General features: G+C 36.0%; 1 protein-coding gene across 6 annotated transcripts; it reads right to left on the bottom strand.

Moving 5' to 3' along the window:
* Window positions 1–28223: 28223 nt before the first annotated feature.
* On the bottom strand, window positions 28224–96650 carry LOC128861177 (transcriptional repressor p66-beta). Of its 6 annotated transcripts, XM_054099106.1 has the most exons (13): window positions 96433–96649; window positions 96329–96374; window positions 71931–72012; window positions 45688–45895; window positions 45159–45627; window positions 44845–45097; window positions 43100–43216; window positions 42913–43014; window positions 32534–32735; window positions 32353–32468; window positions 31666–32296; window positions 31495–31596; window positions 28224–28580 (listed from the first exon to the last, which is right to left on the bottom strand). In XM_054099106.1, the coding sequence occupies exons 4-13, from the start codon at window positions 45854–45856 to the stop codon at window positions 28411–28413; spliced, it is 2331 nt and encodes a 776-aa protein (XP_053955081.1). In that variant the 5' UTR covers window positions 45857–45895; window positions 71931–72012; window positions 96329–96374; window positions 96433–96649; the 3' UTR covers window positions 28224–28410. The 6 variants fall into 6 exon arrangements, with proteins under 6 accessions (XP_053955081.1, XP_053955079.1, XP_053955078.1 ...); XM_054099104.1 differs by having other exon boundaries at window positions 96329–96649; XM_054099103.1 differs by lacking the exon at window positions 71931–72012.
* Between the last annotated feature and the right edge of the window lie 12302 nt (window positions 96651–108952).

The raw sequence follows: 108952 nt of genomic DNA, 5'->3' as shown, positions 1-108952 counted from the left end.
ACTGTCATCCTACAGTGTTTCCCAATGACTACCTTCGTCCATTGCAGGGGCGGCACCTTCTCCGAATGTTAAATCACTCGGAAACCATAAACTGCTTCCAAAAATGGTTTGCAGGTGATTGAGCAGTAGTTTCATGTACAGCTAATCGATAGGCTAACAACTTGGGGTAAAGCTACTCAATAGGTATTCCAAACTGTTCACCCAGTTTTGCACAAAAGCCTCAGCAATGGTTTTGGCCTTTTGGTTTGTAGAGTGTATCCTTCTGGTCACGTACTGAAATAGTTCATAACAACGTGCACATATTTTTTTCCCGAGTAACTTATAGCGGTCGCCCGGCAGTGGCAAACCTCCGAGTGTTCTGCCCTGAAAAAAGCTCCTCATAAAAATATCTGGCGTTCGGAGTCGGCTTGAAACTGTAGGTCCCTCCATTTGTGGAACAACATCAAGACACACACCACAAATAGGAGGAGGAGCTTGGCCAAACACCCAAAAAGGGTGTACGCGCCAATTATATACATATATAATGCTCCCACATGACTTGCGTTGCGCCCGATCGCAGCCCGAACGGGTGTTCGGAAGCTACCCAGACGATGCTTGGGCTAATCCCGGTAGTTGTGAGCTGCTTGAATCATACGCAGAAGTAGCGTCCTGGCCACTCCCAAGTGAATAGCGATCAATAACTTTCCCCACTTGCATCGACTTCTACATATGGAACCATCCTCCTGGTGACTTGAAATCATTTAGTACCCTTCTTCCTACGATTATGTTCGCCGTCTCCTCAGCATATTATATGACCCACACTTCGCCCGTCCAAAGCCTTTTTCCACATTAGTTCATATGACTGCTCCAGATTTTGGCGGAATCCTTGCGGAACATTTGTGCAGAGGATTCGCCTATTATTCTCCTTATTGCTTCTTCCAGAGAAGTAGGCTCCTAACTCAAAGAGAGCTGTTATTTCCTGTGTAGTGTAAGTGACACTAAACGTCCTCTTCGGTGTTGAATGTGCTGCCCTCTTCGTATCCGCATCTTATATATCTTTTATAAATGCGTGGCAATTTATCTTTTCAACGAAGTCTGATTTTGCTTTCCCATATGCCCGAAACGCTCTTCTCAATCTCACATTCCTACAATGTCTCATTTGTCTTCAGTCAGTTCCATCTGGAGCATTTGCTCCCTGTGGTCACTCTCGTAACGTCTCTCTATAGTTGACATTAGATTCTCATAGTAAACCCAAGAAGCTTTTGGAACTGCCTGTAGTACCTCGGCGGCGGAACCCTTAAGCGAAACTACCAATGCAGCAACTTTGTCTGCAGTACTCCAGTGATAAATGTAGTAGGGAACAGCATAGGAAGGATTACGATCCATCAAATCACTATCACAGAAAACATTGAGAGTAGGGTCTCAACATTGGAGAAGGCATTTAGTAGGGCCTACAAAACGTCGTGTCCAATTAAATATGGCAAAGAATCCTATCCTCCTTGGTGGAGCAATGAGCTATCAAAATTAAGTGAGGAAACCAGATCAAATTTTAATCTCAGCTACTCAACTGGTAATTGGCAGTTGTACAGAGAAAATAGGAGACAATACAAGAAGGCAATCAGGGCCGCCAGACAGAGAGTTGGAGAGATTTCTGTTCTTCTATCGAATCTACCAGAGATTCTGCGAAGCTTAGACATATTTTGCCCAAAGGTCATTCAATGGCTTCTTGGGGGAAGAGATGGTTCTTGGACTTCTACGGCAGAAGAATCTCTAGAACTTCTTTTAAATACTCATCCGGCGGAGCCGATATAACCCACAGCATCTTGTCGATGTAATAGTCACAAAAGAGAAGGTTGCGTGGGCAATCAAATCATTTTCACCTTTCAAATCTTCAGGCCCTGACGGAATCTTTCCCAAGATATTATAGGAAACTCTTGATAATATTCTACCATGGCTAATGGAAATTTACAAAGCGTGTCTAGTCCTAGGTTATATTCCAAACAGTTGGAAACTTGTTAGAGTCGTCTTCATACCAAAGGCAGATAGAAGAGGATATAAATCAGCGAAGTATTTTAGGCCAATCAGTCTTTCGTCCTTCCTTTTAAAACCTTTCGAACGGCTTTAGATATGCACATTAGAAGATCGCTGGCGAGCTCTAATATATCAACTGTACAACACACTTACCTCAAAAGCAAATCTACGGAGACAGCGCCTCACGAGGTAATCCGAACAATAGAGGGGTATTTAGTAAACAAACGGTACACTAGCGTTAATAGACTTAGGGGTGGAAAATTGTATCAGCAATTGGAAACCAGGATCAGCGGAGCTAACATGGCTAATATCAACATAACTGAGAGAGTCCATAGGGGTGCTCCACACAGGGAGTATTATCTCCACTTCTTTGGTTATGTGTGATTAGCAATATCTTATTAAAACTTAATAGAGGTGGTGTAAGCTGATGATGTGGTGCTAATGTCGTCAAGATTGTTACTTAATACGATCAGTTGAATCATTAAAAGGGCATTAGGCGAGCTTAACTCTTGGGCCACAGGCTGTCGCCTAAGCTTAAACCCGCGGACAAACCCTCTCACTTTCTCCCAGTGCAAAGTACTTAGGGAAAGTTTTGGACTCCAAACTTATCTGGAAATTAAACGTCGAAGAATGGGTAAGGAAAGTAGAAATTGCTTTATATGCCTGTAAACGTATTCGTAAACGTAATCCCAAACGAGAATACATATCTTAGTTACGCATTTATCTTCTATGAGAGAACAAATAGCAATGGATTTGAAATTTCTAATAATAGGAACTGTTGAAGATGTAACCTTGTTTTAAGCTAACTGCAGCTTTTGTTTATATCATAAGTGTATGACCCTGCACGCACTTGACATACAGCAGCTAAAACAATCACCTTCGCTACGACTGTTCCATTTTGTCACGTACTTAGAAAACTTATTTAGATACATATGTATGTATATATGAAGATATGGGCACTTGCCATAATAAAAATTGACGGTTCACTGCGCATGCTGCTGCTTTATCTATATATCTGCTTTATGTAAATATTAATATGCGTATGCATAATTATATATTTAGGTACATTTACTTACCAACAAACTATAAAATATATATTATTTTAAGATTAATGGTGCTCACACTCACCAACGTAAACGTACATTCCGTGACAGCTGACACGAAAACCTTATGAGAGCCCCATGTAAATGAAAATTCATCACCGTTCCGTTTCGTAGTATCGTAGATCGTGTACGTGAGTAAAAGAAAAATTTTGGATTGCTGCGTAGAAACATTTCAGCTGATTGTTGTCCAAGGCGAATTTATTACAGGTGACAGCAAACACATATAAGTAAAACCCTACATGTATTTGTTGTTGCGTTTGGTGCAAGCATCATGTCAAAATCAGCAAGCAAATGTAAACATACGAATGTAAACATACCAATACGTACAAACAAAGCATATCATTTTGACGTAAGCCATACCTACGGCGAAAAATTCAGCTGGGTGAATGCTGTCACCTTATTAAATCCACCTTGTTGTTGTCTGACCACACAGTGTTGCCAAACAGTACATTTCGAAATCATTTGTGGATCTCTCGGGGAACAGAAAGGGACTACGATAACTTCGGTGAGTGCTGGCACTATAAATACATGTGAAAAACGAACAATCAAACGAGTTCTTATCTTTGCACATGGTAATATAGTTCAATGAAGGAACCTTATTATTACGGGCTTAACATTTGTGTTTTCAAAAAGTCATATTTTAATATGAAAATTTAGAGCTAATTCAAAATCTCAATTTTGGATTGAAGTTTTAAGATACAATGCGATTTAATAAGGCTGTAGGATAATGTTTGTACAAATTCTATTTGGGGTGAACGCTCGTCATACCAAACTAATAATACGTTCACATATGCATTAATCACCTATAAATCCACCAAATTAATCTACCCCTTCACATATGGCAAATTACCTGCAAATTTACAATCAGCTGTCAATACAGCTTTGAGAGGTTTTTCTTCATAGAAATTATTTTGGTGGAATATTTCGGTGTTTTTGGTTACTTTAATTATTATTAACGATATGAAGAAAATACAAAGAGAAGGAATAGATAATTTAATTGCGCAATTAATTAGCTGCTACTAATAAACAGTTGGAGGAAATCCGTATGCGACGTTTACTGAAGTTGCAAAAAATTATGGCAGCAATGCGCATGAGATATTCTATATTCCATTTAATAATAAGTAATGAGAGGACAAAACGTTTATACACGCTTTTTTCTGTCAAATGAATCCCTAATTAATAATATTTAACAAAAATTGTATTATAATTCTCTTCACAGACCTGTTTGCTTTGCTGGCATCCATTGCATTTAGTTTTTATTTTGATGTGTCTCCTTACATTCGTGATAATAATTATCGATAACACAGAAAACACAGGGTTGTATGTCGAAAAGTATCGTTATTATCTAGGTGCCCATTTACACAGGCAAACCTTTGGAAGGGAAACATTTTGTTCGGTGGTGAAGGACGGCCGCGGAAGAGAGAAAGGAATTTGTCTCATGTACTGGCGACACGCTTTGCTCTTCTTATTCGTATTTCCAATCTTAAAGCAATTTTTGACAGTTGCTTCATTTGTTTTCTTCTTTTGTGGGAGAAAGTTCTGATTTATGTGTTGGTTTTCAATCAAACGGAAGATGTTAACGATGACAAACACCCGAACGCTGCTTGGGAAATGCAGGATTATTTTTGTTAGTAAAGTGGGTATATTTTAAAATAGTTATGGGACATGTTTAAGTTGAATTCTAATTTTTACCCGCATTTCTAGATACTCAAGTTAATTTTAAGTTAATTATTTATATACAGGTATGAAGTATTTTTAATTTAATTTTTATTATTCAAGTACAACAATAAATATATTTAAATAAAAAAAAACAACAAATTATTTATTATTTAACCAGTTTGCATTCTTCATTGATATATTTAAGAAACTGGTGACGAACGTTTTCCGCTTTCCATGTTAGCGGGTTGTAGAATACCTATATTCGAACCAGAAGATGCTAAAGTAGTAAACATCAAAATGTTGCCCGTGTGACCGCGAATGAGACATGAAAAGAGAATTTCCAGTGTCTCCCTTCCAGATGTCTCCGTGTAAGTCCGGTCTAGGATTATTTTATAATCTCAGATTTTGGGAGAGAAATTGTATGGGAAATCGCGCTTTTTAATTACGGATTTTGAGTTAAGCGCAAAAAAGTAGATCATGTATTTATATATGAAGGCATTATTAGATACAATTAAAAACTATAACTTATGTTTTATACAACTTATAAGTTATTTAGTACTTTGTTGGGTATCCTTTATTATCAATAACAGCTTGAAGTCTACGTGGTACGGGGGCAACCAATTTTTTTAGTGTATTCTGGACTAATTTGTTTCCACTCTTCAAGTATCTCCTTTTTAGGATCAGATTTGTTATGGATATAAAATTTTCCTATATTTGTCTTCAAACCCGACCACAAATTTTCGATTACTTCAAATCCGGTGATTGTGCAGGAGTTTCAACAATGTGGGGCAATGGACGGGCATCAACTGTCTGTTAATTGGCTAAATGGCAGTCCAGAGTATGGTTTATAGGCATTTTGCCGAGAGTAAATGCGAAAAAAGAATATCAGTAATGGATTTCAAACGTAATAGTGGGATTGCATTCGATTTGGCTGGAAAATCACAGCCAGCGATTGCTCGTGAGCTCGACCCCCTTAAAGTAAATAAAGTTTTTGTTTATCGCACCATTAGTCGTTACAATGATTCTGGTAGCATAGCGAAACGTCATGTAGGTGGTCATCAAAAAACTGCAACGTCACATGAAATGGTTCAAAAAGAGAAGAAGCGACTTGAGCGAAGTGCCAATCAAATAGCGAAAGAACTGAAAATATCTGACCGTAGTATCCGCCGCATACTGAAAAGTGATCTCAAAGTCAAGCCTTACAAGACAAAAACAAATTCACACCAAGGCAGCAAGAATTCAGACTTGAGAGCGCGAAGGAGTTGCTTTGCTTGGGCGAAAGCAGTCAATTTCCGAACATTGTGTTTTCTGACGAGAAACTTTTCAAAATGAGCAATTCGTAAACTCCCAAAACGATAAAGTTTATTTGAAAGACCGTTCATACGAGAATTTGAGTCATCGATTGACCACCAGGCGGCAGCACCCGCCACAGGTAATGATTTGGACCGCTGTAGCCCCTGAAGGGCGCTTTCCAATCGTTTTCATCGAGCCTGGCGTCAAGGTAAATGCGAAATATTATCGGGAAAGTATTCAGGAGGTTGCTTTAAAGTCGTGGGCAGACAAACAAATCAACAGGACTCGGCATCGTCTCACAAAGCTCAAGTGAACCAAGAATGACTAAAAACCAACGTTCCAAACTTCACACAATGGCTCTCAAATTCACCAGACGCGAATCCAATTAATTATTCTCTTTGAGATATTTTAGAGAGCAAGGTCCGAACTAAATGATTCATTAGTCTCGTTGTCCGCGAGTGGGCCAAAATACCTGCAAGTCACATTCGGGCAGCTTGCGATTCCTTTCTGGGCCGTCTCAAGGCCAAGGTCATATCGAGCAAAAGTAAATTGGTTCTTAGTTTTGTATTATTTTCACACATTTTTTACTTTACATATCGTCCCCTTAGTATTAAAATAGCCTATAAATTTTTTGATGTTTTGAGAAAATGAATTTCAAACTTTTTGTCGAAAGTAGCTCTCACTCAAATCTCGTTATGTCTGTAAATACTTATTATGTTTTGACTGACGTTTTGACCCACTTTGTGGAACTAGAATTTGACAAAATTTTTACCACATATAAAATCGACGATGGAGAATCCAAAAAATCAATAATAAAATAATAGCCTATGAGCACATAGGCTATTGTTATACTAAGGGGACGATATGTACGTACAAACTTACACCGCACGCAATTGTCAGACGCCAGCTAAACAATCACTATTCGTTACGGCAATATTTCCCTTGCCCCGTACCATAGAAAAAATAATACATACAAATGTACGTGCATTTAAGTCGTCATATGAGTACATATACATACAGGGTGGGCCATATAGCGTTTGCTTTTTGAACCACCTATTTTTTTGAGAATGGTAACACAAATGACATGTCAAATGTGTTCATAATTTACTTAAAGGTTTGACATTTACGAAATGGGGCGATATACGCTTGAACAAAATTGGGAAATATTGAAAACCTATTTCCAAAGTGGTGAGTCTTCTTCTTTTCTTCTGCTTTTCACATCGGTGGCTACGTCAATAAGCAAAATTGTCGGATTTAGGGCTCAGAAAATCCACACGTTACTGTAGAGAAGCATATACATCCACAACGAGTCACTATTTGGTGCGGTTTTTGGTCTGGCGGCTTCATCGGGCCATTTTTTTCGAAAATGAGCGGGGAGCCGCGGTTACAGTAAATGGCGAGCGTTACCGTGACATGCTCAACGAGTTGTTTCCAAAAATTGAAGAGGATGACATGGACGACATTTGAATTCAACAGAACGGGGCCACTTGTCACACTATCAAAGTTACACTCGAACTTTTGGCTACCGTTTTTGAAAACCGAATAATCAGCCGAAATTCCGATATCAATTGGCCGCCTCGGAGCTGTGATTTAAGCCCGTTGGACTATTTTTTGTGGGGAGCCGTTAAGGACAAATGCTATGCGAACCATCCAGAGACGATTGATGCTTTAAAACACGAAATCGAAGTTGCCATTCATGAAATTGGAGCCTAAACAATCAAAAATGTTTAATCTTCAAAATAAAAAAAAAAAGTTTGAAAAAATATTGATTAGTTTTTTTTTTATAGCCGACTCAAAAATCAAATTTTACATGGCCCACTCTGTATGTACACCGCAGCAAAAATATTAAATTTGCAACTATTCTGTATTGCAAAGTTAGCAATATGTATGTGCGTACATACATATATGTATGCGATCTACATAAATACATATATTTTAATACATAACTTAATAACATAATTAAAAGTAACATTTGAATTTTGTATGAAGATTAAAAAAAAAAATTATTGAAATAAAGAATAAGAAGTGAATGTACGGAAGTGCCGGTCCTAGGATTTGAACCTGGTGCCAAACATCTACGGATTTTATAAAAGCAATCATTTAGTAATCACTGACTCAATGAAGCAATAAAATATTGTAGCCACAAGAGCGCTAAAAGCATCATAATCATTGTACAGATCTATAAGTAAAAACACTCTCAGTTAGTTGTCCAAAAATGCCCGCAGCTGATGTCACCTGATTCCAAAACGCTCTTTTATGTAACAGTGTTGCATAAAAAATTGTACGAAAAAGTCTACTAAAAGACATAAAAACTCAGATATTTCTAATTTTTTTATTTTTTTTTTATTCCCCATTTATTTTATACATCTGTCCTTTGACATTAAGTATGTTGTTTAACAATTTGGCTAGGATTTATATACATCGCTTAATGGCCAGTGTCAAAAAGCGATAAAATTAAAATAAACGAAATAATAGCAATTAAATAATATACAATAATACAATACAAGTTTCACTTTACATGATTACATTTTACAACTATTTTTAGTTATTTTTTTTTTACATGTTTATGGTTCTTTAGCATTTATCATACTAGGTCGCTTGGTCGGGTTCTCTTTAAACGCCTTTTCCCGTTTCTTTCCCTTTCAAGAAGTTTGTTGATTTCTGCATTACTGTGTGTGTGTATTTTTTCATAGTGCCTTGTTGTTATTTTTTTGATTTCTTCGTCTACTCTTGCTATATTAAAAGTCCTGTGGATGTCATCATTTTTCGTGTACCTGTCAGACATGGTCAAAATTCGAAGAATCTTTGATTGCTGTCATTGGATTTTTTCTATATGAGTTTTTTTAGCCGTTCCCCACACCTGTAATCCATATAGCCAGATTGGTTTAATCATAGTTTTGTACACTAACAGCTTGTTCTGTATAGTGAGTCTGGATTTGGAGCAGACTAACCAATGAAGTTGTCGAAGTTTTTCTTTTATTTGTTTGACCTTTTGCTTTATGTGGTGACTCCAATTTAGTTTGGAGTCCAAGTGAATTCCCAGATATTTAGTAGTTGATTCTATTGTAATTGCTTTATCATTTCTTTTAATTGGAACTGCGGTAAATTTTGTTTTGTTAGTAAATATAACCTGTACGGTTTTGTCTTCATTTATTTTTAGGCACCAGTTATCAAACCATTCCTTAACTGCGTTTGTATATCGCTGCAGTTTTTCAGTAGCGATAATTAAGCTTTTGTCTGATGCTAATAGTATTGTATCGTCTGCGAACGTAGCAATTGAAGAATTAGTTTCGTCAGGAGGTGGTATGTCTGCGGTGAATAAAACATATAGTAGAGGTCCAAGAACGCTTCCTTGCGGAACTCCAGCAGTTATTTGATGAATATCTGAACATTGATTGTCATATTTAATATAGAAACTTCGGTTAGTTAGGTAGCTTTTTATGATAAGATAGTAGTCAAAAGGAATCATTATTTTTATTTTGTGGAGTAAGCCTTTGTGCCACACTTTGTCAAACGCTTTAGCTACGTCTAAGAATACTGCCGCACAATAACGATTGTTTTCAAAGTCTGATTGGATTTTATTTGTAATTCTGTGGATCTGTTGGATAGTCGAATGTTTTTTTCTAAATCCAAATTGATGATCCGGTATTATACGTTTTTGGTCTAGAAGTTGGCTTATCCGATCATGCAGTAATTTTTCAGCAATTTTAGATATTGTCGGTAATAAGCTTATTGGTCTATATGATGACACGGTAGTTGGATCTTTACCCGGTTTTGGCAATGCAATAATCTCTGCCACTTTCCAGAGCTTCGGAAAGCATTGTAAGCGAAACATTGCATTAAAAACGTTTCGCAAGTATACATATGCCTTGGTTGGTAGCTCCGCTAATGCTTTTCCTGTTATCATGTCATATCCGGGAGCTTTTTTATGTTTTATTCCTTTTTTGATGCAAGCTATTATTTCGTGTGTATTCGTTCTTTTTATTTTTGTAAAATCATAGTGGAAGTTGTTTTGGTTGTCAATTTTCTTTTCTTCGTCATTTGATAGAACTTTTTCGAAATAATTTGCCAATGTTTTCGCTTTTTCCTCTTTTGTAACAGCCCATGAATTGTCATCTTGTTTTAGTGGTGGTTGATGTTTTATTTGAGTTTTTAATTTTTTAGTACAATACATTTCCATAAAGAGTAGTTTGTATCTTGATAGGGAGTCAGATTCTTCAAATAGTTTTTGATTTCTTTGTTATTTCTCTTATTTAAGTTATCCTTAAGAATTTTTGTAGCTAAGTTTAGTTTTCTCTTGTCGTCAGGTGATCTAGTTTTTTGCCATCTTTTTCTTAACTTTCTCAATAAAAAGCATTATTACAGCTAAGAAATGTATAAAAAATATGTGTTATTGTAAATATTTCAAGTCAAAGACATTATTTTCCTTTTTTTTGTGATATTCTATTGATTTTAATGTTAAAATTTCTAATTTTGCATAGCAGCCCCGCTCTCACCGTCACATACTTGACTGCCTGTCAAACTCACACCTAGGGAGTCTGTCAAAAAGTTTGTACAATGATCACAACGAACTTACACATAAAACTCACACATCAACTGACCTCTAAAATATAGGCTGTGTGTACCAAATAAATCGTTTAACGCCGAAAATCTATCGATCGGTTCGAAGTATTTTAAGCCAATTAATTAAAATTCCAGTTCAAACGAAGAATGCAAATGCCGATGTATACAGATTTCAGCCAAATCAACCAGCTTGTACCAGAAATTATACGAAGGGGAATAAATTAATAAAAGGCACCATATTTCGCCCAATTAAAACCGAGAGCGGATACCATGATTTATCATTGGGTTGAATCACAATCCAAGCAACTCGAAGCTAATACATCGAAAAAATATGGCAATACCCTGCTAAGACGTCAAACCAAAGTGGATTTATTAAGGTGACAACATTCACCCAGCTGAATTTTTCACTGTAGGTATGGCTTACGTCAAAATGATATGCTTTGTTTGTATGTATTGGTATGTTTACATTCGTATGTTTACATTTGCTTGCTGATTTTGACGTGATGGTTGGACCAAACGCAACAACAAATACAAGTAGGGTTTTACTTATATGTGTTTGCTGTCACCTGTAATAAATTCGCCTTGCATCAAACCAATGACAAAAGGTAATGCCGTCAAGTAATTCGCAGGCTATAAAATGTCACACACAGTCAGTTCCGAAGACAACTGTAAAGCGTCCAGCGACAGCACCATTATGTAGTCCAATTTGTAAGGGTAGTCGGTTGCACAAACATATCAGTCGTTTTGCAGCTCCTGATTTTAGATGTAAATAAAACGTATAGTATTCTAACATGTTCTTACTTTTGCTAAACATAATAACCTGTTTTGAAAAACCACATATTCATTGATTTAATAAATTGAAGATAAGAATAACATGGTTTTGATGGGTAGGCTTTTTAACCTCTTAATAAATATATTTAAACAAAAATAAAGGCATTGAAAATCAAAAACTCTCTGCAGGTGATTTCGGGTACCCTTGGCGCCTTGTCTGATGATTCCTTTAACAAAGGACAGAAGACAGTCTGAAATTCCTACTAATATATAATGAGGCATTGCGCAATGCTCGCAATTCATTTGAGAGACTTTTTGGTGTCTTAAGTGACCTTGGCGGTGCTTATCTCAATTAATGGCACTTTTATGTGATCCAGGATTTACTCGACAAGTAGTTAACGCGTGCTCAATTTTGCATAACATTCGTTCAAGAGAAGGACTATACCAGACCGAAAATAAATTCACAGAACTCAGAACAAAAAGCATTTTTGGAAACCATCCTCAACAGCAAAACACATCCAAGACCGAGTGATTGCAAAGTTTTTTATATAAATATTTATATGAACACTCATATTTATTGTTAAAACCTTTTACAGAATAAAATTACATACAAGGTTAGGTTTCAGGTACATCTTTCAGGACTTTATATATATACATACGTATGCATACACATATCGCTCATTTACTTCAACAGTGTCATAACTCAAAAAAAAAAAAGATTTTTTAGTTAAATACGAAAAAATGTGCTCAATATCATGGTTAATATTGTATAAAAAAGCCTTTGTGATTAGTAGAAAATTGAGCGCGTGAGATGAAAATGTGCCGTTATTCCACTTGTTGTGACGCTTTATTTTTTTACAACGGCATCGACACATTTCAGTTTAACTTCAGTCGTCGTCGTGTAAAGATTATTAGTTTTTCCGAAAAAACGATATATTTTGAATTACAGCAATTTATGTGAAAAGGTAGTTATATTTTTCGTGTTGCTAATTTTTATGTAAACTATATTATTTCGCGTTGTGACTGTACTGCTGAAAAATGTTAGTTCCTCATAATTTGCGCAATACAATATGTGACGTTGTTGTTGAAAACAAATTAATTGCGTAATTAGATATTTTGTTTTGTGACGTTTTTTTTCGTGAAAAAATGGCCTCTGTAGAAATAGCGATTTTGTTTTAATAAAAAATATGTCATTATTTACGAAAATTGTATCCGCTATAATGTAAAACACCTTCTAATAACGCAAAATGATACGCTATTGCTGATAATAAATGACGAATTTCGAATTTTTTTAGCTTACTTGGAAATGGATATTGAGAAGCAGAGGCAATTTATTTCCAAATGTATGAAACTCGTCGAGCCCAAATACCGCTATGTGCGTTTGGGTGGAAAAAGAGCTCCTCGACAATACAATAATGCCTTTTTTTAAGATTTTTGACAATTCTATTCGCGTCTGCAAATTATTTTTTAAAAACACTCTTGATATCAATGATCGACCAATACGAACAGTGATAGAGAAACGAGAAAAGCTCGCGAACCAAGTATTGCAGCCGGATCAAAGAGGCAAACACGGAAAGCACAGAAAACTTTGAGAAGAATATTGCAAATGGAATAAGGGCATTTATTGAAACAATACCGAAAATCGAAAGCCATTATACGAGAGCAAATACGTCTAAACTATGTAGATGTATGCAAAGAAAAAAAACAGCCATTTTGCACATATATTTCGTTTTATAGATCCTTTACGGAAAACTTTTATATTTCCTTTTTTACCCCCAAAAAAGATCTGTATGAGCAATGCGAAGCCAATACTAATATGACGGTCGATGAAAAAGCGAACAAAAAAGCCGTTTATGAAAATCATTTGCATGAGAAAAATTGTCGCGAGAAGACAAAAGTAAAGACAAGGAAAGACAAAATGCATTTGTGGCAGTGTATGATTTGCAAGCAGTCATGCAATTACCAAAGGGTGAAGTGTCTGCCTTCTATTATAAATCTAAAGTAAATGTGTTCAATTTCACCATATTTGATATAAAAACGAACAACTGTCAATGTTTTGTTTGGGACGAATCCAATGGAAAACGTGAAGTTAACGAATTAGGGGCATGCGTTTTTGAATACATTAAAAGTTTGGCAAAGACTGATGAAGATGAAATAATATTTTATTCCGATAATTGTGCTGGACAACAGAAAAACAAGTTCATGGTTGCCTTGTATTTACCACCCACAAGTACCTCATCAAAGGCCATACCCAAAACGAAGGTGACTCAGCACATTCCCTTATTGAGAGAGTAACTAAACGAATCCTTAAAAGTGGTCCAGTATACACCACTGACTCATTCATTACTATAATTCGATCAGCAAAGAAAACAGGCCACCCATTCTTAGTGCAAGAAATGTCTTATGGAGACTTCTTTGACATCAAATTACTCTCTAATGACATGGGTCCATTGAATATGGGAAAAATTAAACTCTCTGAAGTGAAAATCTTGAAGGTTCAACGAGAGTCACCCAACTCTATGCTTTTCAAAACATCATACGCTGAGGAGAAGTTCAGAGAAGCCACTATAATCAAATCGAAGAAGAAACATAGCACATCGATTGATTTACAAAAAGCCTACCACTCCAAAATCGGAATTCCTAATAATAAAAGAGAAGATATCAACGAATTAATTAAAAAGAACTTTATTCCACGTTTTTATCAAGAATTTTATAGCAATTTGTGATTAAATTTTCCCTGTATTTTCCTGTTATTATTAGTCCATTTTTAAAAACTGAAAATGAAGTTCATATAAAAATATGTTTTAATGCTATGAATTTTTGTATTTAATTTTTGTTTTAGTTAAAAAACCTCGTTCATAAAAAAATATGCTCTAATGCTATGAATTTTTCTATTTAATTTATGTTTTAGTTAAAAAACTTCGAAAATAAAATGTCTAAATGTAAAAATATTGTATTTTTTTTCTCAACAATAATGACACATTTACTTTATGACGGAGAAATTTCTATATTTTTTTAGAAAGAATGGCATAATTCAAAGCAGAAAAGTTTTTGTTCAAGAAAAAGTAGCAAATCGCTCATTTCGGTCGAATTTTCTTCTATAATGTATACTACATATGACATATCACTAGTTTGCATATAAAATCTGAGACTTTAGCTTTTATTTAACCCATAAAAGAAAGCTGAAATCTATAAATTGCTCTCCTGATTAATTTTGTTTTTTGAGTTATGACACTATTGAAGTAAATGAGCGATATATACATATGGTATCTAAATTCAAAAGTCAGTTTCTTTGTAAAAAATCTGTTAATTTTGCGGAAATTAAGAATTACGGAAATCAAAAACTTTTAAAAATGAAAACAAAACGTTTTAATTCATTGTATCCCTACTAGAGCAGAAAACCACCTAGACCATAGACTCATTTAACAGACTTCCTAGACTTTATAAAATCCGAACTCTTCGGAAACATATGAAACTAACATACGGCCATCTTATGAATAACACAAACCCAATACACTGTACTTGCAACACAGATATTGTAGTCACAGTTACTCATCTTCTCCTAGACTGCGCACTACATGCCACCTGTAGAGAACCAATATTTACTAACACAAAACCCAATTTCACTCACTCTCAGTCATTCCTGTTGAATCAATATCCCTAATAACTAATTCCTTAAAAGAACCCATCTCTATCATAGGATCTAAAATAAAATTTATCTAATTATAAGAACGGAGCTTACGACCTAGCTGCTATAGCTCCTCACACAAATAGCTTATAAGATTTATGTTGTAAGCTAATTTTATAAAGTTATATAAAAAATACCAGTCTAACGGTTAGACGCGATAGAAGTGAAACCTTCCGTAAAACAAACTGAGAGAGAATGAGACGAAAGCAGCATTAGGAGCGGGATAATTATAGGTTCATTATAATATTGCTATAAAGTTCATATTTTATTTTCTTCATTTTATTGTTATTCATCCTCAATGTTTTCAATTTCAACAAATGATACGAGTGGCTTATGATAGCTAAAATATGATACAAATGCTTTGGTTTCGATGTTGTCAACATATCTTTGAAATACCGCGTCCATTGTTGTTTTTTCCTGTCGATATTCACACCACTTTTCTACATTATTTTTCGGCATAATTGCGGTAAATATTTAAAAATGAAAATATTTACGAATATAAAAATACGGACGCAATACAGCACACGCGGTTGCTATTATGAGCATCGTAACGCGTATAATACATAGACGTACTAACATACACACAAACATTCGTAGGACGCTTGGTTTGAATTTTTTATACATATGTATGTATGCTATACTATGGCCTAGCCTATGTACGTACATACATATTTGTGTTCTGAACTTCCAGCAAAACAATGCTTATTAATATACACATATGCATCTACATAGAACCGCACACACAGGCCACTCACTTTATTGCTGTAAATGCGTATGTCGTCCAAAGCTAAAATTCTATGCCTAGCGACTACAAGAACAAAATGCATTACTAGGCGCAGGCGTAGCGGCCATCATCCTAGTTGCCATAGCGCTGAACAGTCGCGGCGGCGCCGAACAGTTTCAACTATTGTACTGTGCAACAAAAACTCATCATCAAAAAATTGATTTATAAATTCGAGCTCATAGTTCTAAGAGCAAGTACTTTCATTCATAAAACGAGCCGCCCATATGCTAATTTTCTCGACAATTCGAAAATAGTCAATATTGGAATATTTCGCGTAGAATTATTTGGCAATATTCAATTTTTGTCAAGTCGAGTGCCCGCGGCTCCGTAAATATGTTTGCACCCATATATGTATGTAAATATATGTTTCTAAATGCTCGACAACCGCAGCTGCCTGTTCAAGGTTACTGTACATTAGACCGGGTCGATTTGTGGGAAGGCAAAAAAATCGCCCATTGCTCTGTGAAAATCATATTCTAGGGATCAGAATAAGAAATTTTGCCGAAGGAACCATACCTCTAAAACGATTTCTGATGTCCCCCAATATGGGTCGAACTTTTTAGTTTCTTTTCTATAACTCACATTCATTCCTTAAAATATGTTCTGACTAAATAAATTTCTTAAGAGAAAAAATAGATAATATTATAAATAAATAAAAATAAAGAAAAAACATAGCCATTTAGCTGATTTTTTCATGTAAAGGCCAAAAATGGTGATATTTTGAAATTGGGGGACATCAGAATTCGTTTTAGAGGTATGGTTCCTTCGGCAAAGTTTCTTATTTTGATCCCTAGAATACGATTTTCATAGAGCAATGAGCGATTTTTAAATCGACCCGCCCTACTGTACATGCAATGCTGTGTCTATGAATGTGCGCTGTGCCTATGAATGCGCGCTGGATTTCTTGAGAAATTTTACCGTATGTTTTGCTGTGGCGAGGCACATATGTACATACACACAACATATATACATATATCCGCATGTATACATACATATATAAATTCACAAATTTAAATTTGCTTATGCCATCCTTCTGTGTGCCTGGTAATGAAGCATTTTCTATACATACATATATATATACGTATATCTTTTTTCTTCTTCTTTTTGGTGTCGCTTTTTCGTTTCATCGAGTCTCAAATCACTCCCAACGATTCTAAAGAAGTTTTCACGTCAAAATATAAATTTCTCCATATGCACCCAAGCAATTATGGAGGAGCTAAAGCCACACAGCACTAAATATATTCAACATCAAGAACAGAAACACAAAAGTACTTCCCCCAATGTTCATTATAGAGTTGAAACCAAACCCAAACAATAAATAAATTTATGGCGTCAAGTATTTATTCAACACAAAAATTGTTTTTGAGACCCCACGTCTGAAACGCGAAATTCCTTAATGCGCTAACTGTCGGCAGTACGGCTACACTAAAACCTACTGTTGCAGAAAACCCGTTCACGTAAAATGCGCTGGAGTATACTTATCGGCGGCCGCCGTACCTGAATGGGTTGGTGCGTGATTACCATTCGGAATTAACAGAGAGAACGTAGGTTCGAGTCTCGGTGAAACTAAAATTAATAAAAAAAAAAACATTTTTCTAATAACGGTCGCCCCTCGGCAGGCAATGGCAAATCTCCGAGTGTATTTCTGCCATGAAAAAGCTGCTCATAAAAATAAAAAAATATCTGCCGTTCGGAGTCGGCTTGAAACTATAGGTCCCTCCATTTGTGGAACAATATCAAGACGCACACCACAATTAGGAGGAGGAGCTCGGCCAAACACCCAAAAAAGGGTGTAAGCGCCGATTATATGTATATATATATATACTTATTGGCGAATTGCTCGCGCGAAACGAGAACAGATGTCGTCAAATACGTCTTATGCCAGGGAAAGCACCCAGCAAATTAAAAGGCTGCGTGATATATAACAACCTTCAAAAACTCAAATATCCGTCATTGAGAAAAAAGAATGAAAACACCGCACCCGACGCTCAGCCTAAAAGCTCAACCAAACTCACACTTATACTCAAAAGTGTTAAAAAATGTTCATCACAATACGAATGCCTCTTCAGTCCCTCAGCGAAAAGAAACAACATCCGGGCCCTCAAGTGGAATCCGAGGAATGATCGCGCTTCTCAACCAATTTTTGCAATAAGTCTCATCAATAATGAATTTGCTCGTTATTCTAATATTATATCTGAAAAATAAAGTCCTTCAAATCCATGAATATTTTTAAGTAATGCTAATGGCTTATCAAAACATATATTATAAACTCTGATCAAATCAGACGGCAGAAGAATATCTATTCTGATATCTAAAACTCAATTTACCGATAAAAACTGCTTTCAAATCCCAAATTACATATCATCAATTATCATCTCACTCAATGCACCTCGATACAAAAGGACATGCCGGCTCTGCTATTCTTATAAAAAGTAATATGAAACATTACAGCATAAACTCTTTTTGCAAAGAAGCTATTTCAGCTACAAGTATAGTTATGGAGAGTTGAAATGGCCCTATCACAATCTCATTAGTGTATAGCTATTCCAAGCATGCTATCAAAACAGAGGAGTATGAGAAATTCTTTATACACCTGGGAAACAGGTTTCTAGCTAGAGGAGACTATAACGCCAAACACACTCATTGGGAATTACGTTTATCTACCTTCCGATCACTCTCGTGTACTCACATTAAATAAAGATTCAGCTGAATCACTTGCCCGCTTCTGTCTCGACAACAGTAAAACCGACTGGACGTATTTCCGAACGCTTATTACTTCAACCATTAACGTAAAACTCCCCAACAAGAGCCGTCTACATTGCCGAGCATTTCAATGAGTGATTAATATGCAGCGTGGAACTCAACACCCTGTCTCACCAAGCAACACCACACATAGATATCTCTTGAGGTAAAAGAAAAAATGCAAGAAAAATAAAAGGTAAAAGAAAAAATATAAAGAAGTAGACATCCTCAGGACAAAAAACCACTTAACTCACTTACTCAAGAACTCAACGAACTCCTTAAAAAAGAACACAATTCTCAGCTCCAGAATTATCTCAGCAAACTTGATGCAACCTCTGCCACTGACTACTCTCTATGCAAAGCAACCAAGAATTAAAAATAGCTAACCCTAGCACAATTATCCAAACAACACTAACATTATAGGCTAAAACAGATCTTGAGAAGGCAAACACATTTGATCGTCATTTAACCCGAGTGTTCTGCCCCCACAAATCGAGCCCTCTCCAAGCACTGCTGAAGAAGTAAAAGATACCCCTAGATTACACGCGCCAGATGGATCCACGCATAAAAACATTCTCCAAGAACGATGTTAAGTAAGTGATTAAAAATACTTAAAAAAGAACGCCCCTGGATATGACCTTATAACAGAATAAATACTGAAACAACTCCCAGAAGGACTTACTTTCCTTACGTAAATTTACAGTTCTATTACATTATCTGGTTTTGTTACCCCTCAATGGAAAGTAGGTCAAGTAAAAATAATCTTCAAAAGAGGAAAAGGCGCTGAACAAATCGAACCATATCGGCCCATCAGCCTATTGTCTCTAAAGTAATGGAATCCCTTTTCTTCAAAAGAATGATACCTATAATTGAAGACCGAAATATAATCCCAAATCATTAATTCGGTTTCAGGGAAAAACACAGTACCATCGAACAAGTACATAGTATTCACAAAGCATTTGAACAAAAAAAAAATATTTCAGAGCGACTTATCTCAAGCCTTTGACAACGTTTGCCATGATGGCTTTCTCTATAAAATAAAAGACATTCTTCCAATAAATTATTATATAGTCCTATTGCAAGCAGCAATAAAAGCAATAAGCTCATATTGTATTAAGTTCAAAAATGTTCAACGGAGCAGGGAGGCCATAGAAAGGCTAGCCGCAAACAGTAGGCTGCATATCTATTGGGTACCTGGTCACAAAGGCATTATGGGGAACGAAATAGTAGATGAGATAGCAAAAAGTGCTGTTAGACTACCATTTGAACAAGAGAACGACATGCCAAAACCGTTAAATACTATATACAACAAAATGGACGACTACATAAAAAAACGAGTGGAAGCTCAGTGGACTAATTTGACCACATGCAAAACAGTAAAATTCATGTGTGGATCTAACGACAAAAAACTGACTCAACTGCGTCTGTCCAGCATTATTAAAAACGCGTTTAAAATGCCTGGGAGCCCCATTGCTTGAGCGTCTGGAGGACGACTCAAAAATGGATCTTCCAGCTCTGCTTAGATTCGCCTAAAGCGCTGACATCCTACATGATGTCTACTTTCAGTATTCATTAAGGTCGGTCTCCATCTGGTATCGCTAGCGACCAAAAGGTCTATGCGTGGCTTATTGCCCACCAAGCTAACCTAACCTAACCTAAGTCCTACCTGGAAAATCAATATTTCTTCGTCAAACAATGCGAATAACAGTCTGAAGTATTTGTATGTGAAAGTTCATCTGGCGTTCCCCAGTACTCCTGGTAGTATTATAGGCCGTATCCTATACTTGATATCAGCTTCTGAAGAAACAATAGGTGGAACGTTCGCGGATAACACCCCCATGTATCCTCCCACAAACTCTAGAAAGCTCTTGATAAAATATCATATTGGTTCAAAGAGTGGCATTAAGTCAAACGAGACAAAATCTTCCCAAGTCACTTTTATACTAATCAAACTAACGCCACACAATATGATATCTCAGCTTAAAGATGGATAGCAAACTCATCTTTTTACCAAACGGAAGGCTCTAGGAATAAAACTTAGAAATCTAAATTGGTTACTACATCGAAATTCTTATTCATCTCAAATTCACAAGTTTATCGTGATCTCAAAATATCCACAATAATTAAAGAAATAAGAAAATATGCCACATCACACAACACACCACTCCAATCGCACTCAAACCCCTTTGTCACAGAAATAATTTCAAATCCCATAAATAGTAAAACGACTTCGATTCACGGTTCGACTGATTTCTGCGCATGATTTGCCCTCATTATGCACATACAAAATTATTTTTCTTTCAGTAGTGTCTGCTTATTTCCGTCCCAAATTGTGGCCTGTCAGTATAGTTACGATAGTTCTGGTATCCTTTCTAGACAGGGCTAGTACGAATCTGGCGTATTTATTTGCATTCTGTGTACATATGATTTTCGAGGTTTTACAAGTGGCTAGATTATTCCACCTCCAGTCTATCAGAGTTTTAATGTGCGCAGCGATGTCATTGTATACCGTATTTAAAGATTTCAGTATGACATTTTCTTGTTAGAATTGTATGTAAACAGCGCTTTTGGCAAGCTCATCTACTATTTCGTTTGCTGCAATGGCCTCATGTCCATCCGGGTACCCAATAGATGTGTAACCGTTTGTATGCGGCTAGTCTCTCTATGGTTTCCCTGGTCCTAAGAACGTTTTCAGATGAAATTTCATATGAGTTTATTCATCAATCAACAGAAAAAAAGTATGGATTTTGCAAACGAATATGGGAACGTGTTCTATTTTCGATCGAAAGCAAATGTTGCATATTTAGCATTAAAGGAAGAAAACTAGTGTGGCGTAAAAGCGGTACCGCCTTGAAAAATAAAATCTTGTACCAACTGTGGAGCATGGCGGGGGAGGTGTGATGGTATATGGGTGTATGGGGACGTAAGGAGTTGGCAAACTTGTTTTTATAGAGTCAACAATGGATCAAATAAATAAATATTTTAAAGACTAGCATGATGATGATGCAAAGCGTTCAACAGTTGAAGCTTGATGATGATTTCTAGGTTTAGCATAATAATAATCCCACGCATTCGGTACATAATGTTAAGTTCTGGTTGCTTATAACACGAATCACCATTTTTACAACGAATTTCTTAATATGTAGCTTTCATTTCTTTGTATACGGATACTCTTCTGGCAAGCGTATCTGCTTGTTTTTCAGCTATTTACAGAAATTTCTTCCGAGCAACACCGTCTTCTTCCAGTCGTTTTCTTTTTAAGCACGCGCGTAGTGTTCCTGGATGAGATGTTCGAATTAAAGCCGACTGGCCTTCCAAAATCACGCTTTAATCTCCCACTTCGATACCCAGCAGCCATCCAATCATCGTACCGAGGAAGATACCTTGTTATTCCTAAACTCCCATCATCTCCTCTCCTCAGCCCAGGGTAACGGAAGAGTCCCCTCGGGGTTTTGAACCGAACCCAAAACGTCAGTTGTCGGATGACCCACCCAGTAACCCCAGCACGCTGAAAAAGCCCCGACACACCAAGACTTTTCCAGCTACGTATAGCAAAGCTGTCAGAGGCCAACAGCTATGGGTGGTGGTTGATAAGCAACCCTGGCGTGAAAGCCAGGCTCTCAAGCGTTTTCTTCCAAATTCTGAAGGAGAATCCTGGTACAGCTCCTTTATGGTAGTGGATGGCATCAGAGACACGTGAAACTTATCGCTTGTACCGATCAGAGATCAAGTGATCTTTATAAAATAGTCCTTTCAAGGATCGGCGAAGTATGGCCTGAGTCTAAACTCGAGGTAATTTCAAGGGATGACATCGCCAGTTTACCAAGAGCTAGGGCCTGGTTACCAACGGAGCCACCAGACCCTCAAATGATCCTTAAAAAGCTTGGGTATGTAATCCGGAGCTTCCTACATCGTCTTGGAAGGTCACAAAGCTGGACGATCCCAAGGGTGAGAACCGAAGCGCTACTTTCGTAGTCTGCAAGGTGGACGCATTGGCGCGATCTGACGATGTGGTAAGCTATGGGCTTTCGTCCATAACAGTGAGGGTCTATAATAAGAACAAGACATCTAATTTAAGGGACCCGGTTGGAGCTGAGATAGGCCTCACGACGGAATCTGGCTACGGTCCTAACACTGCGATAGCGCTACGGAAAGCATCTGCTGACGGCAGTATCTCTTCCTTTTTAGATAGAGTACTTGATACTACTCTCACTGATGAGGAAGAGTTACTGGCGTCAGACTCGGATGATGCTAACAAAACGGTGGTGGAGATGAAGCCCAGTAACCATGATGGTGCAGGTTCGTCAAATTAATCTTCACCACTCAAAGCTTGCGTCCGCCAATCTCATAATCCACCTGGCCAAAGGTGGACATCATATTGTCCTGATTGAAAAACCATGGGTATCACATGGACTTGTTTGCGCACTAAGGACTCAAAAATATAAGCTGATGTATGCTCGCAACAAAGGTAATCCTAGAACGTGCGTGCTAATAAGAAAAGGAAAATAACTGTTAAGGCAATAGCCCAGTAACCTTTATCGCCAGGCAGAGATATGGTCATATCTACCAATCCCATATACATACCGCGAGACGTTATTTAATGCCACTTTGAGTTTATGGCAAGATGTGGAGTCAAGTTTGCTGTATACCACCTCAGAGTAGGTAATGAGAGGCATAATTAGCTGGAGAACTGATTAGCGCCTCGTTTTCTCTGGCGTGAATGTTGCAGAGACTCTCAACTTACGCAGTGTAGCATATATATTCCCCACAACCCTAAAAAAACATCATTGACAAAAAGTCTAAATAGAAGTGGAACAAGGATAGACCCTTGCGGAACACCAGTGTGTATATATCTAGGCTGAGATGTTAATTTTCTAGTTTTAACCTTCTGCGTTCTGCCACCAAGGTAGCTGGCCATGAGCTTCACCGCACTGGCTTTGAAGCCAAAGTAGTGTTTAAGCTGCAAACATAACAATTCGTGATCCACTGTGCCAAATGCTTTAGAAAAGTCAACTAAACAAAGTAGAGACAAGTCACCGTTGTCAAAACTCATGCCATCAGATACTTCAGTAAATAAGTATTCATTTTCACAGTTATTCTACTTTGTTATCACTTTAAATTTCAAACGTTTTTTACAGTACACTGCAACTCCCCAGAAAAAATGCATTAGTTAAATAACAGAGAAAATTAAGAAGTAACACAAGATGTGAGAAGGTGGAATAACAGTGAGTGAATAGAGCATAAACATAAATACATATTAGACATTAAGAGCATTAGGTGGCTGCACCAACTGCATTTTCAATGCACTCAATATTAGTCACCCTAACTGCTTTGCATTTAGGGCGAACGCGTACATACACATAACCACGAATAGTGAAGGCAGCTGTGATTTTTTGTTCTCGTCTGAGCTGCATTGCAAAATGCATTAGTTCGCGATTGCTCTTTGTGAGACATTCGTGTATGTGTTATTTGCCTTCTGTTTTGAGTACAGCATCGCAGAGTAATAGTGGCCGCTTTTTGGCTTTGCAATAGTTAGCCATTGATTTGAATAATCTTGAGCGATCAGCAGAAGATGATAATTTAATTATAACAGCAGACGCAGTAGAATTGCTCTGCTTACGCAGTCGAAAGACGGAAGAAACTTGTGGCGCTGGCATGTTAAGCGTATGACACAGGCTACCAAAAATATTATCAATATTCTCACCATCCATGTGCGGCAAGCCGTTGATGATGAGGTCGGTGGAGACAGCTTGATTTTGGCACTCATCCAGCTGAGTCTTCAGCAGCGCAATTTAACCCTGTAGTTGACCATTCAGTTGAATTTGCGCCTCAGCTTTCCCCACGCGTTCCTCCATTATTTCCATGGCCTTCCGCAGAATATTCAATAAGTGTTCAAAGAAACACGTATTCGCTAAAAACAATACAAATAATCTGGGCACAAACGCAAGTAAATCAGAAATAATTGCAGCGCACTTAAAAACACGTCTGCTCAGTTTGCATATAGGTATGTTGTATGTATAGGAACTGAACTACAGATTTGCAATAAAGGTAATAAATCTACTTTTGTCATTAGTAATAGACAGGAAGTGTTAGACGCTACTTTTGTTTTTGACTCCGTTATTAACAGAATTAGAAACTGGAAAGTTTTGGAAGAACATTCCTTCTCTGATCATAGATATATCTCGTTTGAGGTTAGTAAAAGTCTACCGTAATCTAAGCCTGGTAAAAATATCAGGAAAACCGACTGGGAAAAGTATGTAGTTACCCTAGGAACATGTCCATCTGTTCTACCACAAAGTATAGAAGGACTAGAAAATTTGGTTGACAAGATTACCTACAGCATGAATGCTGCCTTAGCTGAAGCTGTCCCATAAGAAGACTGAGGGGTAAACCCAAGCCTAAGTGGTGGCCGCCGTAGCCGAATGTGTTAGTGTCTCACTGATATTGGGGTAGAACCGGGATTGGTAGGCTTCATTGACAAAATGCTAAATAATAGAATCATTGAAGCGAATCGAGGAGAACCGGTGCTCAGGAGATTGGTAAGTAGAAGTACACTACAAGGTGAAGTCCTCTCACCGTTTTTATGGAACGCAGTTGTAAATAAACTTTTGTTAATACTGGAATCGGTGGGCTGTGAGGTGATCGCTTACGCCGATGATGTTATTACTGTCTCTGGTAAATTTGTTTCTACATTAAGAGACTTAATACAAAATGCTCTAGAAAAGTGTGGTCTAGGAGTCAACCCAGAAAAAAAAAACAACTCACTAAGAAACACAGAATCCCTCAGCCAAGTCCAATGATGCTCTTGTGATTTTGGAAGAAATCAAGTACTTGGGACTAAACATATTAGATAGGAAATTGACTTGAAAGTCAAATATCTCAGAAAGAGTCAGGAAAGCGAACCTAGCTTTTTATGCCTGTAAGATAGCTTTAGGTAAGACCTGGGGAATTAAACCTAAGGTTGCTCATTGGCTTTATATTGCTGTTGTCAGACCCATTATTCTATATGGAAATGTTGTCTGGTGGTGTGCTATGCAGAAAAAAATCTATTCAAATTTATGGAATAAGGTGCAGAGATCAGCGGAATTAGCAATATGTGGCGTCATGAAAACCACGCCAACCATAGCTTTGGATATCATATTACATCTGTCACCCCTAGATCTCTTGTGCAAATACTCAGCGACCTGCTCCGCTTTAAGGCTCAAAGCGAGCTCGCAATGGAAGACTGTCACACATGGACATTCAACCATCTTAGACTCCTATACGGATATACCCAGTGATTGTGATTATCACCCTCCCATTCTCTACTTCGAAAGGAATTTCTTAATGAAAATCCCTTCTAGACTGGAATGGTTTGAATAAGATCCAACACCCAACACACCCGTTAAGATTTACACGGACGGATCTAAAATGAACACCTGCGTAGGATCAGCGTTATATTACGAAGAGCTTTCCATTAGTGAATCCTTTACACTACCGGATTATTGTAGTGTTTTTCAAGCGGAAATAAACGCTGTTCAAGAAGCCTTAAGATGGTTAGAGATTAACAGAATATCATCAACAGATATCTGCATTCTATCAGACAGCCAAAGTGCTCTACGAGCCCTGGATGCATTCCAAACAACATCAAGGACTGTCTTACGTTGTCGTCAATCTCTTAATGAGATGGCCAAAAAATATCGTATAATCTTATGCTGGGTTCCAGGCCACAGAGAACGGTAGGGCTGAGCAATTTGCAAGAGAAGGTAACTGCATGCCAAACATAAATAATTTTATGGGGGTACCTCTCGCAACTTGTAAGCTTCTTATTAAGGACGCACTAATCAGTTCTGCAAATCAAAGATGGATTAGGGTTAATACCTATGAAATTGCAAGGCAAACATGGCCAAGGCTAAATCTACGTCTTTCCAAGAGTATTATAAAATTGAGTAGACTTCAAATTAGGACCTTAGTAGGGGCCCTCATAGGACATTGTCTCATAGGAAATCATGCAAGGAGATTAGGCGTTCACACGCATGATTTCTGTCGCAGCTGCAGAAATGAGGAGGAGTTGGAAACAATTCAATACCTTTTTTGCACATGGCCAGCTTTAGCCAGAAGCAGGAACAGATATTTAAGATCCTACTTCTTAACGAATATAGATAACTTATGTACACTTTAGCTATCAACAACCTTTTACGCTTTGTCAAAAGCTCAGTATGGGTCAATATGGAAAGGGAAATGTAGCTCAGCCCCCGCGGTTCACAACGGACCCATTTCGTGGTCTAAGTGGCATCATTGTCTCTATGTACGATGCGGCTTTTAAACCTAACCCAACCTAATAGTATTAAATAGTAACACATTTTTTCTTTCCGTGTGTCATTGATCGACGGTCTTCACTGTTCCACTAAGACTTTTTATCGCATTCGAACTTACCATGGAGCTTATGGAATCTAGATCTTGCTAGACCCGGGATATCTATTAAGAAGTCAAGCATACGACTGGTTTGCTCGTCTGTGGCACGATTTCTTTTAGGAGCTGTCGATATCATCCTGAAGCAATATACAAAAAGTATTAATAAAACATTAATTTCAAATAAACTGTTATTTTATTGTACTTACTTTATGCAAATACAATTGATAAAAAAAACATTCAAAATTGAATTAACAGCTTGGCTAAACGTCTTTTTGTTATTCTTCTTTGCGTTATTCGACCATTTCGATATTTAATTTCACAAAGATTCCACTCTATCAGTTTGAATAAATAGAAGAAGACAACTGTTTAGTGTTAGTTAACATAGTCTGTGAATAGCACGATCATTAGTGCTGCAGACAAAAATAACAATCGTCGAATCGCTTAAAGTTAGTGAATCGCACTACTGGTTTATATCTCAGTCGATGGTTACAACAGAATAATTCGTTCTGTAACAAAAAGGAAGCCCACCAAAATTTGTTTCAAAGGACTAAAAGAATAAATTACCAAGGTCTGACTAATTTCCAAAGTAGAGTTCACAAGAAATTAGGCAACAAATCAAGAAAAATCAGGGATAATTAATGAGGTTCATGTAGAACCTAAGAAGCTACAAAAGCGTGATTTTAAGGGCTGTCTTCAACCGTGGGCCTACAGATTAAAGAAACACATTGAAATTAATCGAGATTATGTGGAAAATATAAAAATTGTGAAGATTAAAAATACCAAATTAAAGTATTTTAATATTTCGTTCCATGCAACTTACCGGACATTTGTTAGTCCCTATGTACTATACATGCTGAAAATTAATGATCAACAATTAACCTGTTTGGCAAATTTGATTTAATAATGACCAATCGATATTTATAGCAAGCTTTTTTATTTAAAAGATGGAATAATGAATACAATATTTTGTATACTCTTGTATTAGCATCAGCCGTTCTATTTTTCGCCTGAATAATATTTATATCTTGGTTCTTTAGCTAAAGTCAAAATTGTTTTAATAAATATTAATTAAACAGACTATTTTATATGAAATATCAAAACATAACCTCATATAGTCATAGGAGAAACTACATACTTTCGATTAACATATGCGGGCATATATTATATGTATGTATATACTTACATTACAAGAATAAAAATAAAAAAACAAGTTAAATATTAAATAAGACCTATTTTGAGCCTTTACCTACATCCACGTACGCCAATAGTTTATTATTATTATTATCATTTTTGCAGTTGGGGAGCATTACAATCAGTTTTTTTAATGCTCTACTTCTATAATTAGATTTTAAAATTGTTGTAGAGTCAGACTACAGAAAAATATTTTGCAGCCTAATGGACGTTTAGGTTTTCCAATTATTTTGACGATTGTTATTTGTTCCTGGAGCCTGTGGGGGCGGTATCATTTCCATTAAATATTGCCTTTGAAGCTCGGCAGCGCGTTGTATGTCGGCCAAATTAGAAGCTTGATTTTTTGAAGACGAGGAAGATGAGTTCTTCTTGTTAGTGAAAGCTAAATAAAAGAATATATTGTAAATATGAAGTTTGAATAAATTAAATTACTATATAAATGGTAAAATAAACAAGCGTACACATTTCCTTAAATTCACAAAATATTAAGCTTAATTAATTGAAAGCCTCAAACCCATGTAAGACATATAAGATGTTATATCAGTATACCATATACCTGGTTGGTTGGTTGGTTTAAGTGGTGATTCTTCCAGAATCCAACTAGCGTTTCCGCACCATTTTGTTGGCACATCCTCGTTACCAACTTGTTTAACGGTTATTTACAGCATAACTATAGCTTGGCTATCCGAGAGAATGGCGATATTACCCTTAAAAGAGAAATCTGCGATTAGTAGCCTACAGGCTTTCCCAATTGCCAGTACTTCCGCCTGGAAGACACTGGTGGTATTAGGGAGACGCACAGATTTCTCAATTTTAAGTCTGTGAGAATATATACCAGCTCCAACACCGCAGCCCATTTTACTTTCATCCGTATAGACTGTAGTGTCGAAGTTGTTTAGAGAGAATCCGTTATTCCATTCTTCCTTAGATGGAAAGACAGTGGCAAAATTCCTATTGAATGTTACCGTCGGGAAGATGTAGTCAGTTCTCACCGAGATTAACAGAGTTTGTCGCAATAATAGACTAGCATGACTATAAGTTTTTTCTCTCCAGCGACCCGCCTCATTTAACCTAATTGCACTCATGGTTGCCATCTTCTTAATATGTAGGTCAATTGGAATAACGTGTGTCAGTGCATTGAGAGACTCTCTAGGACATGATCTGATTGCTCCGACCGTTATTGCACGGGCTGATCTTTGTATTCGGCCGAGCAGTTTGGTACTGTACTCTCTCCCTAGAGCCTTCCACCAAACTACCGAAACATACGATAAAATAGGTCGAATAACCGTCTTATACAGCCATAATGTATGCTTAGGTTGAAGACCCCATCTTCTTCCAAGCATACGTTTACAGGCATATGCAGCAATTTCTGCCTTCCTTACCCGTTCTTCAACATTTAATTTCCAGCTTAGTTTGGAGTCCAGAATTACCCCTAAATTACATATACCTGAATTGCATATTAATGTTTGTGGAATAAAAATTCCATGAAGTAAAATGTGAAACCAGCAAAACTGTTTAGTAATCACAACTCCCTTCAAAGAGAAATAATGCATGTATATTAAATTTATAGGTAATCCTAAACAGGTGGAAACTACAGCTGACTTCGCTTAATCTCAAAATTTTTTTGACCTATTAATAGTACGTGCAAATCAAGAAAGTATTAAAAATGTTTGCAAATGGCATCGTGCGTCAATCATATTTGAAACTTGCGAGCTAGACTGCTACAGTATACAAGCAATGGAACGCGTAAAGGTCAACATTAATATTTCCATTACTCAAATAATTTTTTTATTTAGAAAAGTTACATAGAAAAGTTATTCAAAAATAAAATTGATGATAAAATATGTGCCGATGAATACAAATCATACTTATAAGTTTCTAATTATACCCGCAGAAGCTGGGGCATGACAGCATCCGATTAGCCAGCATTTGAACCTCATCAATGTGACTTTAAATATTCTGATATTATTTTTTATAAAAGCACACAATTACCGATTATATTGATATCCCTTCATCATATCCCGCTGTTACTTCTGACACTAAAAGGCAATTGGTTTTATCAAAAGTGTTTTGAGGACAGATACCAAGGATACTATTGAAGTTAGTGGCAGATTAAAAAAAATCAGATACAGGGTTTGATTGAAAAGTAATGTGCCTTATTTTTTTTAAGCAGTTTTATTAAACCTTTTGGCTTATACAACTAATATTCTTCAAAATAGGACGCTTGAGCGTCAATACACCGCTGGTAGCGGTCCTTCCACAGCAGGAAACTTAAACTCATCCGCCGGAATCGCGTTCAATTCGGCTGTCACAGTTTTTTGGATCGCCTCGATGGAGTCGAAACGCCTCCCTTTCCGCTTTCTTTTCAGGCGCGGAAACAAGAAGTCCGGAGAGGACAGATCTGGGCTGTAGGGAGGGTGGGGAAGCACTGGAACCCCCATATTGGCCAATGCAGAGGTGCAGAGGAAGGCGGTATGCGCCGGCGCATTGTCGTGATGAAGGGTCCAATTGTTGATAAGGTCGGGTCGAACCCGGGCGACGCGGTTTTTTAGCGGAAGGAGCACTGCTTTGTAAAATGCCGCGTTTACAGTGCTTCCTGGAGATACAAACTCGTTTTGTTTAGCTTTACGCAAAATTTGATCGAGTAACATTGCTCCAACGATCGCTGCATTTTCGCCACTGCAAAATCCTAACACACTTTTAAAACAGCTTTCACGCGCGGAGCGATGTTGAATGCACCGCTGTTGCCAGCGAACTGGGGCCGGTTTCTAGTGGAAGGGGAAGGTCCAACGATCATTTTCCCCCCACCAGCCGATTTGGTTGATCGCTTGGCAGACGCTCCGCGCGGGAAGGCTCATTACTTTTCAATCAAACCCTGTAAATGTATTAGGTGAAATAAGATGTTCTGAGCATTTTTTTTTTAGTTCGACGATGAAGTTAACAAAGTTAAGATTTTCCGATTTAGATCAAATTTGACGTTTTTTGGCTAACCTTCAGTTCCTGAGTAATGAAAAGAAAGTTCGCATGACAGTCCAACTCAGAATTTCTAGGATTTTATCGACATTTTCTACGATCGGCTTACTAGAACGGGCCTCATCTCCGATTTTATTTTCCTTTACCGGCAATTCCGGAGCCGTGAGTTGTGACACATGTCTCACTAAAGACACCTAGCTGAAAATGCTCAGAAATTTTTACTTCATCTAATATGTTGAATTGATAATCATTTATTGTTGTCCTTTAAAGATATGTATTTGATTTATAGCTTATAAGTAACTATTATTCTCCACGCTAATTACCTGCTACTTGTGCCGCCTGAGCCATCGCCATTTGATACGAATACAGAAGTGGTGTAAACTGCATCATATGTTGCGGATTAGCAGCTAAGCCTTGGCCCAAAGCTGATAGTTCAAACAACAAAAAATGTTTTATATTAATGTCTATAGCTGTGTTAAAATCACTAAACCTGCCTCGAAGAAGTTGCTGCTGGAATGCTTGGAAAGCTGCTGCTTGAGCGGCCGAAGATGCATTTCCCAGGCCGCTAACTGACGAATTCGCAGCCCCAGCTGTAGATATGTTCGATAATCCTCCTAATGCTGAAAAATTGCCCAGTTGACCAAGATTGCTTAAACCGCTTATACTAGCAAGACTGTTCAAGCCAGGTAAACTCCCAAGCGCACTAAGTTGAGCAGCAGCAGCGGCCAGCGCTGCAGTGGTGTATTTATCATATTGCTGCTGCTGCTGTTGCACCTGGTCGCGCTCACGGTGTTGTATTTGGTTTGTTGGATTTGGCGTGGGCTGTGATGCTGCCTGTTGGTTGCGTGAAGAACGTGGGGTAGTGGATGGTGGAGGGGTGGGCGTTTGTTGGATGCATGGTGGCGGTGTGGGACGTGACGCAACACTGGGAGTAGGTGTATGACATTTTGTAGGAATGACGGTTACTGAAGGCGGCAAATTAGCTAGCGCACTAGGTGTAGCTTGTTGCTGCTGGTGTAACTGTAGTAGTGGTTGCTGCTGAAGTGGAGATTGTGCCGATGAACCATGAGCATCTACAGGTGATGGACTACCTTGACTAGTTAGTCGCTGTTCAATTTCTTGTTCCTAAATATAAAAAAGTATTTTTCAAACTTTTTTTTCTTTTTATAACTGTTTATTACCTGTTGAAGAGCTTTGACAAATGCCTGTTTTAGTCGATTTGTGTGTTCGGCCTTTAAAGCCTTCTTAACATTAGTTGTAACGCACTGCTCACAAATCACTTTTGGATCTTTATTTCCTTTGGCCAACAATGAAAAAATGAACAAATTAAAATAAAAAAAGTTTACTCATAATTTACCATACCCTGCTTATCCCATTTCCAGACAGGAGTGAAATCGATTTTGCACTGAGCGCAATGGAAAGGTGGAACTACTGCAACTGATTTTTTATTGTTAGTTGTTAAATAATCCACCACTGTTTCCAAACCCAGTAAATATACAAATTCAGTATTACTTGGATTGGGTATGAAGTGCATTTCCGGTGGAGGTGGCTTTGGAGGCGGTATCTAAAAAAATTAGGTTGTAATTAATAATTGAAGGTGTAAAAAACATTTTATTTTTAATTTGGAATTGAATATTCTTATAGTTATATGTAATTTCAGTAAATATTTCATTTACGAGTGTCAGATTATGAGTATTTGCCGGCTGCAGCTGCCTACAAATTGAACTTATTTAAATATATCATATAAGTTACGATAATAACTGAAAATACGTTTCGAAGGCGTCAATACATCTTTTATAAAGGGTCTTTCAAAAGTGACGCCTAGGAGTGAATAATTCCTAAACGGTACCTTTTTGTTTGCCATCTTTGACATTTGTCAAGTAGACAGAAGTACAATTTTACACGATAGTAAAACGCCTTAAAATGTATTGAAACTTATTATGAAAATTGTCGATCTTTAAGAACATATCGCGTAATTTGTGATTTTTTTTTCAAGAAACTGATTCGTTCTTGCTGTAGCACAAAGCGTTGCTGAATAATCATCGATATCAACTAGGCATTCATGAATTAACTTTTTGGTGTATTTTTCCTGTAGACGTGCTCATGGTGGACATTTAAATGATGTAATTTTTTACATATAATTGTTAAGAGTTTTGAGTAAGGTGTGAAACCTGAAAGAATCTAAATTAGTACAATTTTTATTTTAAAACTATATCTAGGCGCGTCTTTTGAAGTATCATTATTATATACACTTGCCAGAAAAAGTATCCGTACACAAAGAAATGAAAGCAATATACAGTGCACTCGCGGTAACTCGAATAGCCGCTAAGTCGAACGACGTGCTAACTCGAACACATTTTTTTCCCTATTGACTAGTTTGTAACTCGAACAATATTAAAGCGCTACAACTCGAACAAAAAAACAAATTTATTTGTACACACATTCTTTTCAAACATGTACATTTTGTACATACATACATATGTAATAGTATATGTATATAAATTATATGTATACTAGTGTATTGTCCATATGAATATTTCGACGTTAATATCCCGTTAGTTTTCTGGGAACAACATCTTGCATTGACCAAATTGCTTTAAATTTGTCATTTGTAGTGTATCAGTGCATGTGAGTAATGGATCGTAAAAGGTTGAAGTGTTTAACATTAAAAGAGAGGGCTGAAGTCCTTAACAAAATTAAACGTGGATGTAGTGTTACTTCTCTAGCGAAGGAATATGGGGTAGCCAAGTCCACCATAAGTCTTATAAAAAAGAAAGACAAGGTAATTTTAAAAGCAGTAAACAACACGTTTTTGGGTCCTGGGAAGAGGAGAACTTTAAAAGCTTCTGAGTTTCCTAAAATGAAAGCCGCTTTATACAAATGGTTTCTGTGCCAAAGAAAAAAGGATTACCCAATAAGTGGACTCATCTTGAAAGAACATAACATGAAAAACATAATTTACAGGTCGAATTTACGCTTTATGATGTTAACAAATGGAATGATGGTGTCGAATTTACCGACACAGAAGTAATAATTGAAACTAGTGATTCTGAGTCTGAGTTTAACAACACAACTGAGACATGTGAGCGGATATCATCTGAGGAGGCAGTTAGCTCTATCAATAAGGTAATTCAGTGGGCCACAACTGAACAAGTAAGCCCCGCAAAGGTTAACACTCTTCAATTGCTGCGTGAAAAAGTCATATTCAACATTGCTGCAGGCAAGAAAAGACAAACACACATTACAACTTTCTTTTCGGCCTAACTTTTCTGTTAAAGCTGACTTTTTTTGTGTAACTGACACAAAGACTGCCAAATATTTGATGAAAAATATTGAAACGAATTAATTATTTTAAACATATTCATGTTCATATCCATATGTAAATAAATAAATAAATTTAATTGAAAAAAATCGATATCGATGACTGTTTTTTTAACATAGCACACTCAATTGATAAGTCGAACAAATTCGATAAATCGAACAGCGCCTGTTTTAATTAGTTCGAGTTATCGCGAGTGCACTGTATTAAGAAAAAATCATTGTAAAAAAACACTAGAACTGTTAAACTTTTATGAGAAATGTTTAGTCAGTAATTTTTCTACAATTTCTATACATTTTTTCCTAAGTACATCTTTCAAAAAAATTGAATTTCACAAAAAAAAAACAATAAACTTCACTTCAACGGTTAAAATATTCATATTTAACAAAAACAAAATAAGGTGTTATTAACTTGTGTGATAACCTTTCCGCGTTAGGATCTCCGCAAGTTGGTAATTTTGCTCCATTCATTTATTCTTACGATTTTAAGCATTTCCTTGGAGGTTATGTTGTGCTGACGGATCCTGCGCGCCAGAAAATCCCACAAATGCTCAGTGAGATTGAGATCTGAGGATTGGGGCGGGTTGCACTATTAGTGATTTGTGTTATACAGGCATGCTTCACAGTTGGTACAAGATTTTATTTTTCGACCGCGGTACCGCACTTTCGCCACACTAGTTTACATTCCCATGGCAGCCGGTTCTACGTTACCGGAATGACTCGGGTTTTTCCCGATCAAGGGCTGCCGCCCCAGTACACTAGCCCTGTCTAGTGTATCGTATATCACCCTACCCCTTACGTCACAGGAGCAAACTCTCGCAGCAAACCTGCTCCAAATGCTTCTCCTCAGGGCTGGAGTCGAATCCAACCCTGGGCCAGAGGTATTCTACTGCTGCGTCTGCCATCAACGGCTTCACCCGAACTCCACCTCGGTTAGGTGCAATAAGTGCAACGGGTGGAGCCACCTTAAGACCTGCTCAGGCCTTAAGTCGCACAGGGAGTGGTAGACACGGTATGTGGCCACGTGTTGCTCCCGCCAACAGGCGTCTGATGCCTCCACGGCTACCACACCCCCTGATAGGCCGGCACTACCAACCGCCACCACAACCCACACCTAAACGGTGAGGAGCCTATCGGAGCAACACAACTCCCCCTCAACCCCTCCCATCCCTTCCTGCTCCAACCCCAGTTCGGGGACAAACCAGCAGCTCCTGGTCCCCCGTACAGTCTGTTCCGTGTGTCAGACCGTAATACCTCGGAATCTGGTATCAGTCCAATGCAATTCCTGCAGTGGCTGGTGCCATTTTCGGAGATGTTCCGGCCTGCGCACCACCCGTGAGTGGACAACTGCCTACGTTGCCCCCTGCTACAGAGCTCTGCACCCACTACCGCCCCCGGAGGCGCGGCCGCCCACCACCATCAGGCCGCAACAACCACAGTGGATTGCGCAGCAGGTCCAACGTAGACAACCCCACGCGTCCCTCACCCCCCGGATTACACAGACCTCACCGAGAAGCTTCAAGCTTCTCCAGTTTAACTGCAACGGACTTACGAGTAAGGTCGACGAGATAGTTGACTTTATGAGCCGGCACAGTATTAAAATAGCTGCGGTCCAAGAAACAAATTTGCACGCTAGGTCATCTCTGATCACCAGGGATGGCTATAACGTGCACAGACACGATCGATAGTCCACCACACAGTGCAGTATCGTCTCATCGATGAAGGAATCGACCGTAGGGACAGCACCTTAGAATGTTAAGGCATAGCTGTCCGGTCAGGCGATTCCGAGCTCGAAATATTTAACGTATACATACCCCCTGTCACCTGCTGCCCGGCAGGATATCACCCTGATATTGGTCCGCTCATCAGAGGTGAAAACCGATTGGTTGTAGGTGACTTTAATGCGCATCACGATCTTTGGCATTCAAGCCTGTCAAATGATCGTAGGGGACAGCAATTGGCAGAGCAGGTAGACGACTCGTCATTCAGCACTGTGAACGACGACGCCCCCACCAGGGTAGTGGGCAATTGTAGCAGCTCGCCTGACCTAACAATAGCTAGCGCGGGTCTGATAAATAGCATAACGTGGCGACCTATGCTATCGCTTGCATCAGACCACTTGCCCATTATCGTCTCGATTGAGAGACCTGCAGACTTTGTTTCCGCGAATCACCGGTCCTATTTTAACTTTAAAAAAGCTAATTGGGCCGGCTTCACGGAATTCACCGAGAACACCTTCGCCGCTCTTCCCATCCCCACTGATGTGCGCGTGGGCGAACGCGCATTCCGCAAGGTGCTCACAGCTGCTGCTGCTCGCTTCATCCCAGCTGGAAGTTATAAGGACATCCGTCCTCATTTCCCAGCAGAAGCAGCCAGTTTAGTGAACGAGCGTGACCACCTACGCCAGGCCGATCCCGGGGATCCCCGCATAAGGGATCTCAATTTGGAGATCCGGCAACTGGTAAATCAACATAAGCGGACTAAATGGGTTGAGCACCTGAAGACTTGTAACCTCACCTCCGGGGTGAGTAAGCTCTGGTCCACCGTTAGGTCCCTGGCGAACCCGACGAAGCACAACGACAAGGTGGCTATCACCTTCAACGGTTGTACTTCGTCGGACCCGAAGAGATGCGCGAGTTATTTTAGCCGGCTGTTCATACTGCATCCTCCGGGCGACAGAACCAAACGTCGTGTTACCAGAAGGCTGCACAAACTGACGAACGACAGTGCGCCACTTACTTTCTCCGGTGATGAGGTTCAGGGGGTCATCAACAAGTCGAAATCATCGAAAGCCATTGGCCCTGACGGATCAAACGCGCTGATGCTGAAGCATCTGGGACCCCTGGGAGTAGGATACCTCACAAGGGTCTTCAATTTGTCTCTGGCCACTCTCATCATCCCTGACAAGTGGAAAGCAGGGAGAGTGGTCCCACTATTGAAACCTGGGAAACCCGCCAACCAAGGGGAGTCTTATCGGCCGATAACTCTCCTTTCCCCAGTAGTGAAGACACTTGAAGCCCTCCTACTCCCACTCTACACGACACACCTGGCCCCAGCCCCACATCAGCACGGATTCCGACGAGTGCACAGCACCACCACGGCACTCACCGCCATAAACGCCCAGATAAATCGCGGGCTTAACCAAAACCGCCCCTGCGAGAGGACTGTCCTAGTAGCGTTGGACCTAAAGAAGGCTTTCGATACAGTCAGCCATTCCACGCTACTAGATGACATTTATCAGTCGACACTCCCGCCAGGGCTGAAGAGGTGGTCCGCGAACTACCTGAGCGGTCGGCACTCGTCAGTGATTTTTCGAGATCATATGTCAAAGCAGAGGAAGATTAAGCAAGACGTACCGCAGGGTGGTGTCCTTTCACCCTTGCTTTTTAACTTCTACATCTCGAAGCTCCCCCAACCACCAGCGGGAGTTTCCCTGATCTCATACGCTGACGATTGCACGATAACGGCGTCGGGCAATGACATCGATGGCCTGTGTTCCAAAGTGAACAACTACCTCACCGACCTTTCTCGCTTTTTCACTGCGAGGAATCTCCAACTTTCCCCCACCAAGTCCACGGCGACCCTTTTCACCACCTGGACAAAGGAGGTCAAGCTGTCCCTTAAGGTAAAAGTCGACGACACACCAATTCCGACTGTGAATAACCCCAAAATTTTGGGTGTAACCTTTGACAGCTTGCTCTCCTTCTCTGCGCATACAACCGCAATTGCCACAAAAGTCCAAAATCGCAACAAGGTCCTCAAATCGCTGGCCGGCAGCACTTGGGGCAAAGACAAAGAACTGTTGCTTTCGACATTTAAGGCAATTGGCCGACCGGTTCTAAACTATGCTGCGCCTGTCTGGTCGCCTGGTACTAGTGATTCGCAGTGGACAAAGCTTCAGACTTGTCAAAATACCGCCATTCGGACAGCGACCGGGTGCCTCCTGATGTCACCCATACAACATCTACACAACGAGGCACAAATGCTCCCAGTTGCGGAGCACAACAAATTGCTCAGCAAGCAGTTCCTGCTGGGGTGTTACCGCAGGTTTCACCCTTGCAGACACCTGCTTGAGCCTGAGCCGCCTCCCAGGCACGTCAGGAGACACCTCCTCGACTACGCTGACGAACTCCAAGACAAAACTGACCGAAACCTACTGGACCGGACAGTATTTAGACAGTCAATAAACGACATTCACCGGGAGACCGTTACCACCTTCATGAACTCCCGTCCTGTGAATGCCGTAATCGGAGTCCAACCACCACCTATTGCAGATGAAGAGCTCCAGCTTCCCCGTGAGACTCGTGTAACATTGGCACAATTACGTTCTGGATATTGTAGCAGGTTAAACTCCTACTTATCCAGAATTCACCCCGACATACCAAACACATGTGCGGCATGTGAAGGTACCCCGCACGACTCTAACCACCTCTTCACATGCCCCCTCAATCAGACTCATCTAACCCCCCTCTCCCTCTGCACCCAACCTGTCGAAACAGCATGTTTCCTGGGCCTACCCCTAGATGAGCTAGACGAAGACGACCGATGATATACTTACACTGACAGTACTAACTATGCTGTTAAAACAACAACAACAACAACTTCCTTTACTGCCAAATATGCAATATTTGAAAAATAGAACACGTTCCCAAAATTCTGGAGGCTTGTTAAAATATTCGTTTGCAAAATCCATACGTTTATTTCTGTTGATTTCGGATATGTACGGTTTCTTACGTGCTACACATCCGCAATACCTATTTTTTTAAGTATTTTACGTACAGTATCGTCGTGCACATGCTTGCCAAAGGAAATTAAAATATTTTTACATATTTGAGAAGCCGTAATTCGAGGATTATTTTTCACTGATTGGAATATGGTTCGTTTTTCACGTACGGTTAGCTTGCTAGGTCGAACAGAACGTGGCCTTGACACCATTGAGTTGAATTGTATGTTTGAACGAAATACTGCGCAGAAGTGTGACTTCTTCCTATGATTTGCCCAATTTCGCGGAAAGATTTGCCTTCATTTGAGGATCATTTTTCTTTCGCCAACACTAATTTCCTTAGTTTTGAGGGTCATCGCTATTTCTTGTACACAAAAACTTTAAAATAATTCCAAAGTGTGGGGAATCCCTGTTTTCATGTGTACGGACACTTGTTCTGCTTCGTTGAAGTGAAGTTGTTTGTTTTTGTTTTGTAAAATTTAATTTTTCAAGATGTACTTAGGAAAAAATTTATGGAAATTGTAGAAAAAATATTGTCTAAACATTTCTAATTAAAGTTTAAAATGTTTTAGTTTTTTTTTTACAATGAATGAACAGATTAAAAGTTTTCATTTATTTGTGGACGAATACTTTTTCTGGCAAGTGTATATATATATATATATAATTGGCGCTTACACCTTTTTTGCGTGTTAGGCTGAGCCTCCTTCTATTTGTGGCGTGCGTCTTGATGTTGTTCCACAAATGGAGGAACCAAGTTGGCTTAAAACGTTTTACTCCGAACGGCAAATATTTTTTAAGAGCTTTTTCATGGTAGAAATATACGCCTACCTACTACTATTTATTTCCATATTATTATTTATAATTCGGTGACTGCGAATAATTCACCCAGGTCAGCTAGTTTTACTTAAAAGTTTTAGTCAAATTCTTATAGCTTATTAACCTTCACTAGCATTGCATTCTCTGTCTCATGAATCTCCTTAAAATTCGCACCTTATATTTCTCAATGAGGTTGTTCCACTTTTTTAACATGGTGTTATGCTCCTTAGCAGGGAACATATGCGGCTCCTTTGGCTCGCTATCCTGAGTGGAATATTTCGGCAGATCAGTAGCTTCATCCACTGCATGTAACACAAGCTGGCCTGAAGTTAACCAACACATTTTGGCTTTTATTGCGAATAAAATAAATTCTACGACAGCAAAATTTTAAAATACTTCAAATGCAGCGGGAAACATTGAGATATGCATTTAATCCGTAGGAATTGGATGACACTTTGTAAGAATAATTCTTGGTTACTAAAATATAACTTCTGCTTAAATATGAACGAGACGTTATCAATAAAACGGTCCGCGGATGACATATGGCAAAAATATATTTTTTGTTTTTTGGTAGGACTGTTATAAGCTTACATGGCAAATTTCAGCGTGATATGTCACATAGTTTGTTTTCTGTGCTACTGTAAACAAGTCAAGCTCGAGTGTGTTCTTTGAATTTAACGATGGAAATTCAAGTTGAACAAAGAATTTGTTTGAAATTTTAAGGTTATGCTGACTGTTTTTTTCGATTACGAAGGTGTGGTGCACTCGGAGTTCCTTCCGCAAGGCCGATCGGTTAACGCTGAATATTATTTAGACGTTTTAAAGCGTTTGCGCGAGAACATTCGTCTTAAAAGGAAGGAATTGTGGGACAACAAGTCATGGTTCTTGCATCACGATAATGCCCCAGCTCACACATCACGTCTTGTCCACGATTTTTTTAACAAAAATAATGTTAATATCTTTCCGCAAGCACCGTATTCGCCTGATATGGCTCCATGTGACTTTTTCCTGCTTCCCAAGCTCAAGTTGTCGCTCCGTGGAAAACATTTTGAGACAATTGCTTCTCTGCAGCACAATTTGTTTTTGAAATAATTTTCAAAACCCTTTGTTAAAATTTTTCACCTCATACGAAAAATGGCATACAAACAAATTTCATAAGAAAAAAAATTGGTTTATTAAATTTAATACTTACATTTCACTATTCTTAATCCTTTTGAATGTTATTTTGAAATTTTTTTCCGAGAAATAAAACACGCCGTAACAAATTTAAAAAAAAAATCACAGAATGGCATTACGAATGAACTCAGTAATGACATTCTTACGAATTTCGAATTTACGACGTAGTTATTCGAACTCAGAGATTCTTTTCCATATAATCTGCTAAAATCGTGATATCATGGATTCGGCTAAATATACTTAATCTTGCCATATATTGGTGACAAATTTTACAAGTATACGATGAGAAATTTCGCTTGAACTAAGAAAACTCGCATTGCAGTCATTGCATTACATAAGTGTCAGCAAGAGAGATTTACGAATTGCGGAAAAAACTTAATATTTCAAGAATGTTTGTTTACCGCACCATCATCGTTTTCTCAACTGTCTGAAGTGACAGTGCAGCCATAAAAGCTGTTCTAGAAATAATTCGCAAAAATCCCTCATGTCAAGAAATTAATGTATCGACCATGAATGGTGGAGAGTGTCTTGTAAAGGCGTTACATCTAATTATTGTGAAAAAGAGGTTAAGACCGGGGCAAAAGTGTCTTAGAAGGCGTGGTGAAGCATTTGCACAGTACTCTCTTGGAAAACGTTGGATCTTCCAGCAGGATTCTGCACCCGCCCATAAGGCAGAAACCACCCACCAGTGGCTAAAAAACAATATTTCTGTATTCATAGCCGCATAAGATTGGGCGTTTGGTAATAGCGTATAATTTCATATTTATAACGGACTTAACTTGTAATAGAACTTAAGCAGAACTAAGTAGTTATGGTGATACGCGGAAATAAAGTCGGCAGGTTTATTGATCCAGATAATAAAATCCAATCCATGTTTTATCGCCATGTTATTCTATTGATCAGACCAGCGCTAGCAATAGCGAGGTTAGGCGAGCTACTGCATATATCCCTATTCTGGTGTGAGTGTTATTGTTCTTCATACTGAATGTCAATCTGCTCGGTAAGTAGTGTACATACCAGAGCACCAATGTCAGGGTGATATCCTCCCAAGAAGCAGGTGGCAGGGGTATATACATGCTAAATATTTTAAGCTCCACATCGCCTTACAGGACAGCTACTTGGGGCGGTTACAGATGCAGATTTCAACAGCAGAGGACAACGTAGTCATTGACCTAATCTCGAGGAATTTACAGACCAGAGTATATCCACTAGTCAAGTAAGGTTGAAATTCAGGTTCCGAGGTATTCTTCTCTTTGGGAGATGCGGCAGATGAAATGATAAACAAAAGTGCAACTTGCTACATACTTAGAGACGGGAAGGTAATTAAGCTAAAGGCACTTTAATACCGTCTTTACTAACCGTATTATACCTTCACTCAGCACGTTAACCGGTGTGAGACTGTTTTTTGTCAACACTATTCCGGCTAATGTAGGAAACAGCCTTTTTAAGAGCAGTTAGGCAGTTTATTTCACTAATAAGCTTACTCACACAGCTTATCATATATTAACTCGTAAAATAAGTTCATTGCAGATATTGTTGTTGCCTAGTTCTGTGTTAGTTTATTATGCATTATTCCAATATTGCGAAACATCGTCGTCCTAATCTACCTATATGAACAAAGTTCAACGAATTCGTTAGCCACACTTGGGCCTAAAATTCAGTTACACTTATATAATACAAAAAATAATAATAAACGAGTATAACTTACTTGTAAAAGCGTTTTCTCCAGCTGCTTTCGCAATGCTAATTTTGCGGCTGCTTGCCTCTGTGCCGGTGTAAGTGCTTCATCACGAGGCGCACTGCGGTCATTCTTGAATTACAATTAAAATTATTGATTATGATTACTATCACACATAAAATTAGTCTCGAACATCTTAAGCCTCTGGAAAATATACCTTTAAATCCGATTGCTGTTGCTGCTGATTTTGTTGTAGGAGGGTTGTTGAAGCAGGTGTAATGGAAACTGAGTTATTTATCATCCCAGATATTTTTGAAGTTTCATTAATATTGGTCTGTGTTAATTCAACAGAAATACAATATATTTTAACAGATAATCAAATTTCAAGAAAAGGTTTATAACAACATTTAGTACTCCTACTCTACGTTAGCGCATTTCTGTTAAATGAAATTTAGTTTATTGACTTAATCTTAAAATTACGAATATAATACAAGTTTAAATTGCTGTACCTATCGCGCCTTAGACACATAGCCACTCCCACATACTGATCATTTAATTGCTATATTTCTGATTGTTACAAACGATGAATACTTACGATGACGCACTGTGTATAACAAATATATTATACTAATTCTGATCGACCCAACACCCAAAAAATGTGTGAGCGCCAATTATATATATATATTCTGATTGAAATATTATTGTCAATTTTCGTGGAAGATTTAAACAGCCTAGCTCACATTTTATGGTACACTCTGTCCCTGTTTTTAAGAAACTAATGTTTTCGATTTTTTACAGTTTTAAAAATTGATTTGTATTTTCAATGGTGCGAAAAAACTAGAAATGTTGGGAAACTATTCCGGTAATGATACTCTAAAGAAAACAGCCGCTTACGAGTGGCATGAACGAAATGAACATGAAATCGAAAACATCAATAAAGTGAAAATTAACCACCTGGGCTGGCAGAAGGCTTGGACGTTACTTATGGATGCGTTCACGGCATTGTGGCAATGATTTGGGTTTGCGCCGTGTTGCTGCAAAGTTTGTCCAAAAGGACCTCGCCAAAACATGATTTCCAAGGCTGAATTGGACCCAACATTCATCAAACGTAGCATTACAAAGAGAAAATACCAAACCGAGTTGTCGACAATTCAGTTATTATACATTTCCGGTACTTTGAAGTAGTCAACGCAAGCAGACTTTGAAAGCGAACAATCGCGATCACTCAAAGATTAATCGCTGCCAATTCCAATGAACGAGAGGTCGAACCGACGAAGCTGGCAAATGAACTCACCCATGAAAAATATTATACTAAAATAAAGTGACTTAATTACCACATGTGACTACACGAGTACTTGCTGTGGTTGTTGTTTTATTTACTTCGGAGTTGGTTGTTGCTGAGGGGTGAATTATGATTAGAGGTTTCAGTATTACACATTACGTAAGTTGTAGCATTTACTTGGCACGGTCATGCACTCAAAGGGTACTATTATAGGCTACTTCCCGAGTGGGTCAATGAGTCTAAAAATCAATAATGCCTTTACGGTAGACAATCTCTTTTGTTAGTTGACCTAAAGAAGTAGTAGCCTTGTCTAGCAAGCGCACCAAATACATTTTATAAACTGTAGTTGGATTTGACTATTATCATGGTCAGAGGACGCAAGTGCCAGAAATAGCGTTATATTTAAACTTTCATAATTGGGTAAAAGTTAATATGATTTTAAGTTTAAAGCTGTATCACAAAAAACAATTACTATTAAAATAAGGTAAATGTAGTTTCCTATGCACGTATATAATAGGTTTGAATGTTTGTGTGAATTTAAATAGCATAAGGTTTTGGGCAAGGCTTGAAAAAGAAAATTTAATAAGAAATATTTAAAACAAACAAAAAAAGTTTGTTATTAGTGGCCTATATATATGTTTACCCCTGTCTGCAGCAACGATTACGTTACAATTACTCACATTGCGTGGTTTCACTCCAGAAGGTGGTGCCGTAGTCGGCGTAATAGTAACTGAAGGAGTAATTGTAAGGTTCGGAAGATTGGAACGGGAGTGAATCCTATGAGATGAATTTGAATTGCCTGAAGTCAACGTTGTTCCTCCTGGCAGAGATGATCGAGGCGGTGGAAGCACTGAAGAGCTCGTGCGATTAAATGATGCGGATGAAGTTGCCATTGTACATGGAGACGGCACTGAATTACGACTGTTTGTTGTACTTTAAATTAAATTGATTAATAATATAAAATCCTACCAGAAACTAAGAAAACAATACCTACTTTATATTTACTGCATTAGAACGACCTTTTGCATGGTTCGACACAGATACTACCGATGTAGGTGTTACACTTAACGAACCCTTTGAAGTTAGTGCAGTTGGGATAATGCTCATGGGATTGCTCGAGGAAGTTGCGGGTGTAAGTGCTAAATTCTCCTTCATTACGTGCTGCGACTGCTTAAGTTTTTTAAGCAACACTAATTTGGTTTCTTCATTTCGCAGATCCTCTCGAAGTTTACGCAAACCCTTTTCACGTTCTTCAATTTCAGCAGGAGACAATTCTTTAATCGGCACATATGAGGCCGAATCTTCATCATCTGTTTCAGAATCTATGTTGCCGTTATGTTGTCGACCATTCAAGCGTGCTGGTAATAAAACTATATCTGGTGCCTCTGCGTAGGACTTTGGTTCAGTCCGTGGCCTAAGAACACGACGTTGCACTTTATTTTCTTCCTGCAATGCTAATTCTGCTACAATAAAAGCAATGATATATCAAGTTATTAATGTTCATATAATGTGAAATTTCTTACCACTAGTTGAATTTGTGTTGAGCAGGGATGATGCAGGGGTAATAGTTAGACCTGAATTTTGCGATAAAACGCGAACGTCCCGAATTGCTGCTGAAGTTATTGTAAGTGCTGGATCCCGACTAGAGCCAAGGCTTAAATCTACAACATCATCGACTTCCATTTTTGCCATCTTTGGATATCAATGAGCTTTAGTCCAGGTTTAACTGAACTACAAAATAAAACGGAAAATAAAATAAACATAACGATCATCATTACAAACATCATCAAAATTGTAAAATTTTGTATTACTTCAAATCATATTTTTTAACCTCAAAGAGTTGCGAGTTGAAGCCAACATGCTTTGCTGTCGCTTTCATTGTATAACGAAATAAAAAATAAAAGTTTGGATGAAATGCCAATTAATGCTTTGCTAAGTTAAATAAATATAAGTTTGTCCTGAAGCCTAAACCAATACTATAGCATTAATTTGTCGAATTTAAATGAATTGTATTTATTAACCAATAAACAATATGCTTACAGACATTTGACACCTTAATAACAGAAGGAAATGAAAGAACATAAGAAGTATCTAACGAGAATATTAAACGAGAAACCAAATTTTAAGGAATAAGCATTAAACTGACGGCCTTCGGCATTGAACTGAGCATTCATGCCATATACAGTTTTAGCAACTCTCTCATAAAACGCTTCATTGCAGATAACACGTGACATAATAAGACTTCAGCGGGACACGGGTTATACAGTAATGCTGATTTCTTTTCTCGCAATAATGTCGCATTTATTCCGCCCTGCGCCGTAACTGTAAAATGTTCGTGTTCTTTTCACAGCATATTCATAGGGTGTGTATTCTTTTCTCAAACTGTTGTAGTCTGGCCAGGAGAGTGAGTGGCATTTTCTCCTCCTTTTGTGTACACAAATTGTACGAAATCATTAATTGTTAAAAATGAATTTGAGTAAAATGTTTTATATCCATAGTTTCATTATACAAATTATATATAACATAAAGGGTGGCGCAAAATTAACCATTCAACTTTTTACTAAAAAAAAAAAAATTATTTTGATGACGGACCTTACGTGTTCCATTGCTTGTCTGTTTGTATGCTGCAGCTGTCTAGCTCACAAGTGTCAAATATGATTGCCGTAGGACGATATTTGCAAATATTATAAGTCTTTCCATAATTGATTAATTTTGCGCCACCTGTTATAACAACATTATAGAAACGACAAGAACTTTGTTCTGATAACTTCGAGTTTATTTGGCCTCGATACACAATTTGCGCGATTTAAAAGTTTTTCGAAAAAGTGTTCCGGATGTCGGTACAAGCCTTTTGGATGCCCTCTAAGGACGCAAAACATTTTCCGTTCATGGCCAAATGCAATTTTCCGAATAGGTATAATTCACAGGGAGCCATATCAGGTGAATACGGTAAGTGATTGATGGTTAAAATGCGATTTCTGGTCAAAAAATTAGCCACAAGAGCGGATCGATGAGATGGTGCATTACCACGCAATAAGCGCCAGCTTCCTCCTTCGCGGTATTCAGGGCAAATTCGACGAATGCGATGTAACAAACGCTTCAAAACGTCAAGATAGAAAATTGCATTGACGGTTTAAACAGTGGGCATGAGCTCCTTGTGGACAATTTCCTTGGAATCGGAAAAACAAATGAGCATCGACTTGATTTTTGATTTCTCCAAACGTGATTTTTTGTGAATTCTGAGCAAATTTTGGTCCTCACTTAACTTGTGCGGAATAAAACGTGCACAGACCTTTCGTAAGCCCAAATTACCAGTTAAAATGCGATAATCCGATGTTTTGGAGATATTCAACTCCGATTTCATGAACTTCAACGATGATTTCAGTTCATTTTTGATACATTTACGAGCATTTTCGATGGAGTTTTCGGTAATTACAGATTTTGGGCGGCCGTATGTTCATTCTCATTTATATCCTTACAACTATCTCTGAAACGTGTAAACCACTCATGAACTTTGGCACGAGATAGACAATCTCGCCATAACCTTTTTTCATCAATCCAAATGTTTCGGTAAACGTTTTACCGATTTTTAAACAAACATACTGACACTTTAGACGCAATAACTTCGCTTCCACTGAACCGAATGTTACCAAGCTTTCACTGGAAGTCAGGTAGGGATGTAACTTCCAACGCACTAACTCAGTAAAAAATATGGCACCATCAAAAATATTTTAATTTTGCCAGTCTTGTTTATTTTGGACTTAACCTTGTATATACATAAATAAGCAAATAAATAATAATCGCCTCCTGTTCGTGTCGTGCGTCTTGATGTTGTTCCACAAATGGAGGGACCCTACAGTTTTAAGCTGAACGGCAAATGGTTTTTTATGAGGAGCGTTTTCATGGCAGAAATACACTCGGAGGATTGCCATTGCGGAGGGGCGACCGCTATTGTATACAACTTTTTCTAACATTTGGCTGTTTCATGCACGGAGATTCGAACCTACGGCGGTGGCATATACATTTACTATTTAATATTCAATTTGTGGGAGTGCTGAACTTTTCCTGTTCTATTCTCAGAGGGCGTTTCCAAATATTTTTTATAATGTCGGCGTATAATGAGGAGACAGTTCTTTTTTTCGCGAAAAGAAAACACTACAAGCCTAGGAATAAGTCTAAAGTCTCTTTTAATTTACTAATGTGAAGGATTATATATTGTAATTATATGAGTTATCATGCTCAGTATGAAGAACATATGAACCTGCAAGACATTTAATTTCATAATAAAGAAATTATACTTACTCTTATAAAATCAAGAAGAAATGTCATTAATAAAGAGCTGAAATAATAAGGAACCTAGGATACTACAACGGGACGATACATTATCAATTAGAACAACACAATGCCTATTATAGTATAGATAATACATAGTCCGCCTCAAAACCTAAGCACGCAAGTGTAGCTGTCAATATTCGCTGAGATAACTTATCACAAGCCCTAGAAGAGTACGTAAGTACAAATGACATCAACTTGGTATCCATTTAGAAAGGTTTCCAAACAGTCCTCCGCGAAACAATCTAGATTAGCAAACGTCTACTTACACCCAACAAGCCCATGTTGATTAGGACGCAACAAGTGTTAAATTGAGAAAAATGTATATTATCCTTAACTAAATCTACACTCAAAAACTTTAGAGATGGTAGTAAGAACAGGTGTATACAAGTTAATTTCCCATCATAAATGATAAAAACGAAAACCTGTCAACAGGTAGCAGCAAATTAAAAATGTACCCCAACGGCTTAATCAGAGAAGAACATCTTTGAAATAAAGAAGCTGATATAAGTATACTAGAAAATTTTGATTCGACGATATCATTATATGCGCATGTACATCCTCATCCGTATCAGAGGTAAAATTAGACGGGAAAAAATCCAGCAACTGCCTTAGCTGAAACACAGTTAAGCTGAAGTGATGCGGGAATATTTAAGCAGATTTTCTTAGATTTCATGAAACTACAAAAGAACTTAGGATTATATTTTATGTTGTCAAGCTTATTATATTTAGATTTATAGAACTCTCGCGCGAAATTCTATCACTTGAATAATTGAAGTTTTTATAAAATGTCTTCTTCGGTTTCCGTAGACGTTTGAGTTGTTTAGCGAAACTTAAAAATTTGAGGATTAAGTAGGGAAATTTGACTGGGGCAAAAGTCAAAAAACTTGGACTTAAAAATATTGTAACAACATAATCATTTCCAGAGCTGAGGCCAATCTTCTGATTGACAGATGATAGTTCAAATCATTCAAACTCTGATATAGACTGAGAGGTTATAAGAAACTAGTTGTACATGAGGACTTAAAATTTATTTTAAATATAACAAATACCAATTCCAAAATACGGTTTATATAATTTAAAAACCATTGATTTGTGACAATTCAAAGTTAGTTATCACCCATTTATGCATGATTTACAAGTACATTGTTAACATACGGGAAATTGGAACTGCCCGCCGAATTATATCGACACACAGACACCACATGTACCACGTAATTTTTCACATATCTGATCCACTAGAGCTAGTATCAGGGAATTTCTTTTAGATAATTTAACATATTTTTTCTGTCTTGCCAGGCGATCGCAAACAAGTTTACTGCATGATATTTGTATTAAGAATGTTAATGTTAATTTACTTCGCTTAGATTCTTGCAATGGCAGTTAAAAAAAGTTAATTACGAGTTTCAAACCAATTTAGATGAAGATATGTCGTGATACCAGCAAAATTCAAAAGGCTAACGCCGCTGCTAATATCATTAAGAGGAGTTCATCATCATTTCCTTTATCCCCCATTGCAGCATAAGGCCTAAGTGGAGCTAGTTACCTTTTTTTTACGTAATCTGAAGGCGTTATAATTATATTGTTGGCAATACCAAGTGCCAGTGAAATGGAAATATTATCAGTTTCTTGTTCAATGTATTAAAAATACTTTTATTTTATTTGGTACCGAGGTCGCGTTTAAAATTTTATTTCTCAGCCCATCATGGTTTATACAATGAGCGCAAAAGGACATTACAGTGAAAATATAAATATATAATTATGTAAGTATGTATAAGCGCTGAACGAAAGAAAGTCACGAACACAATACTCGCAAATCAATTAAAAAATTGTTATTCCAATTTAAATTTCGCGGGTATATCGATTCGGAAAAATAGTTTTCTTTTTGTTCTCTAGTTTAATGTATTTTTCTAGGATGTCATACTATATGCGTATAACACGTCGCTTACTGGTGACGAGAAACAATTTGCACCTGCACATATGATACCTGCATAACTTTTGTGTGAAAGTGGGTTGGTTACTTTTAAGTAGAAATAGATTTGAATAATTATGATATTCGAATAAACTGTTGCTAAAAAATTGCAAAAAGTATAAAAGCATAAAAATTTACTTACAAAAAACTCGTCGAAAAGTTAAAATTAAAGAAAACACTTTCGTGACAATAAAACACAGCATCCTGGTGTCTCAAAGGGAAAGAATGTGCAACGAGATGGCAGATCGACAGAAATGAAGCCTTTCACCTCTTTTTTCCAATCCCCTTACACCGCCTTCACTTGGTGACACTGTTAACCTAGTGCGGAGATCAAGTACCTATCTTTTTACAAGGAAGAACAAACCTTGGTGGATGCCCTAGGAACGAAAGACTTAAGGTGAGCACCCCCGAAAGGCGACTGACCTTTAGGCTGACAACCTAATGTCTGTAAAAAAAGAAACTTGTCTCGACACATCATCAACAGCCTCGGATAAGAAATGGGCATCAAGACCGACCCGTGTAACGTTTAAAGGACTATGATTTGACACTTGGAACATGGAATGTATTGACTATGCTGCAACCTGGAAAAATGGCGGAAATTGCAAACGAACTAATGAGATATCAAACAAATATTTGTGCACTACAAGAAATAAGGTGGAAAAGTGATGGTGAAGTGAAAAAGAAAGCTTACTCGATTTTTTTTAGTGGTTCTGAAACTCAAGGCTTACGCGGAACAGGATTCTATGTAGACAGTAAAACCAGGAAAAGCATATTGAATTTTTCTCCCGTGAATGATAGTATATGTTATTTAAGATTGCAAGGTAAATTTCAAAATATAACTATTATAAGTATATATGCACCTACAAACGATAGCACTGATGCAATAAAAGATAAATTCTATGACGACCTTAGTGACGTAACCACCAATATTTGCAAACACGACATTTTATTGATTGTAGGTGATTATAATGCAAAAGTAGGAAAGGAAGAAGGCATCATCGATAAAGTTGCGGGAAAATTCTCTATACACAACCACTCAAATGACAATGGTATACGAATGTGTAACTTTGCGAGTGCCCACGGGTTAGTTGTCAGTAGTACAGCCTTCAAGCACAAACGAATTCATCTTCAAACTTGGAAAATGCCGGGCCACAATATGGCTAATCAGATCGATCATATACTTGCTGACAAAAGACATGCTACATCGGTCATAGATGTGAGATCATATAGAGGCGCTTCCTGAGACACAGATCACTATCTCGTGGTAGCTAAGTTACGACAACGAATTTCAATAGTAAATGACAACAAAGGCTATAAAAAATTAAAGTGGAATACAGATGAACTTATAAATAATGAAGATATGAAAGCAAAGTACAAAGATACGATTGAAAACATTTTATTTAATGAAAATGGCACAAATAATGACTCAACTGAATTACATAGATATTGAAGATCAATGGTATAAACTGAAAGCTGAAATCGTAAAAACTGCAAAGAATACTATTGGAGAGAAGAGATCAGCAATGAACGAATGGTATGATGAGGAATGCAGAGGAAGCTAGAATAAAATATATGGAAAGAAACACACGTACAAATAGATTTCATTATGAAAATAAAAGAAAAGAAGCTAAGAAAATACGAAAAAAGAAAAAAAAAAAAACATACATGAAGCAGCAAATTGAACAAATTGAAAGCGATTTTAGAAAAAAAAAAATGTCAAAGCTATGTATCAGAACATAAAAAAACAGACTAAAACATTTCAACCTCGAACAAATATATGCAAAGCAAAGGATGGTTCCATAATCAGCGAAAAACAACAAGTAATAGATAGATGGAAAGAATATTTCAACGAACTACTTAACAAAGAAAACTACAATATATGGTGGAATGAACTACATAAACAAATATTCACCTTAGTAAACCAAATATGGCATTCAAATGAAATATCCACTGGATGGGCATCAAACATAATAGTACCTATACACAAAAAATGACATAAAACTGAATGCCAAAATTACAGGGGCATATCTTTACTTAAAACAGGTTATTAAGTATTTACTAACATTCTAAAGAAGAAACACTCTTACACGCGTCTTTAAATTTATTGATAAAAATGCAAAAGATCTAGGACTACATGTAAATACCGAGAAAACCAAATACATGATTCGGTCAGCCAACAACACGACACGCGATGACCTAAGTATAACAACTTTGTTTTCGAAAATATTATATCTCTGAATTTAAATACTTGGGTTTTAAACTATCAGCAGATAAAGATTCGGCGGTAGCTATTAACGACAGAATCCAAGCTGCAAATAACGCCTATTATGTTAACATAAAACTATTTAAAGCAAAAGATTTGTCCAGAGCACAGAAAATAAGAATGTACAAAGCACTGATACCACCCGTATCATAAGGACGTTTCCACGACAGTCGGCTCTACGTTACCGAAACGACCCGGATTTATATCCGGCCAAGGACTTTCACTCCAGCAGCATTCCCCGTATGTGAATATGGGAATGTTTATGCTGCTACAACAACAACGTATCATAAGGAAAATATATGGTCCGGTTGCAACAATAGATGGCAGCTACCGCATTCGCTACAACAATGAAATCGAAGAAATCGTTCAAAGACAAAATGTAATACGTTTTATCAAAGCCCAACGAATTAGATGGATTGGGCACGTACTGCGCCTGCCGAAAGAGCGAAATGCTAGGGAAGCTTTTATTTTAACACCCATTGGAGGAAGAAAAAGAGGACGCCCACGAAAGCGATGGTTAGATGACGTCGAATCAGATCTTAAGCAAATGAACGTAAGTAGTATGTATATTCCGGACTACAAGACAATATCAAAAATGTTAAAATTTTAACATTTTTATCATTTTAACTCAAAAATTTAACATTTTTACCATTTAACTCATTTTTTTAACTTACAGTTACTCAAAATTTTAACATTTTTTAACATTTAACTCATTTTTTTAGCTTATATTATCTCAAAAAATAAACGTTTAAATTTTGATGTGGGTCGATGAGTCCAACCCTAAATTATAGTTACTCGTAGTTAATATTTTTAAGATATTAAAGATATCTATTTTTGATGTACTAGTAATCAATATTTAGGTTGGTACAGTTAAAATTTTGAGTTGGGTCGATGTCTATTAAGTGAAAAAATGTTAAAATATTTATTACAAAATATTTAAAGTAATCTATTCAAAAAAAAAAAAACAAAAAAGGATACATTTATTTTTTAAAGTACCTTTCAAAAAAAAACGACGAACTCCTCAAAACAAGAGTCTTTGAGTCAGATTTGAACTTGCAACAAAATTATTGTTACAATTCCAACTGCTTAACCAACTCATCTAAACATCATATTCTGAAGTAATGTAATTACAGCTGAGTAGTATGCAAAGGAAGCAATGCTGATCTTATCAACATTGCTCACAATCTATAAATAGAATAAGCATAAGCACAAACCAAAAAAACAAAACGAAATACTGTTGAATACGAGTCACAAACTGCAAGATAAGCATAATATTTGATAAGCTTTTATACATCAACACATGGTTACAAGTGCAGTATGTATTTAGCGTTAGAAGAGGGTGGACGCAAAATAATTGAAACTTCAAATTTGAACTCTTTGAAGATCAAATTTATAAAATTTACCCAATATTGGTTCATAATTTAAATCTCTTATTAAATATGTTATTGGATTAGATGGATAAATTTTACTAATATAAAATATTTCTCGAGTCCAATTATTTTTATATTTGTTTTCAAATTGTTTTTTATGTGACTGAATTCTTACTTTTTCTCCAATTTTAAAAACTGGTTTTTCTAAATTGTTTCTATTAATTTTAAAACAATTATCAAAAATTAATTGTTCATTTTTTTCATTTACTTCACATGGTTTCATACCAATAGTTCTATGTACATCTTTGTAATTATATTCATATAATATTTTATCAATTACATCAATCCAATTAGTATTTTTCTGAATTTCAAATCGTATTTTTAGTTTTTCATTAATGGTTCTATTAAATCTTTCTACAATTGATGATTTCTTTTCACTAAATGTTTGATACATGTTAATATTGTATTTATCTAAAACTTCTTGGAAATGTTTATTTAAAAATTCTTTACCAGAATCTGTATGAAGTAATTTTGGTGCACAACCTGCTTTTTTAATAATATTTAAAAATGCTTCAGAAGTTGTTTTTCCATCTTTCTTTTTTAATGGTTCTATATAAGCAAATTTAGAAAATGTATCAATTACATTAAGCATATATTTGTATCCTCTATTAATTCTAACATTAACTGTTGTCATAATTAGTAAATCTGCTGCCCATAGTTCATTTATGCCTTTAGTAATAATTTTTCTTCTTTCAAAATTTTTATAAAGATTTCCAAAATAAATGGAAATAATAAAAAATAAAAATATTATTCAACAAAAATTTAAACATTTTTTATAATTCAAACATTTTTTTATACTGTAAAGAAAAATTCAAACATTTTTTTATATCTACCATCATTTGTATCTTGTTCTTTATCTATTACTAAAAATCCAAACTGTTCTTTCCAACATTGAATACACATATTTTTTAAAATATCATAATCAATATCATTACAATGGTCATTAAATATGTGTTTCAGATTAGTCTTATTTTGTTTAAATATAATTATATAGTTTGCATTATCTCTTATCAATTGTTTAGGAATTTTTGAATATGTTTGACATAAATAAAAACAAGAAATGTTATTGTGTCTACCATAAGCAAAATAATTGGAAATATTATCTTGTTGTTCTGTAGAGATATCATCAAATATTATTACAGAATATTGTTTAATATTTTCAGGTGTTGGTAGAGATTGAATTGATAAACATTTTATATCTTTAGATTCCAAATCATTTTTAACACACAATTTATTGAATTGAATTATCATATCTTCCAAAAATTTATATTTTTCTTGATAGCAAGTTTTTGAACAAATTATTATATCAGAATAATAAATCTTTGATAATATATTTAATAATACATTTGTTTTTCCGCAATTACTTGGTCCACAAATAATTGCTCTAATAATATTCGGAAATATTTCATTTAATCTTTTTATTGGTTTATGAGTATCAAAATTTTGAATAGTTAATTTAATTTTATTATCTAATTTAGTAACTTTTAAATGACCATCCATAATTTAGAATTTTAGATACATTTTTTTAATCTATTAATATAATTAATTACATATTTATTTCAATTAATTTTTAGTTAATTTTAATTTTATAAAAATTTTAAAAAACAAGTCAAACATGCATCACTTGATTTGTTAGTGGATTATATGAATAACTATCATCACTAATAATTAAACAGTGAACGACTGTATTTGATGGAAAATCTTCTGTCCATTTAAATTCAATTTTAATATCAATAGCAGCCTCTTTAATTACCTCATTCTGTTTAGATGTATCAATGCATATTATTGGATATTCTTTTAAAAATGTATCATAATTAACTATTGGTAAATTATTTATACTAGAACCATAATATGAATTTTTAAAATCTAGAAACATATTATATAATGTATCAAATTTATTTTGATTAATAGATAGTTGCATATCATAGTTTGGATATCTATTTGTATTTAATTTAACTACAACATTTTCTAAATTACAATGGTCAAATTTACTATTGTCTTTATAATTATTCTGATTTCTTAATGTTTGAAATGCAATAAGAAAATATCTAGGTTTAGCACTAGATGATGTTATATTCCAGGTATAAGTCTTTACAGCTGGAATTGCAGTAGTACAATAGTATCTCCAATTTCTAAAATACATTTGAAAGTTTGTATTATTTGAAATTTTTTTTATTAATTTCATGATCAACTTCAACTGAAAATTTAACATGAGGCATTCTCCATATAATTTGATTAATATCAATAGAAAAAGTATGATCACTTAAACTACTATCAATAATTAAACAATTTGTATCATCATTTGATCTTATTAATTCTAATTTTTGATTAATTCTAAAAATGAAATTTTTGTAATCATCAAAAAACCCAATTAATATACACAATGGAATGCTAACAGAAAAATAACCTTTCTTATTAAAAACATTACCTTTATTTACAATTTGCCAACCAGCATTATTTAATGGTAAATCATTAGAAAATGATGCTAAGCCTTTAATTGTTGTTGTTATTCCAGGATTTTCAATTTTATCAATTTCAACTGAATTAATAAAATATGTAATTTTACTAAACAGATTTATTATACCATTATTCACAAAATTTATTTTATCAGGATTAAGTTTATCTAATATTTTACCATCTTTATCTTTAGCAATAATTTGACCTCTAATATTAAGTAAACTTTTTGATGGTAACGTTTTAATGTCTTGATTATTAATATTTATTTCTATTGGTCTTCCATATTCGTTTAATAAAGTTGAATTAGCTGGTAAATGTTCATAAAAGTCATAAGATTCGATACCTTTTTCTTCTTTCATTTATTTAACTAAAAAATATTATTAAAAATTTACTAATATGTTTTGACTAGGTCGAAACCTATGTTTAAAATAATTGTAGTCTTGCATTTAATTGTCTTATCAAATTATAAAAAAACATTATTAATAGAATAATAATTAGTACCATTGAAATGTATTCATTTTGCATTATTTTATCTATTCCATTTGAAATAATAAAATCTATTTTTGATAATTGATTATTTTTATCAAAATTGTTTTTACAATTATTCATTTAATGCAATAGAAAAAATCCTAAATATTTTTAATATTTTTTTTTTGTTAATCTTTTTACATTCATTTTCAATTACCCTTTTTTGTGTATCTAAATATATTGCATAAAATATAAGAATTGCAATTACAATAAAAATTACAATAGAAATTAATTTTAATAAAGACGGATCCATTATGACACATCTACATCCTCCATTATATTTATTATTAGCATCAATTATGTATAACTGTGATATACAATTATTTTGATATGGAATAATATTAACACAAGTATTCATTTATTAACAATATTTTTTTTTTTTTTATTTCATTTTACTTACACTTTTCAATAAATCATTGAGTTTTTGTGTTGTAATTTTTTTATTTACTAGTCCAATCTTCATTGTTTTAGATTCTTCAATAGCTTTTTGTCTTTTAATAAAATTGTTCTTATATTTTTCAGCTAATGCAGCATTTTCTTTTTCAATGCTATTTATAAGGTTATTATGTTCTGATTCAAGAATATCATAATTTACTTGTAACTCATACATATCATCATTTAATTTGCCAATAATTTCTTCATAACTCATTAAACTAAATTCTAATATAGCTTTCTCATTTAATAATTCATTTACTAATATTTTATTTGATTCTGAATGTAATTCAATATTATAATCTTTAATATTTTTAACACTTTTCATAATACAAACAGCATATTCATGCCATACATGATCATTATTTTTAAGTGCATCATTTAAACATTGAACAAAACCACTTCTATTATTAAACTGAGACTTATGTTGCCTAATAAATTCTTGTGTTTGTTTGACCTCTTTTTCTATTTCTTCTTTATTTAATAGTTTTATACTAATAGGTCTATTTATAAGTTCGTGCGGTTTTACAACAGATGGCGTAACTTGATTATTATTCCATCGATCCACATTTCCAAACATTCATTGGAGAGCTACTGTCGTAAGGCACAAACGTCAGTATAAGTTTTTTATTTGAAGCGTAAACAACAATATTTTTACCACACTTGAAAATGTCGAATTTCGTGCCAAATAATGTGTTTTTGCGGGGAATTCTTCTTCATTATTTTAATATGAAGAAAAAAGCAGCCGAAAGTCATCGTATCTTGGTGGAAGTTTATGGTGAGCATGCTCTATCTGAGCGAACGTGCCAGAAGTGGTTTGCACGCTTTAAAAGTGGTGATTTTGGCTTGGAAGACGAAGAACGCGAGGGTGCGCCGCCAAAGTTCATGGATACCGAATTGGAGGAATTGCTCGATCAAGATCCGGCTCAAACGCAAGAAGAGGTTGCAAAAACTTTGGGAGTTGATCAATCAACCATTTCCAAACGTTTAAAAGCCATGGGAATGATCCGAAAGGTAGGCCATTGGGTGCCGTATGAATTGAAGCCAAGAGACGTTGAACGCCGTTTTATGGCATGCGAACAACTGCTTCAACGGCACAAAAGAAAGGGTTTTTTGCATCGAATTGTGACTGGCGATGAAAAGTGGGTCCATTACGACAATCCAAAACGTCGGGCAACGTATGGATACCCTGGCCATGCTTCAACATCGACGTCGGCGCAGAATATTCATGGCCTGAAGGTTATGCTGTGTATCTGGTGGGACCAGCTGGGTGTTGTGTATTATGAGCTACTGAAACCGAATGAAACGATTACGGGGGATGTCTACCGACGACAATTGATGCGTTTGAGCCGAGCACTGCGAGAAAAACGGCCGCAATACGCCGATAGACACGACAAAGTTATTTTGCAACATGACAATGCTCGGCCACATGTTGCACAAGTGGTCAAAACATACTTAGAAACGCTCAAATGGGATGTCCTACCCCACCCGCCGTATAGTCCAGACCTTGCGCCATCCGATTACTATCTCTTCCGATCGATGCAACATGGCCTGGCTGACCAGCACTTCCGTAATTACGATGAAGTCAAAAAATGGATCGATTCGTGGATTGCGGCAAAACCGACCGAATTTTTCACAAAGGGAATCCGTGAATTGCCAGAAAGATGGGAAAAAGTAGTAGTAAGCGATGGACAATATTTTGAATATTAAATTTGTAACCATTTTACGTCAATAAAGTTTCAAATTTCGAAAAAAAACCGCACGAACTTATTCATAGTCCTATTAGATCCTCTTAATTTCAAGATAGGCACATCAGTATTTGTTTTAAATTCTTCAATTGTATGTATATTCGACATTTATTATAATAAAAATTTTTAATATTTTTTTATATTGAAACACTAAGAAAAATATAATTATTTTAAAAAATTTTTTCATAAATAAATTAAAATGAATAAAATGTATAAGAATATAACTAATTTATACAATCATCCAAGCCCTTCTACTAAAACTGTTTCACCACTTGTATCACTACAAGGGAAAACAAAAAGTTTTAGAAATTCAAAAAATATTCATATTCCAAAAAATGCTAATGAACTTAAACAAATTAGAGAAAGAAATTTAGCTATTAATTATTTAGAACAAGCTAGTACTTCAAAATTAGCTAAAGTAAAATTTTGCGAACAAAATCATATTTCACGCGATTCTCTTAATAATGGACTTAAATTACTTGGTATTGAAATTATTGGCAAAAACACTAAAAATGAAGACAATTCTCGACAATTCTCGACAAAAGAAGACAATTCTCGACAGACTAAATCAAATAGTTTAACAGAGGGATTTTTAAAGAATGTAACTAAAATAAATAAGAAAAATAAAAACGAATTGTCTAATATTAATAAAAAAGTTGATGATGATATTTCAAGTTTACCTTCAGTTCATGATTAATAATTATCCAAATAAATAAATAAATACATCACATTTTCTATTATAATAAATGGTACGATATTATGGTAGTGGTATTATAAATAATCTTATAAATAATCTTCCATTTGAATTACATTCTCCAGGATATAATTATTTAGGACCTGGTACTAATCTTGAATTAAAACTTGAAAAAGATATACATCCAATTAATAAATTAGATGAAGCAGCTAAAGAACATGATATTGCATATTCTAAAAGTAACGATATAAAGAAAAGACATGAAGCTGATAAAATTTTAGAAGATAAAGCATGGTCAAGAGTTTCAGCAAAAGATAGTAGTTTATCAGAAAAAGTAAATGCATATTTAACTACTAATGCTATGAAATTTAAAAGAAAAATGGGTATGGGTTTGACAACTCACAATTCATCAACTGAAGAATTGATAAATGTTGACTCTGTTAACGGTTCACAAAGTGAATATAATAAAAATGAGAATAAAGATAAAATTTATTTTATTCCAAAATGTGGACGATACATTAAATATCCAATATCTCTAAATGAAGATCAACAAAAACAAGTTTATGATGCTATGAAAAATAAAACAGATATTACTATAAAATTAGAACCAATTCAATTACAAAGAACTAAAGAAAGTGTAATGAATGAAACATATTTACCATTAACTAGAAAACAAATTAATTCTATAAAAAAACATTTAGATAATAATAAAACTACTTTTAACATTTTTATATTAAAATTATCTATGTCCCAGTTACAAAGTTTTAATAATGAAAAAATTGGTGGATTTTTACCAGCACTATTACCATTTATTCCAGCAATAGGAGCTGCAGTTACTGCAGGAACAACATTATATAGAGCATATAATGATAAAAAAACTAACGATAAATTATTAGAAGAAAAAATTCGTCATAATAAAGCATTAGAAGAAAAAAATATAAAGTCTGGTAATGGTATGCTACTTAAAAAATCTGGTAATGGTATGTTACTTAAAAAAAATTTGATTTTGAATTAATTCCAATTAAACCATTAAGTAATTATGATTTAAAAAAATATGCTAGAAAATTTAATATAGCAAATTTTAGAGGTGTATTCATGAAAGATAGATTACCAAAAAAGATAAAAGATATAGAATGTGGAATAATAAATTTAGATAATAATAATGGTAATGGTACACACTGGGTAGCATATAAAAAATATAATAATCATATTTTTTACTATGATTCCTTTGCTATAAATAAATTACCAATATTAATAGAGAAATATTTCAAAACTAATGAAAATACTGTAATTTTTAATAATAATATTGATCAAGAAATAAATGAAATAATTTGTGGTCATTTATGTTTAAAATTTTTACTTAATTAAATAATGCCGACTATATCATTAGATGGAAATACTTCAATAATTTCATGTAATTTTGATGAACCAATAATTTTAGATAATAAACATGATTTTGAAATGTGTTTGCTTAATTTTTCTACTTATAATTCTATACCGAACATATCTGAAAAATTAAAAAATAATATTTTACATTATGTTGACTCTGTCATTGGTTCACAAAGTGAACATATTTTCGAAGGAAATGATTCACAAGATAATTTACATACAATTAACAGTGTTAACAAAATAATTACATTCCCAACTGGTTCATATGAAATAAATGATATAAACAATTTTATAAAAGAGAAAATAAAGGGTATTACTATTAAACCAAATATGACAACATTAAAAGTTGAAATTAAAAGTGATTATATTATTGATTTTACACAAAAAAATTCCATAGCTTCATTACTAGGATTTAGTGAACAAATTATTCAACCTAATACATTAGTATCATCTGATTTACCAGTAAATATTATGAATGTTAATTCTATTAGAATAAAATGTAATATTGTTGGAGGTAGTTATGAAAATAATAAACAAACAAATATTATTCATGAATTTTTTATCAATGATAAACCTGGTGAAAAAATAAATGAAATACCTACAAATTTAATATACTATCCAGTAAATACAAATACTATTAGAAATATAACTATTTATATAGTTGATCAGGATAATAATTTCATTGATTTTAGAAAAGAAAAAATTAGTATAAGATTAAATATTAGAAATGTAAATTGATATTTTCGAAGAAAATAGTTAACAAAGTTAACATAAATTTAAAAAAAATATTTGTTAATAAATTGGAAATAATGAGTGAAATTATGTTTTCAAAAGAAACCATTCACGAAGGAAACATACCAAAACAAAGATTATATCATAAAATAATAAATGGTGAAAAAATATGTTTATCTATTATAGATGGTAAAAAAATATGTTTTTCATGCTTAGAAGAAACAACTATTTCTAATTTGAATAAGGGGTATTGTAAAAAATGTTACAATCAAAAATTCGCATATCGTAACTCATTACCAAGTAGAACTACAAGCGTAGAGTGTGAATGTGGTGTAAATTATACTCTTCCACATAAACAACGTCATTTAAAATCTCAATTTCATATTAAATATATTAATAATAAAGAAAATAATGAAAAAAATTCTGATAAAAATTAATTTCTAATTAAGTTAAATAAATTTAATTAGTATTTACATCACAATTTAAAGTATTAAAATGTTTGAGGTGCGAAGTTAAATTATTAAAAAAATTTTTTCTATATAAATAAGGAAAAATTAAGTAAAAATATCAACCAAATAAAAATGAATCCATTTAATATTAAAGAATTGAAATCTAAAAATTTAAAAAATTTAAAAAAATATATTAGAGCAAATAAACATATTTTTCAATTGCCAAAATATTGGTATAATAAAAATAAAAATAGTTTATTAAACATAATAAATGTTTTAATAGAAAAGCATAATAATGATGTTATTCAAAATATATTTCAAAATTTTGATGATTATGATTTTGATATTATTGATATTCAAGAAAAACAATTAAATGGTTCATGTTTTAACAATATGGTTGCTGATTTAGAGTTTACAAATAATGAAGAATTTAATATTAAAAGACATTTAGAAATAATAAAAAGAAATTGTTTCAAATATTTTTTCAAAGGTTTTAAAAAATATAGTAATTTTAAAGTGTCTTTAGCAACAGCGGTAAATATTGTGATTATTGATAAAAAAACTAATAAAATTAAAGAAAGTTATGAATATTGGTATAGATCAGAAATACATTATGTTAATAAATTAAACTATACAAAAGAATTTTATTTAATGATAGAGGAAATAAATAATAAATTCTCAGAAAAATGTACAAAAGGATCTACAGCTAGCTTTGTTAGAATAGTAAAAACACATATTAGTAGAGATAAGTCTCAAATTCTTGCTGGATCATATATTCCATTTACTAATAGAAATTGTGTTAATATTAAAAATACTGATAATAAATGTATTTTATATTGTATCTTATATTCTATTTATCAAGATGTGTTAAAAATTCATCCAGAAAGACCAACAAAATATAAAAAATATCTTGAAGATTTAGAAAATGATGATAAATTTAAAAATCTAAATTTAGAATTTCCATTTATAATTAATGAAGAAAATGTTAAAAAATTAGAAGATTATTTTAATATTACCATGAATTTTTATCATTATGATTCAGAAAAAAATGATGATGAATATTACCAAATTCAATTAATGTATAAAAGTAACTCTTTTCGTAATTTCGTTAATGGTTTGCCAAAAAAACATGTTAATATTATATATATAGAAGAAAATATTACAGAAGAAACATACAAATCTCACTTTGTACTATTTAAAAATTTATCTGGATTTTTAAGTGGTAAAATTCATCATCAGCATGAACATCTACATATTTGTAATAAATGTTTTAAACATTTTGAAAAATCTGATAAATTAGAAGAACATATAAAAACATGTTATTTATTAAAAGATGATAATAATATAATACAAAATATAAAGTTACCTAAAGAGGGTGAAAATATTTTAAAATATAAATCTAATGGTGCAGAATTATTTCATCCATATACTTTATATGCTGATTTTGAATGTACTTTGGAAAAAATTAATAAAAAAAAATCTGGCAAATGTAAAAATACAATATTACTTCATGAACACATTCCAAATAGTTATGGTATTTATAACACTTATAACAAACAATATATTTCAAAGAATACTTCTAATAGAAAAGTGCTATTGAAATCATTCTTAATAATTTAATAAAATATGCTAAAGATTATTATGAAGTAAGAAAATTGAATAATATAATTCAGGATAAAGAATCGATATTAAAGTTTGATAATACTAACAATTGTGAAATTTGTGATATTCCATTTTCTGAAGAAAATAAAAAATGTTGGGATCATGACCATACAACTGGTAAATATAGAATGGCTTTATGTAATAAATGTAATCTAAAGTTAAAGATGCCAACATTTTTACCAATTATTATTCATAATTTAAAAGGTTATGATTCGAAATTATTTCTAAAATATTTAGATGAATTTCATCCTGAAACTGAAACTAGTGTTCTAGCAACGAGTACTGAAAAATTTAAACAAATTAAAAAACCAGTTATTGTAGGTGAAACTAAATATTTAAAATGTAAAAATGAAAAATGTAAATATCAATATAATTTAAAGACAAGAAACACTTGTCGTAATTGTAATTCAACAGATTTAGAATTATATACAGTTGTCGAAAAAATAGAATTAAGATTTATAGATTCAATGGAATTTATAAATACTTCATTAGATAAAGCTGTTAAAAATTTATTAGATGTTAATGATATATATTATATTGTGTAACATGTAAGAAAATAAGAAAAATGGATTATGTATCTTATAAAGTTAGTAAAAATACTGAGAATAAAATATATGCTTGTAGTACTTGTTCAGTTTGTAATACTAAAAATATAAAACCTATTAATTTTGATCATTTAGAAAACTTTAATAATATTTTTAAAAATCTATCATTAAAAAATAAATGTTATTTACTTAGAAAAGGTGTATATCCATATGAATTTATTGATGATTATAAAAAATTAAGTATAACAGAATTTCCAAATCTTGAAAATTTTAATTCATCATTAAATGGAAATATTAATATTAACGATTATAAATTTGCAAATAAATTTTGGAAACATTTTAATTGTAAAACATTTAGAGACTATCATAACTGGTATTTGAAATTAGATGTTATACTTTTAAGTGATGTATTTGATAATTTTAGAAAAGAATGTTTTAAAAATTACAATTTAGATCCTATACATTATATAAGTTCACCACATTTAAGTAATTCATCTGCTTTAAAATTAACCAAACAAAAATTAGAATTATTAACAGATCAAGATATGTATGAATTTTATGAAAGTGGAACTAGAGGTGGAATATCACAAATTGCACATAACTATGCTAAAGCTAATAATTGTTATTATTACGTTGACTCTGTCAACGGTTCACAGAGTGAACACGATGATATTGTAGAACAAGTTTATAAATTAAGTAAAGAGGAAGCTTCTCTTAAAGGTATATACGATTCTAAAAAATTTACAAGTTATATTTTATATTTAGATGCAAATAATTTATATGGATGGGCCATGTCACAAAAATTAAGTGTTGGTAATCATGAATGGTTAAATGAAGATGAAATTAAATACTTTTGTAATGTTAATAATATTTTAAATAATAATTTTGATGATAATAATATTGGATATACATTAGAAGTTGATATAATTAAGTATTCCTCCGGAATTACACAACTTTTATAATGATTATGCTCCAGCACCTCATCATTATGTTCCACAATTTGAAGATTTATCACCAAATCAAACAGACTTAATTAATAAAGGGATTGGTAGTAAACCAAATGATAAAATTAAAAAATTAATGTGTACGTTGTTACCAAAGAAAAATTATATAATTGATATAAGATTATTAAAAGAATATTTAAATAATGGTGTAATTTTAACTAAAATTCATAGAGGTATTAAATGTAGACAAGAAGCATGGTTAAAAAATTATATTGAAAAAAATACAACACTTAGAAAAGAAGCTAAAAACGATTTTGAAAAAGATTTTTTCAAACTTATGAATAATAGTGTATATGGTAAACAAATGGAAAATGTTAGAAATAGACTTAATGTTAGAATAGTTAAAACTGAAAAAATTATGAGAAAACTAATAAGTAGAAATACATATCAATCAAGAAAAATAATAGATCATAATATGTGTGTAGTGTTTGGTAAAAATACAAATATTAAATTAAATAAACCTATCTTTGGAGGTCAAAATATTTTAGATTTATCAAAATTATTAATGTTTAAAATGTATGTACAACTTAAAACTAAATATGGTAATAGAATGAAATTATTAGGAACAGATACTGATTCATTTATTCTTTATTTTGAAGGTAAATATATTGGTGATGATTTTGATATTTATTCTGAAATGAAAGATGATCTAGATAATTATGATACCAGTGATTATATAGATAATTTTCCAATTGAAGATTTAAAATCTAATATTAATAAAAAAGTACCAGGAAAATTTAAAGATGAATATAATGGAATACCAATTAGAGAATTTTGTGGACTTAGAAGTAAAATGTATGCATTTAAGACCGATGTTTGTGATAAAAAAGTTTGTAAAGGAATAAAGAAAAATAATATTAAAAAGTTAACAATTGAAGATTATAAGAATTGTTTAATTAATTTAAAAAATAAAAATGAAACTGTTCATAATATTAGATCATATGATAATAAACTATATACTACAGAAGAGAATAAAATAGGATTGTCACCCTATGATGATAAGTTTTATTTCAATAAAAAGTTGAATAATAATGATAACGATAAGTTAAATAAGACTTACAAATTACCCTGGGGACATTATGAAATAGGAAATGTAGGTAACTAAAACGAACCCCTCCTATTTACTATACATTAAATTATTAATTATATTAATAGGACTATGAATAAGTTCGTGCGGTTTTACAACAGATGGCGTAACTTGATTATTATTCCATCGATCCACATTTCCAAACATTCATTGGAGAGCTACTGTCGTAAGGCACAAACGTCAGTATAAGTTTTTTATTTGAAGCGTAAACAACAATATTTTTACCACACTTGAAAATGTCGAATTTCGTGCCAAATAATGTGTTTTTGCGGGGAATTCTTCTTCATTATTTTAATATGAAGAAAAAAGCAGCCGAAAGTCATCGTATCTTGGTGGAAGTTTATGGTGAGCATGCTCTATCTGAGCGAACGTGCCAGAAGTGGTTTGCACGCTTTAAAAGTGGTGATTTTGGCTTGGAAGACGAAGAACGCGAGGGTGCGCCGCCAAAGTTCATGGATACCGAATTGGAGGAATTGCTCGATCAAGATCCGGCTCAAACGCAAGAAGAGGTTGCAAAAACTTTGGGAGTTGATCAATCAACCATTTCCAAACGTTTAAAAGCCATGGGAATGATCCGAAAGGTAGGCCATTGGGTGCCGTATGAATTGAAGCCAAGAGACGTTGAACGCCGTTTTATGGCATGCGAACAACTGCTTCAACGGCACAAAAGAAAGGGTTTTTTGCATCGAATTGTGACTGGCGATGAAAAGTGGGTCCATTACGACAATCCAAAACGTCGGGCAACGTATGGATACCCTGGCCATGCTTCAACATCGACGTCGGCGCAGAATATTCATGGCCTGAAGGTTATGCTGTGTATCTGGTGGGACCAGCTGGGTGTTGTGTATTATGAGCTACTGAAACCGAATGAAACGATTACGGGGGATGTCTACCGACGACAATTGATGCGTTTGAGCCGAGCACTGCGAGAAAAACGGCCGCAATACGCCGATAGACACGACAAAGTTATTTTGCAACATGACAATGCTCGGCCACATGTTGCACAAGTGGTCAAAACATACTTAGAAACGCTCAAATGGGATGCCCTACCCCACCCGCCGTATAGTCCAGACCTTGCGCCATCCGATTACTATCTCTTCCGATCGATGCAACATGGCCTGGCTGACCAGCACTTCCGTAATTACGATGAAGTCAAAAAATGGATCGATTCGTGGATTGCGGCAAAACCGACCGAATTTTTCACAAAGGGAATCCGTGAATTGCCAGAAAGATGGGAAAAAGTAATAGTAAGCGATGGACAATATTTTGAATATTAAATTTGTAACCATTTTACGTCAATAAAGTTTCAAAAAAAACCGCACGAACTTATTCATAGTCCTATTAGATTAAGTTTTTTTTTTAATTTCAAATGAAATATGATGTGAACATATTTCAACGATGTTGAATATTTGAATTTTTATTTTGATTTATTATTTTTGTTTATCATTTATATATGTATGAATTTTTTAAATTATTTTTGAATTATATTTGTTTCAATTTGTAGTTTACTTTCTTCAATATCTGTTTCACTTTCTTCAATATTTAATTGTTTTATATATTCATCTACTTGAATACTTTTATCAATCTTATTATTAGTTTCATCATTTTGTTTAGTAATATTATTTTGATTAATATTGTCTTTATTTTGTAAAACTAAATCTTTAAGATAATTATCAATTAAAATTTGTTTTTCCGAATAACTATCCAATTGTTTTTCTAAACTGTTTTTAAAATTTTCAATATTTGTTTCTATAAAATCTACTTGTTTAGTTATGTTAATAATATCTTGATTTAAATTATTTTCTAATTGTTCTATTTCTTTATATACAACACCAAAAGCTACCACATTATCTTTTTCTTGTTTTTCAACTTCTTTTTGAAGTAGTTGATTTAATTCCATTAATTTACTAATAATATCTTTCATTTGATCACTATTTGAACGAATTTCTTCAACTTCATTTTCTAATGATATTATTCTATTAAGAGAATATTCATTAGATGAATTTATTTCTGAAAAAGATTTTTGTCCAAACTTATCAATTCCCATTTATTAGAAAAAAAATTTTTAATTTATTTAAATTTATATGTAATTTAATTAAACAGTTAATACGTTTCCTTCGGAGAGAGTCAACATATTTTCTTCTCTTAGTTCCTCAATAATATTCATAATTTCATTATGTATTTCTGGACTATCATTTCCTGCATTATACTCTCCTAACAACAAATTTAATCTATCTTTTAATTCATTAATATCATTCCAATAAACACGTTCACATTGTGAACGATTCGCAAAACGAACATATTCAGTAGGTAAACTAGTTTTAATTTTAAAATTTTGTAATGATTTTGAAAGATTATTTTTTGAATTTAAACCAGATCCTACTTTTTCTTTTATAATTTTATTTTTAATCAATATTGGTCTAATAAAATTCATATATTTATTTCCAACGCTAGATTTAATACGTTTAGAACTTTTGTCATTATTTTGCATGTAAGCATATGTTGATAATATAATTTCTTCATAATTTTGTAAATCATTATTTGTTACAGCTGTTGATGGTTCTTTTAAAGTTATTAATTCCCATAACCCTTTTGTTCCATTATAAGTTTTATTACTTAAAATAATATCATTATTACTAATTTTTACTTCAGTATTACCAATCCATAAATCTTTTCCATCTTCAGATCTTAGACCAAAAATATTGTCACATAATTTCATATCAGAATTATTTAAATTTAAATATTTCATTGCCATATTTCCAATTTTGTCTGAAATAAATTGTACTGGTGTAGATAACGTTTCATTTGCACTACGCAAAAGAGCGTCTTTTGATGTTGATGGAGTCAACTGTTCGCTTCGTGAACCTGTGCTAGTTGTTGGTGTACTTTCAACTAATTTTTGTTTGTTTGTTTTTCTAATTGGTGATAGTTGCTTTTCGTTAAATTCATTAGTTTGTAAATTCACATTATTGTTAGGTGGTTTATATTCATGTTGTGATTCGTTTCCTTTGGAAGTATATTCACTTTCAGTGTCGTTTCTTTTGGAAACTTGCTTGACATTGTCAAACGGTTTCGACTCCGTTGAAACATGTTCACTTTGTGAATGTCCATCTATTGTTTTTTTATATGATTGATTTGATTGATTTAAATCTACTATTAAATTTTTAAAGCTATCATTTAAATTGTGAACATTAATAACTGATTGATTTAATGGTTGAATAATTGCTTGAAGATCTTCATTAATTTTTTCTTGTTTTATTACTTTGTTTAAATTAAATTGTTGAAGTTTATTTTTTAAGTCTTTTTGTGTTTTAATATATTCTTTTAAAACTTTATCTGATATCATTGTTATTTAATTAAAATAAATTTTAAATATTTTTGAAATGGATAAAGATGAATTTATTGATACTAAAAATAATGATTTTAAAATAGCAAAAGAGTTGCATAAACCAGTAAGAAAAAATTTTGAAAGAAGAAAAATTATTACTAAAGGCATAAATGAACTATGGGCAGCAGATTTACTAATTATGACAACAGTTAATGTTAGAATTAATAGAGGATACAAATATATGCTTAATGTAATTGATACATTTTCTAAATTTGCTTATATAGAACCATTAAAAAAGAAAGATGGAAAAACAACTTCTGAAGCATTTTTAAATATTATTAAAAAAGCAGGTTGTGCACCAAAATTACTTCATACAGATTCTGGTAAAGAATTTTTAAATAAACATTTCCAAGAAGTTTTAGATAAATACAATATTAACATGTATCAAACATTTAGTGAAAAGAAATCATCAATTGTAGAAAGATTTAATAGAACCATTAATGAAAAACTAAAAATACGATTTGAAATTCAGAAAAATACTAATTGGATTGATGTAATTGATAAAATATTATATGAATATAATTACAAAGATGTACATAGAACTATTGGTATGAAACCATGTGAAGTAAATGAAAAAAATGAACAATTAATTTTTGATAATTGTTTTAAAATTAATAGAAACAATTTAGAAAAACCAGTTTTTAAAATTGGAGAAAAAGTAAGAATTCAGTCACATAAAAAACAATTTGAAAACAAATATAAAAATAATTGGACTCGAGAAATATTTTATATTAGTAAAATTTATCCATCTAATCCAATAACATATTTAATAAGAGATTTAAATTATGAACCAATATTGGGTAAATTTTATAAATTTGATCTTCAAAGAGTTCAAATTTGAAGTTTCAATTATTTTGCGTCCACCCTCTTCTAACGCTAAATACATACTGCACTTGTAACCATGTGTTGATGTATAAAAGCTTATCAAATATTATGCTTATCTTGCAGTTTGTGACTCGTATTCAACAGTATTTCATTTTGTTTTTTTGGTTTGTGCTTATGCTTATTCTATTTATAGATTGTGAGCAATGTTGATAAGATCAGCATTGCTTCCTTTGCATACTACTCAGCTGTAATTACATTACTTCAGAATATGATGTTTAGATGAGTTGGTTAAGCAGTTGGAATTGTAACAATAATTTTGTTGCAAGTTCAAATCTGACTCAAAGACTCTTGTTTTGAGGAGTTCGTCGTTTTTTTTGAAAGGTACTTTAAAAAATAAATGTATCCTTTTTTGTTTTTTTTTTTTTTGAATAGATTACTTTAAATATTTTGTAATAAATATTTTAACATTTTTTCACTTAATAGACATCGACCCAACTCAAAATTTTAACTGTACCAACCTAAATATTGATTACTAGTACATCAAAAATAGATATCTTTAATATCTTAAAAATATTAACTACGAGTAACTATAATTTAGGGTTGGACTCATCGACCCACATCAAAATTTAAACGTTTATTTTTTGAGATAATATAAGCTAAAAAAATGAGTTAAATGTTAAAAAATGTTAAAATTTTGAGTAACTGTAAGTTAAAAAAATGAGTTAAATGGTAAAAATGTTAAATTTTTGAGTTAAAATGATAAAAATGTTAAAATTTTAACATTTTTGATATTGTCTTGTAGTCCGGAATATACATACTACTAACGTACACAACTGGAGAGATGTAGCCATGGATAGAATAAAGTGGAGAAAACTTGTTGATGAAGCTATGGTCCACCACGGATTGTGAAGCTAGAAGAAGAAGAAAACACAGCATCCTAACTTTCAAAATCAATCAATGATATATAAAAAATCGAAAAGTCAACTTTAAGCTAGGGAGAAAACTTGAATAAAGAGCGATAGTTCATAAAGGTGGGAAGGGATCATCGATGAATGTCGATAATGTACTGTCTGTATACTGGGGAGGTACAGCAAGTGCCTACTGCGGTGGTTGATATAAAATAAATACAATTGTAAAAGCTTCAGTATAAGTTAAAGAAATTATTTATGTGTCACCACACATAAAATACACTTTTCTATTCAGCTTTATTCTAAAGAAATTCTGCGCAGAAATACTAGACGGCCAAGACGGAGTTAGACTAATAAGCATTTTATTTGACTGAATCAGTGTAAGTTTTCATGCTCTAACTACACTAAATTCCACAACCTTGTAAGACTTTGTTTAAATAAGCCAATTAGCTGAGTGAATTGAGATTTATATTGAGTTTGGTGTTTATATATATGTATATATATAATTGGCGCGTACACCCTTTTTTTGTGTTTGGCCGAGGTCCTCCTCCTACTTGTGGTGTGCGTCTTGATGTTGTTCCACAAATGGAGGGACCTACAGTTTCAAGCCGACTCCGAACGGCAGATATTTTTATGAGGAGCTTTTTCATGGCAGAAATACACTCGGAGGTTTGCCATTGCCTGCCAAGGGGCGGCCGCTATTAGACAAATATTTTTCTTAATTTTGGTGTTTCACCGAGATTCGAACCGACATTCTCTCTGTGAATTCCGAATGGTAGTCACGCACCAACCCATTCGGCTACGGCGGCCGCCGAACAATAAAAATAACTTACACAATTAATATTTGGCAGCTGAAAGTATTTTGATAAATTTTAGAATGAATTGTATTAGATTCTAATGGTTATATAGAAGTTTCCCAGTTCTGATTGCAGCGTAGCTTTGCTAAGAAAAAGATCCTTATATATGTATGTATATGTATTGTACAGGGTTTGACTGAAAAGTAATGACCCTTCCCGCGCGGAGCGTCTGCCAAGCGATCAACCGAATCGGCTGGTGAGGGAAAATGATCGTTGGGCCTTCCCCTTAGACTAAAAACCGGTCCCAGTTCGCTGGCAACAGCGGTGCAGTCAACATCGCTCCGCACGTGAAAACTGTTTTAAAAGCGTGTTAGGATTTTGCAGTGGCGAAAATGTAGCGATCGTTGGAGCAACGTTACTCGATCAAATTTTGCGTAAAGCTAAACAAAACGAATACCGAAACCATTGGGCTACTCAAGGAGGCTTACGGGGACCAATCTCTGTCCAGTGCCCAGGACAGGAGTGGCACACGAGCCAGTCACCACGACCCAAGAAGGCGCGCATGTCGAAATCAAAGGTCAAAACCATGCTGACCATCTTTTTCGACTTTCGAGGCATCGTCCACAAGGAGTTCGTTTGAAGCACTGTAAACGCGGCATTTTACAAAGATGTGCTCCTTCCGCTAAAAAACCGCGTCGCCCGGGTTCCGCCCGACCTCGTCAACAATTGGACCCTTCATCACGACAATGCGCCGGCGCACACCGCCTTCCTCTGCACCTCTGCATTGGTCACGATGGGGGTTCCGGTGCTTCCCCACCCTCCCTACAGCCCAGACCTGTCCCCTCCGGACTTCTTGTTCCCGCGCCTGAAAAGAAAGCGGAAGAGGAGGCGTTTCGACCCATCGAGGCGATCCAAAAAACTGTGACAGCCGAATTGAACGCGATTCCGGCGGATGAGTTTAAAAAATGTTTCCTGCAGTGGATGGACCGCTACCAGCGGTGTATTGACGCTCAAGCGTCCTATTTTGAAGAATATTAGTTTTATATGTCAAAAGGTTTAATAAAACTGCTTAAAAAATAAGGCTCATTACTTTTCAATCAAACCCTGTATATTTGTTATTTCTTCACAGTTTAATATCGCAGCAGCTATTGGTCCTTGCGTCATTAGAACAAAATACAATTCAAAGATTGTGGATGCTGATAAATGAGTTTTGTTACAAACTTTGTTACATTTAATTTGAAATTTGTCGTATTCATGATGTTTCGTTTTCTCATTGAACATACGCTTTGCTCTTGCCGTTAAATGGACTTTTCATAGGGTTGCATAGAAATCTGACACAAATCAATTGTCAAATAAGTATGAATTGGCAAATAATAATTTGAATTTTTGTATGGTAAATTGGGTAACAATTAGTAAGGCGCAATAAGGTGCCTGTTTGGACTTAGTCTAACCGAAAAAGCCAATTGAATAAAACTTTGTACACATGTTTGTAGGCAATAAAATCGTCTCCCTCGTACATTAAAGCCATCAATTATTACTCGATATTTACACATACATCGTCACTTTCACAACAAAATGTTTACCGATAGCAAGATTTTCTTTGCAGTGCGGTTTAAATGTTAACTTAAATTAATTGTTCTTGAAAATCTTTTCTATTCTAATCTACATATTTATTTCAATTGTGAAATCTTAATCGTCAATCGCGTTAAATCGGCAAATTCTACATTTTTCAGAAAATACAAAATGCGTGTAAGGCTGGTCCGTTTTTGAGTATTCTATTACTAGTCGATAACGTTGAGAATGGTAACACAAATGACATGTCAAATGTATTTATAATTTACTTAAAGGTTTGACATTTACAAAATGTGACGCTATACTCTTGAACAAAATTGGGAAATATTGAAAACCTATTTCCAAAGTGGTGAGTCTTCTTCTTCTTCCACGGTTACAGTAAATGGCGAGCGTTACCGTGACATGCTCAACGAGTTTTTGTTTCCAAAAATTGAAGAGGATGGCATGGACGACATTTGGTTTCAACAGGCCGGTGCAACTTGTCACACTGCCAAAGTTACACTCGAACTTTTGGCTACCGTTTTTGAATTTCGATATCAATTGGCCGCCTCGGAACTGTAAAGCCAGTCGTGGCAGTCATTTGACCGATATTATTTTTCATTCATAAATGACAATGTTCAATCTTCAAAATAAAAAAAAAAGTTTGAAAAAATATTGATTAGTATATTTTTTATAGTCGATTCAAAAAGCAAATTTTACATGGCCCACCCTATAGCAGGAGAGTTGCCAATAAGTTTTCTTAACAAATAAGCAACCCCCGACAATGAGCGGCAGAAACGGAGGACGAGGTATAAAAGCTAGCATTTCCAATGAGGTTTCTGTGTCAAAGGTGAGCAGGCACTATATGTAAATATGTGTCCCCTCCATCATGCATGGGCATGCACAGTGGGCCAGGAGACCCTTATAAGTGGCCAAAATTCATAATTCCCAAAACACCAACAATTTATAACTTTTAATACCGCTATGTACAGGTTTTGGGGTCTCTTTTTTTTAAGTTTTTAAATATTATTTTATTGGTTTTTATTTTTTTTATAAATTTTTTTAAAAATAGGTAAATACTAATTGCTTGCTCTACGAGGTCAAATATCGTCATTTACATCAGATTGTGAGTCTTCTTCCTCGGATAATTCTATGTCATCTAAATATAAGATTTTTTCTGTAAAATCAATTTCCTCAATTTCATATTCGTCTAGTTCTTCACTTACCTGTACGTAATTGGTACTTCCTGATTGATTAGAATCTACTTCAACCTCTTTCAATAAAAGTTGCACTTCTTTAGGAAGAGATAATTGAACTTTTTGTTGAAGGCGTTCTTTTAAACGTAAACTCGATAAAAGAGGATCAGAGGTGTCCATAGCTCTACAAAACAAGTCTTCCAAATTTGCCATCCTACTATGCTTTCTACTATGCTGGAGTCCAAATTTTTTGTAGTCCTTATTTCTCGCTTCAGATGCTTCTTCTCCGAGCATACCTACCGGTAAGATGCTGTTTTTTATTATTTCTCCGCTATGAATAAGAATTTTGTGAATCGTTGGAGACATAGGGTACCACGAATAGAGCGAGACATACAGTTTTGCAGTAGAGGTGCAAAATTCTTCAAATCGACTTGAATCGAGAGGGAGATGACAAGAGAGGCTAATTAAAATTACCTTAAAACGTTGAAGCAATTCGTGATTAAGACCAAGGCAATCAGACAAAAGTTTACTATCTTTAAATGCCCTGCGAGCTGTGTTTCCATCATTGCTGGTACCACTTCCTCCAGGCTTTGGTTTATCCACTCTGAGTCCCATTTTTTCCCACAGAATTGATTGCTCCTCTTGTTTTCTTAATGCTACCTGTTCTTTATTCTTAGCGCCTCTGGCATCCCATCTTTTGATAACCAATTTATAAGAAACATGTAAGCAAAATTCGAAAATTCTTATCCAGGCATGCAAAGGGCTGATTCAATGTAACAGTGACTCCTCATGAGGCATAAATTTCACACTCTTTATATTAGATAGATCGTTAAATTGTTTAGGAACAGCATGACAGATAGCACACGTTTTCATTGATGGCGTGTTGGTGATCGTATTTAATACCTTACCGCCAATTAAAGTCATTAATAATGTATATTGTACTTTAAGACGACAGCCTTCAATCAAAATTTCAAAGGCTTGTAATTTCAGAATTTGTTCTTCGATGGCCTTAGAATTTGTTCTTCGATGGCCCCAGAATTACTTCTGTTGATTCCTTTGCGTATCGAATTTGAATAGGGCAACAAAATCTTAGAGATTGAGATATAACATTATTCCACAAAATTACATCCACTTCACTTGATAACCTTAAGGGGATAAGTGTAGTAACCAACAGATTTTCATCTGTAGGAGTCTGTTTCTCATTGACACTATCATAACCTTGTTTGTAAGGTGAATGCCCACTACTCCCATCAAATCCCCAAGAACACATCAGAACAGTTTTGAGCTCAGTAATTTTATTTTTTTGAATAAGACAGTGTAAAACTTCTCTTTGTAGTTCTATTATTCTATTCACCGTGTGGTTTAAAAGTTCTTGAAGTGATACTTCAGCTAACGTTTCAGAAATTTTAATTGACTCTTTCGACGGTCTTAACTTTTCTTTGGCTTCTCTAATCGCATTATACGCAGGCCAAATGTCTGCTCCACTAGATTTGGTCGCTAATCGCATATTCTGATAGACTTGTTTAGACATAGAATTATCGAAAAGAAATGCTAAAGCCACTTCTGGGCTTTTCTTTTCTATTGTAGGAAAAGATGTTGTCATTATTTTTCTAATTTTCTTAGCCTGTTCCTCGCTTTTTGAAAGTTCGTTAAGTACCGATCGCAAATCTGCTTCCCCTGAAACTCGTGCCGCATGACTAGTATCCATTAATAGTTTCTGACGATCATTATCATGTTCTTCACTGATTTTAGACACTTCTCGTCTTTTCGATCTAATAGATTTTTCTGCAAAATCGAGCGATGGAAGACCTCTTTTAAGTATTTCAGTCTTACTTATTTTAGCTGTGAGGTCTAAGTCAGGAATAGTAAATTCAGAATCTAACCACTCTGAATTTTGTGACTCAAAGACAGCTATTTTCCTACTGCAATGCTGATATTTTGCATTTCTTTTTGACTTTAAACTATATTATGTAAAGCATTTTTCAAGCGTTCCAATCCTTTACAACCTACATCTGATTTATTGATACCAATTTTAGTTAAAATTGAATCAACGGTTATATTCATGTCATTATTACCTAACATAATTTGAAGAACCTCTTTTTTCTTCAATGAAGTCATTATGAATTAAATAAGTTAAAATTGTGTGACTCTTAATACTTGGTTAACTTTTTACACCCTATTCGCAAATGATTGATATACAGTCAACTCGCGCATAGATCAGTAAAACTTCATTTTTTTTTAAAAGAAAATGAAAAACCGCAGCAAACCGCACCTTTAGCTTGTTACACATGAACTACTGAAGACGTTAATGTAAAGAAATTGTTAATAGCTTCTGGAGTTTTGCGCAAGGCTCAATCGGCGTATTAACAAGTATTAAAAAAAAAAAAAAATTTTTCACAATTATTCTCAATATTTCTAACATCAGATTTATTTTTTCAGCTATTGACTATTTTCACATACTAATATACATGATTGCAACTAATGAGAAAATGCAATATAATTAATGACAAATACTACATTTCAGTAAAACAGTGACAGATTAGAACAATAGCTATATGGTGATCATTTAAGCCATACACTTATATTAACTTATTATACAAGCTTAAATATTTCATTAAAACTTATAACATTTACAAAATAACTACTTTCACTTATCTATATGATGATACTATATTGCATTTTGAAAAATCTTTCAATGACTTTTGGCCAAATTTTTTGGTCTTCTGGCCCACAGTGGCATGGTGAAAAATAATAAAAATAAAAAAAAACCAGGAGCAACTGACTTATAGTGGGCGGCTACCTGGTCAACATCTGTTCTCTATGATAGGAGCGGCTGTTAAAAACGAATTCCTGACAGCATCAGGATCGAGACCAGTAAGAATCTGATTACGGCATACTGGACACGATTTGGAATTGAGGCAATTGGGCAAGGATATGTTCCCCTGAAAGGAACACCATCTCCTCCGTCCTATTAAAACCTTGGCAAGTCTTAAGATACATTCAATTATCGTATGGATCCCATAAGGGCTAGAGTCAACCTTTGCATGACCTCGCTGCTTGCATAGATAATCATGGAGCCTTTAGGAAGCTACACACACAATCGGAGATAGTGGTCTTAAGTTTGAACCGCACAGCATGGAAAATATTAGCCAAACACAAAACCAAAAACAAACACCAGATGAGCAGGCAAATATCTTTCGGAGAAGCTCGATTGTGATGAATTAACCTCCTCATAAAGATAACCGAAGCAATATAGTAATAGGCGGATCAACGATCATAACGACGGCAGTCGGTTCTACGTTACCGAAACGACCCGGATTTATATCCGGCCAAGGACTGTCACCTCAGCAGCATTCCCCGTATGTAGGTAGGGGGAATGTTTATGCTGCTACAACAACGGCAGTCGGAAGGCACCGATGCAGCTGTCGCTAACGCCAATGGGGACACCTACTTACAGTTACCAAGCAACGCAAAAATTTATCCACAACAGAGGCAAACCGAGCCCTATTCCAGAAAATAACATATACCGTTCCTAACCGACAGACGGTGGAAGTCCAAACAACAACCGATAGCCGTGTTACAACCCCACAAAGCCAAAAAAGGAGAGCTGCAGCCTCAGTGCAGAAACCACAGCAATTGTTAAGGTCAACGGAAAAGGAGCAGGAGTGGACGAAAGTACGCAGGCAGAAGAAGGATAAAAAGGCACAAGCAATAAAACCAAGGCATCTACCTTTATAATTGTAAAAAAATTTGACAGCATTACATATTAAAGGCAGTAAAATCCAACGCCGAGCTCGGCCAACACAGAAAGAACGACTCCTAATAGAGTTAAAGCGCCGCAATATCAGGCGGTAACTGAAGATGGATCAAAGAACCTGCACACTGTTCTCAGAAGGCCGAGAAGATGTGAACGACGAAAAGCTGGACGCCCGAGCACTTCAACAACAGACGAAAAAATTGATGAAGTGAAGAAGATGGTATTTGCCAATCGTCGAATCACCGTTAGAGAAGTTGCTGAGGACCTAGACATATCGATTGGCTCGTGCCATGCGATTTTTTTTAATGATTTGGGCATGAGACGGGTCGCCGCAAAATTCATACCAAAAGAGCTGAACAAGATAAACAAATGATTTTTTGAAGTGACTCGAAGATTGGAAAAAACATTGGTACAAGTGCATAATATCTCATGGGGATTACTTTGAAGGGGACAAAATAGATATTAATGAATAAATAAATAATTTTTGAAAAAACACAAAATTCGCGATACTTTACGAACACACCTCGTACGGCAAGCGCGACCATATGAGGTAAAGTATCAAGACGGACGCAAACAGCCGACAAGCCGATATCGAGTAATGATATTGCAATTTTCCGATGTCCCATTGTAAACCAATGTAGACTATCGATAGCGTATAACCCCAATAAGCAATTAAGAGAGGAACCTGGACGCAGGTACCTGGTGTGTCTAAAAGGCACAAACACGGCTCTGCCTTGATAAAATGCTTTCAGCAACCTCAGGATGGAATCAGCCGAAAGGGGAGGAATGTTATAGGGTTAGTGGGAGCATACCCCACATACCACGGCACCGTTGATAATGTTTCTGACATTTTCGATTTTAACCTCCTCTGAACAAAAAAAAAGGCAACAAATGGAACTGACGAGTAGCAGACAGTAGACAAATGAGACCTTGCAGGAATATGAGACAGACATCGAGCTCTTAACCCATTTAACGTATGCGAAGGAAACTGCAAACTTCATGGAAAAGATGAAGTGCCAGGCATTGCTAAGGGTAGTAAACTGCTACAACAACAATAGCAAGCCAGTGTACAAAGTCCATTTGGTTCAAGTTGAAGAGTCTACCTCATTGGAAGAAACCCTGAGAAGAATAATACGTGAGTCGTCTTCTCAATTGACCGACCCAGCAGTTCGGACATAGTGTTATAACTGCAGTGAGGCTGGACATACTGCACGCAATTGCTGTACACCACGATGCAAACGAAGACGAACCCAAGTGGAAGAAAGCAAAGAGCTGAGACTGAAAATGGCGCTCCAGATACACAGCAGCCGTTTAACTATAATGAATTAGCTCTAAGGGACCTAAACTGGTTCCCAAAACTGCATACCCCACAGTCAATGCCTCGCAAATTGGACGGAAAAGTAGCAACTTCACGGTAAGGAGAACTCTTATCATGAAGTAATAATTGAAGTCGATTTTTTGAGTTGTTGCTGTTGTAGCAGTATGTTATGCATAAATGGGTATTATTGCTGAAGTGACAATTCTTGGCCGGTTAAAAGTTCGGGTCATTCCCGTTACGTAGATCCGACTGTCGTGGAAACGTAAGATTTGGGTAAAAGGGCTCTGTCGTGCTAAAATATGAGCACAGGTATGAGCACAGTGTGCAGTCCAGAAAAGTTACCCTGAGTCTCCGTCAATAGATTCCGCCAAAATCAAAAACGGCCATATGGGTAATGTGGAAGGAGGGTTGTTGTTGTTGTAGCAGTAAAAGAAGTCCTGTCAGTGTGGAGTATATCACCGGTCATCTTCGTCAGGCTCATCTAAAGGTAAGCCCAGGAAACATGCTGTTTCGTCAGGTTGGGTCCAGGGTGAGAGGGGTGTTAGATGAGTAGGTTTTAAAGGGCTTGAAAAAAGGTGGTTAGTGTTGTTGTTGATGTTGTAGCAGCATAAAAATTCCCCATACTTACATACGGTGAATGCTGCTGGAGTGACAGTCCTTGACCGGATATAAATCCGGGTCGTTTCGGTAACGTAGAACCGACTGTCGTGGAAACGAGGTGGTTAGTGTCGTGCGGAGTGCCTTCACATTCCGGACATATGTTTGGGATGTCGGGGTCAATTCTGGATAAGTAGGTGTTTAACCTGCTACAACATCCAGAATGTATGGGTGGGCCATCTAAAATTTGTTTTTTGAATCGGCTATAAAAATAAAAATACTAATCAATATTTTTTCAAACTTTTTTTTTATTTTGAAGATCGAACATTGTCATTTATGAATAAAAAAATAATATCGTTCAAATGACTACCACGACTAGCTTTACAGTAGGCCATTCGATCAACTCAATTTGTAAGCACATTTTCGATTGTTTGTGCTCCAATTTCATGAATGGCAACTTCGATTTCGTGTTTTAAAGCATCAATCGTCTCTGGATGGTTGGCATAGCATTTGTCCTTAACGGCTCCCCACAAAAAATAGTCCAACGGGCTTAAATCACAGCTCCGAGGCGGCCAATTGATATCGGAATTTCGGCTGATTATTCAGTTTTCAAAAACGGTAGCCAAAAGTTCGAGTGTAACTTTGGTAGTGTGACAAGTTATTATTATTATTATTATTATTATTATTATTATTATTATTATTATTATTATTATTATTATTATTATTATTATTATTATTATTATTATTATTATTATTATTATTATTATTATTATTATTATTATTATTATTATTATTATTATTATTATTATTTCTTTATTAGTTATAAATAACTTTTTACATTTATAATTCATTTTACATTATTATTTTACATGATATAAAATTCCAAATTCATTTAATTTATATTTAATTTTATAAAATCCACTACAAGTTTTCTAAAGTGAAGCAAATTATTTTCATTTTTTATTAATCAGGTAAAGTGTTGAATAATTTTAAGCCATTATACATTATTGAATTCTGAGTGCTTCTCTTATTAAATCTTCCTAATCTGAAGTCATTTGCTCTTCTCAAATTATAAGGTTGAATATCTCTGACATAGACGAGCCCTTCTTGTAGGTACTCAGGAAACATACTGTGCTTTACATTGAACACAAAAACTAGGACTCTTAACGCCAAACGTTGCTTTACATTCAACCACATTAACATTTGTAACATAGAAGACGTTGATGTGTATATATTGCACTTGATTGTTACACGCATTGCTTTATTTTGCAAAACTTGAAGTCTTTTTTTAATATCATTATTGCACTTATAAAGAATAGTTGCACAGTAATCAAAATGTGGCAATATGATTGTGTTAAAAATCATTACTGCATTATCAAAACTCAGTCTTTTTCTAATTCTGCTCAAAAATCCAACCTTTTTACTAATTTTATTGCATATATAGCCAGCATGTTCATTGAAATTTAATTGTTTGTCGATTATGACTCCTAAGTATTTTATTGTGCTAACTTCACCTAAGCTTTCACAACCAATTTGTAATCGCATATTTTCATTCGAGTTGAGAACCATGAATTTAGTTTTATCGGGATTTAGCTTTAATTTATTCATGCACAGCCATATTTCTAGATTTTTCAAGTCCTCTTGTGCCTTGTTATGGATATCACTTAGATTTTTATCAGCTATGTATAGCAAGGTGTCATCAGCAAACAAAGCAATATTACACCACTTTAACACCGTATTTATTTCATTGATATATAGCAAAAAGAGATCCACTCCTAACGTTGAACCTTGAGGCACTCCAATATCTATATTACATGTTCCTCTTGAGAAGTAAATTCCATAATTTTTGTTTGCTGCGATCTTCCACAAAGATAGGATTCAAACCATTTCTTTTCAACACCTCTGACTCCATAGCCTTCCGATTTCTGAATAAGGATACCGCGATCAATTGTCTCAAAAGCTCTTTTAAAATCAAGGAATATCGCAAGTACTTTGTCTCCAACATCAATCCTCTTTTTCCATTCGTGAATTATCCAAATTAAGGGCGTCTCACAAGAATGACCCTTTCTAAAACCAGATTGCTGCCGAATTATAATATTATTGTCTTGTACGAATTTTGTGAGCTGCTTACTAATCACCTTTTCAATTACTTTTTCTAAAGTTGGCAACATATTTATTGGTCTATATTCTACAGCTGTTTTTGGATTTGACACTTTTGGAACTGGAATCACTATTGATTTTTTAAAGTTTTCGGGAATGAACCTTCGGTCATCGACTTATTTACTACAGAATTTCATTTCCAAGATTATCGATATTTTCCAATAATATTTTTGCACTAAGGCCAAACAAGTCTTTTTTTCTGTTCATTCTTTTGGGGATATCTTTTAAATTTCTGAACGTTAGCAGTTCGAAACGAAAATTGTTTTCAACAGGACAAATGTTTGACAAATATGGTACATTTACAATAGATCTATTTAACTCCATTACACTATCGACGAAAAACTTATTTAAATAGTTCACTATAACACTCTGATCTTTTTCTATTACATCATTTATAACCAGACTATATATGTCATTGCGATTGTCCCCTAAAACTAGACTTTTTATTGCACGCCACAGTCCCTTTTGATCACCACCATTCGAGGCTATTTTATATTGCACATATTTATTTTTCGTACTATTAATTTGGTGCTTATACTTATTTCTAATTGATTTATAGTTATTCCAGTCTCCAAAATTATTTGTTATCACAGCTTTGTTAAAAGAATTAACTTTTTTTAATTTAAAATTTTTCAATTCCAGGTTATACCATGGAGCATAGTTTGTAAAATTTCTTACTGTTTTGCTTTCAGTCATAGCATCAAATATTTTCTTTATTTTTCTTTCAAAAAAATTCTGTATAAGTATCAATACTAGTGCCGTAATCAATATAATCACTTATATTCCATAAACGTTCAAAAATATCTTTTTTATAATGACAGTATTTAATAACACTGTGCGACAGTGGAATTATACTTTTATGGAGACCTAATTCAACTTGTAGGTATAGTAAAACTAAGAGAAATGGTATAGGAGAAATTTCCAATACACCCCCGAAATCTCATTTTATGGCCATAAAACCGTTTTTCAGTAGGTTGATGTGAAGAATAACTCCTAACTTCGCCAATTTCCATCGGATTTCAAATTTGCTTTTTTAGTTCGAAAGAACAAAAACAAGCCTTTTTGACAGTGTGTTAACAATTTTTCTGAAATGACAACTGACGAGACTGTAGACGGAAGTATTTGGAATTTTTTTTTTTTTCTCTATTTTTTCAACTTTGACATAATTTTTTCGATATTATCCGATATTGAGGATTTTTTTTAGTACACTACTGTTATAGTAAATTTAATTTTGCGTCGAATGAGCTATATTTGACTGTAATTGAATTAAAATTAATAGAGTTGTGTGAGTTTTAAGATTTTTTTTTTTTTTTTACTAATTTGGTATGTAGGTATAACTTACGCTAAATGGGAATAAGGACGTGTTTTGATGCGTTATTATAGATACGTAATATTTATTGGAGTGTATATGTATACATAAGAGTACACTGTACTGCATACAACAGAACTGGTTAGAACTTACGAAAATATCTGACATATTATAGCACTTTTTTTTTTCAATAGAAATATGAAAAAGCTCCCAAGTGTACCAAAGTTCACACTGTACATTGATTAACAAAAGAAGTTTGTTATTATAATTTAACCTTATTAAAACGTCAAAGTTTTATTGTTTGTTTCATTGAAATTCAAGAGATATAAATCAAAACGTTGCCAGAAAAGTCGAATTTCTCAATATTCTCCGATGATGTGGCATCATCAGCCTTATCATAAACCAGATGATTGTTATTTTTGTAAAACGGACGTAAACGGTCATCATTATAAAACTCATAAAGTATGCTGATGTTGCAACTGTTAAGAACCCCGTAGTCTTGGACGATATGATTGACTCAACTGCAGGTCATGAACTGAAGGAAGTTCAATTCATTGCTGATGATGATCAAACTGATAACAATAAACCTGATGATGAAGAGTACTTTCCGTCTGGTTCTAAGTCTTCAGGACGACACATTGTATCAAATTCAGATTTTCAGGATCTTTCTCGTGATTTACTTCTATCGGGAAGACAATCTGAAACGCTCGCTTCTCGATCTAAACAATGGAATTTAGTTGATGACGACTTAAGATGAATGATGATGATCGAATTTCTTACAGAGAAGTATTCAAAACTGATGAAGAGAATGACAAGTGTACCGTACCATACTAAACTCTAAAGGGCCGTTTCCAATGCATTTTTAAGTTTGGAACCAGTTCCGTTGTGTACTGCACCGTACCGCACCGTACCATACCGTACAGTGCTGCACTGCACAATAAATATTATGTGTTTATAATGACACTTGTTATCATTTTCATGCCTCGAAACCCATACCAAATCTCGTAGTAAAAAAAAAGAAAAAATCTTAAAACACCACACAACTCTATTAATTCAATTACAGTCAAATATAGCTCATTCGACGCAAAATTAAATTTACTATAACAGTAGTGTACTAAAAAAAATCCTCAATATCGGATAGTATCGTAAAAATTATGTCAAAGTTGAAAAAATAGAGAAAAAATAAAAAAAATTCCAAATACTTCCGTCTACAGTCTCGTCAGTTGTCATTTCAGAAAAATTGTCAGCACACTGTCAAAAAGGCTTGTTTTTGTTCTTTCGAACAAAAAAAACAAATTTGAAATCGGATGGAAATTGGCGAAGTTAGGAGCGATTTTTCACATCAACCTACTGAAAAACGGTTTTATGGCCATAAAATGAGATTTTGGGGGTGTATTGGAAATTTCTCCTATACTATTGTTTTTAGTTTTTCTATAGCCATAAGTTGTGCTAGGTCTCCATAAAAGTATATTTAATTTTTTTTTTTTGTCACACAGTGTAATCTTTGTTTCATTTTGCCTTTCTTTGTAATTTTTGACTAGAATACTAATAGTTTCGTGATCAGATATCTTCGTTGCACCGTCCTGTTGAAACCAAATGTCGTCCATGTCATCCTCTTCAATTTTTGGAAACAACTCGTTGAGCATGTCACGGTAACGCTTGCCATTTACTGTAACCGCGGCTCCTCGCTCATTTTCGAAAAAAAATGGCCCGATGAAGCCGCCAGACCAAAAACCGCACTAAACAATAACTCGTTGTGGATGCATTTGCTTCTCTACAGTAACGTGTGGATTTTCTGAACCCAAAATCCGACAATTTTGCTTATTGACGTAGCCACCGATGTGAAAAGCAGAAGAAAAGAAGAAGACTCACCACTTTAGAAATAAGTTTTCATTATATTCCAATTTTGTTCAAGCGTATAGTGTCCCATTTTGTAAATGTCAAACCTTTAAGTAAATTATGAACACATTTGACATGTCATTTGTGTTACCATTCTCAAAAAAATAGGTGGTTCAAAAAGCAAACGCTATATGGCCCACCCTGTAGTTGTGCCAGGCTACCTGTGTCTCATGGGGAAGCTGCAATGGGTGGTGGTTGGACTCCGATTGCGGTATTCACTGGACGAGAGTTCATTAAAGTGGTAACAGTCTCCCAGTGAATGTTATTTAATGTCTGTCTAAACACTGTCTGTTTGTTTTGCCCTGGATCTCGTCGCCGTAGTGTAGTAGGTGTCTCCTGACATGCCCCGGGGGCGGCTCTAGCTCAAGCAGGTGTCTGCAAGAGTGAAACCTACGGTAGCACCCTAACAGGAACTGCTTGTTGAGCAGTTTGTTTTGCTCCTTAACAGTTAGCATATTGGCCTCGTTGTGAAGGTGTTGTATTGGGGACATCAGGAGGCAGCCCGTCGCTGACCGAATGGCAGTGTTTTGGCATGTCTGGAGCATTATCCACTGCGTGTCACTGGTTCCAGACGACCAGACAGGCGCAGCATTGTTTAGAACCGGTCGGCCAATTGCCTTAAATGTCGATAGCAACAATTCTTTGTCCCAAGTGCTGCCGGCAAGCGATTTGAGGACCTTGTTGTTTGCGATTTGTTACGATTTTGGACTTAAGTGGCAATTGCGGTGTGCGCAGAGAAGGAGAGCAAACTGTCGAAGGTTACACCCAAAAATTTTGGGATTGTTTAGCGTCGCAATTGGTGTGTCATCGACTTTTACCTTGAGAGGCAGTTTGACCTTCTTTGTCCAGGTGGTAAAGAGGGTCGCCGTGGATTTAGTGGGGGAAAGTTGACGATTCCTCGCAGTGAAAAAGCGAGAAAGGTCTGTGAGGTAGTTGTTCTCTTTGGAGCACAGGCCATCGATGTCATTGCCCGACGCCATTATCGTGCAGTCGTCAGCGTATGAGACCAGGGAGGCTCCCTCTGGTGGCTGGGGGAGTTTCGAGATATAGAAGCTGAAAAGCAAGGGAGAAAGGACACCACATTGCGGTACACCTTGCTTAATCTTCCTCTGTTTAGATGTATGGTGACGAAAAATCACTGACCAGTGACGATCGCTCAGGTAGTTCGTGGACCACCTCTTCAGCCCTGGCGAGAGTGTCGACTAATAAATGTCTGTAGTAGCGTGGAATGCGTGACTGTGTCTTCAGGTTCAACGCTACTAGGACAGTCCTCTCGCAGGGGCGGTTTTGGTTAAGCCCGCGGTTTATCTGGGCGTTTATGACGGTGAGTGCAGTGGTGGTGCTATGCATTCGATAGCTGATGTGGGGCTGGGACCAGATGTTTCGTAAAGAGTGGGAGTAGGAGGGCTTCAAGTGTCTTCAATACTGGGGAAAGGAGTTATCGGACGATAAGATTCCCCTTGGTTGACGGGTTTCCCAGGTTTCAGTAGTGGGACCACTCTTCCTGGTTTCCACTTGTCAGGGATGATGAGAGTGGCCAAGGACAGATTGAAGACCCTTGTGAGAAATCCTACTCCCAAAGGTCCCAGGTGCTTCAACTATGAGTTCATGTTGTGTTTTAATCAATTTAAAAATATTTGGGAGAGATACGCAGATTTATGGGCTATTTGTATATTTTATCTGAATTGAACTTTATTTTGCTTTCACTAATTTGTAGCAACTATAGCCGAATGAGTTGGTGCGTGACTACTGTTCGGAATTCAAAGAGACCGTAGGTTTGAATCTCGGTGAACCATCAAAATTAAGAAAAAGATTTTTCTAATAGCGGTCGCCCCCGGCAGGCAATGACAAACCTCCGAGTGTATTTCTGAAATGAAAAAGCTACTCATAAAAAATATCTGCCGTCCTGAGTCGGCTTTAAACTGTAGGTCCCTCCATTTAAGGAGCAACATCAAGAAGTAGGCCAAAACTGGGAGGAGGAGCTCGACCAAAAGATCAAAAAGGGTGTAAGTGCCAATTATATACAATATATATTTATAATTTAAGCGAACTGTAAAATTACTCACAAATACATGATGTAAATCGAAAAAGCTGTATTTCAGAAATACATTTATGTTGGGAGCGTGTCATTATTCTGTATTAAAAAATTCTGGGTGACAAAATTCTGTAAATTGCAAAAAAATTCTGCTTTTCAAAATTCTGCTTTTTTAAAATTCTGCTTTCTAAAATTCTGCTTTTTTAAAATTCTGCATGTTTAATGCGAAAAATTTTGCTTTATTCAAGTTTCGCGATTTAGGAGTTCTACGCAAAAATACGGTAGATTGCGTAGCCGGAGTTGGACTGATGAGCGTTATTTTTTTGAGGCGCGGCCGAAGGCCGCCCACGCGAAAAGGAGTTCTACGCAAAAATACGGTGGATTGCGTAGCCGGAGTTGGACTGATGAGAGTTATTTTTTTGAGGCGCGGCCGAAGGCCGCTCACGCGAAAAGGAGTTCTACGCAAAAATACGGTGGATTGCGTAGCCGGAGTCGGACTGATGAGGGTTATTTTTTTGAAGCGCGGCAGAAGGCCGCCCACGCGAAAAAAAATTCTACGCAAAAATACTGTGGATTCTATCGAAACTGAAGAAAAAATTATTATTATTATAATATTATTTTTTATTTAATATCTCGAATTATAATAAAAAATAATAATAATAAATTAAATAATTACATTACCTCTTTAACATTGTTAACATTATATTTTAATACAGAATTTTGAAAGCAGAATTTTAGAAAGCAGAATTTAAAAAAAGCAGAATTTTAAAAAGCTGAATTTTGTTTTTAGAATTTTGTACATACAGAATTTCGACACCAATCCATTTATGTTTAATGGGGGTTTCGAAGCATTTAAAAGCTTCGCTATTAGACAGATTGTTAAATTGATACCATTGGAATTGATTACCACTCAAAAACCGCCACGTTCAGTTAAAATATCATTTTATCAGCTAAAGCTAAAAATAAATTACACTGAACTATATTATATTTTCAAACACTAAAGAAATAGGGGAAATGTTAAGAATACTTTCATTAAAATTGATATACACTTGCCAGAAAACGTATCCGTACACAAAGAAATGAAAGCAACATATTAAGAAATTCATTGTAAAAAAACTAAAACATTTTAAACTTTTCTGAGAAATGTTTACTCAGAAATTTTTCTGTAATTTCTATACATCCTTAAAAATGAAATTATTCAAAACAAAACTAAAAAAAACTTCACTTCAACGAAGCAGAAAAATTTCCGTACACCGTGGAAAAAGGGATTCCTCGCAGTATGCAGTGGTTGTAATTGATTTAGGATTTATTTCAAATTTTTGCATTACTTTCAGGTTAATTTAAAGTCTTTGTGTACACGAAATAGCGATGACCCTCAAAACTAAGGAAATAAGTGTTGACGAGAGATAAATTATCCTCAAACTTAGAAATGAAGGCAAATCTTTCAGCGAAATTGAGCAAATCATAGGAAGAAGTCACTTTTCTGTGCAGTATGTTATGCAAACATACAAATCAACTGGTTCAATTGTGTCAAAACCACGTTGTGGTTGACATAGCAAGCTGAACGTACGTAAAAAACGAACCATATTGCAATAAGTGAAAAATAATACTCGAATTACGGCTACTCAAATATATAAAAACATTTCAATTTCCTTTGCCAAGGCAGAATTTTCAAAAAAATTTAATTAAAAATTTGAAGTGAATCCGACAAATACTTTTCGAATTATTCAACAAATTTTTTTTTAAATATAAGAATTATGACAGGATTGATTGCGCTCCATTGAGACCAATCAATATATTGTAAAACAGTTGTATTCGTTACAAATCAATTACATATGTTTCCTCAAATCTGTTTGGGAGATCCAAAATATGAATTTTTTTAAGGCGTTTGACATCCATGCTATTGTGTAGAAGATTTCTTGCTAGTAAGTTTTCATGGTACGACAGTCTGTTTAGGTATCTTCGAGAGGTTTTGGTGATTTCATTTCTAACATTAGGTACATTTAAGTCTTTGTGAATTTCGAAGTTAGTTATATACCAAGGAGCACCAACAATGCTTCGTAAAGTCATAGCCTGGTATCTTTCCTGTCATAATTCTTATATTTAAAAAATTTGCTGATAGTCAACTGATAGATTGCAAATAAAATTTATTCATAATAAAAAAAAAAAAATTACTCAACAATTAAAAAGGGCGCTCGGGCAAAAACAAAAACTTTAAATGTGTTTTTCACAAAACTATGTTTTTTGAACAGATGATCACTGGAGCTGAAAACAGCCGGTTCTACGTTACCGGAATGACTCGGGTTTTTCCCGATCAAGGGCTGCCGCCCCAGTACACTAGCCCTGTCTAGTGTATCGTATATCACCCTACCCCTTACGTCACAGGAGCAAACTCTCGCAGCAAACCTGCTCCAAATGCTTCTCCTCAGGGCTGGAGTCGAATCCAACCCTGGGCCAGAGGTATTCTACTGCTGCGTCTGCCATCAACGGCTTCACCCGAACTCCACCTCGGTTAGGTGCAATAAGTGCAACGGGTGGAGCCACCTTAAGACCTGCTCAGGCCTTAAGTCGCACAGGGAGTGGTAGACACGGTATGTGGCCACGTGTTGCTCCCGCCAACAGGCGTCAGATGCCTCCACGGCTACTACACCCCCTGATAGGCCGGCACTACCAACCGCCACATCAACCCACACCTCCACGGTGAGGAGCCTATCGGAGCACCACAACTCCCCTTCAACCCCTCCCATCCCTTCCTGCTCCAACCCCAGTTCGGGGACAAACCAGCAGCTCCTGGTCCCCCGTACAGTCTGTTCCGTGTGTCAGACCGTAATACCTCGGAATCTGGTATCAGTCCAATGCAATTCCTGCAGTGGCTGGTGCCATTTTCGGAGATGTTCCGGCCTGCGCACCACCCGTGAGTGGACAACTGCCTACGTTGCCCCCTGCTACAGAGCTCTGCACCCACTACCGCCCCCGGAGGCGCGGCCGCCCACCACCATCAGGCCGCAACAACCACAGTGGATTGCACAGCAGGTCCAACGTAGACAACCCCACGCGTCCCTCACCCCCCGGATTACACAGGCCTCACCGAGAAGCTTCAAGCTTCTCCAGTTTAACTGCAACGGACTTACGAGTAAGGTCGACGAGATAGTTGACTTTATGAGCCGGCACAGTATTAAAATAGCTGCGGTCCAAGAAACAAATTTGCACGCTAGGTCATCTCTGATCACCAGGGATGGCTATAACGTGCACAGACACGATCGCGAGCGAGACAATGGTGGTGGCCTAGCGTTTATAGTCCACCACACAGTGCAGTATCGTCTCATCGATGAAGGAATCGACCGTAGGGACAGCACCTTAGAATGTTAAGGCATAGCTGTCCGGTCAGGCGATTCCGAGCTCGAAATATTTAACGTATACATACCCCCTGTCACCTGCTGCCCGGCAGGATATCACCCTGATATAGGTGCGCTCATCAGAGGTGAAAACCGATTAGTTGTAGGTGACTTTAATGCGCATCACGATCTTTGGCATTCAAGCCTGTCAAATGATCGTAGGGGACAGCAATTGGCAGAGCAGATAGACGACTCGACATTCAGCACTGTGAACGACGACGCCCCCACCAGGGTAGTGGCCAATTGTAGCAGCTCGCCTGACCTAACAATAGCTAGCGCGGGTCTGATAAATAGCATAACGTGGCGACCTATGCTATCGCTTGCATCAGACCACTTGCCCATTATCGTCTCGATTGAGAGACCTGCAGACTTTGTTTCCGCGAATCACCGGTCCTATTTTAACTTTAAAAAAGCTAATTGGGCCGGCTTCACGGAATTCACCGAGAACACCTTCGCCGCTCTTCCCATCCCCACTGATGTGCGCGTGGGCGAACGCGCATTCCGCAAGGTGCTCACAGCTGCTGCGGCTCGCTTCATCCCAGCTGGAAGTTATAAGGACATCCGTCCTCATTTCCCAGCAGAAGCAGCCAGTTTAGCGAACGAGCGTGACCACCTACGCCAGGCCGATCCCGGGGATCCCCGCATAAGGGATCTCAATTTGGAGATCCGGCAACTGGTAAATCAACATAAGCGGACTAAATGGGTTGAGCACCTGAAGACTTGTAACCTCACCTCCCGGGTGAGTAAGCTCTGGTCCACCGTTAGGTCCCTGTCGAACCCGACGAAGCACAACGACAAGGTGGCTATCACCTTCAACGGTTGTACTTCGTCGGACCCGAAGAGATGCGCGAGCTATTTTAGCCGGCTGTTCATACTGCATCCTCCGGGCGACCGAACCAAACGTCGTGTTACCAGAAGGCTGCACAAACTGACGAACGACAGTGCGCCACTTACTTTCTCCGGTGATGAGGTTCAGGGGGCCATCAACAAGTTGAAATCATCGAAAGCCATTGGCCCTGACGGATTAAACGCGCTGATGCTGAAGCATCTGGGACCCCTGGGAGTAGGATACCTCACAAGGGTCTTCAATTTGTCTCTGGCCACTCTCATCATCCCTGACAAGTGGAAAGCAGCGAGAGTGGTCCCACTATTGAAACCTGGGAAACCCGCCAACCAAGGGGAGTCTTATCGGCCGATAACTCTCCTTTCCCCAGTAGTGAAGACACTTGAAGCCCTCCTACTCCCACTCTACACGACACACCTGGCCCCAGCCCCACATCAGCACGAATTCCGACGAGTGCCCAGCACCACCACAGCACTCACCGCCATAAACGCCCAGATAAATCGCGGGCTTAACCAAAACCGCCCCTGCGAGAGGACTGTCCTAGTAGCGTTGGACCTAAAGAAGGCTTTCGATACAGTCAGCCATTCCACGCTACTAGATGATATTTATCAGTCGACACTCTCGCCAGGGCTGAAGAGGTGGTCCGCGAACTACCTGAGTGGTCGGCACTCGTCAGTGATTTTTCAAGATCAAATAAGCAAGGCGTATCGAAAGATTAAGAAGATTAAGCAAGGCGTATCGCAGGGTGGTGTCCTTTCACCCTTGCTTTTTAACTTCTACATCTCGAAGCTTCCCCAAACACCAGCGGGAGTTTCCCTGATCTCATACGCTGACGATTGCACGATAATGGCGTCGGACAATGACATCGATGGCCTGTGTTCCAAAGTGAACAACTACCTCACCGACCTTTCTCGCTTTTTCACTGCGAGGAATCTCCAACTTTCCCCCACCAAGTCCACGGCGACCCTTTTCACCACCTGGACAAAGGAGGTCAAGCTGTCCCTTAAGGTAAAAGTCGACGACACACCAATTCCGACAGCTTGCTCTCCTTCTCTGCGCATACAACCGCAATTGCCACAAAAGTCCAAAATCGCAACAAGGTCCTCAAATCGCTGGCCGGCAGCACTTGGGGCAAAGACAAAGAACTGTTGCTTTCGACATTTAAGGCAATTGGCCGACCGGTTCTAAACTATGCTGCGCCTGTCTGGTCGCCTGGAACTAGTGATTCGCAGTGGACAAAGCTTCAGACATGTCAAAATACCGCCATTCGGACAGCGACCGGGTGCCTCCTGATGTCACCCATCCAACATCTACACAACGAGGCGCAAATGCTCCCAGTTGCGGAGCACAACAAATTGCTCAGCAAGCAGTTCCTGCTGGGGTGTTACCGCAGGTTTCACCCCTGCAGACACCTGATTGAGCCTGAGCCGCCTCCCAGGCACGTCAGAAGACACCTCCAACTACGCTGACGAACTCCAGGACAAAACATTCACCGGGAGACCGTTACCACCTTCATGAACTCCCGTCCTGTGAATGCCGTAATCGGAGTCCAACCACCACCTATCGCAGATGAAGAGCTCCAGCTTCCCCGTGAGACTCGTGTAACATTGGCACAATTACGTTCTGGATATTGTAGCAGGTTAAACTCCTACTTATCCAGAATTGACCCCGACATACCAAACACATGTCAGGCATGTGGAGGTACCCCGCTCGACACTAACCACCTCTTCACATGCCCCCTTAATCAGACTCATCTAACCCCCCTCTCCCTCTGGACCCAACCTGTCGAAACAGCGTGTTTCCTGGGCCTACCCTTAGATGAGCTAGACGAAGACGACCGATGATATACTTACACTGACAGGGCTAACTATGCTGTTAAAACAACAACAACAATAAAATTTATACTCCTTTTGAAAAACATAAAAAAACTCGCGCCTGATCAAAGGATTTTTTTTTTTGAAAAATTTCGATTTTTTTTAAACAATTGACGTTCTTTTTTGTTCTGGATAATCTGAAAAACATTTCCTGAGGCTTCCATATTGTTAATTTGGAAAAAAGAGCTTCGATCATGCACAAGATTATCTATTTATAAAACTAGTTTCCCTTGTCCGATTGATTTTGATGAATCACCAAGGACTTGGAATTTTGCTTTAGTCGAACCGAAACATGATGTATTAAGGGGTTATACGCAGTTATGACTTTCAAAAAAATCGATTTTTTTTTATTGCATTTTTGTAATGTACATATATTCAAAAGTATACGCACGAAATTTGAAGTAGATCTAAGCAATACTTTCGGAGTTATACCTAAATATGTAGAGATGCCTCGGCACGTTTTAAGGTAGGTATTGAAACTTTAAACTTGTTTTTTTTCAAAACGGCATTTTTCAAGTCGGTGTACACGATATCTCGAAAACGGCTTGTTTGATCGGTCAACCGTTTTAACTCAATCTTTAAAGATACATTTTCTAGTAATTAATCGTTCCTTTTGTAAATCTGATACTTATTTTCCATTTTATAATCAATTTACGGCCAAATTTTAACGTAAAAATCGAAATCATTTCTTTTAAAAGCTGCCATTTTGTGAAAATTCACTATTTTGATTAGCCGAACGATTAATTACTAGATAATCTAATATATTAACAAAATTTGTTTGGTTTTTTGATTTCAGATAATCCAATCCTGAGTTACGATGTACACCGTAAATCGTCTTTTTTTAAAGGAGGTTCCAGAAATCGCCTGCAGCGCGCTCTAATTCAACATTTTCATAAATAAAAAATTTCGTTACGTTCTTGAAGGATGCTTTTATAACCGCCAAAAATTTTCAAATTAAAATATTCTGAAGTTTCTTCTGGATAAATCCTTGACAACCCGTCTTTTATTTGCTTCATAACTGCGTATAACCCCTTAACGCTATGTTCTTAGTTTTGTAAAATATTGTTGATTTTCAATAATTTTTTTTGGTTTTTTTGTGGAAAAATTACTGACTAAACATTTCTTAAAATGTTTTGGTTTTTTTTACAATGAATTTCTTAAAATATTGCTTTCATTTCTTTGTGTACGGATACTTTTTCTGGCAATTTGATTACAAAATGAGGTACAACAAAATATGCTTTTAATAAATGTGGATTCAATAAAGATCTGTTGACTCGAACGAGTATTGGATAGAAATTATACACTACGATTTTTTTAACTTTTAATAAATTAATGAAATTAAAGAACAAACGTGGAATTGCCAATTAATTTTCTTTTTGATATAAATCAGCACAATAGACAAGTCTGGACGACAACTTACTCACCAGATTGTTATTATCGCTTTAAACACATTTGTAAACCATCATAAAAAAACAGAAAAAGAATTGGAATATTGTGGAATAAGGCCGTTCTATATGCACATAACATTATTTAGTTCAATGTAAGTTATAATTAGCTCATCCATGTTTTATATTATTTTCAAATTACCTTAGATAAGATTATTATATTTGACCATGAACACTTGTCCCCAAGCCTATTTGTAATTTAGTTAATTTCCGTTTGTTGCCACTTTGTAATTAATTGTAACTCACTCTTATTTGCGACACTCCAATGTAATTTCCTAGAACATCAAAAAATCGGTAATAACCCCAAGTTTTTTTATACCTCGCACCTAACGAGATTTTTTATAACACTTCAGTTTATACAATCAAAATTCTTAATGAAATGAAAACTCTCCGAATCTATATTTTGCTCAACTTTATTTATTCAACCGTACAATTCACACAAAAAAATTGTATATGTGTGTGGACATGGTCCACAAATACAATCCACCAAAAAAATAATAGTTACTAAAAAAGAAACCATTTACAGTAAATCCGGATTTACATCATACCAAATACAAATAAAAACGTGTTCTGTTAATAAGAATGAAGAGCTCGAATGTAAATTTACGCTTTGAAAGCTTTAGACAGCACGAATTTACTTCTGGCTGCATTTTCCTCAACAAACTATTGGATATTTATAATTCTTAACTACACTCGAAAATCGGGAACACAACCGTCATTATGACAATAATAAACTTTTCATCGCACGACATTGATGATGATGACGAAATTGGTATCTACTTCGAAATTAAAAAAACAAGTGAGGAAATCAGCACTAATTCTAGCAATATTTAAATTCAACAATTTCATATTAAAAATGGGACAAAATTTCTCCGACTGGACTGGCAGCAATAACGAGTGAATGAGTTACCCAAACAAAAGCATTAATTCGTCTTGACGACGACAGCACATGACGAGACAGAACTTGCCACAATATACGAATTGTCGGATCTAGAAATTACGGTAGTTATTAAGCACATGACTTTCCGATGAAGTTAAATATCTAGGAGTAATCTTGGCGGCCGCCGTAGCCGAATGGGTTGGCGCGTGAATCCGCTATTAGAAAAATGTTTTTCTTAATTTTGGTGTTTCACTGAGATTCGAACCAACGTTCTCTCTGTGAATTCCGAAAGGTAATGTATATATATATATAATCTTGGAAAAGAAGCTGACTTGGAAGACACATGTTTCATTGAAGGTGAATCGCGCATTGAGGATTTTTCAGCAATGCCGTAGAGCCTTTGATAAAACATGGGGTCTGAAACCTGCTGTGGTCTTATGGATATACACAGCACTTATCAGACCAATCATCACTTACGCTTCTGTGGTCTGGTGGCGACGGAGCATGCTTAAGTCCACAATCCGGGAACTATACAGGCTGCAAAGAAGTGTATGTTTATGCATCACGGGTGTCATGAGTACAACCTCTGGTGATGCCCTAAATGCTATGCTTGATTTGCTTCCCCTGGATCTTAAGATACAACAGGAAGCAATAAAAGCAAAGTGTAGACTCCATGAATATGGTTTCTGGCACGAAGACGGAACTTCGGGCCACAGAGAAATCCTTAAGTTGCTATCTGAGCAGTATCCACTGTTTTGCACCTAAAGACGACCTGATACCCACAGTTTCATTTGGAAGAAAACTTCATGTCAGATTTCCATTACGTGAGGAATGGAGCAATCCAGAATGCATGCAGGGAGGTTTCACGGATATTTTCTTTACCGATGGGTCCAAGAATGAAATAAGGTCTGGAGCCGAATGTTAATTAAACGATAGTAATAAGTATAGCTATGCTATGGGGGAGATGGCAATTGTTTTCCAAACGGAAGTTTTTGCCATCCTGAAAGTAGCCGACTGGATAATCAAAAGGAGATGGAGCGGGAAACAGATTGGAGTTTTCAGTGACAGTCAGGCTGCACTGAAGGCCCTGGAGAACGCGAAGCAAACCTCAAAGATTGTTCAAGAATGTAAGAAGAAGCTCAATTCTGTCGCAAGACAGAACAGACTTGTACTTAAATGGGTTCCGGGACACGCCGGTGTTCAGGGAAACGAAATTGCCGATGAATTGGACAACCGTGGATCAGCGGTTCTCCCACAAGGGCCAGAGCCAATAATCGGAATCAGTTCCGCAGGAATCATGAATTGGATCAGCGATTATGTATGCAATCTACTAAAACTTGGAAGGAAAGGCGTTCGGTTGGTGGTCGGTATCATTAAAGGACACAGCCCATGGGGTCAGCATATGACCACCATTGGAATCGTTGAGGACCCAATGTGCCTGTCATGCTTGGAGGAGGCGGATAGCTCTGAGCACTTTCTTCGCGAGTGTCCTGCCTTTGCTAGAGCACGGCTACGAGTTTTGGGTTCCGATGTCGTAAGAATGAGTAATATTCGTTCTCTAAAACTGGAGGATATTTACAGATTTGCTAAAGAATCTGGAAAATTCTCACAGGACTAACTACCTCTATCTCTGTCTCTATACTTTCCTATCTCTTTCTCTGACAATTTTCTCCTTCCCTCCTTGACTATCTACCCCCTTTCCAGAGCTTTAAATACAATGGGCTGTTTTAGCCTGAGTGTTTTAGGAGCTACCAAATCTCCTGGTGCTCCTTGGGCCGATCTTTTCAAATTTCAATTTCAAGCACATGTACACAAGCAGAGGTGCATGCGCATAGGATATTCAGTTGTTTGAAATTAAGTAAAGTAAATTGTGTTGCTATTAAACTGTGACTTTTATATGCTGATAAGCTAGAGCGCCGGCTGTTTGTTTGATGACAGGAGGTATTCGCTTTGCATGGCTCACCCCCTGACCCATTCGCTTTGCCTATTCACCCAACTTAGAGCTGGGTTGCTTTTAAGTCGACGAAAATATGGTGTGGTCGATGGTAGACTTTCCAGGTCTAAACCAACACTGATAAGGTCCAATCAGTTGGTTGCCGGTGAGCTTCAGCCTTTCACACCATAGGCGATATTTAGAAGACTTATCCTGCGGCAATTTGCACAGATTGCAAGGTCACGCTTCTTATAGATTGGCCAGAGCACACTTAAATTCCAATCGGCAGGTATACTTTCATCCGACTATATTTTGCATAGGAGCTGATGCATGCACCTTACAAGCTCCTCGCCGCCATGTTTGAATAGCTCAGCCGGCAGTCCGTTATCGCTATTCTCACGTCGTCATGGTCATGTAGCGGAACGACAAGCCCGTCGTCAACGATTGGGGCATCGGGATATTCACATTATCTATGACATGTGCAGTTGTCACTATTTAGCAGGTTGAAGTGTTCTCTCCATAATTCAAACACGCTCACTAGACCCCCATCTTTGATCTCATTGGAAATCGCCCCGGTATTGAAACCATCTGTAAGCTACCCCCCTTTCTGCTACAATTTTCGGATGTTTTTCCTCTTGGCCAGCATCTAAATCTCCTCGCATTCACGTATTTCGGCCTCTCGTTTCTTTATTCTGATAATACGTCTCTCTTCCTTATTGAGCTCTCGGTAGCGATCCCACATGACTGGCGTTCCGCTCGATTGCAGCGTGGCTCTATGGGCAGCATCCTTTCTATCCGCGATAGCATGACAATCCTCGTCATACTAAATGTTTTTTCGTACTCCCCGGAATCATATTTCTTCTTCGACGGCGGTACGAGAGGACGAGAAATGTTGCTCCATTGCTCGTGCATGTCGGATTGTTGGGCAGTACTATCCAAGAGCGTGAGTGAGAGTGGGGTGGCGAATCTTATAGCTGTCTGTTGTCGTTTATTCTTTGCGTAGTTAGATGTACGTTTTTTGCTACACAGAGGCGTGCGCGTACATCTAAAACGCTAAAAGCGTGTCTTCCTTCTATCGCGATACGATCGATTTGGTTTCGCGTTTTTCGATCAAAAAAGAGCCATATAGCTTGGTGTAGTTTTTTATGCTGGAATTTGATGCTACAGACCACCATGTTTTGAACCCTGGCTAAGTCGATCAGCCTTTGTCCGTTACCGGATATTTCGTTGTGCAGGATGAACTTTCCGACTGTGGGACCAAAAATACTCTCCTTGCCCACCCGCTTTGATGCAAATTATGAACGACAGTACTTGGCGACGAAGTCCTTCTCCCACAACAAATTCAACACCGGATTTGCGCTCCTAATACACGGCGGCTGTAGTAGACGTGACAAGGTCCAATGCTCTTCTTGCCTTACCCCGTTCTTCGCTTCTCTTGAATGGCAGTGATGTCAGTATTACTCTCATGAGGACATAAACCAGCTGGGCAGAGGCAACTTCCCCATTAAGGGGCCGGACATTTCAGGTGCATGCCCAGGGGTAGTCATCAGAATAAGCAGTTCTCATCCGAAGCTTGCCGAAAGAATTTTTACGTGGCGGGTCCCAAACCAAGCGCACAACGAGATTAGCTCGCTCTCAAACGGTTGTTCGGGAGCTATTCAGATGATACTTGGGTGAAGCCTGATAGGTGTGAGCTGCTTGTATCGTATGCAGAAGAATTGTCCCGGCGACTCCCAAGTGAATGGCAATCAGGTACTTTCCATACTTGCGTGGATTTCTACACATGGAACTATCCTCGAGGCAGAGGATGTAAATGTAGGCAAATATGTGTTTCAACTCAAAGCTAAAGAGTTATCGACTAGAGTAGAATAGAGGACAGGTATAGACATGAATTTGATGCCATCGCAGGTATTGCAAATGACACAGAGTTATCATCGCAGATACATGCGCAACAGTAAAAGCAGGATACACGCAGTTATATCCAAGTTAGAAACAGAGAAGACACATATAACGTCGCAACTTGAAGCAACCAAGGCTGAGGTATCTCATAGTTACCCCGATCGGCTTCTGGAACTGCCGGCAGTACTTCGGCGGAGGAACCCTTAAGCGAGACAACTAATACAGCAACTTTGTTTTCAGGACTCCAGTGATTTGTTGTTGCTGTTGTTTTAAGCTGGAGCTTAAATATAGAGAATGATGGAACTGACGAATCACTTCCAGAGGACAAATGAGAGCTTTCAGGTATATGCTGAGATTAACCGTTTAGTGTATTTGGCGTATGCAAAGCGAACAGCAGATTTAATGAAAAAGATGAAGTGCGAAGCATTCATAAGAGGTATTCGAGTTCCGGATAAGAAACGGTCATCATGCTTTGCACCGAAAGAAACGTTTGCTGAAACCATGTCGCGACACTGTAAACAGGAGCTCTCTTGAGCAATCCAGTGCACAAAGTCCATTGGGTTGAAGTTGAAGAGCTATACGAAACAATAAATAATAAGAGAGCTCTCCCTCAATTTATACAACCCAGAAGCACGGTGTTACCACTGCGGTAAGAGTGGGCATATTGCACACAGTTGTAGATTAGCACGCAGACAACTATAGACGAACTCAGGAAGCAACCCAGAAGAGAAACCATCTCCAGCATTGTGAAAGGGAACAAGGGCTAATTCACTATCTCGGCGACCTGGTTATATCAAGTGTAAGGATTGTCCCAAAGTCGAGGTACTCGAGCGGTAGTTAACATTAGATAAATGGACTTGCTACCCGATGATGAGTAGGCAATAAGTACGATAATGAAAAGCCAATTAATACTGTCCTGGAAAAGATCATGGAAACGAAAGACGCTGGAGCAAGATCATCCAAAACCGAAATGACTAAGGAAAGTCTTTTGGCTAAGGCATATTGGATACAGTGGAATAGCCTTAAAAATATATATGAATTTCTCTATCGCGTTTATGAAAGCGCAGACGTAAATCAAGACGTGAAAGAAGAGTTCCACAATGGGCGAAGTAAAGGCCATCTGGGTATCACTAAAACGCTACAGAAGATTAAGTAGTGGTTTTATTAAGTAAATTGCAAAACATAAATTGACGAATGCATTGGAAATTACGCGCGGTGTATGACAACGAAAGGTCCAAAGAGAGAAGTGGTGGAAGATTAGAGCAATACAACGTGGATTCGCCTGCACGGGCCATCTTTGGAAGCAATTTAAGGCTTTCGAGTAATTTAGCGTTCGGATGCGGTGAAGCTACTGCAATGGACGAAGGTAGTCTTTGGGAAGCATTGCAGGGTGACATGGACTAATTACACCATCATGTGAGGCCATATACCCAGCTAACAGGATGAATGAGATTGCTGTGACCGAAGGATTCGAGTTTATTCAAAAGTGCAAGTATCCTAGGAAGGTCCATACAAGGTGATTGAAAGATCGAATGATGTGGTGTTTGGTATACAGCAATGCAAAACTGTGCAGGGAAAAGTCAAAGTAGTGCATCTGGAGAGATTGACTAATAAAGTCGATGAAAAGTTAAGGAAAATGTAATTCCAAAAATATAAATATATATGTGAACTCCAGTTAAAAACTAAAGCAGCATACGAGTGCTAAGCGGTTCAAACAAGTTTTCGGTCTGTTGTAAGGTACGTTGTTTCTTACAGTAAAAAAAAAATGTGAGCTATAAAATTAGTTGCCGCTTAAAAGTGTGGTACCAAAAAAAAAAAAACCATATACAACAATATATATAAATAAGTGCAATTCACCACTACTTGGCGAAAATCCTCAACTAAACGCTCCGTGAGGGTGCCGGCTGGAAATAAGCACCACAGTTTTCCTATTTTAGGAGGTGCTTAGCTAAGTTAAGTGTACCTACTAGTTAGTTTTCGATACAGCCCAATAGTACACCATTATTCTAAGTATCTTTACCATGGTCGGAACTGAAGGGCTGAAGGTTTAATGCGACCCGGGATGAGAATCTGTCAGGCTTGGGGCACTTTTCATAAATTACCAAGTCATAAACGGAGGTTACGGATACTTGGCGCCGTCCGTAATAACTTGCCTTACCAGTGTAGTTCAGAGCTATGTACGTGGGACATATTGTCTCCGACATTTATTCATGGGTCCAAAAATTTATAGTTCTAACAAAACAAACAAAAAAGTGATCGGTCCTCCTCCTAACAGACCGACCGAAACGACGATCCTAACCTAACCTAACCTAACTACAACCTAACCTAACCTAACTACAACCTAACCTAACCTAACTACAACCCAACCTAACCTAACTACAGCCCCAGCAGTACTTGATATAGGTCCAAGCACAAGCAAAAGTGCACTAGCCCACCAGCCAACTCCGATTCAACCCGCAAAAACGATCCTGGCCGGAAGCACGGCTGCTGCTAATTCCGGTACCGAAGGATGGCAGCTTGTGAGGGTAGTTGATCCCTCGAAAGCGGGATACCAGGATTGTAAGAACACTGCAATGCTACTAAGGAGGGTGAATGAAACCCAGCCTAAGGAACATGAGTTCACAAAGGAGCTGAAGGAGGCTGCAAAAGACCATATTATCATAGGAGTTCTGGATGAAAACCAACCCGAGTGTATGATTCCCAAGGCCCAATGGGAATGGGTTGAGGATGAGTTAACGAAAGTGTCACTGAGGATTATACTGAAGAACCCCGGCTCCCGCCAGCGTGCTTGTGAAGATGAGAGATCGGTTTAACTGTATAAAGAAGCCATCTCAAAGGTCGACGAAATGTACCCGAATCCAAACTGGTGGTCGTAGACAGGAAGGATATTCCGTACAGCCCACGAGCAAGGGTTTGGTTACCCTCAACAGTTGAAGAACCGTAGGAGATAATGCAGCTCATTCAAAAGCGAAAGCAACACGAGAGTGTATACATTAAAATAAAAAATAGGTATATGAAAAAGAAGTTAGGAAAGCGAAAAGGTCTGGCTGGAGAACGTTCTATGGAAAAATCAAAGGAACCATAGAAGCATCTAGACCACGTAAACTCCTAACAAAAATCTGACTATCTCGAGTGAAGAAACATTAAAGTGGCTAGTGACACACACTTTCCAAACAACGAATCGGCTAAGATATTAGTTAAAAATCGAACAGAAAAGCCTAATAGTGACATTGGAGATATAATCACTGAAACTAGGATAACCTGGGCAGTGAACACTTTTAAATTATCTCAATTACCGGGTCCAGATGGAGCGACAATAGCATTCTACTCTTGCAAAAAGTTAATTGGATTAAGTTGGGGTCATTCCCACTCTGTCGTATATTGGCTTTACACAGCGACAGTATGGCCAACCTTACGGCAAGACTTAACATACGGCGTACTACTATGGTGGCTGGCTTTAGATAAGAAATACTCGTATATCAAAAAGACTACTGAACATGTACAAAGGATGGTACATGTATAAAGACTTTGCATTTGCCTGGCCACAAGGACTACACCTACAGAGGCACTAAAAATTATGTTCAACCTATTACCTATAGAGCAATTCGGCAAGCAAATAGCTGCTAAGTCAGCTCTCAGATTAAGAGAAATCAATCTACTCAGAACCAATCGTAGAGGGCACTCGTCAATTTTAGAAAAATTCTCCTGCATTGATGGTACAACGGATTCCTGTAAGATCAATTATATTAACCTAAATAAGTCCTTCATCACGGATTTTCCTTCGAAAGAGGAATGGTATAAGGAACTTATTGTTAAGGAAATGATATAAACATCTATACAGATGGCTCAAAACTACATAACATTTTGCCTACCTGACCATTGTAGTGTATTTGAACAGAAGTCACTGACTTCATTTACTCAGATAGTCAAGCAGCTCTAAAAGCGCTAGAATTCAAAACACACTCGTCAAAAACAGTCTTAGAATATTTTAAACTTCTAAACTTCTCAATACTACAAAGAATACCTTATTTGGGTGCCAGATCTCACTACATGTAAATTAAGCATGTTGAGATTTAATAGAGATTTTTCAAGAAACATGATAGGGGTATAAACTGGTTATTGTTTAACAGGTAACCAGGCCAGATGGTTAGGACTGCCATACTACGATTCTTGTAGAAGCTGCCTTAACACAGCAGAAGAGGAAACAATCAGAGCCTTCCTACGTGAGTGTGAAGAATTAGCCAGAAGGGGGATTCGCCATCTTGGTACTGCATTCTTACCAGATGCGGCGGATATAGCGCATCTAAAACTAGATAACTTTATACAAAAAAAAATGGATTAAAGAACTTGCATTTTGTGTTAAAAATGGAATTAAGTGCTCAAAAATACTTGAAATGCTGACATTCCACAAACAAGGTCGCATGAGCATCGCTCAGGAATTGTTGAATGACGTCAACGATGATCCAGATTTGCTTAAAAGGCTCATAACTGGTGACGAATCAGGGGTATATGGTTATGACATCGAAGCCAAGGCCCAATCGTTCCAATGGAAGACTCCAGGAGAGCACAGAGTCAATAGCAGAAAACACTTGTCTTATTTATGCCTCTCTCAAATAAATAAATGCGCACTATAGCATTGCTAAAACCGGGAACATATCTTCGAGACGAGTGTATGTAAAATAAAATAAATAATTGGCGCGTACACTTCTGTTAGGTGTTTGGCCGAGCTCCTCCTCCTATATGTGGTGTGCGTCTTGATGTTCTTCCACACATGGATGAGTGTATGTACTAACATAAAAAATAATAATAATCGAAAGTCAACGTACGTAGCCCGCGAAATTTGAAACCTTCACCTTAATTTTTGAACAGACCTATGTTTGAACAGATGTACTATGATGTATACATACAGTATGTCAAGAATGAGTTTCGACTTAAAAAATAATTTCAATTTTTCGATTTGAAAGGAAAAAAGGAGCAGTCTTCATTTATGTTTGACTTCTTTTTTGTACTGATTCGTATTTATTCACAGCAGTTAAAGGGAATTATTAAAAAAACTTAAAATTATTTCGAAAAAAAATAATGCAACAAGAACAAATAACACACTATTTCAACACTGTCAATAAACTGTTTTCACAAACAGTATTTTTTATTAAATAATCTGAATACGGTGGCGGCCGCGGTAGCCGAATTGGTTGGTGCGTGACTACCATTCGGAGTTCACAGAGAGAACGTAGGTTCGAATCTCGGTGAAAGCAAGATACTTAAGCACTTTAACAATACAATATCCCATAATTGCAACAAAGCTAAATTGGAAATTACGAGAAATTGTTTAATCAAATTTGAAAATTGTGAAATAAACATTTGAATAAAACGTTTACCAACGTAAAAATAAAATGGTACGATAAAATTATCTTACCTAATCTTATAACAAAAATTAAAGACACTAGTAATACAACACTAGCAGACATAAAAATTTAATCCTTATATCTAAAACAAATAGAATACGAAAAAACACTATAACGAGCACTACATACAGATAAAAATTCAAGAATAATTAGTTATAGTATAGATATCTTAACTATCATAGCAATATGTATCTTAGTTACTTTTATATACTTCTTTAAGAACAGACAAACAACATATATCCCAAACCTGCAGCTAAAAAATGAAACCATTATAAACCACCCTATAAAAATAATATAATTTCGTCGGAGCCTCAAACAAACGGTGGGGGTGTTATAGTGCATATATATTTACAACTTCATTAATTGTAATATTTTCCCAAAATATGTATATTTGTCCAAATGCATGCAATTGTAAGCAGACATAAGGTCAGGATAAAATATTTAAGCGTGCCGGAAATGCAAACAAAGCATTTATGTATGTAATTACCAATGGGAATACAAACAAAGCATTTATCATATTTACTAATAAGTTTAATTAGGCAAAATAATTGTATTAAATTTCATATTTGTCCAAATGCATTTCCGCTAACGAAAATGCAACAGAAAGCAAAATAATTGTATTAAATTTCTTAACTGTATTAATTGTATTCTTTTCCCACAATATGTATCAATATGTAAAATTATTTGTCCAAGTGCATTTCCGCTAACGAAAATGCAACGGTAAACAAAATAATAGTATTTAAGACAGTGTAAAATAAAGAAAGACAATTTTAAACCCGTGTGTTTTTTTTTTTTTTTTTGTTGTTCTCCGCTCCGGGAATAAAAGTATTACGCTCAACCATAAATATATATTAATTGAAACGTCTGCAAAATATCTTGGAATCCATCTGGACTCAAAATTATCTTGGAAAGATCACATCAAAAAGAAAATAAGACAAATAAAGGAAACATTTCGACAATTGCATTGGCTAGTAGATAAAAATTCTAAGCTCAGTATTTCCAACAAACATTTGCTATACATCGGTCATTAAACCAATCTGGGCGTACGGACTTCAAGTGTGGGGAACTGCAAAAAGAACTCACATAAACAAATTACAACGACAACAATCAAAATCGTACGTATAATAACAATGAATATGAATTCTCGTATGCTTAAATAACTGTTCTGTGTAAAATGCTGTCCTAAAATGCAATCGCTGGCACTGGCAATGATGAAATGTATTTAAAAATCTTCTTAACTAATTGTTAAAAAATAACTTGTTGTCAGTATGACAGATGTATGACCAATGTAGGAAATAAAAACAAACAAACAAAAAAATAGCTCGCTACTTGATATATTTCTCGTAAACAATAAGAACAAACTACTTCTCTTGATCAACTGGATTGTTCAAGCTCGATCTTATTTATTTAACCTTCGATTCCGAACTGACAAGCAAAACGGAATACTACTCATTTTGAGCTTGAGAAGAGTGTCGATTCTGTAAACTGGGCTTCCATAGACAGAATGGCTTCAGTAAATGATCAGGGTAACTTTGGTTTAATAGCCAAATCAAAACATTGGAAACGTCATAGAACGGATGTTCTCTACAACAAATTTAAAACTCTTCGAACAACGACAAACAAAACAATAAAAATACTATATTTTACGACCAAAGATTTAGTGCAGCGATTGGGTCGAAGCAATCATGGCGCCGTACTCGCGATGCATGTATTGGTAAAGAAAAAAAAACCCATGCCATGGGCGATGTAAACTTAAACTTAATATACAGGTCCGGATACTATCGAGAAAATTAATTATAATCGCTATAGCTGCAATTCGGCTAAACCTCTGAAAAGCTTCAGCTTTAATTGTGTTAATGAGAAACTCCTTCCCTATATAACTTATGCAATAAATAGCATTTTAACAACAGCTGTCTTCCCCAACTGCTGGAAAAAAGCCAAAAAAGTAGCAATTCTGAAATCAAATGGGGACTACAGACCTATTGCGATTCTACTATATATATCAAAAGTCTTAGAGCGCTTAATACATCAGCAAATTGACTCATTTTTATGTAAAAACTCTCTGGTCAGTCCGTACCAATCTGGCTTCAGGCGTAACAAAAGCTGTATCACTGCGCTTCTTACCGTTTCAGATGATGTTCGAATAGGTATTGACAATAATTGTGTAACCTTACTAATTCTTTTTGCCCATTCCAAGGCTTATGACACTGTCAATCACAAGCTAATATGTCTGAAGTTAAAGAATTTATTTCACTTTTCATCCTCGGCGGTAAACCTAATAAGCTCATATGTATCTTTTTGGTCGATCGCAAGCAGCTAGCTTAATCCAACTTTCTCTCGAAGGGTCGATTCTTGGTCCCCTGCTGTTTGTTTTGTATATTAATGATCTGCCTAAGGTGCTAAAGCTCAATAAAAATCAGATATACGCTTATGATGCTCAATTGCACTTGAGCTCCCTTATTCACTCATTAAACATTTGTATACATAACCTCAACAGGGACTTAGACTTAGTCAATAAGTGAGCAAGTAGGCTACTTGAAGTAGCAATGGTCTGGTCTTGAATCCAAATAAGTCGCAATGTTTTGCTATCTTTAAAAAATATTTTAACATCAATGTTTATGACAAAATTTTATGTATTAAACAGATCGA

This window comes from Anastrepha ludens, chromosome 4 (assembly GCF_028408465.1).
Source record: "Anastrepha ludens isolate Willacy chromosome 4, idAnaLude1.1, whole genome shotgun sequence".
Lineage (NCBI taxonomy): Eukaryota > Metazoa > Arthropoda > Insecta > Diptera > Tephritidae > Anastrepha > Anastrepha ludens.
This window is presented reverse-complemented; position numbering and strand designations above follow the sequence as displayed.

Coding starts and splice junctions, on each gene's coding strand:
- LOC128861177 (XM_054099104.1), bottom strand. CDS start 45,856: ATGGCAAAAATGGAAGTCGATGATGTTGTAGATTTAAGCCTTGGCTCT. Junction 45,628..45,687: donor CAACACAAATTCAACTAGTG/GTAAGAAATTTC, acceptor CTTTTATTGTAG/CAGAATTAGCATTGCAGGAA. Junction 45,098..45,158: donor TCTAATGCAGTAAATATAAA/GTAGGTATTGTT, acceptor TTTAATTTAAAG/TACAACAAACAGTCGTAATT.